The sequence below is a fragment of the Podarcis filfolensis genome (assembly GCF_964270895.1).
Source record: "Podarcis filfolensis genome assembly, chromosome: 13".
Classification (NCBI taxonomy): domain Eukaryota; kingdom Metazoa; phylum Chordata; class Lepidosauria; order Squamata; family Lacertidae; genus Podarcis; species Podarcis filfolensis.
The window spans coordinates 33882087-34024871 of NC_139615.1; the positions used below are offsets into that span (position 1 = coordinate 33882087).

Consider the following 142785-nt stretch of genomic DNA (forward strand, 5'->3'; position numbering starts at 1 on the left):
AAGGTTATATTATTATTATTATTATTAATTATTATTATTATTATTATTACCCCTCACAGAGCCACGATTTCCAGCATGGTTTAACAATCAATCACTGTTCTTTCCAGGGAACTCTGGGAATTGCAGCTCTGTGTGTGGAATAAAGGTAAAAGTAAAGGGACCCCTGACCATTAGGTCCAGTTGTGACCGACTCTGGGGTTGCGGTGCTCATCTCGCTTTATTGGCCGAGGGAGCCGACATACAGCTTCCAGATCATGTGGCCAGCATGACTAAGCCGCTTCTGGCGAACCAGAGCAGCGCACGGAAACACCATTTACCTTCCCGCCGGAGCGGTACTGAAGTATACTCAGGGTCGCAAAGTGATTTCATGCTCTTTATTCAGCTCATAGTGGTGAGGAGGAATGAATGAATGAATGTCCCCTCAAGGTATCTGCTTTATATACATTATTTACACAATGGGCTGCACATGATTGGCTAATTCCGGAATTCTACTGTAAGCCAATCAGGTTGTGGATTCACTTCTATCTGGAGCATGATTGGGTGGTTCCTGCTAACCAATCATACTGCTGCATTGTTCTAGGACCAATCAGACTGCTGCATTCTGAATCCTATTGTTCTAGGACCAATCAGACTGCTGCCTTTTGGATCCTATTGTTCTAGGACCAATCAGACTGCTGCAGTTTGGATCCTATTCAACTCAGTACATAACAGGTACCTATTTATCTACTTGCACTTTGATGTGCTTTCAAACTGCTAGGTTGGCAGGAGCAGGGACCGAGCAACGGGAGCTCACCCCATCGCGGGGATTCGAACTGCCAATCTTCTGATCGGCAAGTCCTAGGCTCTGTGGTTTAACCCACAGCGCCACCCGTGTCCCAGGTGTGTGGAATAGAAATCCCCTAAAAATGCTCAGTACCCTTAATCAACTACATTTCCCAGGATTATTGGGGGGGGGGAGCCATGACTCTTTAAAGTGGTGTGATACTGCTTTAATTTTATAGTACATATGGGGGGCAAATTTAAGTCTGCCTGTCACGATAACATTTAAAACGATTGTCATCAAAGTACATATAATTACTCCGAATAAAGTATTTTAGAAGTTCTCTTTCAGAACAGCAGTTTGCACTTTCAGAATTCCAATTCCAGACTGATTGATTTGTTCAGGCAAATTTGTGCAGCATTTCATTTCAGTTTAGTTGTGCTGGAAACTTGGCAGTTTGACTGAGCTGTGCTTGAGGTCAGTGCTAATAGAAATTTCCTAAACTTTGAGAGCTGTGGATCGTCACTTTGAGGAAGGGAGAGCCTGGAAATTCTAATAAGAGGGCTTTTGGGAGATGTGACAAGTGGTCCTGCAAGATGTGTGTGTGTGGGGGGGGGGTAATTTTTGCCTTTCCGTTGCTGAGAGCAACGGTCTGTTTAATCCCAAAGGTGATGAATTTGATGTACTGTTTCATCTTCCAATAAGAAAATGTGTATATTGTTATAGATTTGGGAGGGGGACCCCCCCAAACCCTAGAAATTAATAAATGGTAGGATTTTGATTATTTGGATATGAAGGGAGAAATACCAGCTGCAGAGGAATTCCTGGGCTAGCCTATGCATACGACCTGGCCAAACTAGAGCCATTAAGAAACAATAAACAGGCATTGGCAATGCAAGAGAACTGTACTTCCTCCTTGTGCAAACAGAGACTGGAGGTTTGGAAGGCTGCCAGAGAAACTGGATGTGAGGTGACAGGAAAAGAGAGGTTTTTAGCAAGGTGTTCTGGGAGGAAGAAGGAAGAAGAAATACTGGGATCCATCTTGGGCAGGCTGGCTGAAGGTTGGCTGGAAGAGATACCTTGAACTTTAGGGCTGCACAGCTCCTCCTATTGAAATGGTCCTGCTGTAAGATACACACTCCCCCCAGGCAGACTGAACATGTAAACAGGTGAATAAAGTATATTTCTTAAAGCTACAACAATCTCCACTGTGTCTCAGTTCTCCAAAGGACCACAGACCCTAGGTGAGTGCCTGGAACCCCCTGGGATCTTGCTATCGCTTGGCAGAGAGACGGGGAGGCACCCAACTTTTGTTAACAATATTTTTAAAAGCTACTGAGCCAAGACTCAATCCCAGCCCCTGTTCTGAATGCAATGGCTCAGCCCTGGATTAACAACAAGGAGTCAGCACGGACAAAGGGCTCGTTTCTCACCAGGGATAAGAACAGCCAGACTCCACGCCCATCTCTCTGACTTAGCCATCAAGACAACTCCAAAACCGCTCTCTGATCTGCTGGGATCTGGCCTTCTCGGCTGAATCTACTTCACAGGGTTGTTCTTAGGCTGGAACAGACTTTCAGAAAGGCTGAGCAGGCGGTCCCACTTAACAAATCAATGTCTCTCGGGGGCTGCGGACTAAAAGGCTCTCGAGCTGAAAGCAAGCACCTTCCAAACAAGCCTCTCACTCTTAATTAAGGAGTAGGACGACTGGAATTGCCCAGTGGGAACAGGGCACCGGTTGAAACAGCCTGCGTCAATAGCCTCTCTCTCTCTTCCATGCCTGGCTTGTTGAAAGCACACATCTACAGATTGGGTCCCTCGCTTCAATGCCTGCTCTAACAGGAAACCATTCCAAAATTTTGCAGAGCTCATTAAAGGAAGGAAGATGAAGACACCATCTTTCCTTGACTGTGAAAAAGATCTTCCCTTTGCCCCAAGTTGGCTGACCTTTAAGAAAACAGGAACAGGTTGACTACAGCAACTCCTTAACTTTTCCTTTTCCTTGTCCTTAAAAATACAACAACAACAACAACAACAACAACAACAACCCCCACCCTTTGGAGCAAGGGGAGCAAAAAGTGTTCCTGGAGCAGCAACTGAGGACATCAGAAGAGATTAACATAGAAGTCAGCCGAAGACTGGCGCAAAATCAGAAAAGACGAGCGGAGGGGGAAGAGCAAGTTTGCAGCAGCCACTGAGGATGGGAGATCAAGGTCCCATCTGGAAGGGCGAGAGGCCAAAGGCACAGAGCAGATGGAAGCTGGTGGCGACAGCTGGTGGAGACACGCTTTCATGTGTAAAGTTTGCTCCACAGAGACTCTGGCACTCTGGTTTTGAAGGCATCCTTCTGCTAACAGTCCCTCCCTGTTACTGTGCGCTCAGGAAACGGCCTGGCCTGGTGCAGCTCTCAGGGCTGGTGCTTAATGACAATGGAGGGCCCTTTTAAAAACATTGCAATGCACGTGTCCATTGGCTAGGGCTCAGCGGTGTTTGGGAGAAGAGATCTTCAGCAGCAGAGATAAACCTTCTGGGAGTTGTGACGCTGTGTGCAGAAACAGTCGATCCTAAGTCACCTTCCTTCCCATTTGCTTTCTCTTACGAACACAGTTGTTGTGTTATTTTTATGCAGAACAGGCTCAAGCACTGGATGAGCATTGCGCGAGGCAGAAATGGCTGCCAGCCCTGGCAGGCTGTAGCTGCGTGCAGCCAAGTCCCTGTATGATCTTGCAGCCAGGGAGAGATACAAAGAAAATGAAGCTGCAGCTTCGAAAAGGTCCAAACTGGCGCGAGTTAAGCGCTCATAATCACTAAGGATCAAAGTGAAAGGCCTTCTTTCGACTTACTTCATTATTTGAGAGTCTATGACTCATCTTGGCGCTGTTCTCTCCAGTTTCCCCTCTGCACACATGAGGCCTGGAAATATGGCCATTCTGCGATTAGACTGCAAAAAATCACAACCCCGTACAACTTCAACTTCCCCAAAAGCAGCTGCTCTCTCTCTCTCTCTCTCTCTCTCTCTCTCTCTCTCTCTGTGTGTGTGTGTGTGTGTGTGTGTGTGTGTGTGATGACAGACCAGAACCAGAATTCAGTAAATGATGCCGAGTTTTGGTGGTCACATCTTTCATTCAGAGAACCCATCACATATTTTGCTGGAAAGTAGTTATGAATGAAAAAACATACAGGTGCAGAAAGAAACATCTCTTTGGCTCCTGCTCTCTATAAAGTCCTCCTCTGCTGGCATTCCAGCCTTCTCTGTCTACTTCCCTTTCTCCAGCCTTCTTCTGCTAAGCACCAAGGTCCCAGCTTCTATAAAATATAAATATGACAGTTTCTCGCAGAGGTGAAAGACTTTGGGCCTTATAGCTTCTGAGTGTAGACACATTTAACCAGTTCTCTCTACACAGAAATCTACATAGATGGGAGTGAGAAGGGTTCCTGTGTTAACCTTGTCCCCTATATGGATTTATTATATAATTTTGCATAGAAGGAAAATTCAGGTCATACATACCTGCATTCTGAAGTAGTACCTCCAGGACACAGGTTTACAACGTTAGCAACAAGCTTGAGAAAGCAGATTAAATTCAGCCTATCTACAAAAATTGGGAAGGGGGAGGAAGAGACAAGATGACAAATGATGCTTTATTTGCATACCTTAATACCTAGTTAGGATTTCTTGATCAGAGACTGCTAACTCCCATTTTTAGAGATTAGGAAGGCAGCAACTTGCTCAGAGTTTAGTGAGTGCATAGCAAAGGTTGGCTTGCAGCCCCAGCCCCAGCATTCAAATCCGTCTTCAAGCTATGGTTGCAGCCCCATGCATGTTTAGCTAGGGAGTAAGCCCCAGTAAGTGGGACGCGGGTGGCACTGTGAGTTAAACCACAGAGCCGAGGGCTTGCCGATCAGAAGGTCGGCGGTTCAAATCCCCGCGACGGGGTGAGCTCCTGTTGCTTGGTCCCTGCTCCTGCCAACCTAGCAGTTCGAAAACATGTCAAAGTGCAAGTAGATAAATAGGTACCGCTCCGGCGGGAAGGTAAACGGCATTTCCGTGCGCTGCTCTGGTTTGCCAGAAGCAGCTTAGTCATGCTGGCCACATGACCCGGAAGCTGTACACCGGCTCCCTTGGCCAGTAAAGCGAGATGAGCGCCACAACCCCAGTCGGCCACGACTGGACCTAATGGTCAGGGGTCCCTTTACCTTTAAGCCCCAGTAAACACATTGGGACTTATTTCTGAGTCAACATATATAAGACGGCTCTGTCAATTGGCTTTTCAGTGAATTTACTTTCAGTGAAGTAATGTTAACCCACTTTCAGTGAAGTAATGTTAACCCACAAACACTTACGCTACAATGTGTACACACTGTGTTTTCAGTTAGCTGCTACAGAACCTGTAAGGAACCATTGGCCCTCCGGCTGTTGCTAGACTACAACTCCCAACATCCCTGGCTACTGGCCATGTTTTCTAGGGCTGATGGGAGTTGTAGTTCAATGACACAGAGCGTGCTGGTCAGTAATCACACAGTTCAAAATTGGAGTTAACGCTTTATTAGAAAAAAACAAACCACAATCACTACAGACCCAGCTGTGTGTGAAGCCTACTGAGCAGAGCAATTCATTCCTGGTGGTCTTCCTCCATGGAAATCAGTTGCTGAGACAGAAAGTCTCCACCTGCTCACAGCCATCTAAGTCCCCTCTTCTCCAGGGCTTTGTCCAAGCAACTGGAGACTGCGCCTGCATGAAGCCAACCTCTTCTCTGCCCTTTTCATGCCTCTTCTGGTTCTGGGAAACCATGGGGGAAGGGGAGATTGTTGCAGCAGGAGAGAGAGACACCTGTGACTCTTCACCGGCCTGATTCATCTCTCCCTCGTGGCCTCCCTCCTCGGCTGCTTCAGCTCTGATTCCTGACTTCGCTCCGCCACAGATGCTCCCTGCTCACCAAACCCTGTTACCTCTTCAAGCTTCCGACAGCTCCTCTCCCCAGTCTTTTCCCTCACTGTCATCCCACCACCGCTCCCCAGGCTATGAGCCTTCTTCCCTTGGAGGTTTCCGAAGCTAGTTCCTCCCACCATTCCTCTGCATCCAACCAGCCCATGACATTCAGCAAGCAACATCTAGAGGGCCAAAGGTTCCCCACATATGAACTGGAGGAAGTCCATGTGACTCCCACCCAAAGCCTCCAAGAGTGAAGGACCACAAGGCGGCAAAAAAAGCGAGAACACAAATCTCTCTCAATCTCTCCTCCTTTTATTTATTATGAAGGGCTCCTCTCCTTTCGTCAATTGCTTCTCTTTTTTGCCGCCTGCCAACCTCATCTTCGATTCCTGGCACAGAGGGGAGGAGGCAGTACACGTGGAAACCTTCACGTTGTTGATTTCAATTAAAACAAAACCTTTGATTTCTCTTTTAAAAAAATATTCCAAGTTTCTTGGAGCTGCACCAAACTAATGCCCTGCCCACACTCCCAATAAAACCCCCTCTCCCCCAAAGCACAAGTCCATATCCGATAATAGGTGCCGGGGAGTAAGACAATAAGTTAACAGTTTGTTCAGGTTGAGGTTTCCAAGAGAAGGACCCACTGCTGTCTTAATGTGAGGTTTTCTTGGACACTTTCCCGTATCTGGCATCCAGTCCAAGTCCTGCAGAGAAACAAGAGGGGAACGAGGCTTTAAGAGGCTATCCTCACAGCAGATAGGTCGTTCCTGTGGGTGTGCGTGATTTTATTTACAATGAATGGGAGAGAGAAGTCCTTCTGCCTTCGCCCCCACCGGCCAATTACTCCCCAAGAGCCATGCTGGCTTTCAGAAGGCAAAACTAGCACCTTCGACGCTTCCCCTTCTCAGGCCAGGAGGCTGCCTCAAACAGGAAAGCTCCCTGCTTTTGTAGGGATGGTGAAAACATGACTCGTGTTGTGTGCAGGCTGCTTGAGCTGACCGACCCCGTAACCGATAAGCTCCTTCCTCCTCTCATTTTCCCCTGCACAAGTTCACACATGCAGTCATTTCATTTCCATTTGGTTTTTTTTTTTTGTCGTCTCCTCTGCAGTTTTTAAGAAATTGAATGCAAGTCCGTATATCTCTGGGTCCCCACCCCTGTCCAAGCATGCATACACCTTCCCCTTCTTTATGGGTGGGGCCATTTGCAATCCATAGTATAAATTTAAATATACTATGGCACCAGGAGAAAATGCTCCTCTTCAACCAGGCCTTTGGCTGATTAGTATTCTACAGTCTTTTGAATGTGTCTGTGCAAAGGGCTGGGGGGTAATGTTTTGCTGTTTTGTTTTATTCATTTTCGTGCTTTTATCCTGTATTTTATTCTGTGAACTGCCCTGAGATCTTATGATGAAGGGTGGTATATCAATCAATTAATCAAATAAATAAATAAATAAATAAATAAATAAATAAATAAATAAATAAATAGCATGCAGCCTCCAACTATTTTATGGAATGACACACTCTCTCTTTCTCCAAGCACAAAAATGCACATTTATGCTTATACGTTATGAATATATACACACGTGGTTCACACGACTAGCACAACCAGGATCTGAAACCTTCTCTCTGACCACAGTAGTCTATAGGACAGAAGGTCCTACAGTGGTAACTCGGGTTACATACGCTTCAGGTTACAGACTCCGTTAACCCAGAAATAGTACCTCGGGTTAAGAACTTTGCTTCAGCATGAGAACAGAAATCATGCTCCGGCGGCACGGCAGCAGTGGGAGGCCCCATTAGCTAAAGTGGTGCTTCAGGTTAAGAACAGTTTCAGGTTAAGAACGGACCTCCAGAATGAATTAAGTACTTAACTGGAGGTACCACTGTATTTTCATTATTCATTCTATGATAGCCTCCTTTTCTATACCAATATGTATTCACATGGCTTGTTATTAGGAACCAAAATCTGGGAAAGGGAACAATCTAGTGCTCCCTTGGGGAGCGGCCGAGGGCCTGAGGGATACTGCGAACCTCATTCCCTGTGGTTGGAGTGTGACGTGCGTGGAAAGCAGCCTCTGCAGAGGGGCTATGAAGCATCTCTGTTGCTGTTGCAGACCTGTCCTGCAGACCTGTCCTCTATGTAGAAAGGGTAACAGGGTGCTCTGGGGGCATCATGGTTGCGTTTGGATCCAACGCCCTCTGGCCTCTGGCCACTTTCCCTCCCATTGCTAGTAAGCGAGGGGAGGTGGGGAACGCACAAACTTGCTCCCTCCCGACTTTTTGACCTGGCTGGTGAGAGTGCAGCAGGGCTTACATTGTGGCGGTTCCTCCGCCCGGCAGCAGACTCTCCCCAGCAATCCTTGATTTTACAGAGCATTGTGGCAATTAAATAAAACAGCTGAGGGACAAGACCCAGTTAGATGGTCCTGTCTTAAAAATGCTTTCTGAACAAAGTAAATAAGCAAATAAATAATCCCCTCTCCCCCCCCGAAAAACTCACCTAAAAGCTTTTCTGCTTTCCAGGCGACATAACCAAAAACTAAAACCCGAAAACCTTTTCCCCTGGGGAATCGGCCTGGATCATTTGCTCGTTGGACGCCCTCCCCTACCTCTGGTGCCCATGGAAGGTGCAGGTTGGGTGCTGGTTGTGGCGCTTTGTAGTCAGAAGAATGCAATTCCTGGAGAAGCTTGACATTACACAGCGCCAGGCAAATATTCCCACCCGCCTCTTAATTTGCCCAGGCCTTCTAGCGTATTTTATAATGGGTTTTACTATTGTCTTTACAGCTCTGCATGGATTTTATTGATTTTATGGCTACTGCTCCCGTGTATTTAATGCTTTATATGGAAATTTTTTATTGCCTTTTGTTATTCTAAATTGGATGCCACCCTGGGAATCTGTAAATAGATTTTTAAAAAATTAATAATAAAACCATTCCCTGCCCCCCCCACCTCCCCAATGGATGGGCAGGAGAGAAGGATAGCACTGTCCCGCCTACAGACCCTCACGGGGAGGGACTAGCCAGGCTGCCCCTCCCAACAGGAAATGCCACTTAAAGCACCAGACTTTGCAGGACCGCTTTGGCAGTTTTGCTAGGAATTGTAGAGTTGGAAAGGAGCGCAAGGGTCATCCCTTCCAACCTCCTGCAATACAGGAATCGCTTCTCCATGGTAGGACTTGAACCCACGACCCTGAGATTAAAAGTCCTGTGCTCTCCCGACGGAGCCGCTGGAAACGGAGTCAAAACTCGCCCAGAAACAAACGGAGCCGAAACTTACCAAGGAATACTAGGATGGTGCCCACCCACTGCAGGCCGGTAATCGGATTGGCAAACAGAATGACCGATGCCAAGATGGTGAAGAATTTGCGGGTGGTGGTGACGATGGAGCAGGTCAGGGGCCCAAAGTATACCACAGTCATGAAGATGAAACTCTGCAATGAGACAGGGGCACATGCGCAGTCAGGCTGGATACGATACGATATCTTTATTGTCATTGTCCCATACAGAACAATGAAATTGAAAAATCCACATAAGACATTCAAAAACCCCCCTAAAAACTCTGAAACCCCATTTTGAAATACAATATGCTATACAGACTCCTTATGCTGTGTTTAGAACCAGAATTGCATTTGCGTAGAAACTGTTTCTCAGGCGGCTAGTCCTGGTTTTTATAACCCTGTACCTTCTTCCAAAAGGCAGAAGCTGAAAGAGATCATTTCTGGGGTGCGTACTATCCTGCGCTATCTCTGCAGCTTTCTTATGGCACCTGACGGCATAGATTTGATCTAAGGTGGGAAGAGTGCACCCAATTATTCTCTCTGCAGTCTTTACAACCCTGGACAGAATTGTTTTTTCCCTGGCCGTGCAGCTCCAAAACCACACACACAGACCGTAAGTTAATACACTCTCCACAGTACAATCGTAAAATGCCATCAACGAGGGAACAAACAACAGCAACACAGATTTTGCATTCTCCCAGGTGGTTTTGCTGCAGGACGTGCCCCTGCGCTGTCGAGTTTGCACGTGACCGGACGCAACAGTGGGTTACATGGCCCTTTCCCCTTGGAGTACTGGGAAGAGGTAGTGCTGCTTTTCACCCACCTAGGCCAAAAAAGATTTGGGCAGAGTTTCCTTTTTCAGAGGCTGTGTCCTCCGCTCCCTCTTAGGGAATGTGGCAGCAGCCTTGCTGCTGAAGCAGAGAGGTCGAAGCAAAGAGGAAAAGCAGGGACGCGATTCCCACACGTTGCAAGGAGCCAAATGGGTGGCTTCTGAACCCAGCATGGGGGCAGAAAGGCAAAAGGCACTCTCTTGTTGATTTGCACGTCAGAGCAAAAGGGATCTAGGTGAAAGGGGCGAAGATGACAGAAAGCCCAGCTGCAGAACATGCATGAGAATGGCCCCTCCGAGCACACGCAGAACGTCTTTCCCTTGCCAGCAAAGCGTCAAAGTCAGACTGCAGGGACAGGATGAAGAGGCAGAGCCTTAAGAACACCCCACAAAATGGCCTGAGCTGCAGTCTCTGGGAATCATCTGCAGGAGTTAAAAAGTATCTGTAGTGCACAGGACCAATGGGAGAAGATACACAGATCGTCCCCTCCTGATGAACATGATGAAGGCAAAGACCCTTGCCTACCCATGTACAGGAAGATCTTTTTCATGAGCAGTGGGAAATCCTATCAGAGTTTGCTCTATGGTGGTGAAGCACATCCTGGGAAGGGCTTCTCACTCTGGAAATAGTCCCATGAACAACCTATCCGGAAATCCATGTACTTCAAGCCGCAGACTTTATCCTACCTTTCGCCAAATGCCTTGAGAACAGAGCAAGGGTTAAGACACACATCCTGGGCTGGTTAAAATGAAGAAATGCACAGAATAGCAAATGCACGCCACTCACCTGGCCCAGGGCGCTTGTCAGGCCAAAGAGGAGGATGTTGTAGATGATGCTGGGGTAACGTTCGGTGAAACTCAAGAATTCCCAAAGCTCTCCTGTAAACAAGATACCTGCAAAGGGAGGGGGCATGTTTAGAAAAATAGAATCTCCTCTGTCTGCTTTAATCAGCAGGCGTTCAAAGTTATCTGGCTCCAACTGCTGTGATGGATCAGGCCGGCAATCTACTGGGCTCAGCAGTCTCACTTGACTGGGACTGGCCAGTTGACAATATTCAACCACCGAATTTGGGTGGTTCAAAACCATAAAATACTGGCTGGGGAGAAATCTGGACCTGGAAGAAACTGCTGCCTTTGTGTGTTTTAGGTGTGCATTAGGAATATGCCAGAAAGGTAACTGCAGCTGTGTTCACACGCATCTGTACGTATTGTTTTTCTAAATATTTCCTCCCATCTTTCTTCCGTAATTAAACTTGAGGCAGTGTATGCAGGGTTCACAGATAAGTCTTCCATCCTGGCACAGACCAGAAACAGACAAGCGATATAGAGAAAAATCTAAGTCGCCAATAGCAGCAGTTTATCAGAATGAATCTAAATAATTTGTGTGTGTTTGGTGATCATAAAAGATGAAATAGAAACCATATAAAAGCATTCTGATTCTATTGGTGGTTTGGGTGTTCTCTCACATGTTTGTTTAGAATTCAGCTCTCTCATTTTTCCCCCAACTTCAGCCACTAAGTGCCTTTAAACTTTCCGAAGGAAAACACTTATTTATGCTTACAGCTCAATCTTCCCTTCACTCAGGCAGGGGGTAAAAACAGGCAGGTGGGTCCTGAAAGAGCTTGCAGGATAAGGCTACGTCTAACCAGAACAGCTACTTACACTTCATAAAGCCTAACACCCTACAGCTCCTCAATGAAAATGAGAGAAGTGTGCTGTGGAAGTGTTCCCAAGCTTTTTGGTGATATGGGCATTAGCAGAGGACAAGCCCCATTCTCCATTTCCGAAAACAAAGGAAGATGACTCAGTATCACCAGTTACCTAACAATGATCCTGTGTGCAGCAGAGGTGCTGCTCCTGTTCGTAACACCTGGAAGCACATTATGGTGGAATCTCCTCCTAACTCGCCCTGAGAAAAATGCCCTCCTCTTTTTTATTTGGTATGGTGACCAGACTACAAAATAAAGGAGCTTTTTGTCATTTAGGAAGGGAGCCTGCTGGCTTCCTTGAAAACACGGAAACTGGAGCCCCGATTTCCCCCCCCAGTGGCTGCTGTCACGTCTTCCAAAAGGAACATCCTCCAAAATACACAGGGTTTGTGTGTGTGTGCGCGCGCACTGCTTAAGAGGTTACACATACAGATAAACAGCATGTAAGTTATGTAAAATATATAAATAAGCTGCAAGGATTGGGATGAAATCAAAGCACTGAATCCTCTCCCACCCCCTGAAAGACACACTGCAAAGTGATTCCTTTCCACTTCAGTCCCACCCGGTCCTTCTTCCTGTGCCAAAATGGCTGGAGACTCCCTCACAACTACTTTTAACTATGGCAGCCTTGTCTGCAGGCAATTCAGGCTCCACCCACTTTCGACCAGCATTCTGCATCCTTGACCATCTCCTGTTCCACAAGGAAACGGGTCCTGCCTAGCCCACAGGTAAGTCTGCAACGCTGCAAGCTGCATCTGGAAGAGGAGAAAGCCAGTCCCTCCTGCTCCTTGCTCAATGAGCTGTTTTTGAATTCGACGTGCCTGCCTAGCTGCTCCACGTTTTCTCATCTGCCATCACATGCAAAAGCCTCCAGCCACCTTCAGCAGAGAGAAAATGAATGGAGCAGAAACCCCCATTATTCCAGGTAGGGCAAAGGCAGCATGTAAAGCATTCAAATTAGGCCCACTGGGCCTCCCCACTTGGTTCGCAAGGTCCTTTTGGCCAATGTCACAGGCGCTTCCCAGCCAAAGGAAAGCTGGACAGCACAGTTGGTTAGAGCATGGTGCCAATAATGCCAAGGTTGCTGGTTCAATCCTCATAAGGGACAGCTGCATTGCAAGGGGTTGGACTAGATGATCCACGGGGTCCCTTCCAACTCTACAATTCAATGGTTTTACATAGCAGATAGTTAAGTCTTTATTGTCAAAGGTAACACCGCCACTCTGGATACCTACGCACACCAATCTAGCGTCTAGGCAGCTATTCCCAGGTCCATGCTCTATGGAGCAGTTGCAGCAACACGGGACCAATTCCCCTCCGCCGGTTTATGTACCTTCTCCCGACGGACTGCGTGCACACAGCCAGAGACCATGCCTGCGTGGAAACGTCCTCTGCTCCTCCCTTTTCAACCCCCTCTTGGTTCTGGGAGACAGTGTTGCAGAAGAGGGTAGGGAAGCCCTTGCCCCTTCACTTTCCCAACCTGCCTCCTCTTCTGACTTATCCTGTGGCTCCACCCTCCAGCTCTGAAGCTTCCCCTGCCTCTTGCCTCCTGGCTGGTACAGATTCCTACAAGCCACTGCCCCCTCTCCCAAGTCAGACTGCAGCCCCGCTTCCCCCGTGGCACACTCACCAGAACCTGCCAGTCCCTGACAGCCAGGCACACCTACACCAGTAGTCATATGCGTGACATCAAGCGTGGGGCAGGTAAAGGTGTAGGAGAGTCAAAAGGCAGTTTTTGCAAACACTGCCCATCAGCTGGAGCCTCCCCCTCCTAAAATCTCAGAGTCAGGAAGGGTCCCAATTGCAGGGTAGCGTCACCATCCTCCCGGGACCAGCTTCTAGGCCAGGAGTGGGAAACTTTGGACCCTCCCTATTATATTGGACTACAACTCCCATCAGCCTCAGCCAGCATGGCCAATGGTCAGGGATGATGGGGGCTGTAGTCCAGGAGCACCAGGAGGGTGACTGCTTCCCCACTTCTGCTCTAGGCCACCAAGAAATGACACAGTTAAGGATGTGCCGCTAAGAGGAATGGTCTGGTGTGCTGTCAAAGACTGGCATTTGAGAAAAAAGAAATAAAGCAAAAATAAATTGCTGGCTGAACCTCACATTCAGGCTGATCACCCTTCCTCTTCCAGTCAGGAAGACCCTTCCCCACAGGTTAGATTGGCTAACAAACCCTGCAAGACTGGTGTTTTCTGTATTTTGGGGTTTTTTGCCTGTCACTGTGGGCCACGGCTTGACTCACCTGGAGAAGGAAACTGTGCAGTTTAATACTTAATAATTCGTTTGAAGACGACAGGCCAATCGGCTTCCTTTGCAGCTTCTACGGAATTCATTTTAACACACTGCCTTGTTTTAAAATAATATACAGGGGAACAATCATTCTCCAAATTACTTTGGCTGCAAGGGACTGCTCCTTTTCATTAATTATCAGCTGTTTCTCCTAAGGCAGCCTCAGCAGAGTGGTCTAACAATTGCATGGGGGGGGGGGAGCCAAACTGCAAAGGTTTAACTCTTGGAAGCCTAGCAGAATGTGGAAACCACCCAGGTTGCTGGAACGAGGGAGACGCCAAACGGCGGAAACAGGCTGTTGCTGCCAAGCTGGAGTGGGACCCCAGGCAAAAGTGAGTTGCGCACAGGAATGGTCTTTTAGGAAGGGGAGTCCTACAGGTGACATCAGCACCACTCCATGGCCATGTGGAGAACTGCACAGCAGTCACAAGCCATGGAAGGCAGCCGTCAACATATTCAGAATTGGAAAGGACCACGAGGGTCATATTGTCCAACGCCCTGCAATGCAGGAATCTTTCGCTCAACGCAGGACTCGAACCCACAACCCTGAGATTAACAGCCTCATGCTCTACTGAATGAGCTATCCAGTTTATTTAAACTGGCTTGCTGGGCAGTCTAGCTGCCAACCAAGGAAAGGTTCGCCCTAATTCAACAAATAGCAATTTAGGCGTGGAAACAGGATCCTGCAGGTGAATTTACTGGACCCAGGCACACTGTGTATGAGCAGGAAGTGGGACAGACCATATCCATCAATGGGTTAAGAAAATGCACACCCCCGTGCCTTACATGCCACAAGGATTCTGATGTATCCAAGGCTCGTGTACTAACCGGGCTTAGACCTTCACCCCCTTTTGCAGGTACAGCCACATGCACTTAGCCTTCGGCTGCTCCCATGACGGTGCAGATCAGGGCCACTGAGGTCAAACCGCCAGGCCGTCCTGCTTCTCCCCCCACCCTCTGTGCCACAAGAAAGTGCTTACCGGCTCCGAGGAACAAAGTAGACCACAGATTGACGTTCAGCATCATGTGATTGGAACCAGTCTGGTAGTGAGCTCTCATGTGGTCCTGAGACACTCCAGTCAGTCCATCCAAGGTCAAGGATAGCAACTAGGGTGGGTGAGAGAGGGAGAAATCACACACACATGTACGCCTGCTGATTTCGGCACGCTGGGCTGAACAAAACCTGCTTAGCAAGGGGATTAGCAACACACACATTCCCCCACAAACACAACACTCAAACACGGATATGCCAAATCTGGTTCTGCAGCGCAGAAATGGGTGGTGTTTTCCAAGAACAGTGAACTGCAGCTTTAAGGAGAGGCCAATATCCAGCCTTTAGAGCGGGAAAGCTAACACATCTAGGCAGTTACTAATGAAGATTTAAGAATCTCCAAGTCACACGCACAGCTTCCCAGACACTTATTCCTGCCTCCTTGCCTTCCATACCTGCCTTATCCGCATCTCCCTCTGACCTCCCTAAAAGCCTCAAACAAAAAGTAGATATGTGTTCACTGATGACAACAGCTACTCTACAAAGTGGTCAGGTGGTCTCCACTTCCACATAAGTGTATGGATTAGGGCACAGGGAGGGAAGCCCACCACCAAGTCAGGTTATGAATTTAAATCTCCCCCCATCCCAATTTTCACTCTATGGGGCTACCAACTGCCAAGCAGTCAATGAACAAAAGATGGAGGAGCCATCTTTCTGCACCCGTTATTTATTGACTATACACATGTGTGCATGAGTGTGGCCTTTATGGTTGGCCACACCCGCCCTGTGCCATGCAGCTCCTGGAGGGGTGGCAAGGAGCAGCCTGGTCCTCCAGCTGAGAAAGGTTAGCCACCCTGCTTTAAAATCTGAATGCACTTTAAGAATGCGCCCCTTCTCCAAGGTAAACCCCTTGCACCACAGCAGCTTACTTCGGTTGCTGCAGCTTCATCACAATGCTATGCATCGGGATAGTGGGAATGTGCCTTGTTTGCCTCGACCCCGCCAACCCCAGCCCCTGCCACCACCCACGTTGCTGTAGACCCAAAGGGGGGGGCTCTTCTGTACCGTCCAGGCATGCTCCCCATGCGATTTCCCAATGACTGTAGACAGCGACAGGCGCAGACTGGAAAGGCTGTGACAGAAGAGGAGGGCCCAAAGAGCACTGGCCACTCCATCCAGGAGTAGCAGCGGAAGTGAGCAGAAAAAGGAACCAAGAACAGACAAAAGAAGAACAAAGGAAAAACCCCTTCCAAGATGGCGTTCCCACCTTTTCTATTTTGCCGTGCCTAGAGCAGCTGGCTAGAATAACCTGCAGGAAGCTGAACTGGAGAGAGGGGTTGTCCCAGCCCCAGTAATCTCTCAAATTTTTTTTACTTCCTGCCAGTGGAGAGGTAGGAGGAGCCAATCCAAACAGGATTTCCCCCTTCCTCCAATAGAGGAGAAAGGGCTGTTTTATAGGTGAAATGTGAGCACGATCAGAACCCACAGAAAATGACTCACACAAGAAGTGATCGACTAGAGCGTCCCATTCAGCGTTGAGGTATCGAAGGCCTTAACACGAAGAAGACTTAACACGAGTCATAGAATGATAGAATTGTCTAGTTGGAAGGATCATCTAGTCCAACCCCCTGCCATGCAGGACTATGCAGCTGTCTAATGCGGGGATCGAACCCGCAACCTTGGCATTATCAGCACCACACTCTATAACCAACGGAGCTATCCAGGCTCCTGGACAGTGAGGTGGAGCTGAACCAAAAGCTTCAGTCCAACATCTGGAGGGCCACAGGTTCCCTGCCCCGTGGCAGAGAAAACTCCCTGTTGCAGTCAGCCCCCCAAGTGTGCTAATAAATTAGCCGTCACCCAGTTCAGCATGGCTGACTACGCCAGCCTTGTATTTAAGCACGTGCCTGGGAGCTCCAGGGCTGAAGAAATGAACCTATGCTGCCAATTCTCATAGAAGACCAGCTCCTGTAGACATCAACAAAGGTAAGTTGGATCAAACGAAGTGTCGGTGATGTTACGCACAAGAGTTAGGCAGGGTGCCGGCGTTTGTCACCTGTTTCGCCCATGAAGAGTCTCGGGCTTCTTCAGTAAATTCTCTCTCATGGTTTTGATATATTTATAAACATTCAAGTCCATATGTTACATTTCTTCTTAGATTAAGCTATAATATTTAATTTCAGGAAATTCTCCCTCAAGATTTTGGTGTATTTACATACATCCAACTTCATATGCTAAGTTCTTTCTTGACTTAAGCATTTATTCATTTACTAAGCCGACACTCCCGTTTGATCCAACTTACCTTTGTTGATATCTACAGGAGCCTAGCTAAAGGAACCTTTAAAGACTGAATCTTCCTTTTGGACACAATTTGAATGAGTTTTCTGCTTGTGGCTTCTGTAGTAGATCTTGTACATAGCTCTCTCAATTTTTGGATTATTAATATAAGATTTAGAACATAGAATGGTTTTTTAGTGTTTTGTGTGCCGCTTATGTGCTGGGAGCTCCAGGGAGCAAGAAACTGCATGCAAGTGAGTGAGTGGACTGGCCACAGAGGGACTGAGAACTCATTACCTCCTCTGTGCCCAGCAGAGATACTGAGTGGGTCGCCAGAGGACAGAAGCCCCCCTTCTTGAACATCTAACACAGAAACACAGCAGGCTGCTGCAAAATGGAGTTCTCCATCTCTCCTTTGCCAGCCCCCCAGTAGGCTAATAAAGGAAGGAAGTGGCAGGCTGGTAACTTGTGTGGACTTAGTCTACAAGGGTGGTTTAATGCTCCCAGGCATTAATGCTCCTGCTGCATCCAGCACCAATTGAGCACCCTGCCACTGCTGCCATAGACTTATTAATGCTCAGGGGCTTACCAGCAGGAGTTCTCCATACCCAAAGAGGTGGTCGTCCCCGACGTCTCCTCCCTTTTTTGGTTTGTACATGAACAGGGCCACGCCTGTGACGATCAGCAACACACACAGGTATTTGGACAAGGGGTACTTCTTCCTTAGCACCGTCACCCCCAGGAGCATGACTAGAAAGAGAGAAAGGAAGGAACCGTGGGCAAGGTGACTCCCAGGGTGGCTCTGTTAGGAAATATAACCAACTGTTGACCTTTGCAGACTCTGCGACATCAGCTTCCGTGCTGCGGCAATGTTGCTTCCCAAAGAGCAGGAGACCCAGGCCAGTCTCAAGAACAGGAACTGTCACACTGAGTCCAAGTGACGCTCCAAACCTGCTAAGTCTCTGCCTGGTCCTGCGAGAATATGGCCTTGGAAAAGGCCCCGGTCAAACGAACAAAAGATGCTTGCAGATCTGCATCTGGAGGGATCCCACGGGGCTACAAAATGTGGGTTGGCATTGCCCAGTTGGCTTTTACAGGCTCTCTTCCCTCCCAGGAATCAATCCGTGGGGAGGACCCTAAATGAATTCTCCAACCCTGTTAGCACAATGGTTCTCAAATTTTCCCCCCTGGGCCACACTTCCAGAATAAATTTTGCTCACGCCACACCAAGCTATTTATTGGTAAGAAATACGTTGGAAAACAAAAAGGAACTCCTAGCAGTGCCTGATTCATAACATAGAACACAACTAGTTTATAATATGATCCTGGGGCATCCAGAAAGGATAAAACAATGCAGCTGCATAAGAACATGAATCAACCCCAAAATATAATTATAAATGCCCCTCTGGCGTGAGCCTGCCTATGCCTGGTAATCTCATTTATATTCGGTCTAATTAAATGTTTCTTTGATTGTCCTGGAATTTTCCAACAATACTTGCCATCCTCTCCTGCTGCACCATTGCGGTGCACCACTCCATGTGAGAATCACAGCATTTCTAAAAGATATGCAGATAAGCCAGTTCCTACTTAAGGGCTCCATGGTGTCTGTAGTAGCAGAACCTCTATTAGTACAGTCAAACCTCGACTCCCGAAAACCCGGATGTAAATGCTCCAGTTTTCAAACGCTTTTCGGAAGCCAAACGTCCGACGCGGTTTCCGCTTGAGTGCAGGAAGCTCCTGCAACCAGACGGAAGCTGCGATTCGGTTGTCGGAACGTTTCAGAAGCCGAACGGGCTTCTGGAACGGATTATGTTCGACAACTGAGGTTTGACTGTATGCAATGTTTTTGTAAAGAAAAAAAGGTGAGAAACGTTGCATGTTCTTTGTAGTTCATGAAAATATTTAATAATTTTATTTTTTTTTAAAGAAAAGAACCTGCACTGTATTAGGTGCTGCGTTTCATTAGTTATCATCTTGAGCCACCTTTCCCTCCAAGCAGCTTAGAACAGCCTGTATTATATGAGGCTTCCAGCCCACTCTTTACTTTCAGAGGTGTATCTGGAGCCTTTAAACCACACTCTAACCCCCTTTGCTGCTCAGGTTTGAGCTTTTGGCGAGTGGCATTAAGGGTCACTTTTAATTTGATTTGTGGTTATTTAACATTTAGCACACTTTCCATTTTCATTCAGCTGCATCGTTTGAAAAGTGTTGCTACCTACCCAATCCTTCTGATGGATGGGACAGAATGCATCAATACCTGAAAGTGAAGCACTGGAGGGGTTGCTTTCGACATGGGAGAAATCTAGGTTCAGATTTCCACTCAGGTTGGACAGTCACTGGCTGCACTTGGGCAAGCCATTATTACCTCTCTGCCTAGCCTACCACTCAGGACTGTTTGAGGATAAACATGCCATTCTGGGCTCATTAAAGAGACGGCAGGCAGCAAAGTCTCAAGAGCCTTCCCTCCCCTCCTTGCCATTCCAGTCCTTAACTCTGCCTTTTGGGGTCTGAATCTGGGAAGCAAACATAGCAAAACCAAGCAGCAGGCATGCAGATTTTGTCGATATGCTCAACTCATCCGTGTAGTTGCTCTGCAAAGCACAAAACATGGTTCTGGTTACCAGCACAGGGGCTACTTACCTGGAATAGGTTTACAGGACTTCCCAAGCACCTACATGGGAGAAAAGGAAGAAATTTATTTAGACCTAACATTCCATAACCTCACCTTTAGCAGCATCAACCAGTGCCTGAGTCAACTCCACCCCAGAGAAAAACTGATGCTTGAGGTGCAGAAGATACTCAATGAACAGAAACGAAGAATCTCTGTTCTTTCCTTTTGCAAACTCATCACATTTGGCACCCTCTTTAAGCTTCTAATCCTTAATTTTAAAAGCTCTCACGCTCTGTGTTCTATCTCTACTTAACACTCTCTCCCTCCTTTCCTTCTTCGCTAACTCATTCTTCCCTCTCTACTATTACAAAATCACACCCCTCCCTCTTTTACATTGCCTGCCAAGTCTTCCTGGTAGTGTTACTGGCCATTCCTGCTTGGCTTCTACATTCCTGAAGCCACGGCTTTCTCGGAATCCCTGCTCCTCCCCCACCTGCAGTGTTTTGTCTCCTGCACACATCTCCAATCTTGCTCATCCCTTTCAGCAATCCCAGAAAGGCCATGGCCCCTGCTTTGGAATCATGGCCGGTGCAAAGGGCTGTCTGGGTTAAGCAAAATGCCTAGATTCGCAAGCCCAGGGAGGGCTTGCTGAAACAACTGGGCCATCACTCTCGCCTTTGTGCCATGTGTCCAGGCACTTCTCACACAGTCTTCTGTCTGTGTCAGCACACTGCAGGAGACTCAGGGAACAGAGGATACTGTCACTTTGCTCTGGGTTGCAGAAAAGCTTTAAGCAGCATAAGCAGCTTATGCGACTTCCAACTTTACTGGAAGAGGAGCAGACAATGAAAGACCCCATAAACCTCTGCAAGAGAAAGTGTGCAGGGGCCTGTGTATGTAGCAGAGAGACGAGGGGGATCTGGGTGAATGTTGAAGTGGGGTGTACAGTGCTACCTCGGGTTAAGTACTTAATTTGTTCTGGAGGTCCGTTCTTAACCTGAAACTGTTCTTAACCTGAAGCACCACTTTAGCTAATGGGGCCTCCTGCTGCCGCCGTGCGATTTCTGTTCTCATCCTGAAGCAAAGTTCTTAACCTGAGGTACTATTTCTGGGTTAGCGGAGTCTGTAACCTGAAGCATCTGTAACCTGAAGCGTATGTAACCCAAGGTACCACTGTATGCTGGTCTGGCTGCTTTCCTTTTAATATGGGTGTCCCCAAATCCTGGAGCAAGCCTTGTTTGGCAGATTCTAAGCACCAAACTCTTCTAAGGTAGTTACCAAAAAGGCAGGCAAAACGGTTTGTTCTACTGTTGATATCCCCCCTTGGAGGGTCACACACTGTTGAGAGCCTCTTATTACTCCTGTCTCATTTAAGGACCATTATTTCAGAACCATCAATGAAGAACATCACGTCTGCCACATTTATGCAGCTAGCATCCTGCTTTCAATATATTCTCTTTGTTATTCCCTGGGCTTAAGGTATCATGCATGCAGCAGTGAAAAGGTTGCCAAGCTGTGCACCAGAAAGCAGGAGACATCCCATTTCCCAGACCCTCTTCATCTCTTGCTAACCCCCTTGCTCCCACTAGCAACCTCCCCTTCTTCACCTGAGTTGGGTAGTTGACAAATTGCAGGGCAGAGTTGCTGGAGACCATGGCACCCAGGTAGGAGAGAGAGCAAGCTGCGTATAGCCAGTTCTGTGTCCGATCCACCTTGACGCTGTCAAAAAACTGGATCACTGATTGGGGGAGAAAAAGGTGAAAGAAACAGGCATGTTGGCAACAAAGCAAGAGCAGGCCAACCAACGGCAGAGCTGCACGGCCCTGGCTTTCATATGCAGAAGGTGAAATGGCTAAGGTGCTCAGGCCTCTTAACTCTAAAACCTGAACATGGAATAGAGGCAAAGCCATGTCTAGGAGGACCACACAGGTATACATTGGTGCAAATCAGCAGCATTCTAACACTTGTTTCAAGGGGGGAGGAAACCAGAACCCTAAAAGTCTTTTGTATTGTTTCTTACAGCCAAACAAGACATTACACATGCAATTTTCTCACAATACACTTAAAAAAGAGAGACCAGCATCAGAACCCTGTAAAACTGATTGCACCAGCAGCTGGGATGGTAGGCAACAGAGGGCACATAATCCTTTCCCCCTCAGCCATTTTTTTCCTGATCAAATCACCCTCCCCTAAGCTGTTTCCCCCATCCAGGAAATCTCTGTGGAGTATCCAGCAGGCCAATATTTTTTAAGGAGGGGAGGAAGGAAGATAAAGGGGGCTAAGTTCAGTTGCTTGATGGTAAGACTAACTCTCCCTTCCACCTGCAATGGTATTGGGGCTGAGGAAATGGATGCACTTGAAAGAGTGTACAACCTTCTGCTACCTTTCTGAAGCCATTTTTGAATGGGGAGAAAAAGAAAAAAAAGGAACAGAGATGTCTTTTTTGCCTCTACCCTATTTTGAGTTTTCAAAACCAAAAGGCAGGTGGCGGGAGAGAAAGGAAAGCACACAAGCAACAGGAATTCTCATTCACCCGCTCCTCCCTTCCTCAGAGAAAGCTGATGAGGGTGATGCAGAGGTATCAAAACGGGAACTGAATTTCCTATCTGGATTTAAAATCTCTGGCTGCAGGTGTTAATAAGAATCAGGCCAAAGCAACTCCTTCCTGCAAAGGGCACAACCCGATGAGTTTTGCAAAAAACTTTCACAAGTAAGGGATAGGCAAAGGGCTCAGAGCAGCCACATCACTAATTTCTTTGGAAATACAGTGGTGGTTAGCATACTGGGTTAGGACCCAAGAAGCTAGGGTTCAAACCCCACTCAGTCATAGAAGCTCAATGGGAGAAATCAGGCCAGTCAGAGTCTTTGAACCTAGCATACCTCAGAGTTCTTGTGAAGATAAAATGGATAGGGGGAGAACCACACATACAATCTTGAGCTCCTTGGAGGAAAGGTGGAATAAAAAGGTTGTAATAAACAAAAATGTACTTACACAGTTTGGCGAAAATAGCATTGATCACACATTGGATGAAGACCAAAGACAGAGCATATCTGAACTTTTCCTGCTTTGCTCCTTCCCCATATTTGCCTCTTGTACTGCAGGAAAACCAAATTGAAAGGGTAGTGTCAGTTGCAAAGGAAAAGATATCAAATGACTCAACTTATTTGCACGTGTCAGTAGCAAAGGGTAGGCATGCGCTAGTTTTACGGTGGATTGAACATCTGAGATAGGCCAAGGTATATTTACTTCTTTTCAGTGAGCCAAATGGCATCAGGATCTTTCCCCCTGTGCAGTCATGGGTAACTGAGGGGAACAAAGCACAGGAATGCAATTGCTGGATTGCACTTGTGTCCCTGTCAGGAGAACACACAAACTGTAGCTCTTTTCAGATTTGTGTGGTTTCTTGCAGGGCCACGAGACAACAGCTGCTTTGGAAACAGACTACAAGGAATAAGGAGGGCAGCCCAACTCTTGAAAGTGCTTTAACTGTGGAGGAGGTAGGGGAGAAACAAGATCAAAGCCAGATAATGAGGCAGGGAGGCATAGGGAAAGGAAACACATACTCTCAAACAGTTCATAACAAGTAAAATTCAGTGGTACCTCGGGTTAAGAACTTAATTCGTTCTGGAGGTCCGTTCTTAACCTGAAACTGTTCTTAATCTGAAGCACCACTTTAGCTAATGGGGCCTCCTGCTGCTGCCGCCACACGACTTCTGTTCTCATCCTGAAGCAAAGTTCTTAACCCGAGGTACTATTTCTGGGTTAGCGGAGTTTGTAACCTGAAGCGTCTGTAACCCGAGGTACCACTCTACAGGGGAATCCCTACACAGAGGGGTTCTGTTCTAAGTGGGGATTCCCCTGTTCTGCCCCCTTGCAGCACTGAAAATGACACGTGTGTCTGCAGGAACGCTTGTGCTGATTGTGCACAAGTGGGGAGGTGCCTGTATAAAAATCCAACCCATGCAAAACCTCCTCCTCAAACAGCGAATGCAAGAAATGGAAGAGACGTAAGAAGTAAATCCACCAAACAGAAGGGAAAGCTGCCTTATACCAAGTCAGACCATTGGCTTAATCTTGCTCAGTAGAGTGACAGTGGCTCTCCAGGGTTTCAGACAGGGAATGTTCCCAGCCCTACCTGAAGATAGGTAAAGGACCCCTGACCATTAGGTCCAGTCGTGGCCGACTCTGGGGTTGCAGCGCTCATCTCACTTTATTGGCCAAGGGAGCCGGCGTATAGCTTCCAGGTCATGTGGCCAGCATGACTAAGTCGCTTCTGGCAAACCAGAGCAGCGCACGGAAACGCCGTTTACCTTCCCGCCGGAGCGGTACCTATTTATCTACTTGCACTTTGACGTGCTTTCGAACTGCTAGGTTGGCAGGAGCAGGGACCGAGCAACGGGAGCTCACCCCGTTGTGGGGATTCGAACCGCCGACCTTCTGATCGGCAAGTCCTAGGCTCTGTGGTTTAGACCACAGCGGCACCCACGTCCCATAGCTTGTTTAGCTTATACGTAAATCCGGCACTGCTCCCCGCCCCCCAAGTCAGTGGAGAGAGACTGGGGGTACGTTGCGAAGGTAGGAAGAAGACGTGTGCATATGGGAGCAGGAGGCGGCGGCTTTGAGGTCGCCACCAAGCGCGGCTTCGGGGCAACTTACATTGTCTCCTGCAGGACGCCGTACCAGAAGTAGCAGACGAAGACGCCCAGGCAGCAGAGCGGCAGACGAAACCGCTCAGGGAACAGGGCGCCGCCGCCGCCGCCTCCGGGCCCGCCGCTCACCCCCATGACAGGCCCTGGAACCGTTCCCGGAGCCGGCAGCCTCAGCGCCGGCAGCTCCACGCAAACATCCCTCAGCGGTGCCGCCGGCGGGGGGAAAGAGGGCCTCATAGAGGCGGCTGCGACGGCGGCCCGGAAGGACCCCCGCCGACTCCCGGTCGGGGTCTGCCCTCCGCGGCGCCTGACGAGGAGGAGGACGACGCCGTTTGAACGGGGGTTGGCCGAGCCGCGCGCGGGTCCGCTTGAGGGAGTCTTCTCCCCCGCTGCTCCGGAGCGCCCGCGTTGTTTCGTTCGCGCTTGTTTCGCGCCTCTTCAGGCGCCGCGGAAGGCAGCACCTCGGCGGGGCCTAGAAGGAAGCGGGCGGCAGGTTTAGACGTCGTCAAATGTGGCTCGTCGGGAGGCGGGGCCCGCGGGGAAGGGCTTTTGCCTCGTGTCGGAGCCTTATTGCTGGTTCCGGGAGAGGCGGAGCCGCGGGGGCAGCGGCTCGGCGGCACGGTAACGTGAGGATTTGGGATACACGTGTCAGGGCTTCCTAAAGGACACGCGTTTGCTGCTGCAGTAAATTACTTACTGCGCTTATTTACCGCCTTCCTTCTCCCACCCACCCAAAATAATTATAATTAAGGAGGAATAAACGAAGCAGCGCCTCCACAGGTATCAAGTGCAGAGTCCTGGCGGGATGCCACTTCCAGTCCCCTCTGGTATGAACGTGCCTTCAATTTTATGCACAAAGGACACACAAGCTGGTTTTTCTTACTTGCTAGCCTTCATCTTAACCTAAAATTACCCCCGTCCTCGTGGCCTTTTGGTTGAGCTGGGAGCTGACATGCGCCTTCCTAACCTCTGCTTTGATTTTCTAATGGTAAATGGCTCAAGAAACCTAGCAAATTAAATCCCTTTTAGGGAAGGTTGCCCCGATTAAATCCTGCCGTTTACAACCCAGAGTGGCCTGTTTGCTTAATTAAGAAAACTGATATGTCCCTTGATCATTAAAAAAGCCAAACAAAAACTTCAGTAGTCATGGTGACTCCCTTTGAAGCTTATATGCTGTCTCAGTTGAACACCTGGTCTTTATAGATGTTACCTGGCTCCCAAATGTCTCTCTTCTGCTTCTCCAAGTTCAGCATGCTATGCAGCCATTGTTGCCATCTACTACTGTTACTCGTCTCTGAACTCATTAGGGTGGCCTTGACGTGACATGGGAAGAATGATGTGGCAGTCACAAACCTCCCATCAGCCAAAGTCCACAGCCTCCTAAAAAAAGGTTTTGGCTCTTCCGCTCCTCTAAGTTTAACATGCATTGTTACCCGTCTCTGAGCTCATTAGGATGGTCTTGACATCAGGAAAGGAGATGTATACTTAAAGCCTGTATTAACTGAAATCCACAGCCTCCTAAAGTATATTATTCCCAGTTTAAGCCAAACTCTTTCACTAGAGATTAGTTAATAGGTTCAACTGATGGGTTAACAAGCAAATACCAACCCAAGAATATGCCACCCATCTGTAGATTTCTTATTCCTTTTACAGAGCTGCAAGTGTGTGTGTCCAACACTTCATCCAATCCCACTGACCAATCTCTACTCAGACAAGGCACAGTACAGATACCTCAGATACCGAACAATTTTATTTTTTTAATTGGTTTAAACACCAAAATCTGCAAAAGCCTCTCCAAGACAAGGCAGTGATCCTCCAAGGCTAACATTCTTCCTTAAGCTTTTGTGATACATACATTAAAATTTACAAAACTTCAAAAGTAGCTGCAAAAATACTGTTTTCAAATAGAAAATATAGTTTCCATCTCAGGTTCAAGAAAACCTTTTCAATGCAATCCAGAGGCTTAGCAAAAAGACGAGTTGCTTTCATTTCTAATACTTTGCAATCAAGGCATCACCAGGTTTAAGGCCTTTCACAGTTGTGCTGTGGGGGGGGGGAAAGAATGCGGGTGGCCTAAAATGTTAAGTTTAAGTGAACCATAGGATCTTTGGAGTGTTCTGTGCATTAAAAAGTAGGGTTAAAGCTGAGCAGATCCCCCTGACTCATCAGCCAGAATTGTAGTAGTGTCAGACCTAACTGGACTGGCCAAATCATTACAATTAAAAAAAAGGAAGGAAGTGGATTTGATATGCTAAGAGCTGCATTCCACCAGGGAACTTTAGACATTGTTCTGGCTTCAGCATCAGTTTCCTTTGCCAGAACTGTTGCAAGAAATCTCCTCAAGAGGTCCACTGGAAAAGATGTCTGGGGAGTGTATGGGGTGGGGAGGGGGAAAAGAGAGAACATTCCCTTATTCTTACTCCATAAGAGAAGGGAGTAAGACCTCAAAAAAGGCACACAAGTTGAATTTCTGTCAATTCAACTTCTAACTGTTACAGCATGATTGGAAGAGAAAATGCTTCTTTCAAGCATTTAGCTGTGTTCCAGTAATGCTAGTCTCATAGAGTGCAGGGCAGGATGCAAAATAATCTCTAGAGGTCTCATTCCCTGGAAACAGATTGCCCAGCACAACTCTTGCCCAGCAGCCATCTGCTAGAGCAGCGTACACCAGTTCCTCTGGATACATGTAAACCCTTTCATCCTCCCTAGTCTGTGGAAAGCCTGAGACACATCCTTAGGATAATTCAAAACAAAACAAAACAAAAAAAACATACATGAGCTCTTGCCTCACCCAGCAAGCAAACAAGAGGAGGAAAAACCCGGTAGCTTATAGTGTGTATATTCCATCAGAGAGGATGAGGGGCTCTTTGGACATCGCAATAGCAGGACAGTGACATGAACTTGTAGGGAATTGAAGTGCTTTTAAGTACCAGGAGTCAAAAGGGAAAAAACTACTGCGGCTGCAGAAAAGTCCAGTGGCAGTCTGCATTTTTTTAAGGCAGTTGCTGGAGGACTTGTGTCCTAGAAGTGCTCTGTTCTCTGCATTCCAAGGCACTCTTCTCCACAGGCCATGGAGGGACTACAAATTCATTTTGGGTCTGCCCCTCTGAGCTTTAGACAACCAGGGAGCTGTGGAAGAGGACGGTGTCTTCAGCCTGGTGCCGCTTCCAAGTCTCCAAGCCCAGCGGAGATTTTGGGTTCTCGCCGAAGTCGTCTCCCCTCGAGTCTTTCCGCAAACTGAGGATTGGGACCGTGTGAGTGGGCTGGCAGGAGGAGAACGTGCCCGGTGGCATGGGGCTGGGAGAGGAAGAGAAGTCTCTGAACAGGAAGTCCACACTGGGAATAAAAGGCTTCACCAGGCTGAATCGGCAAAAGGCAGAGCCAGTTGGGTTGAAGTGAACTTTGTTCTTATCGGGACAGGAGGGCAGGAAAGTCTGATCAGGGCTTGGAGGCCTGGAGAGGAAGAAACCACAAGGAGAAAGAGATGAGGAATGCAAGGATTGATGCCATCAACTGGCTGAGAGTTTCGACTGGTGGTTGTAAAGATCCTTTGCAGTGGGAACAGCAAGGAGGAGTGTGTGAAGGAAGAGAATCTTTGACGTTCCTCGTTTTGCACTTTGGGACATGGGCGGGGAATCTGTGGTCCAACAACATCTGCAGGATCCAACTCCCATCAGCCCCAGCCATCGTGACTGATGGTTAGGAATGCTGAGGGCTGGTTGGTAGGTTGGATCATGATGTTTCCCCAACCCCTGTGGGCCACTCACAAATCAATCACTTGACATCACCATGACATTAGGAAAAGCATCCCTCCCTGCACCATTTGCTGTTTAACCTTTCAGCCAACAGGCTCTTATAGAAAGCCCAACTTTGGGCAGAGTTTGCTGTCACGGCCAGTCAGCTGATTGTTCTTGGCAAGTAGGGCTTGCGGTTAGTGCCATTCAGGGGTACACTTTATTTCATTTGTCCCACACATATGACATCAGGTGCATGGGTGTGTATTTTGGGGGAAGCAGCCTCAGGGGCTAAATTTGGACCCCCTAATTTGGACCACAGGCCAGAAGTTTCCCAGGGCTGATCTTGGAGGAGGTGGACTGCATTGTATAAGGCTGCAGTATCTCGGCCTGCTGTGTCCCTAGAGGCAAGTACCCTTCTCACTTACGCAGCTTCCTCAAAAGCCCGGATTTTCTCACAACCCTCCGGAGGTTCCCGCTTGAACACATAGGTGTGGTTGGGACGAGGAGACAGGGCAAAAGCAAGGACTGGAGAAGTGCTGCCGTTTTCTGGCGGAAGTGGGAAAGAAAAAGAGAAAGGCTTAAATGTGACAGAGACAAATGCAGAACCAGTAATGCTGTAATGCATCTAAATCTGGAAGAATCATTTGCATAATGTCCCATCCAGGTCATTGATTTTAAAGCTATTCTTGTTGCGTCTTCTGTACACTCAGCTTCCTGTTTCCAACTTCTCCCTTCACCACACATTCCTGGTTTTCCTTCTTACACATTCAGGGGGCACTCCCAGAAACGCCTCCAATATTTACAAGTCCTCCCTCCATCCTTTCCCCCTTCACTGGGCTCCACAAAGCATCACATAATACAGTGGGCTTTTCCCTGCCCTTGCTGCCATAAAAACAGAAAAGGTTACAAAACTAGCAGCCAGGTCCATATGTAAAGGAGAGATCATATGGCGGACGTATGGTGGGATTTTCACCATTTATCTTCATATAAGACTTGAGAAATTTGGTTTGATACACGTTACAGTCAGGAGGATTCTAAATGCCCAAATAATTAGAACGGCAATTATTTAGGGATAAAAGATGTGAAATCCTGAATGAGCAGGGTCAGATTTGGAAAGAAGTTCAAACCAGTTAGACTGTGACCTTGTATAGGCACATCACACTGTTTGCGATCCCTAGTATTCGTACTCTTCCCTTCAACTGGTTTGTGGACACTGATGATCCATGGAAAGGGAAGAGCAGGCTGGATCTCTTTATTTTAGGGTTTAATTGCTTTGAGTTAGCGATGTAGGGCAAGTCAGTAAAATGAGGTTCATGCTCCATTGCTTGCTTTTGGTTACCCTCCCCCACAATTCCAAGGCGAGTCTATGGGCATTGATGTGCTATCAGTTTTCTGGCAGGATTCAATCACATACCAGTAAATTTAGGTTGTGCAACTGAAGCCAATCAATAATAATAATAATAATAATAATAATAATTATTATTATTATTTATACCCCACCCATCTGGCTGGGTTTCCCCAGCCACTCTGGGCGGCTCCCAACAGAATATTAAAAACACGATAAAACATCAAACATTAAAAACTTCCCTAAATAGGGCTGCCTTTAGGTGTCTTCTAAAAGTCAGATAGTTTTTTATTTCCTTGACATCTGTCGGGAGGGCGTTCCGCAGGGCAGGTGCCACTACCTCTGCCTGGTTCCCTGTAACCTCACTTCTCGCAGGGAGGGAACTGCCAGAAAACCCTCGGAGCTGGACCTGTGTCTGGGCTGAACGATGGGGGTGGAGACGCTCCTTCAGGACTGGGAGGGTCTTGCGCCAAAAACAGCAACAACAAAAACCCACTTCCCCGAAAGATCGGACTTTTTGCAGTTAAGCGTCTGGAAAATTGTGGGGACACTTGCTTTGATGCAACGTCATCTACACAAACCAATCAGAGCGAAGGCTCATTCAATAACCAACGCCGTCTGACCTCCCTGCAAACAAATCAGGATGACTGTTTGATAAATAGTGATGCCTGGGGAGCACCCTATGCTGTCCCCTCCAGCTTCCAGGCTGTGTTCTCGTACTGTGGAGGGTGGGGGTCAAGAGGGTGGGGGGCAAACAAGGCCTGGAAAAACCTCTTTAAAAAATGTGCAACTTTCTAAGGCTCCCAACATGCCTCTTCCTAGCCCCCTTCTGGCTTACCTTTTCCCTTAGCTTCCACTGGCGGCTTATCCAGCACACTGGGGGAAAGTTCCTCTGTTGCTGCTTGGGCAGGCGTGTGTGGGGACCGCCCAAAGGCAGCTGAAGGGGACGGAGAGAGAGAGAGGCTGCTGCAGCTGCTACTGCTGTGCTCCACCCGCAGCAGTAAGGCTTCTCTGGTGCTTCTCGGCAGCGGGGCTGGGGCTCTGTGGCCATCGGGGACATCCAGGATCTAGAAGACAGACACTTCATAAATTAATACTGGTTCACTTAGGGCCTTTTTACCCCAGCTCTTATTTCAAGGCAGCTACTGCAAGAGCGACACGGGTGGCGCTGTGGGTTAAACCACAGAGCCTAGATGAAATTGAAGGTACATTCTTTCACCTTTGGTGGACATGCCCGAGGATTAAGGCTTTCTGGGAAATGATTTATAATGAAATGAAAAAGGTGCTTAAATGCACTTTCATGAAGAAACCAAAGGCCTTTCTCCTAGGCATAGTTGGCCAATTGGTGCCAAAGAAGGATAGAACTTTCTTTATGTATGCTACAGCAGCAGCAAGAATACTCATTGCGAAGCATTGGAAGACGCAAGATCTACCCACCTTGGAAGAATGGCAGATGCAAGTAATTGACTATATGGAAATGGCTGAGATGACCGGCAGAATCCGAGACCAGGGAGAAGAGTTGGTGGAAGAAGATTGGAGGAAATTTAAAATTTATTTACAGAAGTATTGTAAAATGTATGAATGTGGATGACATTGAAATAAAATGAAGGGGTTCTAGTAACAAGAGATACAAATTTGAAACTATAAATTTGGGAGGTAAAATATTTAAGGACAAAGTAGCAGGATATGAGTTTGCTGAACTAATTGTTAAAGAGGGATACAAAAAAGGGAGATGTGAGGAAGTCAGGAAAATAAGTTAATCAAAGATGAATAACTAAAAAAGAGTGATTTGTGTTTGCCTTATTTGTTGTGTTTGTATTCTATGTATTGTGAAAGATTGTATTGTTGTGTCTTTTTCTTTTTTTTTCATGTTTTATTGTTCTGTTTGGTTGTATCTTTTTATTGTTAAACCTAATAAAATATTATATAAAAAAAAAATAAACCACAGAGCCTAGGACTTGCTGATGAGAAGGTTGGCGGTTGGAATCCCCGCGACGGGGTGAGCTCCTGTTGCTCGGTCCCTGCTCCTGCCAACCTAGCTGTTCGAAAGCACATCAAAGTGCAAGTAGATAAATAGGTACCGCTCCGGCGGGAAAGTAAACGGCGTTTCCGTGCATTGCTCTGGTTCGTCAGAAGTGGCTTAGTCATGCTCGCTGCATGACCCGGAAGCTCCCACAGCCAGTAAAGCGAGATGAGCGCCGCAACCCCAGAGTCGGTCACGGCTGGACCTAATGGTCAGGGGTCCCTTTACTTTACCTTTACTGCAAGATCAACACATTTATTGGGAGGGGAAAAAACCCCAAGACCCTCTCCTGCAGCAGTGCAGGCATTTCGCTATAAACAGCTGTAGTTTGCCCTCCAGAGGAGACGTTGCACATCTGCTGTGACTCAAAGGCCAGCTATGGAGCGAGGGAAGGATGCAATGCAGCCCCAGAGTTCAAGAGAACCAAATCAAACATGTGCTTAAAGTGTGTTATGAACCTTTAGGTGTGGTCTGTTTCTAAGTCACGGGAGATGAGGTTACAACCGTAGGGTTCCTCAAGCATTTGGAGATTTCTTTTAAAAATAAAAATAAAATCACCATAGAAAGTCAGTGGCCCTCATTGAGAACAAGGGGCTGGCTGTGGCTAGCTGCTGATGCTGTAGGTTCACCCTATCTGTACTTTAAAACAGCCATAACTGTTTCTAGATGAGTGTTTGGAAATTTCAGTACAGAGAATTTCAGTGTACAGCTCAGGGTATGTCATGAATGGGAGCTTTGTATTCAACTAGTGGTGCAAAAGATGGCAAAAGGGGCCACAAAGGTGTGTTCTGCCCAGCAGAGTTTTGGGAACCAGCCGTAACTCACCCTGAGGAGCTCCTCATCTCCTTGCTCTTTTACAAACACTTCTTCCAGTTCTTGATTGAGACCGTCAAGGCTGTTGTGCAAACAGGGGCTGATCGGTGCAACAGTCTGGGCTGGAAAGGGTGCAGGCGGGTAAATCTGCAACAAGGACATCCAGCAATGTGGTAAAACAAGCCACCGACACCTTTTTTGCAAGGAAAGTATTCTCTACAGCAATGGTTCTTTAAGGGTGTGGCGAGAATGGGAAGATTCAAGGAAAATCAAAGAAACATTTAAACATTTCAGTATAGTACAGTATAAAAAAATTCTTAATTTGCAGAATATGGATAGGTTTCTTTCCAAAATCAAGCACAGCTAGCTGTTTCTTTTAATTTTCCAATGTATTTCTTATCACTAAAGAAATTGATTGAGGCACGAGCACATTTTTATTCTGAAAGTTTGAGACCCACTGCTCTACAGCCAATCATGTCCTTCCCTAATACTGAGCTTCGAATGCTCTCCTCTTTGTTTGCCCAAGGGATATTGAGAGGTCAGGGGTTGGGGACCACGCTGACGAAGAATTCTACGAAACAGTAGTCAATATCCGGAATCACTGTTCAGTGTTGGACATCATATTTGCTGAATACACAAAGCTTCACAGCTTGTCTTCCATCGTACAAAGTCTGGTACCTCACTTCAGTTAAAGATTTTCAGAGACTTTGAGACTACAGATTTCATTTTGTACTTGTTATGGTTTGAAGGAATTCTATAAAGATTGTCTATTGCGTATGTACATGGTCATCATGTTGCCTAGGCATTGACTGGGCCATGTGGGCAGGGGCAACAACATCTGGAAGGGCACCGGTGCATACTTAATGGGCCAGTTCCACCACTCTGGTCTGGTATGATGCAGACTCAGAGCACTGGTCCATGCAACCAGTTCCTGACCCATCTGGCAATACGCTCTCAAAGGTCTCTCCTAAGTCTTGCTTCCTAATACCCTTCTAATCACATGTCTCTCAAACACTGAACCCTCTCCTTTTTTTGGTCCAAGGGATGCCGAGAGACCTGGATCCTGAGAAATGAACCTTGAATGCCTAGTTCAAAGGGCAGCTCAAGCACGATCACTTGAGCTTGGAGCAAGGCTCTTGACCTCCGCGTACACAACAGCCAGCACAGGCCAGTAGGAAGTGTGTGTGTGCCCCAAATTCCTCGCATTGTTTTGGGTGGGGCTGAAGAGAACGGTTTTGCCCTCCCCCGTCCTGCAAATGCAGCAGCAGAATTGAATACGTTAAACTCATTCCCAAAAATAGCCTCGAGCTCGTCTCTTGCCAACAGTCCATCGACAGCTGGACCCTGTTTTCCTCTGGCCGGATGGGGGCAAACAAAGGAGAGGGATGCGGTGCATACCTTGGCTGGCGAGAAGACACTATGATCCCCCTGGACGGGGGAGATCTGGTCTCTCTCTTTGCTATTCCGGGCACCGAGTTTCGTTCTCTGGAGCTGCTGCTTCAGTTTGGCAATCTGGGGAATGAGAAGGCAACCTGCATTTAGAAGGGGAAAAGGACCTCACAATTTCTTCTGCCCATGCGCAACGCATGACAAGCATAGGGGGCAACTTCTGCAAGGCGCCCTTCCAGTGCCGGCTTACAGCCATGGATTCGTAGAGTTGGAAGGGACCCCGAGGGTCCTTTCGCTCAAACCCCTTCAATGTAGGAAAATAAGCAGTTGTCCCACCATGCAGGAATCGAACCTGTGACCTTGGCATTCTCAGCACCATGCTCTAAGGAACTCAGCCATCTGGGATAACTTGCTGCCCAATTATCAGATCGTTCTGACAGGACCAGTCTTTCCTGGAAGGAGGTGTCACCTTTTTGAGGTGTTGTCTTTTAAGCAACTGGAAGTCACACAGCTAGGCCTGGTTTTTTGCAAACACAAGCCAGGGAAGCAGCAGCAGCAACAGCAGCTGCTCTGCTTCCTGTGGGCAATGGAGGCCTCTTGTTCGCTCTGCAGGGGGCTCCCTCTGAAATCTGTGGGGCTGTTTCTGCTGTGAGTTTATTTAAAACACCCACACAAACACAAAGAGCATCCTTTCGAAAGGAAGAGGCAACACCTAATAACCACTATTCATGGAAAAAACACACATATATATGTATATATATGTACGTATGTATATATGAGAAACTCGATGCATCCAATGTGTTTTACCATATAGCTTTTGCACGGGAAGAAGCAAGCACTTCGAACTGTTTGAGAGAACCTACAGAAGGAGTTGGGAACATAGCTTATTCTCTAGGTGGCCTCTAATTTCCCTCACTGGAGAAGAGACACTGCCAGGTTTATTATATTTTGCCCTCAAAGATACTTATGTGAAATCCATTGGGTGCATGAAACCTTGTTTAAAAAATAAATAATATTCTCCTTTTTTATTTTGAGCTAGTTCCAAGGCTTCTGCTAGGCACTGCAAGCAATGCCGAGTTAATAGACCACTAGCCTGACGTTGTCTGCAGAGTCTTGCCTCTTAAGGCAAATGGGGCGCTGCCCCACCCATCTCAGCCTGTCCTCAGCCAGCCCCTACTCCCTGCCTTCTTACTTACAATCATTACAGAGGGTGTCAGCTTACACCTCCGTATAGAACTCAACAAGGAGGATGGTAGTAAAGGCAGAATCAGCTGGCTCTGGCTCCCCCTACTGTTGGGTCCCCTGCCTTCATGCCCTACCAATGCGCAGCAGCCGCTACTGCTTTTGGTGAGTGTGGTGCCTCCTCCCTGCCATTGCTTATGGGGATCGCAAGCAGCACTCAGCAACAGCAGCAACAACAACTGGTTTATTACTGTAAACCATGGTTTCCCAAACTTGGGCCTCCAGCTGCTTTTGGACTACAATTCCCATCATCCCTGACCGCTGGACCTGCTAGCTAGGAATGATGGGAGTTGTAGTCCAACAGCAGCTGGAGACCAAAGCTTGGGAAAGCCTAGTGGGGAAGGTTCCTTATTTGACAAAACTACCTGCCGATTTGTATTATCTGTGAAGGACTCTAATTCTGGGTTTCTGGGATGCTCAATGCAGGCCAGTGGCTGAGTTTCCTTTGTGCACTGTGCTGTGCGAGAAGCATCTTTTTTGTTTGGCTTGCTAAGCAGCTCTCTCACCTCTCTGCGGTGATCCACGCTACTCCACGAGGCCGAGCGCTTATGGGCAGCGGCTTTCCCCACCTCTGCTTCGTGCCAGGACACAGGAGTCTGCAAAGAAGGGAGCAAAGCGTTCAGCAGAGCACAGCCAGTCCAAGCGAGTTCCAACACGGCAGTCTCCTTTGCAAGAGTCATTCTGAAAACACGCCATTGGAGGAGGAAGCGTCATGCCAAAGGGTTAATTTGTGGGACTTTGGAAAATGGAAAAAAGATCACTTTCCTACAAGAACTAAGAGTACAACCACATTGCCATGCTACCTAGGAAACTCTGGCTGCTGCTCTCAGTGCATTTGGCATCCAGGGCAGAATGCTTGGCCGGCGTTTTCCTACACAACGACGTTGGTATAAAATGTCATGGATTACACAGGCCTGGATGGAAAAAGCCCAACTAAAACTTTCAAGAAAGATTTGCGAACGACTTTCTATGCCTTCACGTCTTCCTTGCAGAGTACGATAGCCAAAATTCACAAAGAGCTTGTGTTCCACACAAGTTGCTTTCAGGAAAATTATCCCAGAAGTGTTCCCAGAGGAGGAAAACCTTAACTCAAGAAGAGTGTTCATCCACATTTCAGCCAGTGAAGTCCAAGTGGAGCTCCGTACCACTTCTTTTTGAGGGAGAATATAAACCACAGAGCCTAGGACTTTCCGATCAGAAGGTCGGCGGTTCGAATCCCCGCGACGGGGTGAGCTCCCGTTGCTCAGTCCCTGCTCCTGCCAACCTAGCAGTTCGAAAGCACGTCAAAGTGCAAGTAGATAAATAAGTACCGCTCTAGCGGGAAGGTAAACGGCGTTTCCGTGCGCTGCTCTGGTTCGCCAGAAGTGGCTTAGTCATGCTGGCCACATGACCCGGAAGCTGTATGCCGGCTCCCTTGGCCAATAAAGCGAGATGAGTGCCACAACCTCAGAGTCGGCCACGACTGGACCTAATGGTCAGGGGTCCCTTTACCTTTAGGGCTGGGCGATATATAATCAAAAACCGGTTTGGAGTCCATATCGTGATTATCAGTTTCACAATTTTCGACCTGGCAATGTATTGCAAATCTTGATGGGTGTGTACTATGCAAAAATCACCAAGTGTGAAAAACTGGAGGCCGCCAAGGCATCTCTCGATTCCTGCAACCTCTGTTAACTCTGGTGGCTCAGCTCTCCCCTGCCTCATACAGGGGGGCAGCGAATCACAAGAGCAGGTGCCGGCAAAAATCACAACGTGAGAAAAACTGGAAAGGCAACCAACACTTCTACATGCCACCATCCTTATTTCAGACATCGTGATATATCCTTGAGACCTCCGGGTATAAGACAGTATATGAATTCAATAAATAATAATAATACCTGTATTTTGTGATGTTTAGCTGGTGATATATCACAATGTTGAAAGCCAGATATCGCCCAGCCCTACTTCCCACATAGCCCTGCAATAACATTTCCAGCAAACCTATAGGCTTCCATGCTTGGGTCTTTATTTAGGAACCGTAGCCCATCACGTCACAAAGTCTCAGGGCAATTTAACACTGCATGTACACAAAACAAACTCTTAAGAAAAATAAGCCAAATGCTACAAGCAAAATCCTAATAGATTCCAAGTAAAGGTGACAATGAAATTAAGTTACTATAGGCAGAACATTATTTAAAGACTAAGGAAAAGCCTTATATTCATTTTATGACACCCAGCAGCTCTCATTCAATCTCCGTGACCTGCCTGGAAATTTATTATTATTTATTAAATTTATATAAATTTATCAAAAGATCCCAGGGCGGTGGTACAACATTAAATCCACATCACAGAACATCGGTAATGAAAACATAATAAAAAGCATACTGATATAAAGCCTAATAATAAAATAGTCATCATCATAAGTCCCACACTTTCACAGGCCATACATAGACTACCGTATTTTTCGCTCCCGACCATAACACGCACATAGTTTTTAGAGGAGGAAAACAAGAAAAAAAATATTCTAAATTAAACAGTGGATGTCTGATTTTTGTGATTCATGCTGTGGCCACAGACATGTGATCTGACGGTGAGTTTGGGGTAGCCCAATGCAAAAATCCTGAGGATCCATGTGGATCCAGGCTTTGTAACCATGTTTTTGCACCACTGTGGCGCCAGGCAACAGTGGGTACGTGATTTTTTTGGTGCAAGCTGTAGCCATGGACATGCTATGTGATCTGATGGTGAGTTTGGGGTGACCCAGTGCAAAAATCCTGAGGATCCATGTGGATCCGTGTTTTGTAACCACGTTTTAAGTGGGGAGGGAAGGAAAAGCACTCAAGGGACAAGGAGCACGCGTGGGGTGTGTGGAGAAGGATGCTGCTAATAATGCAGAAGAGGGGTATAAGAGGAGAAGGCTCCTCTCCTCTCCCACTTTGCTCCTTTAAAGAAAGCAGGCTCTTTTTCTCTCCCTCCTCCCCGGCTCGCTGAAAAACTTTGCTGCTATTTAGCCAGCTGAGTGGGGAGGAGAGAGGGACAGAGAGCCTGCTTGCTTTAAAGGAGCCAACTGGACAGGAGCCGCTTACGCTCCTCTCCTCTCCTGCTTTGCTCCTTTAAAGCAAGCAGGCTTTCTGTCCCTCTCTCCTCCCCACTCAGCGGCTCTTCTCCTGCTTTGCTGTTTCAAAGCGAGCCACGGAGGAGGGAAGGAAGGGGAACCATGGATCCTCTGCTTACAACTGCAGCAGATCCCCCCGCCATCTGTAGGCATTCGCTCCATAACACGCACAGACATTTCCCCTTACTTTCTAGGAGGAAAAAAGTGAGTGTTCTGGAGCAAAAAATACGGTATTTAATAGCCATAGGCCTGGGTAAAGAGGAATGTTTTTGCCTGGCTCCTAAAGACATGTAATGATGGTGCCAGGTGAGCCTCTCTGGGGAGAACATTCCATAGATGGGGAGCCACCACAGAAAAGGCCCGTTCTCTTGTTGCCACCCTCCGAACCTCTCTCGGATGGGGGGGCATAGAGAAGGGCCTCAGGTGACAAGCGAAGGGTCTGGGTCGGTTTGTATGGCGAGAGGCGATCCTTAATGGTGAGCATTGCACTTGTCTGTTTCCTGCTATTCAAGGGGTTTGCCATGCAAGGACTGCTGGCCTATGATATCAACGGCCCTCAAGGTGGGGCTGCACAGAAGCAAAGGAAGTGGCGGTGGCAGAATTGACTAAGTTCGGGCAAGCGCTTGCAGACAAGTGGCTTGCCAGACCCCCAGCATTCAAGGCCCCCCCCCCGATTTACAGGACAAGCCACCCTGTCCTACAACCCAGGTGGCTGGGCTGCTGGGACACGTTACGCTTCCATCTTGTGGGGCATACTCCAAGAACAGCAGCAACTGAGCAATACCAGTGCAGAGAAAGCTATTAAGGACCAATCACCCTAGAGCTCTGCACTCAAGACCATGGTCTGGGGACAGCTCTGTTTCTCCGGTTGGTCCAGCTGCCAAGGCAGCAGAAGGGGCTTTTCTATCAGCAAGACCGGCCTCCCTAGAAAGGCTGTTGTAAAACAGGAAATCTGGCAGCCATTTCTTATGTTTTTTTGTTTAAACAGCCCTGTTGAATAACCCTGCAGCAGCAAAGGATGCCCTAGGCTGGAAAGTTAGTTCGAACCGCTGCAAATCCTGACTGGTACAGGCCTTGCAAGTGGCGGGAGAGGAGTTGCAAGGGGCAGGACCCAGACATTTTGTGGAACTGTAGAATGCCAATGACTCCCCCCTGGCCCCCACTTCATGCCAGGAAAAAAATGTGCCCACAAGTGTTGATGCGGAGCCAAGAGTTGCCGCCCAACCCTTCAGCAAAGCTTTTCGGGAGCAGGAGCAAATAGCAACTGCCACTCGAGGTATTTTTAAAACCTCGAGATAAACCCTTATCTTTCAAGTTATGGAGCGCCGGTCACGAGGGGGAAATTCCACCCATGCCACCGGTGTGGGGGAGGCTAACACACACACACACACACACCCCGTGCGGCAGCGATGTCTCAAAAAACTATTTGCAGGTGAAACTGCTGCACCCCGGTGCAAGCCTCCTGCCCCGGCTGCAAGAACGGCTGAGCTGCCCTGCCTGGAAATCCCACATCATGTTGCAGCGGAGAGCCCAGAAAGCATTGTTTTATTTTGCTTCGTTGCTGAAATGCACATCGGCCGGCAGATTTCATGCTCATTTGCGCTCAAGGAAAGCTGTAGGCTGCCTCCATTCCTAAAGTGTACACAAGAGCTTGGAGGAGTATATGGAACAAAACATTGCTCTAAAAAGAATATGTTGATATGCATGGATTAAGTATGTAAAGCATCAGTGAGAACAATAATTAGAAGTGGCCATAAGAGATGTATTGTCCAAAGAATGCAATGACAGTATTTAAATTTGAGCCAAAGGAAGTCTAGTTGTGGTGGAGGGAAGTCATGGGGGTATGTAGCGTTAATGTTACAGAGAACCAGGCAGAGGGCCTTCTCGGTAGTGGCACCCGCCCTGTGGAACGCCCTCCCACCACATGTCAAAGAGAACAACAACCAGCAGACTTTTAGAAGACATCTGAAGGCAGCCCTGTTTAGGGAAGCTTTTAATGTTTGATGCATGACTGTATTTTAATATTTTGTTGGAAGCCGCCCAGTGGGGTATAAATAATAAAGTATTGTTACTGTATTATTATTATTATTTGCAGCATAGGGGGGTACATGTATTTTCTTTAGTTTAATTTTGTATTAGTACAGTGGTACCTCCGGTTAAGTACTTAATTTGTTCCGGAGGTCGGTTCTTAACCTGAAGCTTTTCTTAAACTGACGCACCACTTTAGCTAATGGGGCCTCCTGCTGCTGCCGCGCCGCCAGAGCACAATTTCTGTTCTCATCCTGAAGCAAAGTTCTTAACCCGAGGTACTATTTCTGGGTTAGCGGAGTCTGTAACCTGAAGCGTATGTAACCTGAAACATATGTAACCCGAGGTGCCACTGTATTAGTTTACTTGATTTTAATTTTCTGTAACATTTATTAAGAAATAAATAATAATCAAATAAAAATAATAAAGTGTGCACTGGCTAGGGGGTGGAGAGGGAATGTGGGGCAGGAGAGAACACCCCACACACACAAGCTGCAAGCTCTTGGTGCTGCTGCCAAGGGGGAGGCCTGGCTTTGAGCACCCTGCCCCTGCAGGCCCAGCCTTCTGCCATGAGGCAGGAAGTTTCCAAACACGTTATTCTAGTGGTGGCCAAACAGCTTCCGCCGAGCAGGAGAGAAGGGGAGGAAAGTGCTTTGAGAAGACAACCACAAGGTCTGAAACCACAAGGTCAGATAATCTGCAGGGAAGGGCGTGCCTCTCGAGCCTCATCCCCAAGGCTATAAATATAAATAAATCCTTTGTCTTCACAGCAGAAAGCCAGCCACAGCACCCACAGAACGGCAGGAGGTTTGGGAGGCTCTGTTGAAACGTTAAACCAGCTCTTGCACACAAGAGAAAAAAAGGATTTCAGGCACTCGCTTCACCTGCGACCTGAGCTTGCGCAGTTTACCCCAAGATCCCCACGCTTTCCCCATGGGGGAGAGGCGGCGAAGTGGGCACAGCACCAGAACGGCAGGCTGCACAAAGAACGTGCCGGCCTTGGGCTAGGGAGACTCGGGTTCAAGCCCTCGGCTGGCCCAGGCTCTCAACCAAGCTTATCTAAAAGGGTTGTTGCAAGGATGAAAATGGGGCAAGCCCCAAGTTCCTTGGTCTGGGGCAGGTTCAGTAAGGAAGCCTTTGTGGTTGTCCAGACTGGCTGCGCGTCTTGGCTAAACCAACATTACAGTCACTGTGCAAGGGCTACCCTAGACCTGCCTTGCACAGGTGGACTTGCATAGCTCTGATCCAACGTCTTCTGTAAGGGTCATAGGTCAGGACTAGAGCAGCTACTTTTCATGCAGAAGGTCCCAGGTTCCATCCTCGTCTTCTCTACCTAAGCTTGGGAAGACCCACATCAGAAAAGCCTTGCAGGCTGCTGCCAATCAGTGTTGGCAATGCTAGATGGACTACAGGTCCGACTCAATCTAAGGAAGCTTCCCATGTACAGTGGTACCTCGGGTTAAGTACTTAATTCGTTCCGGAGGTCCGTTCTTAACCTGAAACTGTTCTTAACCCGAAGCACCACTTTAGCTAATGGGGCCTCCTTCTGCCGCCGCGCCGCTGGGGCCCTATTTCTGTTCTTATCCTGAAGCAAAGTTCTTAACCTGAAGCACTATTTCTGGGTTAGCGGAGTCTGTAACCTGAAGCGTATGTAACCTGAGGTATCACTGTACTTCTCTGGCCACCCGGATCAGCAGATGCCATAGGGCTGTAGGTTCCAACATCACAGGAGACTCAAGGCCTGGTTCTTGAAGAAGCAGTCAAATTGCAGGAAGACTCCACTGCTTCACGTACTCCTGCAGGCACTCCCAACTCCCTGCACTTGGAAGTCTAGCATGTCAGGAAGAAAGGGTCATTCAAGTTCTCCATGCGAAGGAGTTTCATTTTTATAAAAGCCTATTCAGCAACGTGAGACTCCACACATGGTTTGAAGAGGTATGGCACAGGCACACATTTACCGCTGCACCGAAAACCAGCCCTAAGTCTGGCCAGGAGGGACAGCACGCTTGGTGATGGCACCGCCATTTTGGAATTCTATCCCCAGGGAAACCTGCCCAGCCACTGCTTTGCAGCTTCAGGCTCCCGATTAACAGGTTTGTTTTTCCAGGATTTAATACCTTGGAGGCGAGTTATGTTGTATTTTTATAGCTTCGCTGGGCTGCTTTTCCAGCTCCCGCCATGCTGTTAACTTTGCCTAATGGTGGGTTGTTGTTGTTGTTTATGGATCTGCCTCCTTTCCAAGCTGTTGCTACTCCGAGTACCTCTCTTAATGGATGAAACGTTGAACCCTGCAGGGAGCCACTCAAGCTAATGTACCTATTTGGTCACTGCTTGCGAGGCTGGTTTTGTAACACGCTCTCTATCTAGGCACTCCAATTAAAAAGGCTAGATTCATCTCCAGCTGAAAGGGGCCGAGGCTGTCCTTTTGTCTCAGAAGGACCATTTGTTGCTCTGCAGAAATATTTATGGGTTGCCAAGGCTTCCTCGATGGCTGGAGGCTCCCCGCTCCATCCGGGAGCACACACGCCTCGCACTGAGCAAGCCTCTCTTCCATCGCAAGAGCCCTCGATATCAGAAGCAGCGCATGGCACACAGCCCTGAGCAATGTTATATAAGGGTTTTGGCCCAGGGCGGCGAGCCGAGCTGAAAGAGCCTCGGAGCACTGAGCCCCATTCCAGGAGGACAGCTGCCTCTGCAACAAAAGCCAAGGAAAAGTCAAGCTTTGCCTCTAACCAGCAGAAGCACAACAGGGAAGGCCTTCCCTAGAAAGCCAGACACAAAGAGCAGGGCTTGAGACTTAGGAGAGCACTCTCACTCAGCCTGGGCATGCATGCATTTTGCAGGGAAAGGCATTTAGACTTCTAGTTTACCCGGCTCAATGTTTTCCAGCAGAATTTTTTCCCCACAATCTAAGTTGAATTTTAAAAGTCCAGCTTAAACCCTTGCACATCTGGTTTTACAAGAGGGTTGCAAAACAGTGACCGGGATATTCCCCTCCCCGGGTGCATAGCCTTGGTTTAGCTTCAGCCAAAGGGAAAGGAGGCTGGGCAATGCTGTTGCTGAACAAAAGATGGTCCCCTGTGGGGAGGCACTGAGGGTTCTCAGTACAGTGGTACCTCGAGTTACATATGCTTCAGGTTACAGACGCTTCAGGTTACAGACTCCGCTAACCCAGAAATAGTACCTCGGGTTAAGAACTTTGCTTCAGGATGAGAACAGAAATCGTGCTCCAGTGGCGCGGCAGCAGCAGGAGGCCCCATTAGCTAAAGTGGTGCTTCAGGTTAAGAACAGCTTCAGGTTAAAAACGGACTTCCAGAACGAATTAAGTTCTTAACCCGAGGTACCACTGTACAGTCGCAGGCTGTTGGAGACAGCCCTCACTCCAAGCGCAGCAAATCCATTTCTGCTCATGGGTTGTTTTCTCCAGGTTGGGGGTATTGCTGTTTGGCGCAAAAGACACAAACAGCACACACAGTTTTATTTTTAAGTACTTTCGTTTCCGACTTCAGGCCCCACTTTAAAGTTCCTTAATGCTTCCTACTCTTCCTTACCATGTACAGCCACCAAATGTGGAGACAGAATATGGGTTGTAGCGTTGGAAGGGACCCTGAGGATCTAGTCCAGGCTTCCTCCCTCTCGGCCCTCCAGATGCTTTCGGCCTACAACTAGCTAGCAGGACCAGTGCTCAGGGATGATGGGAATTGTAGTTGAGGAAGCCTGATCTAGTCCAACCCCCTGCCAATACAGGAATAGTCAGCTGTCCCATACGGGGATTGAACCTGTAACCTGATAATTAGAACAAAGAGGTTACGTTCAGCTACTGGGTTGAATGCCTGGGAAGGGCACACCTGTCTTTTGCCTGTCTCTCCAACCAAACAGTCCGGTCGCACCCTTTAAGGACTAACAGACATATTAAATGCTTTTGTGGAGTGTAGCAAGGATGGGGAACCTGCGGCACTCCAGATGCAGCTGGACTGCAACGCTTGTTGCCCGTCATCCAGCAACTGATGCCTCCTTAGCAACCGCCTCTCGCTTCCCCATCAAGCACTGTCTGCTTGACAACCGTGTGGGCTGCAAGTAAGATGAAAGCAGAGGTTCTTCAGATCACCTGCATCGCCACAGAAGCCAAACCCCGTGGTTGTGCAACACAACTGCAAAGCAGCCCCTCCAGGCTAGGCCTGGGCGATATATCAATATATCACCCAGGACCGGGATGAGGAGCAGACCGCGATGTCGACTTCACTCAGCAGTATATTGCTGGTGAAACTGACACCGCCTCCGAGTCCCTCTACTAGCGACTTCCTCCAGCAAGCGCTACTAGCAGAGGGACTTGATGGCGGTTTCACCAGCGATATATCATACTGTGCAGAGGGAGGAAAAAAATCTGCATTGGTGAGGCGCCGATACAGCTTGTTCCTCCCTCTGCATCTTTTAAGTGCACAGCTGAGGAGTAGGCTAACCTCAGCCGAACAGTTAAAGGATCCGCCAGCCCAGTGCTGGCTCTCACACAAACGGGGAGAGCACCAGGGATGGCTCAGTGGGGGCTCGGGAGCCCTCCCACGCCCCAGCTGAGCTGCACAAACAAACTGCCTTGTCCCAGTCTGCTAGGGAAGCGGCGAAGCTGCCTCAGTTCCCACGGTGAGAGCTGCGGCAATTTCAACCGTGCCTCGCAAGCGGAGGCCAATGCAGCTTGTTTTTCAACATCGTGGTATATCGCCCGACCGCGATGTTTGGCTGGTGATATACCGCGATGCTGAAAAGCTGTTATCGCCCAGCCCTACTCCAGGCATCTCTTGCCTATAGCCAAGGACCACTCCTGGTCCCCCAAGACTTTGCATGGTGTTTACTGGGGCTGGGCACCAAGATCGCCATACTGCAGACAGAACTGTACGGGACTTGGCAACAAATTGGAAGTTTGCAATAAGGAAGGGGACAGTGGTGGGGTGAGTAGGACCGAGAGATATCTGGTTTTCAACATTGTGATATACCAGCAGCTGAATACCACAATGTCCGACTCTGGAATGTATCTCGGCTGCTCCCTCCTTCCCACCTTAGGCTCCTTTTGCCTGCCTCCCTGCGCCTTTGCTGTCTGCAGGCCATTTGAACTGGCACGTTTTATCGCCAGCTCAAATTGTCTGAAACCAGTATCATGATCTGAACGCCATAATCGTTTTAGATAATTTCTCAGTGCATCACTCAGCTCTGTGCAGGACAAGGTGAACCTCTGGCCTGATCTGGCAAAGCTTTTCTTACGAAGCATTTAAGTTGAGAGCGCTCGTGTAAACACATCGCTGCAGATCCCAGCCTGACCTCAGGAAACACAAGCCCAACCAGGTAACATCTCCTGCCACCTTCATGATCTGTCCCGTCATCCCTCCATGATCCCCCAATGTCCCTGCAAAAAGGTAGCTCTAGTACCTGGGTGGATTTGTCACTCATATGCGCTACGGCAGCTCCTTCCGCATCCCGAGGCCACTGGCCCAAGAGATACAATCCAAGGACGGTGTCTAGGGAGGAGGTGCGCCTCACCCGGGGGGGCCTGTTCCGGCAGGCCTTCTCGACCGGACCGGCCGCAGCACATGGGACACTGGCTGGAGAGGAAGGAAGAGAAACAAGTTAAGAATTTGAAGCATCACTCCTAAATCTCTTCTACCTGCAGCAGGAGCTTATCTGTAGTGTAGGGAAGTGTAGCTCTGTGAGGGGGCAAACTACAGTTCCCAGGAAGCCAAATCCTTTAAATGTATGGTGCGTAGGCCGGCCATATGATTTCCCTAACCTTTCTGATGCGTGTGCTTCTGAATAAGCAACAAGAACTAAATCATAAACCCCCAAAAGGGAAGGAACAATTATTAGCAGATTCCCTCCGCACCCTGCCGAATCTCCCGAAAATTTTGCAAATAGACGGGGCTGCGTCTTGTTTTGGCATATGCCATTCATATAATTTCAACACTTTATCTGTTCATTGCCAGAAGTGCCTTAGGTTCCCCATTTGGAGGGAACTCTGGACGTAAATTCCACACAGAATATATTGTTTTGTTTGATCTCGCTTGTTTGATAAACTCAGAGGCTGTGAAAAGTAACGACGATTACCGTATTTTTCGCCCTATAGGACGCACTTTTTCCCCTCCAAAAATGAAGGGGAAATGTGTGTGCGTCCTATGGGGCGAATGCAGGCTTTCGCTGAAGCCTGGAGAGCGAGAGGGGTCGGTGTGCACTGACCCCTCTCACTCTCCAGGCTTCAGGAGAGCTGCAGCGCCAGCCCCACAAGGTCGGGGGACAGCGGGGAGGCAGAACGGTGCCATCCCGCTGTCTCCCAATGTGGTTTGGAGGCTGACGGCGGGGAGACGCGTGCTTCTCCCCGCCGCCAGCCCCACAAGCTCCAGGGACAGCTGGGAGGCGCAGTGTGTCTTCCCGCTATCCCCGGACCTGGTCTGCAGGCGGGCGGTGGGGAGAAGAGCGTTTCTCCCCGCTGCCTGCCCCGCAAGCGCCGGGGGGGGGGGAATAATTCCCCCCCTTTATTTCCCCCCCTAAAAACTTGGTGCGTCCTATGGGCCGGTGCGTCCTATGGGGCGAAAAATACGGTAACATCGGAATAATTTATGGGAACTATTGTGGAAATTATGAAAGCAGTAGAAGTATGAGATGATCAGAGCCCCCCAACCTCAGAACATGGGAAGATACCTCCAATTTTTTTTTGTAATTTGGCATAATACTTGGACTGATTGATTATTGAATAATATGTATAATTTGGAATATTTAATATAGATTCCCCATTTGGATACTCCAGCTTGTTCAAAATTCAGCACCTAGAGTACCATTATTAATTAATTAATTATTATTATTAGAATTTATATACCACCCTATATCTGGGGGTCTCAGGCTGATTCACATAATAAAATCAAAATATAAAAACACAAAACACCTAATAAAAATAAAAACAACAACCCACCAATTACCCCCCCCCCCATTTTAAAAGGGCATAGGATGTAAATCGAATCAGCCAAATGTCTAGATAAAGAGGAACGTTTTTGCCTGGCACCTAAAGGTGCATAAGGAAGGCTCCAGGCGAACTTCCCTGGGGAGAGCATTCCACAGACGAGGGGTATTTACCAAAGCTTGGATTTTGTTTTTTGGACTACGGAGCTCTGTGATGTTGTGCCGTCTCCGTTGGCTCCCGGTTCCCAAGCACAATCCAAAGTGCTAATTTTGACCTTTAAAGCCCACACTATCCTTAAGGTTGCCTCCTCCCACTTGGATGGCATTTGACGCCCTTCTCTGTGAACCCTTTCCATCCAAGATGTGGCAGGTGGGCACGTGGGATTAAGGCCTTCTCTGCAGCGGTTCCCGGGTTTGGGAACTCTTCCCCAAGGAAAGCTCATTTGGAAGATGGTCAATGCGCCCTACTTTTTATGGAAGACAGGTTTACAGGCTCAAAAGGCTAGCTGGTCCAAGCCCAGTTTCAAGAACCCTAAGAAGGGAGAGCAGGAGGGGTCCTGATGTTGCCAAACAACCGTCGGCACCTCGACAGCAGACCGAATAGGCACCCCAGTCAGCTGGCCAAGCTTCCCCACTATAGTGAGTTGTATTAGAGTGAAATGTACTGTATTTCTATACACAGCGCACACAGACCAGCAAGCACAAATTTCATGCAAATCTGAGTCGCTCTTTTTACTCCTCTGATCCTCTCTTGATTTGCTTATAAGATGCTCAGTCAAAACTCTGCTTTTGCTTGTCAGCAACTCAATTCTTTTTCCTTTTATTGCTATCGACCTCCTGTTACTTGTTGCGCCGTTTCATTGCTTATTTACTGTAACCAATTTAAAATTTGTACGACTGTATTTCATTATTGCTGGCCTTGGAAATTCCAGGACGCAAAGGCTGCCACGCATGGTTAATGGTTTACTGTGAACGCAACTCTCCTTACCATGTACAGCAGTGACAAGCCAGGATATCTGGCTTTAGCTTTACGATGGACCATTTGTTTAGCTCAAACAAGCCGTGAGAATAAACCTTGGCTCTGCGCTGTGGTTTGTTTGGAGCAAAACACCATGATCAGACATAAAGCTAAGCCTAGAGGTGCGGCTTGCAACTCCTGTACGCATGTTAGGGGAGAAACAAAACAGGACCCCTCTCTGTGTTCACAGCATATTCCTAGCTACGGTTTACTGTGACAGGCGAACCGGGACAAAGCCAGGAAGAGCTCACTTGTCTACCTTGAAGGGCCAATGCAACAGATCAGCTTTCTAGATTGCAGGAGCTAGCAACAAGTTTCCAAGCATTTATTTAAGTCCTGCTAAACCCTCTTCCTGTACAAGTCAGTTGGGAAGGGTGCACCTGCAAACAAAGCACTACTACTGCCCTTCCCCTTTAAGACAGACAGTCAGCATCGACTGTTTCCGAGCACAATTCAAAGTGTTGGAGCTGACCTTTAAAGCCTTAAACGGCCTCGGCCCAGTATACCTGAAGGAGCGTTTCCACCCCCATCATTCTGCCTGGACACTGAGGTCCAGTGCCTAGGACCTTCTGGCAGTTCCCTCGCTGCGAGAAGTGAGGTTACAGGGAACCAGGCAGAGGGCCTTCTCAGTAGTGGCACCCGCCCTGTGGAACGCCCTCCCAGCAGATGTCAAAGAGAACAACAACTACCAGACTTTTAGAAGACAGCAGCCCTGTTTAGGGAAGCTTTTAATGTTTAATAGACTATTGTATTTTAATATTCTGTTGGAAGCCGCCCAGAGTGGCTGGGGAAACCCAGCCAGATGGGCAGGGTATAAACAATTTATTTATTATTATTATTATTATTATTATTATTATTATTATTCTTTAATAGCTCACTCGGTAGAACGTGAAACTCTTAGTCTTAGGGTTATGGGTTCGAGTCGCACGTTGGGCAAAAAGATTGGACTAGATGACCCTCGTGGGTCCCTTCCAACTCTGATTCTATGTGTGAAAAGGACTGGCTGCACCTTCCCCAGGTTTTTCCAAAGGGAAAGGGAGACTCACACCTCCTTTGCAACAGAGGCAATCTAAGCGCCTTCTGAACAAACTGCACCTGTATCCAATTTAGCGTGAGAAACACGCCCCCCCCCCCAATCCACTGGCTTGCTCAGTGGCCTTGGGCAATTCTCTCAGCTGAACCTTCCTCACAGGCTTAGAGATGAAATACGAGATGAGATGGTGTAACACCCAGCCCTTGGGACAGACATCTAATTGCATCTTAATACATTCGCTTCCCAATTGCTTCTGTACAGGAATGCATCCCCTCCTCTTATTTTTAGACTGTACGCATGTAGGCTGGGCCTGGTGTAGGCCTCCCCAAATTATTACAAGGATCTGCAACTATTTTCTTAGTAAAATGATGATTACTATTTCCTTGACTGTGCCGGGGCAAGTCTATTTTATGCACTTATTTCTGATGCCAACGGCTGCAGCCATATTTAGGAACAGCTGTGCTCTGTGAACATTCCTGCTTCCCAGCATGCCCAGTCCCTGGTCCCCAGCATTTCTGGAAGTTGATAGGCTAAGCCTCAGTTCGGGGACCCAAGATCTCAGCTTTGCCAAGCCATGGCTTGTTGGCAGGGGAGGAACGAGACCACAGCTCAGTTGTAAAAGCACACACTTTGAAGGCAAAAGGTCTTAATCCCTGGCATCTCCTGGTAGGAACAGGAGAGATACCCTTCTTGGAAACAGCCCTGAGCAATGATCCAACTTTATCTAAAGCCACTAGGTAGGCTTAGGCAGGCCACGGTGCCTGATCTTAAGTGTTAATCATAGCAGGTTTTATTACTGAAACCTCAAGAGCCTCTGCACTTTTGATTTCAGATGTGCGAGAGCCAGCTCACTCATTGGCAAAGGAAGCACACTGTACAGCGCTCACAAGTGCTGTTAACCACATGGGTCCTGAGCAGCATATATGTGACATTCGCCACCTCAAGAACCTTGACGGATGGATATAAAGCAAGCTGTGCCCTGAACAGTGTCGCATGCAGTTTAATCATAATGGAGACTCAAGACCCTTGTTCTTGTAAAGAAGCTGGTAAAATACGGTCTTGACTATGCTACCACTCAGTGGATTTGTAACTGGCTGACTGACCGAACCCAAAGGGTGCTCATCAATGGTTCCTCTTCATCCTGGAGAAGAGTGACCAGGGGGGTGCCACAGGGTTCTGTCTTGGGCCCGGTCTTATTCAACATCTTTATCAACGACTTGGATGATGGACTCAAGGGCATCCTGATCAAATTTGCAGATGACACCAAACTGGGAGGGGTGGCTAACACCCCAGAGGACAGGATCACACTTCAAAACGACCTTGACAGATTAGAGAACTGGGCCAAAACAAACAAGATGAATTTTAACAGGGAGAAATGTAAAGTATTGCACTTGGGCAAAAAAAAATGAGAGGCACAAATACAAGATGGGTGACACCTGGCTTGAGAGCAGTACATGTGAAAAGGATCTAGGAGTCTTGGTTGACCACAAACTTGACATGAGCCAACAGTGTGACGCGGCAGCTAAAAAAGCCAATGCAATTCTGGGCTGCATCAATAGGAGTATAGCATCTAGATCAAGGGAAGTAATAGTGCCACTGTATTCTGCTCTGGTCAGACCTCACCTGGAGTACTGTGTCCAGTTCTGGGCACCACAGTTCAAGAAGGACACTGACAAACTGGAACGTGTCCAGAGGAGGGCAACCAAAATGGTCAAAGGCCTGGAAACGATGCCTTATGAGGAAAGGCTAAGGGAGCTGGGCATGTTTAGCCTGGAGAAGAGGAGGTTAAGGGGTGATATGATAGCCATGTTCAAATATATAAAAGGATGTCACATAGAGGAGGGAGAAAGGTTGTTTTCTGCTGCTCCAGAGAAGCGGACACAGAGCAATGGATCCAAACTACAAGAAAGAAGATTCCACCTAAAACATTAGGAAGAACTTCCTGACAGTAAGAGCTGTTCGACAGTGGAATTTGCTGCCAAGGAGTGTGGTGGAGTCTCCTTCTTTGGAGGTCTTTAAGCAGAGGCTTGACAACCATATGTCAGGAGTGCTCTGATGGTGTTTCCTGCTTGGCAGGGGGTTGGACTCGATGGCCCTTGTGGTCTCTTCCAACTCTATGATTCTATGACCCGTAGGAAGCTTTGCCTTGTGCAGAGTCAGGCCCCTTAAAAACAGAAGAGATCAGGCCATAGGCCAATCTAGTCCAGCATCACAGGGGCCAAGTAGATGCCTATAGAAAACCTGCAAGGAGGACCTGAGTGCAACTGCGCTCTCTCCACCAGTGTTAGAAACTCAGATATATAAGCTAGGGGCCAAATGGCTCCTTAAACCAAGGTTGCAGTCGCCAAAATGGAATGTCTAGTTGCCATTTGGGGGCAAGATGGCTCTAAAGTCTTTATTTTTCAATAATATTCTTATTATTCTAATATTCTTAAGAGGGTCTCTTCTCCAGTCTTAAGAGTAGCTGGAAGTGGAGAGGCAGAAAAGGGCCCTCCTTTCCTTCCATACTCTGCAGTTTTAATCTGAATTCGTAGGCACAGTACTGCGCTCAGAGCTCAGAAACCAAATGCTAACCAAATTCCCTGTCGCAAAATGTGCCTAAACAAGGCATAGTATGCAAACTCTGGCCCTCCAGATGTTTGGAATTACAATTCCCATCATCCCTTACCACTGGTCCTGTTAGCTAGGGATGATGGGAATTGTAGTCCCAAACATCTGGAGGGCCGGAGTTTGCCTATGCCTGGCCTGAACCATGGGTAGGCAAACTAAGGCCCAGGGGCTGAATCCGGCTCAATGGCCTACTAAATCCAGTCCGCGAATCAGCGTGTTTTTACATGAGCAGAATGTAGTCTTTTATTTAAAATGCATCTCTGGGTTATTTGTGGGGCATAGGAATTCATTCTTTTTCTCAAAATATAGTCCAGCCCCCCACAAGGTCTGAGGGACAGTGGACCGGCCCCCTGCTGAAAAAGTTTGCTGACCCCTGGCCTAGAACAATGGGAGTTTCGAACACTGCATCCAGCGTATGTTATTGCCCTGCTCTGTCCAGCTTCCCCATTTCTTGGGGGTTGCTTTTTCATATTTAGCTTTTCGAAGGCTAGACACCCCTGCTTGCCGGCACAGAGTGCATGCTTCCTTCTCTCACCCAATCAGTTTCTTTGGTAAAGCAAAAAGGGGTGCAGCAGCCACCCCCTTGCATCAAAGTTTTCACCCTCCCCACTTTAGCAGCAGCAGCAGCAGCAGCAGCAGCAGCAGCAGCAGCAGCAGTAGTAGTAGCAGAAGAATACTGGGCTATCTGCAAGTAACTGGTACTAGCCTGATTAGGGAGAAGAAATGAAAACACTGTTATCATGACCTGCAAAGGCCCCAAGAACCGCATTGTAATACTTCAGATTTATGGAATATCTAACCACTTCACAGCACGTTCTCGTAGCAAACTCTACAGCTCCTCCCACAGCACACGCCTGCGTTATCGATGTACTTTGGGGGGGAGGAAGCGCTGACACAGACCAAGTGGCACAGAGCCACCCGCAAATTTGTGGTTTGAGCCGGAGAGCTCTGAAGTGACGATTTCCTGGCTCCCAGCTCACTCTCAGCTATCACGCTCCCAGCTACCGCGTTTAAAGCAAAAGAGAAATGCCAACCCAAGCCCCAAGGCTGGAGATTGTTTGCTTTTTCATTTACACGTAAATTAATATGCACTCGTAATAACCAAAGCCGGGACCTCCTGGTACGCTGCCAAGGAGAGATCTCTGGCAGCTCAGATTCAGAGCTCCTGACTCACAGCAGTTTAGCAGCTATTTAAGGCACCCCCTCCACCGGTTGTTGACTGAGCATCAGGCAGGCTCTATTTGAGGCGCATGCAATGCGCACTCCGTTTCAGAGCAGTCGCAAGCCAGCTCGGGAGGCTGGTTCAGTAGCCCAAAAGCTCTGCCCTTTAACCCTAGAGCTGTGGCCGCTCAGTGGTGAAAAGGCAGTCTGCACAAACTCATGAACCCAGGGTTGGGGTGGTCAGCTGGTAAACGCCCCCCCCATATAACTCGCACCTGATAGGCCCTGCCACACTGAAGGCACCTGTGAAATCAGTGGCTGCACAGACAGACAGACAGACAGACAGAGAGCGCAGAGCCAAGAAAGATTGCAGTCCCAACAGCTGGCCTGGGAGCACTTCTCAGCTCCTGTCAAAGCAGCACGGCCTAAAAATACACCAGAGGCAGCAAAACAATGCTCGCTGCAAGACAAAGATGGCATGTGAGAGAAGCAGAGGCAGGGTGGGGTGTCCTGTTTACAGCACAGCTCTATTATCAGCCTAGTCCATTAGGCTGGGTTCAGCCCAGCCACACCTGGCTGCATATTCTAGACTCCCATCGCTAGCTGAGCATCTCTGATCTGGGGAGTGGGGGGGGGACGTCCAGAACAGAACAGCTCGGAGATAAATGGAACCGGCACTATCTCGGGCCACCAGTGTGGCAGCTGCCTCACATCTGGGGCTCCTCCGTCTGGGACAGCTCCTTTTTAATTCCCTAGTCTTGTTTTTACACACTGAGCGAAGGTGGAGGCAGGGAATCAGCATTTTGGAGAGGGGGCAAAAAGGGGGGGTTCTGCTCCTTCCTCGCGACCCCCCCCCAATGCTCGGCTGCATTGGCTCTCAGGAACGCATGCAACAGTCCCTTCCTAGCTCATACGACTGCATCATGCAGAGGGCCAGAAATAAAACATCTGGATAGATCAATGCACACAATGGAATATAATACTGTTGCGTACAATACAACCAGAGCCACAGGAGCTAATGGGAGTCCCACATTCCCCTCTCCGCTCGACTTCTGCACTCTTTTTCACTAGCAGTACAGCAGGTATCTGAACTGCTGCTGCTATTCATCTCAGCTTGACCCCAATGCTGGAAAGAACTCCCCATATTTTCTGGAAGGGCGAGGTAGAAATTTAATAATAGAACTGTGTTTCTCAAGCTTGGGTCTCCAGTTGCTGTTGGACTACAACTCCAATCATCCCTGACCGCTGGGGTCCTGCTAGCTAGGGATGATGGGAGTTGTAGTCCAACCAACAACACTACAATAAAATATTCTCTTTGAATTAATGCATGGGTAGCCGAGTTCTCTATTTGAGTGTGGGTGTGCCTGCAACACTCTTCTCCAGACAGTGGTCTGAGTGCTGGAAGTGTTTCATGCTGCTGCAAAAACCAAATGTCTCATGTGCGGTCTGGTTCCATAAGTTTACCATGTGCTCAGGCATCCTTACATCATACTTATACGTGCAGCTAAGCATACACCGGTATGAATGCACGTTGCATACGAAATGAAACCTTAAACAGAAGCAACATTTTTGTAGCCTGGAAGACCTTTCTCCTTGCAAGACCCATCAGCCTAAAGCAGTTGGAATGGCTAAGAAACTGCTCAACGCTTCTGCCTAGGCAGGCCTTACAACCTTTGGATGATCTGACAAGCGCTGCCACTGTGGTTTCCATTTATTGCAATACGCAACTGCGGGTTGCCCTTTTCTCATAGCGCGATTGTTTAAACCAAAACCATGAGTGCAAAATAAAAGCTGCAAATTACTACAACAACCACAAGTCATAAAATAGGTTGTGAACACTAGCTACACTAAGACAAGAGTACACATACAAGGTACAACCACAATTATTAGTAGCCTTAGGGGAGCTGCCAAATATGGCACAAGTTGCCAAGTATGACCAGGTCATCTTTCTACAGTAGTTCGAAAGCATTGTATGTTTCAACTGTTAGCCACTTTTGAGTTTCTTCTGGCCGAGAGTTATTAGGATAAAAACAGAAGAATTATGCAGCTTTTGTTGATAGCACCCAAGAACTTTGCTATTATTATTATTATTATTATTATTATTATTATTATTATTATTATTATTATTATTTTGCACTGCATTCTGGGGAGGCACAGGCAGCAATAGCCCCAAGTCGCAGTGCAAAACCTTCTGACAAGCAAAACCTTCTGACAAGAGTAGCACAAGGAAAAACAGCAACCTAGCAATGACCCAAAGAAAGTATTAACATTCCACGGAAACTTCCCGTGTAGAGAAGTTCTTCCAGAACCACCACAAAACGAGCACCACAAATCTTTAACACCTGCAGCAAAGGAAACATTTAGACCCCCCCCATCTGCACTATACATTTATATAAGAAGCACCACACCCCTTTAAAAGACATGGCCTCCCCCCAAAGAATCCTGGGAGCCGCAGCCTTCTAAGGATGTTGTTGGGAGTTGTTAGGCGACCCCTGTTCCCCCTTGAAGAACCACAATTCCCAGAGTTCCCTAGGAAGAGGGATTGCTTGTTAACACCCACTCTTGAGAATTGTAGCTCAGAGAATAAAGGGCGGGGGATCCGTCAGCAGCCTTCAACCACCATTCCCACGATTCTTTGGAGCAAACCATGGCTGTTTAAAGCGGCGTGCTACTGCTTTCAATGTATATAGCACAGATGGAGCCTATTATTATTGTGAGCAGCCTGGCTGCAACAAGGAAGCGGTAGTAAACAGCCCCAGACTCTGGACACTGTTGAAAGTCAGGAAAATTGATACTGCCAATTCTATGCCAGTCTTGGTGCCCTCCAGGCATTTTGGGCTCCCAACAGTGTGGGCAACAGTCAAGGCTAATAGGAGACCACCAGGTTTTTTTTGGGGGGTGGGGGTAGGAAGATACTCTAGATCAGTGTTTCCCCAACTTGTCTCTCCAGCTGTTTTTGGACTGCAACTCCCCTACCTGGCAAGACCAGTGGTCAGGGATGATTGTAGTTGGAAAACAGCTGGAGACCCAAGTTTGGGTAAGCCTGCTCTGGGTTCTCCCCTCCACCCAGACACGTATCCTACTGCTTACTGCTCCACTAGGCCCAGTAGCTAAAACATCCAGCTCATAGTAGAGACACTCTTACTTTCCATTCTTTGCTAGGCAGGAGAAGAGCCAGCAGTTGTTCACAATATAAAAGCTCTCTTCCATCAGCTCCATCCACCCACACCGACGACGCAAAGTGGAACTTTTGTCCTTCGGCATCCAAACATTTCCACCCGGCCAAGAATACACCCAGTTTGCTCTATTTGGCAAGCAGCATCCCGACTGACCAACCAACTAACCAGCAACCCCCACCCCTACACACACACACACACACACACACACACACACACACACACACCCTAACTAGCCAACATGCCTGGTGCTTCCAAAAAAAAAAAAAAAAAAAAAAGGCAAAAGTTTCACAGTGGTTTCCCTCTCTGCTCTTGGACTGGTGCACTTCACCTAGGCTGCAAGGAAACTATTTGGCGGAGAGGTTCCAATGAAAACCCCCAGCGTCAGATGGATGAGTCACCTCGGTTTTTTGTAACAGCAAGTTCCTGAAAAGTGAAATATCACCACAATGTGCTGCAAGCCAGAGAGAAATGCTCCCTTTGCCCTGGTTGAGAAGGGGATGACTGCCAACTACCGCTCATGTCTGTTCCGAAGCCTCTGCTTTGCTAGTTTCCATAACCTACTTTCTTATCAGCCGATTAGCAAGCAGGGACCAGTAGATTCAGCTGCTCCGTTTTAACTGCCTAGACAATCTCTGGGCAGAAGCCTCGAGTCTTCTGGCCCAAACTACTTCCACCGATTCCATTTTGCTCCCAGAAATCCAGAGTTCTGGCACGGGACGGGTGGGAAGGAGGCAGAAGCAGCCTTCTCTCCTCCAGATATCGGCACTGAATGGCCCAAACTGCGGCAAGCAAGAATGATCACTGGGCACACAGGGGGAAACCCTAGGTGACCACACCGTCCCCAACAGCTCTCCTGGAGCCAAAAGCAGCATGGAGAAAACAGTGGTGCTTCTTTCACCACCCTCCATTGGTTTGCCTGGGTCCAACAGTCATTTGGATTCTCCCCCTCTCAGAACTGACTCCACCAAACTGCAATTGCACCTGGCTAAATCAGCAAAAGGGATGAGATAGCCAGGACCCACGATGGTCAGATCAATGCGGGGACCAGCTGCCATTCACTCTGGGCTGTTAAGAACACAGGAAGAGCCTGCTGCATCTGGCCAATGAGTCATTTAGTCCGGCGTCCCGTTCTCATAGTGGCCAACCAGCAAGCAGGATTCTAGCAAAAGAGCACTCTCCCTTCCTGAGGTTTCCAGCAACAGGTATTCAGAAGCACAGCTGCCTCCAACTGAAGGCACGGGGGGGGGGGGAATACCCATACCCATCACGGCTAACAGGCACAAGTTTGGAAGCCAGTCTCCAGCAAGAAACATGGTAATGTTATGGAAAAGCTGGTGCCTGGATTTCCTTATGCCCCTCTTGTAACATGCCTCTGAGCTTGCTGTCCCTTATTTCAAAGCCTTGAGTGCTTCAGCAGAGAAAGAGAGAGAGAAGAGTACATTAAAGGAAGCAATTGGTAAAATTCACCAGCCAGGGCTTACACTTAAGAGTGGAGGTCAAGAGGACTAGGGTTGGCAATGCACTTTGGAATGCCTACTTTCTGAACATGTGCAGAGGTCTTCTTGAGGAGCCACAGCCCACCCACACCCCATATATCCAGGCAGCAGGGGCAAGTTACTACTGGACGGAGAAGCTCGAGACATAAGCACCTTTAATGGGGAGAATAAACTATGCCAACAGCATCCCCCTGCGGTGAGGTTCTTGGGGTGGGGCAGAGAAGGATAACTCTCAAGCACACTACCTGCAGGGTGCATCCCCCTCTACCAAGACTAGCAAGATCCTGTCTGCTCAGAAGCACAACCTATGTTAGCAGTTTGTATGTCAGCTTCCACAGAACTGTTTCCATTAAGCGGTGACTAATCTCTACTGTTCCGGCACAAATGCCCCATCAGGATCTCAGCTCTGCATTTAAAGGCTGTCAGAATGCCAGATTTAAGCCATCTGTGCAGCGATGATGCCAGGCAAGACTGCTTGGCTCCCCCCACCCCACCACGATACACGAGAGGGTACTAAAGGCATAGAAACGAGCAACATGGACCTCAAACGCAGGAAAAGTTGACAGATTTTTTTTTTCCAGTTTACAGAACTGAGAGGAATTAGCTGGTGGCTCACACGGCAGTTTTACTCAACTTAGACCGAAGCAAGCATCACATTTTCCAGCTTGGTAAGAGAACGAGACCAGGACTGAAATCATGGCTTTCGTTAGCATCCACTCCACAATTAAGTGCCTTCTCGGAATCAAATGCACCAGCAACAGGCAGCTGCCACTGCCACACCCTGCCCGTCTGTTTCATGTTTAGATATCTAATGGGTAAAGAAAGAGAGTTACTTTGCTCTTGAAGAAGAGGCCAGGAGCAGAACGACATGCTACACCAGGGGTGGGGAGTCCTTCGTCCTCCAGATGCTGCTGGACTCCAACTCCCATCAGCCCCCACCAGCAAGGCCTGGGGTGCTGAGAGATGCAGTTCAGCAACATCTGGATTCCCCCCACTGATGCTAGACACATGTGCATCTTATGACAGCATGCCAGTGGAGATCCCTAGGGGGAAATAACCACCCACTACTACTTCAATTTAAATTACCCTGCCCTGAAACGTAGTTTTTCTTCCATAGTATTAAAAACTCAGATACAATATAAAAGCTAGGGGCCAAATCGCTCCTTAAACAGAGCTTGCAGTTCCCAAAACAGAATGTCTAGTTGCCATTTTGGGGGCACAACTACTCAAGTCTTATTTTTTCAAATGGCGGACTGGCTGTGATTGATTCTCAGTTAAACATCTCACTAGTTCAGATGACAACCTTGAGCTGGGTTAAGAACCTTGAGAACTTTATCTGGGGACAGTCCACATATATATCATCCTATTCCTCCTGGGGTTTTTTCCCCTTAATGGTGACACAGACCATTCATAATGTAAGAATATTCTTCACAACTGAGCAGGGCAGTAGGGTGGGGTAAGTGAAGACAAGCTGCAACAATGAACTGTAAGGTTGTGCACTGCTCCTGCTCAGGCTGCACAGAAAAAGCATTCTGGTTCCTGAAATTCACTCCGATTGTGCAGATAAAATATAACTGATGGAATTCTACAGGATGGGGTATTAGTGTGTGAAAACAGTCCAGATCCAGTTATCTCCAGACATGCACCTCCAGATGGTGGAGATGTCAGGCGTCATCCTGGCGCCCAGGCATCTTCATGAGTGGCTGAGTCAGGTGCAAAATGCCCCTGGCTAATTTCAAACACAGGCGTCCAAAGGAGGAGAGGGGGACTTAGCAGTGCAGTGGTGTATACACAGAAAGGTTAAGGGCATCTGTCCTCCAGTACATCATTCCAACTCTTCCTGCTCACCCTTCTGTGAGATGGAGGGAGCACCTCCGCCTGCCTTTTGTTGTGTTTCCAAGAAACATGCAGTTGGGCCCCCCAATCCCAGTACCAGTGTGTGTTAAGCCTGCTTATGGAGACAATGAAACCTTCCCACTTGGGAGCGCAGACACACTGCATGCAGGGCAGCACTGTGGGTGCAGCTCTGTTGCATGAGTGCTAGCATTCTCGGCCTGCTCACCTACAGCACTTTGTACCACTGCTGCCTACTTTGCACCCAAGGAGGCCCTAGGCAAGCAGCAGTAGGGGATTCTTCTGCCCCCTCCACCCCAGCCCCCAATGCATTTTATAATCAGCCAAAGAAGGCCACGCCCTACGACTGGCCCCTATCCTGCAGCCACGATGCCAGACGCACGGTGGAGGTGCCAGTGGGTCACACTCTGGACCTATGCTTCTTCTCTTGAAGGGACAAGTCCCAGCAACTGTATGGATCGGGAGACTGCAATGGCAGCCACCAGACCTCATATATAACCATCAAAAACTTGTTGTCTGGCCCTCAGCCACCGACTGAGTTTGCTGCAATGCTAAAAAACCATTCATAAACATCCTAATTGTGGAGTAAGAGAAAGAGACCACCATGCAATGCTGAAATCAACACTCCTGCTGAAAGTGAATTGGAAAATCAACTGAAGGGGTTGGGGGGGGAGAGAGAGAAAGTGTCTCTGCATATTAGGGGAGATGGGCATATTAACTGTTTGATGCTGCAGCCAGGCCATAATTGTGCCAAAACCCGGAGTTGCTCCTCTATAATCTGGCCCTAATGTAGCACTCCACTGATTTTATTATGGTTCATGGCTTTTGGCAGCTGAAGACATGCGTTTGTCATCTGGCGATGGGCATCTGGTAACTGCAGAGCATTCTGCTCTCAAGTTCTCTGGAGCAACCTCCCTCAAAGCACAGGGACAGGGGAACCGCCTGGCCCAGAGAGGCTGAAGAGAAGGTACCAAGGAGGGAATCTTTCACATAGGCATCAGGCACCATTTTTATCCTTGGTATTTGCAAGCAGCCTTTTGTACTATTTATAGCAGAAAGCGGTGCATATGTCTTAAATAAAACGAGGTGGCATGAGCCGTTGGTGGAAAGAGGCGCGAACAGCTGAATTTCCTAGGTGGTAAAACACACAAACACACAATATGAAAACTTTGGCTGAAAGCCTTTTTTTTTTCTTCAAAAAAAAGGAGAGAGTAACTTGCCTCCTTCTACTTTTGCTCCAATATATTCCAGTCAGTGTCTTGATGGGTTAGCAGATGGTAACTACCCTCTGTTGCGGTTGTGTTTGCAGGATATTAATGAAGATGGGGTGATCGTTTTATCAAGAGGTAAGTAAGAAAACGAAATGAAAAGGTGACTCAACAGGGCTTACATAACGTTGAGTTGTTTGCCCTGCGATAATAGGACATAACTGACAATGCTTACCTATCGTGTATGGTTTTGATTGCCAGATACAAATGTACATTTGTAATTTCCTTACTTCGCTCTTGCCTCCGTGATAAACCTTTTAGCGCCTGTTCAAACATGTGATATGAAAAAAAACTCGAGCAGGGTGATGCAGTTCTGTGGCAAGAACTGTTATCAAACCATAGTGGATCTTGTCTTCCTTGGGGGCAACTTGTTATTCTACGGATTATTTACGTGCTGCTTTTTTTGTTCAAGGGTTCAACCTACGAATACAGGTTAATCGCAACAATATAAAACAGCAAAACCACAAAGCACCTATCAGCCACGCAGAGCTACAGAGCATTCCACCTCTCACTTAGCAGCCACTCCCAGCTGGTCCAATGTCTCAGTAAGTCCATCTACAACAAATCACATCACAAAGGAGCAACCCAAAGGGACAGTCTCTTACCCTTTGGGGTTGCCCCACTGACAGCAGCCTGCTGTGCTCCCAAATGAGTAGGCTCAAGCTGTGGGAGTGGCCGGCTTCTTGCTCTTGATGGGCAGGGCTGGTGACGTTGTTTTCCAGGTGCAGCAGAGCAAGGCTGGGGAATCTAAGGTTGCTATCCATCTCCAGCCAGCAATAGTCCTCCCACTGCTACCTGCCTTCTCTTGGTAGCCGCTTTTCTGTTCATGTGCATCCAGCATTCGAAATTTACCAGGTGCATTTTGCACCTGCCGATCAGCCACTTGAGGCCAAGTGAAGAAGCCCGGGTGCCAGGATGGTGCCCGACGTCTCCACCATCTGGAGGCGCATGCCAAGGGATCCTTGGATCGTGACCATTTTCACACACTAGCAGCACATCCTGTAGAAGAATTCTGCTATATTTTGTCTGCACAATCAGAATTAATTGCAGGAGCCAAAGAGCCATATTGAAAAATATGACTTTCGAGCCGCCTGACCCCAAAAATTGCAACTAGACATTCCATTCTGGTGACTGTAACCCTGGTTTAAGGAGCCATTCGGCACCTTAAGCAAACACTGGTTGCAACACTGGTGATAATCCTCCCATGATTCCAGTGCCAACTGTCTCCAAATGAAAACAGGACTGAGGTTTCCTCTTCCTCCTTTCCATTCTTGTGCCCCTCAACAACTTTAGGATTGCTAACCACCTAACCGGGGGAATAACCACTACCACCACAACCTTACAAGATTTTAGTGCTTCTGGGCCTGTTGCCAGGGTTGTGCGAGCACCAGGATTGGGGGCTAGCTGCCAGAGTTTGAACAGAAGCCGGAAGCATCGTTTTCACATAGTGTGCAAGGCTCAACTGTGTCACCCAACACGTGTGTAACCAAGGAGGCAGAATGCTGAGCTCAGAGCTAGCTCATCATTTCCGCAGGAGCTGTGGCACAAGGGGCTACAGGGTGAATGTGCTTTCTCTGTAACCACCCACCGCAGGCTCCCTAAGGCTGAGGAAGGCAGGGTGGCGGCAGAGCAGCTTGGTGGCAGATGTCAAGGAGATTTTTCTCACGCCCACTTCCCTTCGCCCCACACAGAAAGAAAAAGCACAGGCTGTGCCCACTGTATTCACCACCACAGGGAAGATTTTTGATATTATTAATTCTGCTCCATCCACCACCTCTGCCCAGGTGCCATGAGCACACACATCCTATGCAAAGCAGGCTGAGAGCTCCTTTTTTTGGGGGGGGGGGGGAGAACCCAACCACCTCTTCATGCGAGCCTATTACCTGCCTTGCCATCTCGTATTCCTTTCATTCTACCCACTCAGCCTGAAATATAAATTCGCATGCCTCTAAGGCACTGCGTGTACTTTCCCTGGCTCGGCAATAACTACTTTCTGCAAATGGGAGTCATTTGTCAAGGCCCTCTGGTAACAGGGGTAGTATTTTTTTAAAAAACAGAACACAAAAAACACACCTCGGTCCTAACTAGTACCAGAGTCGGAACTGGATAATGAAAGAGAAAATGGGATCTAAGGGATCAGGTCTCACTGAAAACAGATGGCATTTCCCAGCCTCCTAATTTTGATAAGGAGCCTTGAGGGGATCTAAATCTTACAACGCTGCTAATGCCTTGTGGGATCTGTGTGGATCTCTGGAGAAATTCTCCGTTTTCCATTTGTTGCGCTGGTAATAGAAAACAGAAGCAGGCGTGTGTTTAAACTTGGATCTGCCACGATCTTGCAGAAACGTGCATGTGCGTGGGAGGGGGGGCAATTTAAAGAGCAAAGCAGGAATGCAATATCTCCACTGCATATCCTTTTTGCTTCTCAAGTAGTAACCTCTCCCCCCCCCCCCCGCTTTTGTGGGTTTCTGCAGATCTGGGTGCAAACGCTCAAATCTCCTGGCATCAAGCATCATCTGACCCTGAGCTCTCGGTTCCTTATTTAAACACACTCAGCTTGTATTATGTACATAAAACACAAGTGAAATCTACACTTCTGTATTCCCCTTTGAGCTGGCAAACACATGCCCTGAACTCCAGCCATTTTGCTGATAGGAATGTTGTTACATGAGGGTCCCCAGGATGCCTTTGTCCACCAGAGGGGGAAATACTTTCTCTCTAGGAAGAGTTTCTCTCTGTGTGTAGTGCAGGGTCTGAAAGGCATTACTAGGGAACAGAGGGTGTTTTTACAGGACACCCCCTTGCTAGGACAGAGAGATCATGGCTGTGATGTGTGTCAGCTGCTCAAAATAAGGCACTAAGGAGTTATTCAGTCTTGTCCCACAGCACACACAGCCTTACTTCTTAACACTGGAATTCAATTCCTTCAGTTCAGATCTCACCATTAGCTCCTTTAGGTGATTCACAAAGTAAAAAAGATACGCTCATTTCAAAAGGGGAAATGGAAGAATGCAATCCTTTTTTTACTAATCAAACATCTTATTAGGATGGGTTTCAATATTTTCAAAGGAAAACATTGGCATCAATACACTAATAAAATAGATATAAAGGTACACCTTTTATGAAGAGCAGCTAGGCCAGAAATTTGGGCAATTTCTTATGGAGTCTGGCCATAACATTGCACTCTACTGATTTCATTGTGGTCCTGTCTTTGGCAACTGAAAATAATGCATTTGTCAACTAATGATGGGACAGCTGCCGACCTCAGAGCATCCTGACTTGCTGTGTGCTGCCTGGGGGAGTTTAGTAAGTTGTCATAAGCTGCACATGGAGCAAGAATAGACAGGCTTCTATAAGCTAGCAGCCCAGTGTTATTAATTCCCCCCAACATCATAAAACAAAATAAAGAGTTTAGCAGTTTCTCCAATAAGATGCACATCCACCAAACTGGTCAAAAGGCAACCTGTTTTAAGGCAACACTGTTGTAATCAGATCCACCTTCACTGACATTTCTTACTGCTAGAGATAACTGCAAAGTTAAAAAAAAAGCATCCAGCTGGATCAATGGTTTGATGTGACAGCTAATACAGCCTTGCAGAGCCTCAGCTACTAGATCAAACCAGAGCTCCCTGAGAGAACTTCACTCCTTTGCCAGCAAGCTGAGCAACAGATTCTAAGACTAAAATGTGCAGAGGTGAAAAGACTTCACTCAAAATGCACTGTTTCCTCAACTTATAAAAAACAACACAGCACTATGAAGTGTTCTGGCGTACTCTTTGGGATAGGCCTGGAAAAACACATATTCCTACAAGAATACAATCTGAACGAACAACTGTTAATGCTTTATTATCACAGTTCAGTCTCCTTTATGGGAGCTTGCATAAGGTGTTAGGTACATATGAACCGCAACAGGTACATATGATCTGGCACTAGGTACTCACCCTAAGATTAAACAGGCATGGCTTTCTATTCTTTAAAACATTAAGTCAAGCAAACCACAACAGCAGTAAAGGAAGATCAGTAAGCCAAGCCAAGCTCTCCACAGAATAAGAGAAGCCCAGCTTCCCAAAGCACAAACACACAGCGTCTATACGCCCTAGAGAAGAATTTAGAGGAGGGGAACAGCAAGAGACTGAGGCTGCCACAGGCACAGGCACATCCTTATCTCTGTTTCCAACTTCTGATCGATCCATCATGCAAATGCGCCGACAGCTTTAGCTCCTGCTTTTTGCTGTTATGTACAGAATCACCTGAATAGGTTAACCATTTTGTCTGCAAAGGAACATTGGCCACGAACTGGCTGGTGCTAAATCAAGATGACCCAGATACAGTTGCCTCTGCCCCCCCCCCAAGAAAACCCTGAAGAGAAAAGAGGTGGTAGAATATCATAGCAATGAAATCAAAGTGCAGGAGAGAGGAGAAAGAGTGCTATAATGGGGCATCACTACTCCCCATCTCTGTCAAAGTTCTGTCCTGCCCCCCCCATTTCCCCAGACTAAATCCTTCTCCTGTCCTACCTACATTAAGCTCCTACCATGTTCTTTAGCCATTTATCATAGCCAAGTACACCGAATACATAGCAGAACACCCTGCTACTGCTGCCCCCATTACTTCCACATCCCTCCCCAGGTGCTTGCTGCTCCCACCATTTCACAACACAGAAGCTCTCAGCTGCTACTGCTCTTCACTGATCTCGGCCTAACTTTTCCACACCCACTGTTTGACCTGCCCTATAGCTTCCTCTGTTCCAGGACCATTTGTAAATGTTTTTACAAATCCCCACCTGTTCAAGCAGCCTCCATTTTCACAGCCCAGGAAAGCCACTAAATATTCCCTCCGAGCCCTGAACCTGCTTGGTTCCACCTGCAGCACCTCCATCAATTATTAGTCCTCTAAAAAAAAGATGCCACAACTCTTGTTTTTGTTGCAGCAGGCTACTATGGCTCCCCCTCTAGAAGCTGACCCTTTTTTTTCTTCTACGCTCCCATCCAAAATTTGACCTATCCCATTTCTTCACTGTATATACATATTTTCATACCTTCTTCCATATAGGTATCCTAACTTGGGCCACAGAGCTCCAGCCTGCAGTGCAAGCAGCTCCAGGGAACACCCCCACCCCCCCAAAACAGCACCGCCCACCTTCTTCCTCCACACCCACTTCGTTTTAAACTGCTCTTTTCTGAGCCTTCTTTCAGCTGTGCAACGTCCCTTTTCCCCCTTCAAAATAATACAACTCTGGCTGCATTCCCAAGCGTGGCCACATCATATGGCAACAATGATACTTGCAGCCTATTAATCTCCAACGTTGTGTTGTTTTAGCTTTCTCCAACACTCAAAGAGTAGGCCTTTTTCAGGGGAGCTTTCCACCAGGCTCCCAAAGACCCCTTTCTGGTGCTAACCCACGCACCAGCAGTATAATATGTAGGCAGGATTTTATGAGGGGTGTATGTGTTGGTTCATCCCAATATGCATTACTTTACAGTTTCTTGATGGGATAATCTCTCCTGGAGTTTTTGCTGCCTGTTCAACCCAGCAACTTGGGTCCCTGCAGACTGCCTGAACTCAATCACGCTTAATAAGCTTATTGTCAGCTGTAAACTGGCGGGAGGGGGGTCCCCTCATTGTTCACACCCTGCGCCCCCTCGACTTAACCTTCGCCCCTTCAACTCCACAGACCAATCGCCCTCAGATGAAGGGCAGCATACAAATTTAATAATTGCCCGACTACCTCAGAAACTACCTCAACCCCTACTCGCCTTCTTTGCACTTTATTTTAATAGCAACTTGCACCCATTGCTTTCTCAGCCCCCGCATCCCCGAACCCATGACTTGCCCTCATGCAGCCCTTACTCCAACATGGCTCCCCCACCTTACTTCCCCCTCTCTACTGCACCCCACCCAGCTGCTCAGCTCCCCAACAGCCCTCAAACACTTTCTACCCCCCCCCCACCTCGAACTTACCGGTTTTATTCCCCTTCCTCACTGTTTGCTTGCTTGCTTGCCCACCTACGGCCCCTAACCTGCTGCCCCCTCAGGCGGCTACCTACCCTGTCCCCCCCCACCATGTAGTTAGGCCTAGCCAGGTCTCGTTTAACGGACGCCCCCGCCCCCCCCCAAGTTACCTGCCCGGCCCCCATCTCCGCCTCGACGGTGCTGCAGCTGGAAGGGGACGGTGGCCCTGAGCGGCTGCAGCCCGCCCCGGCAACACGAGGAGGTGCCTGCCGCCATGGACCAACCCCGCCACCTTCCAAGCTCCGCGGGCGAGGTGGCCGCGCCAGCAGCTTCCCGAGCGGCCGCCTGCAGACCCTCTCTCGCCGCCTCCGCCGCCGCGACTGAGCCGCCCGCGGGACGCCCCTGGCACGGGGTCCCCTTTTCAACGCGCTAGGGGCGGGACGCCGCACGGCGGATGCCGGTCATTGGCCACCGGAGTTGGGTTGGGCGGGGTCCCCGGTAAAAGACCACGCCCACGGGACCGCCCCCTCTGCCCGCTCGCCTTGCACAGAACGGAGGGCCAATGGGGAGGCTTCGGGCTTCTTGCACGCAGCGCGCGACCTCTTCCTCCTCTTCCTGCAGGTTTGCTTAAGACGATCCCCATAGACTTGTGCCGGTAAGGCTCCTATGCAAGGTTGCTCGGCTTGGGGGTTTCTCGAGTTGTGGTGGGGTTTTGTGTGCTTGCCCCAAAGGTAGAGGCGGGAGCGAGAGAAATGCAGGGTTGGTGTTTGGTTTTTTTTAATGCAAGCTGCGATTCGACCGAGCAAAGCAGCACGCTATCTCTCCCCCACCCCCCCAAAAAACCAACCAACCCCCGAAAGGAAACAGCTGGCGTTCCTTCTAAATTCACCTTTTATATCCAGCAGAAAATGGGGTTTTAACACATGGGCGTAGCCGGGGGGGGGACTGCCCCTCTAAATCAAGCAAGTAAATCAAAACACTTAACTAAAAGTACACATTAACAGATTTTTCAGTGCACAAGGGGTCGAAAGACATTTAAAACAACCGTTGTTGAGACATTTCATTCCAAATCTGCTCAGAGCCAGGCAAAGGATGGTGACAGGTGGGGTGTCGTGCCCCCCCAAGCATAAATCCTGGCTACAGCTGTGGTTTGGCAACACGGTGGTTATTAGCAGTGGGGGCATGTCTTAATCAGCAGAAATGTTCTGTGCTCAGAGTGCCGCACCCCCTCCATAAAGCTTGCTCCAGGATTTGGGGAGGAGAGAGCTCTTAAGGAATAAAACTCAATTCAATAGCCAGGGCACCCAAGCAACAGTTGGGATCCAGCTGAATTTGGGAGTACTGTAGTAAAGGCATCTGGTTTTCCATCCCCACTCTCAGGTCTTGAACTTATAAGAACACTGAACTTGAGCGTTGACTGGTAACACAGAACTAGCAGCCCCATGAGAAGCAGCCTTAACATTCATTTCCGTGTACAAAGAAGGAACGTGGATATTTGTCACACGTCGCTAACCCATATGCTATCGCTGGCATGCTCTATCCCCACCAACAGCCTCTAAATGCAGAGGCACTGACAACACAGCCCTACCTGTAACCAATGATCTCTCTCTCTGGGCCTACGAGGCATGTGACAAGATGGCAAACACAGCTTGCGAGGAAACACAGATGTTGCAGGAACACTGATAGAAATTAGGCCAAAAATTAGTGCCAAGTATACGAAGTGAAGGGACGCGGGTGGCGCTGTGGGTTAAACCACAGAGCCTAGGACTTGCCGATCAGAAGGTCGGCGGTTTGAATCCCCGCGACGGGGTGAGCTCCCATTGCTCGGTCCCTGCTCCTGCCAACCTAGCAGTTTGAAAGCACATCAAAGTGCAAGTAGATAAATAGGTACCACTCTGGCGGGAAGGTAAACGGTGTTTCCGTGCGCTGCTCTGGTTCACCAGAAGCGGCTTGGTCATGCTGGCCACATGACCCGGAATCTGTACACCGGCTCCCTCAGCCAATAAAGCGAGATGAGCACCGCAACCCCAGAGTTGGCCACGCCTGGACCTAATGGTCAGGGGTCCCTTTACCTTTACCCATACGAAGTGAACGGTGGAATAGCAAATAGATGGGAGACTAGGAGAAGAACTGGCTTGCACTGGTGCAAGAGATAGTGCACTTGGCAGTCAACTTAGATGAGATGGAGTGCAATATTGGACTGTTAAGGAGCAGAGGTTCAGCGCTTCTGAAGTTTAGCAATTAAATGTCAAGGTGGGGAACGTTTTTTTCCTCCTCAGTTTACTTGGAAGTCTGAACTCTCCCTGCATTTTTAAGCATAATGAGGCAAAGCCTCCTTTCTGACTATTTTGCTATTACAGGTAAACTAGGAGGAGGAAGTCAAAATTCCTAAACAAGGGGAAGTTTTCCAACTACATCCCCAAGCAAACAAAGGAACAAATTAAAGGAGCTGTGCTAAAATTTGGGAGTGCAATAAGTCATGTAAAGAGCCTTCCTTCCTTATATATTTATGCTTTGTTATTTTGAAAGGCATTTTTACCTTTTCTAGTCTTCTCTGGAGTGTCTGCAAAGTAGCTGATGTGGTGTGCCTATCTCTTAAAGAAGCTAGAGCAGACTCCCTGAAGCCTGAAGGAGATAAGAGGCAGGGATAAAGTAGCAGCAGGTGCTCCTGTTTCTGCAAAACAACTTCCTTGCACAGAACCTCAAGATAGATCTCCACATCCTAGGTCCTCTTCCCCCCCCCCCAGTTTGTAAAGAGCCAGACGGTATACAAGAAAGACTTGCCAAGTGATTCACAGGTCAACACTGGATTTAAACCATTCTTACAGGGCCAGAGAAGTCAACACCTAGCAGATTTACTTGCACATAAATTCCTTTGAAATGGATGGGCCATACAAGTGTGCTGAACACTAAAGCCTTGAGACTGCTATGCACATGTACTTAGATGTGACTAACCCGCCGGTTTTTAATTGTTTCAATGTCTTACAGGATTCACATTTATTTTATTTTTATAGTTTTATTCTGTTTCAAGCCTCCACCCTGGACTCTATTAATGCTTGTCAGTAAACAAAATAAAAACCTACTTCAGTCTCTGGTCCTGACCAAATAAAAACAGAGGGGCAGCCATAATAGATCTGTTGCAAGACTAACTTTCATTTTGTAGCACCTTAAAAAAACTAACAAATGTCTTAACATTGAAGGAACACAAAGTCTCTGTTTTTATGTGGAAATAAGTCCCACTTAACTTAGTGCAATTTATTTCCAAGTAAATATTCAAAAGACCAGTGTGCACAATTTATTAATGTCCCAGAAATGCCTTCACCTAAAGTGGGTCCTGCAACAATTGTTTAAAAAAGAAAGAAAAATGGGATAGAGAAGGGACAGTGTATGCCTATACTACAAGTTTACATTAATTCCACAGTTTGAATTACTATGGAGTAAACCGCTCCACCCTCGAATCTTGGGAATTGTACTTTTGTGCAGGGGCAAAAATTCAGTGCTACAGACCTCTTCATCTTACAGCTCAATTCAAGGTTCTAATACTGGAATATGGATCCTTTGACCTTCCAGGTGTTGTTGGACTCCAACTCCCAGGAGACCCAGCCAAGATGGCCAATGTCAGGGATGACTGGAGTTGTAGTCCACCAACATATGGAGGGCACCAGGCTCCCAAGTCCTTGTTCTAGTATGTCTGTAGTGCGCATGTGCTTGAGAGGAGCTACACATCTTAAAATGTAGGTCCTAGATCTGGACATCAGAGCTACCCACTTGCAAATTATTCTTATGTTAGGTTCTTATGCTTTTGGAACAACCCCCATTGTAATTAATATAAAAGTAAGATTGATAGCTTCTGCCTATCAGAACACCGTTGTAGTTTTGTCTAGGTAAGGAGATAGACCAGGGCAGCACTTGGCTTTTGTATTTTCAGAAATGAGGAATTAGCCATTTTATTTTTCTCTCACTTAGTAGGCCTTGGTAGAACCTGAAGCCTCCATATCATAGCATCAATTGAAAGTCTGCTACCACCTCTCACATTCCATCTTAACATTCTTACCACTTGCAACCTTTATCACTAGCTTCCTCCATTTTTGTCGGCCTGATGAAAGGTTCTGGAGAACTCGAAAGCTGACCACACTATCTTGTGACATTTTGGTTGGCCTAAGAAAGGTATTACCCCAGCAGCGTTTTGGATTACGTCTTAGGGACCAAAACCGCTGCTTTGCTTTTTGTGGCACCCTGGAGTATATTATAATGATGAAGATGCATTCCTTATCCTGGTTTTATGGTTAGACTGCTGACCTACTCCCCTCCCACGTCCTTTCTGCACCATATCCTGTCTCCACCCACTCGCACAGTTCAGGTTTATAGTGCAGCTGAGCCATTTAACTTCATTGCATCAATGATGGTCCAAGTGCAAGAACACTGACGTTTGCATCCCACCCCCCAGCTGGCTGACACTTTCATACCAAACAAGCTGAGAGCATTTAGCTCCCTTTTGGGGTTGAACCACCATAAATTTAGCATTTGCATTTTTAACTGCTTATGTCTGCATCTGGCTTTAACAAGTTTCTAGATTTCAAGAGGCATAAATTCAACTTGCTGATAAGTTGTATGCCTAGTTAAGACAATGGGGAGCTCACCCATGTGTATGAGTAAGCTATTTATAAGTAGCACTAAGACAAGATAGGCTACTGATAGCTTGGATTTCAATATCAAAACTCTACTCGTACTTAATTACAACACTATTACTAAATTCCAACCTTATTACCTGTTACTGTAATCTAGCTGTATTCAGAAACGTGGATATGGGATACATGGACTAGACCCACAAAGCATCTCAGACAGACTTACTATGCCACTGTCTGAGGAGTGCCATAAAGACTTTTTTTTATTCTGCTTTGATTTTAATCAGTAAACCTCCTGCTGTGCCAATTCTTTTTAAACTGACCTAGTTGTTTATGCCGCTCCCATGCACTGTTTTTGCTGTTTATATATCGTGTTTTTAAAACTGCAATAAAAATGAGATTTTAAAATCTGGACAACACCTCAGGGACCCATTTGGGGCTAAAAAGATGGGTGTAGAAATGTTGTGTGTTTGGTTGGTTCCCCCCCCCCCCCTTATTTGAAGTTTTGAGCCAAATGCACCAAAAGGGTATCTCATAGGGTAAATGAGTGACATGAATGGTGGGGACTGGGGTGGCCCCAAGCTTGTTTTATACACACAGGAGTTCTTTAATTCTTTCTTTACTGAGAAATTGCAAGAGAGATTCCCAGGGAGTCTCTGCTTGAGCTGAAACAAAGCTGTGGGGCATACATTCTATTGGCAAATAAAGGCACAATATATCAGGAAACAGTAGGGATGGCTCAAGAGCGTATGTTCTGTGGGCATAAGGGTTCTGTGAACATCTGAACCTCTGAAATGAATAAGGCACTAGGAACTGAAAGTAAAGAACCTGGAACAAGCCTCAACTGCAGGGTGGTTGTGAGGACACAGAACAGAAAGATTATAAAGCCGTACAGCATACACACTATATTTGAAGCATCACCTGACCCCCAGCACAAGGAATTCTGGGCACTGTAGTTTAAGATTTGCTGAGAATTCTGACTACTGTGCCTCAAATTCTCTGAGAGAAAGAATGCTTAAAGATAAGTGTGCTTGCAACTGTAGTCTGATCCTAAACAGCTAGTTAAGAGTGTGGTGCTGATAATATTGAGGTTGCAGGTTCGATCCCTGTATGGGACAGCTTCATATTCCTACGTTGCAGGGGTTTGGACTAGAACTAGATGATCCCCAGGGTTCCTTCTAACCCTACAATTTTATGAAGACTCAGAATTAAGCCTTGACCTACGCATAGCTACCTGGTGGTGGGAGAACCCACTTTAATGGGGATACTTCCAACCAAACATGCTTAGGAACAGGCTACAAATCTCAAGTAAGGCTTACAACTCACATTACAGTAAAAGATTTGCATGCAGGCTTCTTAGATGTAAGCCCCACAAAACACAACGGTACTTCCTTCTGCATAAGCTTGCATACAGTTAGGGGACTGCCAAACCTGTTCTTTATAAATGATACAAGGCACCATATTTAATATGATTTGGGTTTTCGTTTATTAACTGGCATATGAATAAAGCAGTTTTGTTTAGTTTAGATTATGCATGCTGCTATACCATTAGAGGACTTCTCTCTTGCTGCAAGGTAAAAAGCAAGGTTTTTCAGAAAACTGCACGACCTGACACTCCCCACCCCCCAATGTACTGTATTAACTTCTTTTTTTAAAAAATGCATTCCCCAATTAGTCAGAAGTTTATTAGTAGAAGTTTTAAACTGATTAATCGACCTAATTAGTCAACGAGATGGAGCCTTAGATTCAGTAATACAGCCCTTTGTAACTTCTCCAACATCCCAAGGGTTACTGAAAGAGATAATCGTGCACCTTTTCCTTACACATAGGGGAAGCACCGCCTCCGTTGCCCAAAGTAAAGATGGTTCTTCCACCACGAAGAACGCAGGCGGGGCCCCTAACCAAAGATGGCGGATCCAGCATCGGGGCGAGTGCGAACCGCACTGCACTTGAGGTCGCTCGACCTCGGAGTGCAGGAAACCACCAACGGTGCCCACCTCAAAAATGGCCGCCCCCGTTAAAGCGAGTGGAAGAGCTGCCCACAACCAAGATGGCCGCGGCACTTCACCGGCGACTGGTTCTCAGAGGCGCCAATCCCGACTCCAAGATGGCGGAGCGCCGTCGGCGTGAGGTGAGGTTTGTCTGCGTCACGTGACAGGCAGGACGGGGGTGTGTGTATCCCCGTCGTGTGTCCCGGCGGAAGAGTGAAGGGAGTCGGCTGAAAGGTCGCAGCTGGAGGGAAAGGGAAAACAAAGCGGCGCGGCCTAGCGCTGGAGAACCGGAGACACGCCAGTCACCACGGATACAGCCGAAGCCAACGCGGCGGCCGGGGCGCAGCCACCCTCGCTGCCTCCGCCGCCTCCTCCGCCGAGGATGTCGCGTAGGAAGGTGAGAGAGCGCAAACCGAGCCAAACCCCCTTCCCGTCTCCTCTCCTTTAGCTGCATAGACCGTCAGGCTCGAAAACCAGTTAAAAACGTAGGCCTTCAAGCCCCTGCTTCATCTCGCGTCTTGATTGGTCGCCGCTGCCTCCCGCCGCAACTTCTATGGCCATCTTCGCCATCAGTCAAGCGCAGCCCCCACCCTGAACGGTTATTTGTTTCCCTCCACCCTTTCGGTGATTGTTGTGTCCCGCCTCCTCTCGTTGCTCATTGGCTTCGGCGCTGAAATGCCATTGGCTGCTTTCCCTATCACTTCCTACTGGCGCGGTTTTCTTTTCCCCTCCTCCCCCGTCGCTCCTGTTCCCAACGACTTCATACTTGGCTAGGTGCCTTGGGAGCGGGTGTTGAAGTAGCTGCTGATTGGCCGGGCATTCTGGCCTGAATTGGCGTCCACGGGGTCCCGCCCCTCTCTTCTTTCTCCGTTTCCCATTGGGAGACATGGTCGCGTAAAGGTCCTCCTCCTCGCTGTTATGATTGGAGGAGAGGGAAAATGGCACAGAGGGTTCAAAACACAGCAAGCAAGATGGACTGGACCATGGGGATGGGTAGCAGCCATGGCTATAGTTTTGTGCCTACTTGGGTGTAAATCCCATGGAATTCAATAGGGGTTTCTTATAAGTAAATCTTCTTACAATCGGTCTGCATGTATAAAAGGATTGATCATTCTGGCTGCAAACCCAAGGCGTTTTTTTGCAACTATCTAGTTTTAAGTACAGATAGAATTAGTTTTATTTCAGGAGAGTAGGAATTTTACACATTTTTAGAGGACTTTCCATAGTCTCTTGCAACAAAGGAAGGGAGGCTGCAATGTGAATGACAGTTCACCAAGAGGTTTAATAATAGGACATGTTTCGTAGTAGCTGTATCTTGAATTGGGCTGCAGTCTTGGTTTTGAACCATCGAGTCTTTTAAGTTGGGCAAGAACCAAGTTTTGCTACCCTGTACAGATCTAGCTTAAAAGAGGAGATTTCTAGCCCACAGCATGTTAAACATGCAGTTGTTGCTCACAAGGAGCCTGGAAGGCTCAAAGTTCCAATCTTCATATTGCTTTTTAAAATGTATTACTTTTATGAGACACACACATGCATATACACCATGGGGGTTCACCCGATTCCTACCTGCTTAGAATCAGCGTTGCTGTAGCATCTGGTCCTTCCAGGTTGTTCAGTGATCTCATTAGTCTGTATATTAAAAAGTGCCTGTTTCGCTAAAGGTTCACAGCAACAAAATATAACATTTAGCAGACCAGTTTTGTTACTTGTGCAGATTGTCTTAAAGCAACGAGTAATAACCTCATTTCATGCAAGTGGAAAGGAGGAACAAATATTGGGGGAAAGAAAGCCATGGGGGGAGAGAGGGAGAAAGAGAGAAGGGGTAGGATAACCTACTTTAGGCTTTGGTCCTGACCACATTTGTCTCCAGCTACACCCACCATGCAGCTCCACAATATATTACCCCCAGGTAAATGTGGCCCTCAACAGAAAAAAGATTGACTGCCCCAGTCATAATCAGAAATGAATTGGGATGGCACCTGCAGCATTCGAAGACCCAGCTTCATATCTGTTTGGAGTGCTATATAAATGAAATCCTCATTCCCTGCAACTCTAGATTATTTTCTTCCCCTTCCCTGGTATCCCTCTTGTGTCACACACATCGTTACAAGTGGGGAAATACAGTCAGAGGAAAAACAAAAAAAAAAAGTGCGAGGAATTACAATAGAAATCGGAAAGCATGATGGGGGAATTTGCTCTCATGGTCAAACTTAAGGTCCTGAAAGAATCGTGAGTCATAGGAGGGCTATTCTTTATGCTTGTTCAGTCCTGCAGTGGAAGCCAAATTGAGATGTTTGCCTTTCCCTGCAGTGTGCTGGCTTGTCTCACATGCTTGAGTCTCTTGTAGAGCCATCTGGTCTGCAGCCCCCCTCTATGCAACACACCTGGTGTCTGCTCCTACTCTGACTGCTGAATATATTGCACCAGCTGTATGTGAGGTGGAGTGCTTTATGCTTGTGTACCTGGATTGTGTACAATCTTCCTTCCTTTCCCACCTACCCCCTACAGGCAGCAATAGAACAGATTTCCCTATCACTGCATTTCTGTCACCTGTTATATTTCTGCCTGCCCTACCCGAACCAGGCAGCAACTCTTGAATGTGTGGGAAGTGGCTGATGGGTGAACGGTCTTTCATCTGTTGCAATGTCGTGATCCTACAAAAAGAGAATTGTTTTGTGACAGGTTCAAAATTGATGCCAATAGTAGCAGACTGTGAGTTCAAGAGCCAAACTCGGCTACTCTTTCCTGCAGAGTAGATAATAGGTTTCCATGCTTGTAGTGAAAGATGCATTGTGCTGGCAAAAAAGGAAAAAAGTTATTGGCTTTAGGCTGGCTATTTAAAAGGAGCAGCAGCTGCTTCTACAAATACAATGTTTGTTTCAGACTTGAGGAAAGCTAGTCTGTGTAGTAGGTTTGGGAACCTGTGGCCCTCCAGATGTTGTTGGAGTATAAATTCCATCCTGCCTAACTGTTGGCTGTGCTGGCCAGGGCTGATGGGCATTGGAGTCCATCTGAAGAGCAACAGGTTTCCCATCCTTGCTGCATAACTTTAAGTGGATTGCTGTGTGTCCCTGGATGAATTGTTCAGCTATAGCTTTTGTTCCCTGGGTTTTGAGATCTCACCCGTTTGGTGGCAATTGCAAAAACAGTCTTTTGCTCAGAGTGTGTTGATTCCTGTGATGTGAAGATTGTGGTATACACAAACTGGGTGGAGTTGCCACTTTTTGTCTGGTCCTGTGTCTTTTTAACAACAGAAATCAAGGAGGTGAACCTTTACCGCCACTTGTCTTTATGCTAGGAAGAAGAACTGCCTGCACACTTGAGGCTTGCTAATGCAGTGTACCATATCCTCCCCTATTGTGTTGACTGAATGAGTGTGAGACTTGGGTTACAGGCACAATATTCTCCTCAGGCTGAAGACAGTTTTGAAGTTGTGGCCAGCATACAACCGAGCTCATTTCTTCTGATGGGATTCTTCCTGTTGCCTTCTAGACAAAGTTCTGGAGAGTTTGGTTTGACCTATGCAATCCCTCTTGACTGAAATCAGAGATCAGTACCGTCACCGTGTCCCATTGCAATCCCATATACTAAATGAGCACTCACATATAGCTGTATGCACGGTCCGGACAGCAAGAGCACAGAGAGAAATATTCTTGTGGGTGTGTGGAGATTCACCAGTGCTTTAGCCTAAGCGTTTTGTTCCAATCGGTTGTAAGAGGTTTCTGTTTTGGCTTGGTATTTCTGCAAGCACAGTGCGCAATACTTTCAAGTTTACGATATCCATTTTTCTGAAACATTTTAGTTAGTGCTGCTCCTCAAGGAGCAGACCCCAGATAAATGATGCATGTTGCTTATGTGGCTGAGTCTTTGGCCTTTCAGAGGAACGCAGGCAGCAGTTCTGACGGAACCGAAGACTCCGATTTCTCCACGGACCCAGAGCATACAGACAGTTCAGAAAGTGACGGGACGCCACGCCAGTCTGCGCGTGTGACTCGCTCTTCTGCCAGGCTCAGCCAGAGCTCCCAAGGTAGAGCGTTTGAATGTTTGGTCTTAAGCCTTATTCTAAATGGCATGAGCTGTATAATAAGCTGGTGTCTCCCCACCCCACTCCATATGCAGGCACAGCCAAAATCTTAATTGAAGACATGCTAACTTTAGTCCTACCCACCCCTGAAGCCCTGTAAGCCATTGCACGTTCTGCATTAACCACCTTGTGGACCTGCAACAGGTCAGTCTGTAAGAGAATGACCTCTAAATAATAACACCTTTAAAACAAGCTTGAGCATCAAGTTGAGGATATTGATGGGTCAATAATTAGGATTCTGTCTCCCTGGAGGATTTCCAGACTTTTGTTTGGTGTATGCAAAGAAGCAGCAAGGAGAGGCATTGCAAATGTTGGGTATTCCAGTATTTTTCCTATATTCCAGAGAGAGGCTGAGAGAGTGGCTCTGAGATCAGATCTGAGTTGGGATTTGAACCCAGGATCTGCTCGCTCACATCCGTAACTTATACTGGCTCTCATATACTCAATATCTGAACTTGGACGTGGAGTAGTATCAGAAAGAAGCTCATTTATTACCTTGCTGTTCTTTGCTCCTTAACTTGTGCTTTTGAAAATCCTGGCTATATTAAAATTCTTAAATCTTCAGAACGTATATTGATGTTGGGAAGGCAGTCTGCACTGTGTCCTTCCATGCAGGGGGCAGATATTTTTGCAGTGTGAGTGTTTCAGATGGTTTCTCCCAGTGAAACACTTGTGTGTGTGTTTCCCCGCTTCCTTACCTCCCCATCCTCTTAAAACTAGATTCCAGCCCGGTTCGCAACCCACCATCGTTTGGAGCAGAGGAGCCTGTTTATTCCACCCGGAGGGTAACCCGTAGCCAGCAGCAGCCCACACCCGTGACTCCCAAGAAATATCCCCTTCGACAGACCCGCTCATCAGGATCTGAAACGGAGCAAGTGGTTGACTTTTCAGATAGAGGTTTGTAAATGGCTGGGCAGGATGTACCGTGGCTAAAACTGGCACAGATCATGCTGAATTTCTTTATACCATGTTCTTCATCGGATTTCTTTAGAACTTTGATGACTTCTAGGTTAGGTTGAGGGGCAGTAGCTTAGCCAAGGCTGCTTTCGAAATACTAGTTGCTGTGTTGATCCCAAAGAGACTGAAAGCACAGCTGAGATGATGCCCAGTTGAAATCGCCTTTTATCTGCGTCTCTGATTTCTTTCTCCATTTCGAGATCACCCTGACAGTTTTGGTCAGGAAAACAACAATACATTTCCTGGTACAGTACAGTCATACCTCGGGTTACAGCTGCTTCTGGATGCGTTTTTTCGGGTTACGCACCCGCCGAAACCCGGAAGTACCGGAACGGGTTACTTCCGGGGTTTTGGCAGTCGCGCATGCGCAGAAGTGCTGCTGCGGATTGCGAACATGCATCCTGCACGGACCACATTCGCAACCCGAGCGTCCACTGAACAGTGGTACCTCGGGTTAAGTACTTAATTCGTTCCGGAGGTCCGTTCTTAACCTGAAACTGTTCTTAACCTGAGGTGCCATTTTAGCTAATGGGGCCTCTTGCTGCCGCCACACCACTGGAGCACGATTTCTGTTCTCATCCTGAAGCAAAGTTCTTAACCTGAGGTAATATTTCTGGGTTAGCGGAGTCTGTAACCTGAAGCGTATGTAACCCGAGGTACCACTGTATTGCTTTTTTAGGCCTGGCATTTTGACCTATAAGGGATTCTGGGGAGGACCCCCCCCCCCCGTTTATTGGGCTCTGCTCACTTTTGTAACGTTGTGACTCTACGCAGACACTAAAAACGCCGCTGACCACGATGAGTCGCCACCCCGCACGCCGACTGGGAACGCCCCGTCTTCCGAGTCCGACATCGATATCTCCAGCCCCAACATGTCTCACGATGAGAGTATCGCCAAGGATATGTCCATGAAGGATTCGGGGAGTGACCTGTCCCATCGTCCCAAACGCCGCCGATTCCACGAGAGCTACAACTTCAACATGAAATGCCCGACACCCGGCTGCAATTCATTAGGTACGGTGGAACCTTCCATGATCTGAGATTTCCTTAGCGGACTCTCCTCTTGCCCAAATCCCCCACGTGCCCTTTCTTGTTACCAGCCCTAAGGCGTGTTCCTTTGGCTCTCCACAGGACACCTGACGGGAAAACACGAGCGGCATTTTTCCATATCTGGATGCCCACTGTATCATAACCTTTCAGCGGACGAATGCAAGGTAATTTATTCTCTTGGAAAATGAGTTTGTGGCAGTGGAAAGAGATCAGTCAGGAGGAATGGCATGGGGAGAGGGGAGAATTACAGCACAGTTCATCCCACCCACCGTCTCTCCTCTTTTCAGTGCTGCTTTGCAGGAGAGACAGTGTTTGGACACACAGCATGGCCATGTAATGTGCAGCACAGCCTTTGCCAACTTGCTGACCTTCAGATGTTTTGGATTACCATTTCTATCAGCGGTGCTGGCTGGATCTGATGAGAGCTGTAGTCAAAACCATCTGGAGAGCACCAGGTTGTCAAAGACTGGTGCAGTTCCTCTCCTCTGAGTGTTGTGATTTGTGACACAGAAACAAACACGGGGACAAAATTCTCACGGGAAGCACGCTATTTGAAGCATACGTAGGAATTTCTGTTCTCAGGCTTGTCCAAAAATCCAGCAAGCCTATGATTTGAGTTTTAAAATGGTTATTTGAAACTTGAATCGAACCCTTCGTTTGTAGGCTTTGGGTGAGTCTGTATGTTGGTATTCAAAATTTCAGTTTACAAATTTCCTTTTTGTTTTGCTTTTCCAAGAAAGTTAACATTTAAAAAAAAATTAGTATGCTGTTGAACACCAGCTGTTTGCAGCAAATGTCTCTGTGTGTGATATTCAAAGTCTTTTTTGCACATGACTAAGATTATTTACTAGGGACTCTGGTAGTGACTGCTGAAATGAACTTGAGGTGGTAAAATGGGGCAGGGAGAGGTGATCAGATTTTCTCATATTGAATGCGAGTGTAGGAATTAGTTAAGTTATTCTTTGTTTTGTAAAATTATATCCTACATCTTCAGCCACCATGGTTTCTGGGGCAGAAGACAATGCAAAAATACAACAATGAAATCTAAAAATCCACCTGTAATTTGGGGCAGAAATTCCTGATGGAGCTGCATAGCTTGAAGTGGGGCTTGAGCCCTGCCTCTTCTCTTTTGAAACATCAAACCTTGTTTGGTCAATTATGAATTGAGGGCTTATGGTTCCTTGGATGTTCCTTTCCTGCATGCAAACCTCAGAGATGCCTGGGCTCAGGGCCAACGGTACCTTAACTCCCTCATATTGTGGTTTTGGTTGGGCTGTTTTTACATTATCTGAGCAAGAATTCGCATGGCGTGAGAAGGGAAGGATTGATATGATCTCTCTCTGGATTTCAAGGTGAGAGCGCAGAGCCGCGATAAACAAGTTGAGGACAGAATGCTGTCTCACCGACAAGATGATAACAACAGGCATGCTACCAGACATCAGGTACTTCCATCTTACATTTTTTACTTTTGCACCTTTATCAGGTATGCACTGGCTTTGACACCCCAACAGGACCATCTTTTTTCTAGTGATCATTGACACCTCAGTTTCAGAGGACAGTTAAAAAACAAAAAAACAACCAAGAATCAAAAGCAATTTTGTGTGGAAATTCTGTCTGAACCTGTGTCTACTTATCTTGCTGACCACATTTTCTGAGTAATCTAAAACTTGTGTGGAGGAACGTTCCATTCTTCAGTTTTACCAAGAAAAGAATAAATGTGTTAGTTTCTAAAACAGTTAAATATAACTTGCCCTGTGATAACTTGAGAAGAATTCATGATTTGTGCCTTGTTCGCAGGATGTGGTTCTTTAGATTGAGTTTACTCTGTGTATGTTCATCCTTCAGCAGTAGCAATAGATATGTGTGAAACCCCACCAAGATCTATGGGTATAGGGCAGTATACAAATTTAATAAATAATAATACAGTGGTACCTCAGGTTACAAACACCTCGGGTTACAAACACTTCGGGTTACAGACTCTGCTAACCCGGAAGTAGTACCTGGGGTTAAGAACTTTACCTCAGGATGAGAACAGAAATCGTGCGCTGGTGGCACTAAGTGGTGCTTCAGGTTAAGAATGGTTTCAGGTTAAGAATGGACCTCCAGAACAAATTAAGTTCGTAAGCCGAGATACCACTGTAATATGTTTTGTATCCTTTCAAATGCCATACACTTCACTGAAGGCAGTTCTCACAGTCATCTTGTATGTTGCCAAGTGAGGGACATGTAAATAATCCCTGATATTTTTCAAGCACAGTCCCAAGTATACAAGGCTCCTGGTTTGATACCATCTTGCTATACCAGGATAAAACACATATAATACAATGCAGTGTGGCAAGAGTCCTGTTCTGCCATCCAGCAATAGTGCCCAATGATCAGGCTCATGTTGGTTTGCAAGGGATGGTCTGGACTGTTCGACATGGATGTGCAATAGACGAGCGTCTAACTCCCGCAAAAGCATACAGTGGTACCTCGGGTTTAAGAACTTAATTTGTTCTGGAGGTCCGTTCTTAACCTGAAACTGTTCTTAACCTGAGGTGCCACTTTAGCTAGCGGGAGCAAAGTATACGCTTGTGCCATATTGCATATGCGACATTCCGTGTCAGAAAGGTGTGGCCTATAGCCCAGAGTTGGGGAACCTGTGGCCCTCCAGGTTGTTGCTGGACTCCAGCTCCCGTCAGCCCCAACAAGCACAGCTTGATGGTCAGGAATGATGGGAGTTGTAGTCCAGCAACAGCTGGAGGGGCCACCCAGGCTTCCCATCTCTGTTACTGCAGATTAAGCAATAGTTGGCCTGCTTTGGGGTCAGAGGGCTCAGGATCCCGGGCAGGTTGTCTCTTCCTATGCATGTCCTGTGTTTGTCATCCCCTGTGTAGGCACCAACTGAAAGACAGCTAAGGTACAAAGAGAAAGTAGCGGAGATGAGGAAGAAGAGGAATGCTGGGCTGACTAAGGAGCAGAAGGAAAAGTACATGGTACAGAAGCTTTCTCTCTCTCTCTCTCTCTCTCTGAGGAGTGTGTGTTTGGCAGAATCAGGCCACCCTTAATGTCATGGCGTATTTCACACCCTGCATAGAGGGAATAGTTAATTTCTAACTGCATCTGATCCCAAGATTCTAGGTCATAGTGCTATAGAACCAAAACAAGAATAGACAGCCATCAGCTAAACACTCCTCCAGTTATTTTGATTTGGTTTGTGAATTCCAGCCTTGCTGCTTCCCATCCCTTCTTGCATGCAGGCCTTCGTGTCCTTTGGCCCTGCGTGAGGCCATAGTTGGAAGGGGGGGGCTTATAGGCCACCCAGCCCAGCCCCCTGTGCAATGTAGAAAATTAAGTGCTGGAGCAACCCCATCCGATTCCTGCCCAGCTTCTGCATTGACAGCCTCCAATAAGGGAGAGCCCACTGCCTCTTTAGGTAATTGGTTACCTTCCTAAACTCCTCTTACCATTAGGATATTTCTCTTAATGTTCAATCAACATTTATCCTCTAAATCCACTGGACTTAGTCCTGCCCTTTTGGACAGCAGAGAACAAGCCTCCACCCTCTTCTGTTGAACAGCCTTTCAAGCAATTGAAGAGAGCTTCCGTAGATTTTCCCTCTATTCTTCCCTGCCCCCCAGGTTAAACATAGTTCCTTCAACCTCCCCTCGTAGGAGTTGTGTTTTGTACTATATCTGTTGCCTCCCGGTCCAGCCGCTCCACTGAGCGGGGAACCTGTAGCCCTCCAGACATTGCGGAACTACAACTCCCACCAGCCTCTTCCAGCAGAGCCAGTGGTCGGGAATGATGGAAGCTGTAGTCCCAACAACACAGAGGAGGGCTGCCCCTTATCCACAGGCTTCTTAAAATGTGGTACCTAGAACTGGATACAGTACAGTGGTACCTTGGTTCTCAAATGGCTTGGCTCTGAAAGAAATTGGCTCCCAAACGCTGCAAACCTGGAAGAAAGTGTTCCTGTTTGCAAACGTCCGACGCAGCTTCCGCTTGAGTGCAGGAAGCTCCTGCAGCCAATCAGAAGCCGCGCCTTAGTTTTCAAACTGTTTTGGGAGTCGAACAGACTCCCGGAATGGATTGAGTTTGACAACCAAGGTACTACTGTATATGCTTCATCTCTATATTGACTCCTTGCTTCTGCACTCACAACAGCCCACAATTCTTCTTGTCTTTATAAGCAATCCTGCATGAAGCTTTCCAGGCTCCCTCAGCCTTCTACTTCCCTCAGAGCAGGAGCCAGTATAATTTCACTATCCAGCAAGAAAGGGCAGAGAGGGGAGGATGAGGGGATCCACTTTCCCCAGGACAGGCAAACTATTTCTAAGAGATTATTTCTGCTGTTTATTGTAGGAGCACCGGCAAACCTACGGCAACACCAGAGAGCCCCTTCTAGAGAATCTGACCAGTGAGTACGACCTCGAGTTATTCCGACGAGCGCAAGCAAGAGCCTCTGAGGATCTGGTAAGAGGACTGGGCTGGGTAAGATACACATCCTTCCACCTTCTAGGCTTGAAGTAAAACCATTTGTACTCTTATTTTTGTACTAAGCTGAGTGTGAATCGCTTGTGACTCCGTTTAGACAGAATCAAACATCTGAGCAAGGGGTGGGGAGAAGTGAGCAAAAAGAAGAAGTATCTTGGCGTATCTTCAGAGTCTAGAGATGGGCGTCAGCAGTTGTGTATGAATAAATGGTCTCCTTCCTCAGAAGGGCTCAGAAATTCAACAATATGCATTTCATGGAGGGAGAAAACAGGGTACGGAGAATCTGAGGCAACTGTTACTGGAGGCATTTGGCAGTAGGCCCTCACCAATCACGGCAGCTGCGAGGGGAGGACAGTTGGGCAGGGGGTAGAAGCTGAATCAGCAGAATGGACAGAGAGAGCTGTGTGGTGTAGAGAATCTTGGTGGTCTCTCTTGGTTCCTGAGCCTGCGGAGGATTGGAAAAGCAATGATGGATCTTTAACTAGGTCTAGGTTGTGGGTTTCTGACTCCTCAGTTCTGAGAACAAGGTATTTGAGGAGCTGTATGTGGATTTTTTGTCTTCTGAGTTACTGTTACTACACATGTGCTCAGTATTCCGAGCTTGGCTCAGCCCACTGGTCCCAATCTTTCAGTTGCTGTTTTTCCTGGGAATCAGAGCTCTTGACCCCACTTTTGTTTGTGGGGATGGGGACCGCAAGCAAGTGCCTCTCCCATTGTTACCAGACTTAACCTTGAAGAAATGAGGAGAGGGTCTGTGTTTCCAAGTGCGGGACATGCCCCGCCTCTCCGTTCATTGACGCTTTTAGATTAATGTGAACTGAAGGCTAAGTGTATTGATGGCAGAACAGCAGAAGGAGATAAAGGAGCACCGTGGAACCATTCACATAGCAGAATGAAAGAAGATTGCCAGCTTCTCATCTGCTGTGCATCTGCTTATATTTTTAGAGTGTATCTATTGCCCTTCAGGAAACACTTCAAGACAGCTTACAAATAAAACCGTTTTTAAACGTATAGAGGTACAGCAGGCCATTTCTTGGAAGCTGGACCGCTTCTGTCTGCTGTGGCCTTGATCAAGGTAAACTACGGTCACTCCCCTATTCTTATCTTAGTGTCTTCTCTCCACCCCAAAATTTGGCCCTTTCTTGGATGTTTCCACTGCAAACCATTCACTAGATCAGTTAAGGTTTGCTTTTCTTTTTTATCGTATCTTTCTTTACAGTGGTACATTGGTTTAAGAACAGCTTAGTTTATGAACAACTTGGATTAAGAACGCTGCAAACCCGGAAGTAGGTGTTTTGGTTTGTAAACTTTGCCTTGGAAGCAGGACATGTTCTGCTTCCTGTTGAGCGTAAATTGAGTGTCCCGCTGCTATGGGAAAGCACGCCTTGGTTTAAGAACGTTTTGGTTTAAGAATGGATTTCCGGAATAGATTAAGTTCATAAACCAAGGTACCACTGTATTTGCAATTTAGATCACTCATAAACAGTGATTCGTACACAGCTGATTTTGTTTTTTGTTTTTACACTCTCCCCACCAGCATCAAATATCTATTTAGTTTTCCCTCCTTGTTGGAGGGGGGCAGGTGAATTCTATGTCTTTGACCAGAGTTTCGAGCTTTTTTTGGACTACGGCTCCCATCATCCCTGACCACTGGACCTGTTAGCTAGGGATGATGGGAGTTGTAGTCTCAAAACAGCTGGACACCCAAGTTTGGGAAACCCTGTCTTGGATGAAGGGCAGTTATTAAAGACATTGCAGTTGCAGTTGGAGGGAGCCTAATGCAGTGTAAGAGCTCTGACAAATGTCACATAATGTTTTGCATTGGCCCCTTTTTAGATTTGTGATGAAACAATCAAAGCATATTTCCCAATGAGACCAACCTCTCAAACCGTTTTCTTTTTTTCTAAAAAAATAATAATTAAGAAAATGCTAACAAAGGGCACATTTAAAAAAATGACAACGAAGAGGCGTGCGGAAAGTGGACCGATCAATTGTGTGGGAAAGCTCCAGCAGCAGAACAAGTTTTTTTAACCTGCCGATGGCAGCAGAACGTGGATTCGGTCGGACCGGGGCTATGTCAGCTGAATGGCAGTTTCGCTGTAGATGCACTGGTCCTGCCAAAGGACCTCCAGAGAGAAAATGCCTAGAGAGAAAAGACGATGCTTTTGAAACCTCACTGCCTATCTGGAGATGCAGGTTTTAGGTTGCTTGAGGCTTAAGCTACGTCTTAAGCGGAGTTGCATCATTCTGCTTCTTTCTCAAACTCAAAGCAGGCTGGGGTGGGAGACTGTGGCTGAGAAGACATTCAGGTGGGAATACGCATCCTTTCCCTCCTGGTCCTTTCCCAGCTCAAAACCTCCCTCCCCAAGCTTATTTTCCACTTGAAGAGGATGGGGTGGCTCCTTCCCACCTCCCCAGAGTGAAAAAGCAGCTTGAGTACAGCAATTTTGAGCTGCAAGATGACGAGAGCGCCATGGGTTAAGCAGGCTCTCTTGGCCTGCCCGTTTTCTGCTCAAAGCAGACCAAGCTGCTTAAGGTTTAAATAGAAAAGAAAAAAAGCCTGGAGGAAAGAATTGCAGAACTGCATGTGCCATAATCTTTGGAAGCCAAGATATGCAGACGTATATGCCCAGCCTCACTGTTTCTGAGCCAGCATTTCTTGGCCCTGCTGTTGGGATGTGGATGGCTGTGTTGATGTGCCCCCAAGGACCGGCGCTGAAAAGTGTGAGAAGATGAAACAGCTTCGTAAGTGTTCTCATTTAGAAGAAGTGACACTTTCTTTCTGCGGTGACAGTTACACTGAGCGCGGGCCTCCACCTCGCTGTCTTTCGCTGCGTAAGGAGGTGCCAGACTTCCGAAAGCAGTTGCCGGAGGTGCAGTCTGCATCTCTTTGGTTTCCCAGCTTAGAGAGTGCCAGAAGCCCTGGGGCAAGAGAATGGATCCTTTTTCATGTTTGATTGAAGCTCATTTGATGCTTTCCTTGTGATATGACCCTTCAGGCCCATGCTTCTCCCCCAAAAGATTAGGGAGAGACTTCTGGCAAACGTAGATCAAAGCATACACAGCAAATCAAAAGGGGCAAGTACACCGTGGTTGGCAATCCAGTGTGGCTTATCTTGGGGTTCTGCTGAGAGTGGACCACCACTTCCAGAATAATGCTTTGGTACTTTTGTTAAGTCACGTGGAAGTGCTGAGCCCCCTATTCCACGTGGCCACGGCGGCTTTGAGAACAGCACTTTCTTCAGATTTGTGTTTGGAGTTACAGTGGTACCTCGGGTTACATGCGCTTCAGGTTACACACTCCGCTAACCCAGAAATAGTGCTTCAGGTTAAGAACTTTTCTTCAGGTGGAGAACAGAAATCGTGCTCCGGCAGCAGCAGGAGGCCCCATTAGCTAAAGTGGTGCTTCAGGTTAAGAACAGTTTCAGGTTAAGTACAGACCTCCGGAACGAATTAAGTACTTAACCTGAGGTACCACTGTAATCTGAAAAAGACTGCAAGCTGCAGGGACCTCCAAGCTTTCTGCATTATTCAGGTCTTGGGGAGGGGAGCTTATTAACTGGCCTTCCAGATTTCCCGTCTCCAACGGCTAACTGTGATCAGAGCTGCACAGCGGATCAGGTTAACCACCGTGATGCCAGGGAGCCATGATTTACCACCAACTTCCTCCCCACAACCCCAGTCCTCGAGCTTCAGCGTTAAAAGCTACACATATGCCAGCTCACCTCCGCTGCTGTGCCTCCATCTTGTTCACAACGAGAGAGGAAGAAAATACGCACAGGCTTCGAAAATGAAAGGCAAGCGGGCAGTGTCTCCGGATTTTTCTCAGGACTTCTGAAAACCAGGCCCAGGATGTAAAGCACCAAGTCAATGTGGTCCAGGGCAGAGGGAAATCACAGAGCCCCAATAGCTGCTTGTTAACCACGCCTTCACCCGCTTGTGCCCTCCTGCATCCTCAAGGAATCCTGCCTCCATTGAATGCCATTCAGGGGAATGTGGGTGGTACCTGGGTTTACGAACTTAATCCATTCCGTAAGTCTGTTCTTAAACCAAAGCGTTCTTAACCAAGGCCTGCTTTCTCATAGAAAGTAATGGAAAATGGATCTAGACAATGCAAAACAACCCCTAAAACAGCAATTTAATATGAACTTTACTATCTAACACAGGCATAGGCAAACTCGGCCCTCCAGATGTTTTGAGACTACAATTCCCATCATCCCTGACCACTGGGTCCTGTTAGCTAGGGATGATGGGAGTTGTAGTCCCAAAACATCTGGAGGGTCGCGTTTGCCTATGCCTGATCTAACGAGACCATTGTTCCATAAAATGAAAGCAATAATCAATGTACTGTACTATAAAATAAATAAAACAGTATTGTAGATTAAATAAATTAAAATTACTTTTTTTTCTTATGTGCACTGATGATAGTCATTGTTTGGATGGGGGGCTTTTATCCATTTCTGCAGTCACACAATCAACCAGTAGCTGAACTCACACAGTCATAAAAACAAGTCACAAAAGCGAAGTCACAAGACAGTCCCATAAAATAAAGAACAAGTCGCAGTAAAAAAAATGAAAAAGCCACACAAACAAAAATGCAAAAAAATAGTAATAGCAAAACCAAAAGCTCCAAATATCACCTCTGTGTTGCGTGGGTGCTTGGTACTCAACAGCTGACAGACCCAACAGGAAGCCTTTGATTAACAGCGGGGGACTCAATTCACAAACAGAAGACACTCGACAGGAAGCGGAACATGTTCTGCTTCCAAGGCAAAGTTCACAAACCAAAACATCTACTTCCGGGTTTGCAGCGCTCTTATTCCAAGTTGTTCATAAACTAAGCTGTTCTAAAACCAAGGTACCTCTGTACCTGGGACACAGACCCTGCAAATACAGAGAAGCGTGAAGACATTGAGTGAACACTGAATAGAGCTCTTTGAATTGTTATTTTTTTAACTTGCCAAAAGACTCCTATAAGACCCCCAAACACACTGGGAAATTTTATACCGTGAGAACATTTTAAATCCTTACCACAGGGATGGGCTGGAGTGTGTCCTGGGACTCTGATGATACTTGTTGTTTGCCTGGCTGTAGGATGATGATGATAATGATGATGATTATTTGGTATATAAGCCGCCCACCAGACTGGGTTACCCTGCCACTCTGAGGGGCGTCCAACAAACTAAAACACAACAAATCAAACATTAAAAAGTCTGTATAGAGGGACGGGTGAATGTGAAAAAACCTTCACTACTGCACAAAGGTGAAAATGACATGTTTTGCTCTGTCTGCATTTGCCTCTGGTCTCATCCCCCACGATCATGTGATCCCAGAAGGTTGTTCAGAAGGGAATGACCATCTGCCATGGATGCTTTAGCTGAGATTAACAGGGGGTTGGACTAGATGACCCTTGGGTCCCTTCCAGCATTCTATGAATGTTGCCCTCAGGCTGAAGACAATTCCCTCCACAGCTGTTCTCAAGGCACCATAGTGAGAAAGAGGAGACAGAGGCTGCGGCTGCTGTCCTCTACTAGACACCTTCACATTGAATTTACACACATGGGCTTGATCCAGCCTAAATTAGCTTGCCGTCCTATGTGCACTAAACTGGGGTTAATACCCATTGAAATCATTGGGGCTGAATAGACATGGCCAGGGTGTGAACTTGAATGCCTTTGAAATCATTGGATCCAGCTAGTCTTGACTTTTAAGTTCCATGGATTTGAAAGCGCAGTTAACTTGGGAAGGATCCAGACCGTAGTTGGCCAATTCCGTACAGTATTTCACAAGCTGCAGAGTTCAGTTTCCTAACAGTTTCAGTTTTCTGTTTGCAGCAAGTTTGTAGACCTTAAGGCTAAATAAAGAGAGACTTGAATGTGGGTGGGGCAATTTGCATTTCCAAAGATCGGAGTGGGGCTTTGATGCTTTTTATAGCTCTGCCGCTCCCTGCGATTAGTGAAACAAACTGCAAAATAAGCAACTCCGCATAAATTTCCTTAATCTGTGCTATCACTTATACAAAACTCAGTTCTTCCCGATACTGGAGTTTGTTTTGATTGCAGAGGAGTTTTTGGGGTGGGTGGGAATGTTTTCTCTTCTCACATGGGCCTAGCATAGATCGTACGAATAAATAGCATGGTGAACTGTTTCTTTTTTTAAATAATTTTGATTCCCCTTCTCTCTCAATAGGAAAAGCTGCGACTTCAGGGCCAGATCACAGAAGGGAGCAACATGATCAAGACGATTGCTTTTGGCCGCTATGAGCTGGACACATGGTACCATTCTCCCTACCCAGAGGAGTATGCGCGACTGGGGCGCCTCTACATGTGCGAGTTCTGCCTCAAATACATGAAGAGCCAGACGATACTACGCAGGCACATGGTAAGCTTTGGGCACACCGCCTTTTTATTGGCTGAGCAGAAAATGTGTAGCTGCTTCTGCTGCTATGTTATTGTGCCCCCTAGTAAGTAGCTCGTTCTTCCCCTTGCGATTCTCTCTTCCGCCTCTTTGTGCTTCTGATGCCGCTGGCCACACTAGGCAACCGTGCTAATGCTTGTGCAATGCTCTCCGTAGGCGAAATGTGTCTGGAAGCATCCTCCGGGTGACGAAATTTACCGTAAAGGCTCCATTTCGGTGTTTGAAGTCGATGGGAAAAAGAACAAGGTAACATACTTAACTGGAGTTGGTTTCAGAGGAGGAGGAGGAGAGAATTTGTGCAACACATTGTCTTTTGTGGGCCACAGGCAGGCTGCCCGGCTGGCTCTCCTTGAAGTCTGTTGCCCCAACCTGTCCCAGCTCTCTTTGAAAAATGCTAAGGCTCTCATTAGGACCAGTGCTAAGGGTTGGCATTACTGGTCATCTGGCAAGAGGTCATACACTAGCAGGGGCCCATTGACAAGAGCCCTGGAACCTGCTGCAGGAGGGGGTCCTACAGAGGATGTCTTGCCCTAAGACCTTCCAAAACCTGGATATGGTACCGGTCATTATATTTGTGTAACTCCATTGCCTTTGAGGGTATTAGACAGGTAGTCTTGCCTGGCTTACTATTGTCCACAGAACTCCAGCATTATTATTATTATTATTATTATTATTATTATTATTATTATTATTATTTACTAAATGTATATGCTTGTGCATGCTTGAAGCAGACGTTCTCTCAGACTACCACAGTTTCTTTAAATAATTATATGCCACTCATTGACTAGGTTGCCCCAGCCACTCTGGGTGACTCCCAACAGAATATTAAAAACACAAACATCAAACATTACAAACATCCCTTTACAGGGCAGCCTTCAGTTATCTTCTAAACTCTGGCTGGTTCACTGCAACCTCACTTCTCGCAATGAGGGAACCGCCAGAAGGCCCTCAGAGCTGCACCTCAGTGTCTGGGCTGAATGATGGGGGTGGAGATGCTTCTTCAGGTCTGCAGGTCAGAGGCTGCTTAGGGCTTCAAAGGTCAGCACCAACACTTTGAATTGTGCTTGGAAGCATACTGGGACCAGTGCCAGAAAACCAGAGAGGGGCCACTCACAGCTTCAAAGAAGTAGATTTGGCCAAAGAGATTTTTCAGGATTTGGGGGCAGTGAGAGTGGTGCCTAGAATTGGCCACCTCTTCCCAACACATCCTTGACATGTCTTCTGATTCTTCCAGATCTACTGTCAGAACCTCTGCCTTCTGGCAAAGCTCTTTTTGGACCACAAGACCCTGTATTACGATGTGGAGCCCTTCCTCTTCTACGTCATGACGGAAGCCGACAACACCGGCTGTCACCTGATAGGCTATTTCTCCAAGGTCGGTGGCAGCTTCTCGAGCTCTGTTCCACAACCAGGGCACTGGCCACGACTTAGGCATTAAATCAGAATGACGGGCCTGCTCTGGAGAGGGGGTTCAAAGGCTGGGCACTGAATCTGTAAGAGTTGGTTCGTGAGATATAGTTAACAGCAGAAAGCAAGCTTATAGTCCAAAGACAAATCAAAGCCAGGCTGCTTACTGGAATCTTATTCAGGCTTTGTTACAAGTGCGAACTTCTGGTGCCAAACAAAGCCAGTTATTCTTGGTATTCATGAGGCTCCTCCACCCCACTTATAGTTGCATGTGCAAACACCTGCTTCCAGTAACATTCATAAGAGTTGGGTTTCGGTGGTATATTACTCAGAAATCAGGGCTTTGAATGTGCTCTTGCATTGTGTGGCAGGGAGCACCACACACACACCCCGTCTTAGATCCACAGTGGGATCAGTTCTGACTATAAATCTGCTGAGATTTCTTGAAAAGACTGTTGGGTGGGTGGTGGTTCTGCTCATTGGTTTGCTGGCTTAGAATTGGATCAACATCAGGTTTGTGGACTGAATCTTCATCTTTTAAACCAGTGGTGGCCAAACTTGGCCCTCCAGCTTTTGGGGGACTACAGTTCCCATCATGCCTGACCACTGGTCCTGTTAGCTAGGGATGATGGGAGTTGTAGTCCAAAAACAGCTGGAGGGCCAAGTTTGGCCACCACTGTTTTAAACAGAGAAGGTGGCTTCTAGCCTGCTCCTCAGTAAGGGCTTGTTAGCCCAGGCAGCCAAACTCCATCTCAATCTTAGTCTCTGTTTTGTTGACAGGAATATTGCAAGTCTAGGTGTGATGTGAGGATAAATGAAGGCCTGGTGTGGGCTCTGTTGGTTACTTTACATTTGACCTGAATTCCCAGATACAGTGCTTTGTCATGCTGATCAAAATAGAGCACAGGAACAATTTGAATTTCACTTTCTCTGGCAGTGTGAGAGGCCATTTTCCAAAACGGCGGTTAGAACTATTGATTCTGTTAATACTTTGGTCTCTGACAAGTGCAGCATGGCCACTAGGAGTGCTAAATCAAAAAACTTTAATGGTTTGCCATTAGAAGTGCAGCACTTTCAAGTTTTTGCCTCGTGCATTTTTACATGATAGGTTGGTAAAATCACCGTTTTGGTACCGTTTTAGTAAAGGATTAAACAAACAAAATCTGTAAGAGAAATGGACTGTTTTGCCCAACTCTCAGTTTGTGCGGGTTTTGAACACAGAACCCTGAGCAATAGAGACGATGCCTGTCTAAAATTCAAGGGGAGGGAGTTCGAAAGAGTAGAGGCCACCACACTAAAGTCCCAATTTGTATATCCTATGGAACAGACCTCCTAATAAGATGGTATCTGCAGGATGCCCTCTCATAAAGCGTGCAGTGATAGATTGGGCATAAGAAGGGGTAAGACAGTCTTTTAGGTACAGTGGTACCTCGGGTTACATACGCTTCGGGTTACATACGCTTCAGGTTACACACTCCGCTAACCCAGAAATAGTTCTTCAGGTTAAGAACTTTGCTTCAGGATGAGAACAGAAATTGTGCTCCCGCAGTGTGGCAGCAGCAGGAGGCCCCATTAGCTAAAGTGGTGCTTCAGGTTAAGAACAGTTTCAAGTTAAGTATGGACCTCTGGAACGAATTAAGTTCTTAACCCGAGGTACCACTGTATCCTGGTCCCAAGCTGTACAGGGCTTTGTAGAAGCACCTCGAACCTAGCTCTTCTGTGCATCCTGTTACAGGTATTAAGGATGAAGTTGAATGTTACGATCACTCACTTCCTTTTCCAGTTTGGCATTTCCCCTCACAAATAGTTTGGAATCTACTCATCGCCCAGGCAGACATTTGGGAGAAACTGCCGCCACAGCCAAACAAGGCCAATTCAAGTTGTCTCTGAATGAGCTTATATCAAAAGAGCTTTCGCTGGCATTTCCAAGACCTGAGGGGAGCTGATGTTTGAGAAATGCAGGCCCAAAACCGGGGTAGAGAATCTGTTTCAGCCCGTGGGTCACATTCCCTAGCAGGTAGGACAAGAGGGTGGAGCCAAAGATGTTGCTTTTGTATACAGAAGACCGCTTTCTTCACCCACACCTGTCCATCTAGGTCGGGCATCCCCAAACTCAGCGCTCCAGCTGTTTTCGGACTACAACTCCCATCATCCCTAGCTAACAGGACCAGTGGTCAGGAATGATGGGAATTGTAGTCCCCAAATAGCTGGAGGGCCGAGTTTGGGGATGTCTGATCTAGGCAAGCAAGAGACATAGTCACCATTCAAGGACGCATTCCAGTCAAACAAAACCGTTCAGAGAGGGTGCAGAGCAGGACCAGTGAGGAGTGTGGCCTGGGAAGAGTCTTGAAGACCCCATAGAGAGGCCTTGAAGGTCACATTGAACTCCTGGTCCCGAGGTTCCCCATCCCTGGTCTCAAGGCTCCTTGGGCGTCCAGGACTAGCTTTGTGATTCTTTGCATTGCAGCCATTCTGTTTTGATCAGCTTGCAAAAGCCATGCATTTGAACTTTTGCCACGATGTGATCAGTTCTTGTCAAACATGACCCTTCGCGGCTATACTGTTTACTTCCAGGAGAAGAACTCATTCCTCAACTACAACGTTTCCTGTATCCTGACGATGCCTCAGTACATGAGGCAGGGTTACGGCAAAATGCTCATCGACTTCAGTAAGTGTGGACGGACACATGATTTTGTTCTTAATCCAATGCTTACATACTGCCACAAATCAGACGGTTTCATAGCCTCAAATGTGACACAGAGCAGTTGAGGGGTTTTTTAACGCAACATGGTTGTTAGGGTTATAACTTTTTGACTTTTTTTCTTCAAAACAATGATTTCCTGTATCATATAGGGATGAACTTTTGCTTGAAAACACTAAGCACTTAGGGACTAATTCTTCTCAGTTGTGAAAAAAAGGTCACCCCGAAATGAAAGTTGGAATCGCTGTATATGTAATGTTACTACTCATAAGTATTAGCACTTTTAAAAACTTTATGGAACTGTTTAGGACTTTTACAGCTGTCTGGAACTTCCTGAAACTGTATTGGAGAATCACTGGAAGCAGGAGTCATCTGTACTCCAGATACCAAGAAGTAATCAATGCGCAATCAAAGCGATGCGGAAACTTTACGGTGCTTGCGGCAGAAACAAAACAAACTGCAACCTTGGTTTATTCTAAGCAATAAGAAGTAATGCATAATGTACATTATGTGGCGCAGCAGCAGCAGGAGGCCCCATTAGCTAAAGTGGTGCTTCAGGTTAAGAACAGTTTCAGGTTAAGAACAGACCTCCAGAACGAATTAAGTTCTTAACCTGAGGTACCACTGTATTGTAATATATGCTATGCATATTACATAATGCATTATAAAGTTGCATATACAAAAATCAATTAATTGATTTTGGGGGGACCTTTTTTCAAGAGTTTTGGAAATGAAAGTTCATTCCTTTGTTTTTAGGTAAAAGTTCATCTAACTAATCTTAATGGAACATGAGGTTGTAAAAAAGTTATTACGCTAGTGGCCGTATGACCAGGTTCTCAGGGCTGTTAAGAGGTAAATAAACATGGTAGCTGCTTTCTTAGCAATCACTATCTTTCCATAACAAACCCTTTTGGTCGAGGGCCTGTTAGCTTGGAAGTAAAATTTGGCCACCTCCAAAATAAGGTTGCTTCTGCATTTTTCAGAGGTGCTTCATCTTTGCAGTAGCACAAGCTTTTGTGATGTTAAAAGAAAATAACTTTTTTAAAAAGACTTTAAAACGAAACTGCCTGACAGGGAGCCAAGAGCTTTTGACAGCAGCTAGGGGATGGTTGACCACTTGATTCAGGTTCCAGACAGTCTGCTTTGTTCTCTTTCAACAGGCTATTTACTCTCCAAAGTGGAAGAAAAGGTTGGCTCCCCAGAAAGGCCCCTCTCAGACCTGGGCCTTATTAGCTACCGTAGTTACTGGAAGGAAGTTCTTCTCCGCTATCTGCATAACTTTCAAGGCAAAGAGATCTCCATTAAAGGTGGGTTCTAGATGTTCCTCCCCAGTGCATCAGTAGCAAACAGCACCTTTTTAAAACAACAACAGCAACCCTTCTAGTCCAGGGGTCGGCAGTTTTACTGGCCCACAAGCCACTCCTGAACCAAGCCGCCTGCTCAGCAAGTTCCCCACGCGCAGTGTGGTGCAGGGACTTGCTGAGCGGCGCAGGAAATTGCATCTGCGCACACACACATATAATAATAATAATAATAATAATAATAATAATAATAATAATGATGATGATGATGATAATAATTTATTTGTACCCCGCCCATCTGGCTGGGTTTCCCCAGCCACTCTGGGCGTCTTCCACAGAGACCAAAAATACACTAAAATGCCACACATTAAAAACTTCCCTGAACAGGGCTGCCTTCAGATGTCTTCTGAATGTCAGGTAGTTGTTTATCGCTTTGATATCTGATGGGAGGGTGTCCCACAGGGCGGGCGCCACTACTGAGAAGGCCCTCTGCCTGGTTCCCTGTAGCTTTGCTTCTCGCAATGAGGGAACCGCCAGAAGGCCCTCGGCGCTGGACCTCAGCGTCTGGGCAGAACGATGGGGGTGGAGACGCTCCTTCATACCGGAAGTTGCTTCTGCGCATGCCCAGACGCCGAAAATCGCTTCTGCGCAGAAGCGATTTTCGGCGTCTGGGCATGCGCAGAAAAGATTTCTGGCACCACAGACATGTGCAGACGCAATTTCCAGCACCGCACTGTGCCGGTCCAGCCCACAGGCGATCTCTGCAGGGGTGATCTGGCCCATGGCCGGTAAGCCTTGCCGACCCCTGTTCTAGTCTTTCTTCCCCCAAACTGAAATGTAATTTCTCCCACCTTTGCTCCTCGAATGCCAAAGGAGCAATGTGGGGTGCTGAGCCCCTGTTTACATTCCCCTGTATACTGAGATTCTGCTAGCCTTGCTCATCTGCCTCCTACCTACCTTTCTCAGCCAACACTCTCGGGGATCTTGTCTGGAGTCGTGGAAGACGTTCAGTCCTGATGCTTCCGTGCATTTAAAGCTGGAGTTGGCAGGAGACAGCGAGAGCTCTCTTGGTGGTTTGTCCCATATATCCCCCTCGCCCCCAAGCCCCTCAGTAAAACACACTTTCTTCTCTGTTTCAGAAATCAGCCAGGAGACAGCCGTCAACCCTGTTGACATTGTTAGCACTCTGCAAGCGCTTCAGATGCTCAAGTATTGGAAGGGCAAACACCTAGTCTTAAAGAGGCAGGTAAGTTGAGGGGCTAATACCTGCGAGAGAGGTATCTACCTCTCTTGGGTTGCTGTGTTTCTCTCAAGAGATTTCTAAGAAAAGCATCACTCTTCCGCCCGAGATTTGCTGTGAACGAAAAGCAGAGAGTCCAGCTTAGCGCAGAAACCTATGGCAGGATTGTTTTGTGCATGTAACCAGTCTGTGGTGAGAAATTGCTATGTTTACAGTGGTGTCCAAACTTTTTTCCAAGAGGGCCAGATTTGATGAAGTGAAGGGCCGTGAGGGCCGACCAAAGGGCCAACTAAAGTTGTTGACTTTTTTAGGGTTTAAGTTGTTGAGGTTTTTGTAGGATTTTACCCCAGGAAATAAACTGCCACAGGGGCCGGATTAAACCGACCAGCGGGCCAGATTAGGCCCCTGAAACAGACTTTGGACATGCCTGGTTTAAGGCTAGGGATGGCTACCAGGAAAAGTGGATGTGTGTAGCTTCCCTGTTCCTTGACTCCCCACCCACAGAGTCTCTCTTTCCTTTCCTGCCTCTGTATTTCTGCTCATGATGGTTGCTACTGCTCCAGTTCCAGCTGCCGTGGTTCTTGACAACGTCAGACATGCGCCCAGTTGGTCACAACAAAGCTGCTTTTATGGAGTAGAAAAGCCACGGCAGTTTAAAAGAACAAAGTACAGACAGACCGCAGGAATGAGGTTCCAGTGAGCCAGTGTTTCTCCAGCTTGGGTCCCCAGCTGTTGCCGGACTGCAACTCCCATCATCCCCCAGCTAGCAGGACAAGTGGTCAGGGATGATGGGAGTTGTAGTCCAACAACAGCTGGGGACCCAAATTTGAGAAACACTGTATTAAGGGAACCCTCTTGTGGCTCCCGTTGCATGCTCCCTCTGCACTGCGTCTCTCATTTACCTTTCAGGAGACGTTCAGGTTGTTTCACCCATCAGTCTCTTGTCTACAGTGTCACTTGAAGTGCCTTGACTAGAGTCAACTCACCTGGTAGCCACAGGTGATAAGGAATTGCATGTCAATGAGTGATGAGCCTGCAGAATGGGAGGTGCAACACTACATCCTTTTTCTGCACCAAGCAGGATACTAGAGAAGACACGGGGCCCTTTCACTCCTTTGTCACCCTCCAGGAGGCTACTAATATTTTTTGGGCAAGCTGGCGAGTTTTGTGGGCTTAGGCTGCAAACCTAACCCTGTCTACTTAGGAGTAAGGCTCCCTGAATTCCAGTGGGACCTACTGCTGAGTAGACGTAGTTAGTATTGTGCTCACACGTAAGCCTCACTTGTTCAGTGCAAGGCTTACTCCCCAGTAACTGTGGTTAGGGTTGCAGCCTCAAATGTTTAATTGCTCCTTAGCTAGCACACAGAAATCCTGTCTGCTAAGCAAAATCACCTCCTTGCTACATTCGTGATGGGGCTCGGCAAACATCGGGTTAAGACGATAACCAGAATGTGGAGAGATCAACGAAATCAGCCTTCTTCCTTCGTTAAGTCTTCTCTATCTTCTTCTCCTTCCATCTCTAGTCTCTCTAGCATAGCATTAAAACACCCAGATATTTCAGGTTCCTGCAACCCCCTCTAAAACATTAAGCCTGAAACCCCCCAGTGACGAGATTTGACCTGCAGAAAACGCAATACACAAGCAGGAAAGGTCCAGCAGATTCTCAAAAATGGAGTTCCACGTTTGCAGGATGGAAACTGAAGTTACTACTCGGCAGTTACATAGAAAGAGAGTTCCCCTAGTATGGAAGCCCCAGCTGATTAAGCTGGGTCATTTTGCAGCACAAAACCACTACTGTGTTTGTTTCCTTGAGTTTAGGGGCATCCTTATCAATGCTTGACGTAGCTCTACCTTGTTAGCAGCTTCCCCCAGACTTTTAACCTGCGCCTTCCCTTTTTCTCCCCCTCTCCCTTCAGGATCTTATCGACGAATGGATAGCCAAAGAGGCCAAGCGGTCTAACAGCAATAAAAGCATGGATCCCAGCTGTTTGAAATGGACCCCTCCTAAGGGCACTTAATTTGACCAACCTCTCTGAGAAGTGTGGACACCTCCTCGCCGCTGACCACCACCACCACCACCACCATAGCCCCCTTTCCTTTTCCAGCATTAGGAACTGCCTTTGGGATCGCAGATTTGTGACTTGCTGTTGGTACCAACCCTCCCCGCCCCTCTTTCACATGCCTTCAGGATGTTTCTCTTCTCCCCGGGACCGTTTTGACTCAGGTCCTTCCTCCGCACGGCAAGGTCGGGAAGATCAGAACGGATACAGTGTTAATGTGGCCCCGGGAAGGGGCAGTAAGATCTTCCAGCGCACCGTTGCAACTTGCCGCTCCGTGAACCACAAGGCCCTAGTCCATAAGATGGTGTCGTAACTTGTAATTTCTTAGTTGTTTCAGCCTCCTGCTTCCATGCAGCCTTGAAGGGCCTGGTCGGCACCTGCTGTGAGGTGGTAAAGGTACTGCACGATACGGAGGGCTGTACTGTTTCAGATTGCAAGTGTGGGGTACCGCGATTCCCCATTGAAAGAATTCCCTTTCAGTAGAAAACCAGCAGTGACAGGGATAAAGATTCTAGCAGGCTCTCTATCTCCTGTCCTAGTTTTCTAACCACAGGGGGGTTTTTTATACAAAGGAGAGCGTTCGAAATCAATTATCTCCCATCAGTCATATGAAATTTTGGCCCAGTCCATTCTACCCCACGTTCCCACCCCCCTCTTATTCTCCTGCACCTTTGGATCCGGCCTAAAGGTGGGTTTGCGGGACCACCCCCCTCCCCATCACGCTGCAAGTGGAAATGATCAGACACCCCCTTGGGCTCCTTCGAGACCATTTCTCATACCCGTTTGCAGGTCTGAGCGCTAACTGGATATTGCCCACCAAGCGTGTGCAAACAGCAGTTGTTTCTTCCTTCCCAGCAGGCCAGGAAATCTCCGGGAGGCTCTGACTGAATGTGGGGACGCCCTTTGGCTGCTTCCCCTTCCCTTCCCTCCAAAAGTTTGAACGTTAAGGCCCTGCTGCTATCTCTGTGGGCCACACAGCTGAGTCCCCGGTGGGGGAAAGCGGCCTAACGGAAAAAAAGCACCACTTCCCTCATTCCTGCAGTAGTTGTGCCCTTGCCCAGTGTCGCCTAACATGGAACTCCTTGCTCCTCCTCGCAGCTGCTTTTGAGTGCTCTGACCACAAACCCTTCTGAAGAGCCAGCTATAACTGTTCCTTTGCAGGAGGAGAAATGGCAGGACCAGCAGCCCTTACCATCCCCCTTGTCCTGGTGCCTCCTCACCGCTTCTGGCCTTTTTTGTCCTTTGAGCTTCCGCCCGCTCCGAAAGAAACCCGCACCTAACAGGCCAAGGAGCGTGCATTCAGCCACACCGCTGCGGCTGCTCAGAGAGCACTGCCAGCTGGGCGCCGCTCCTTTTGCCAGCCTGTTCCTGCACAGTAGCTTTTGCCGCCCAGCTTTGGCGCTACTTTGAATTGCGGCGGTGGCCTGATAGTGCCAGATCTAGGCAGGAGTTAGCTGCAGTCGCCTGGCTTGCCTTCATGCGGTAGTAGTTTAGTTCCCCCCGATACGTTTTGGCTCCTTTTGCAGTCCACGCTCCTGCATCTCTTTAACCCTCTGTGCTCATCCGGGGACCACCCTGGACCTTTTCCCACCTCCATTCTGGCCGAGGCAAACAGCCATTGTTTTTAAAGGATTGCCAGGGGGAAAATCAGCTTCCATTTTCCAGAACGTGTGCTTATTTCACCCATAGATTACGAGAGCCCCTAAGGGCCACCACGGCCAGGCAGCTTACCCCAGTCATTTCTGACCTCTACTGGTTTTGTTTGATGGTCTCGCAGAAGCGTGAGGTCCCCAAGAAAGGCTGGGTTTCTCCCACACTTCTGGGATGCCATACCTGGCTGCATGCGGGTCCTCGCCCCAAGACAAATTCGCCCTTAGAAAAATTGTGAAAATAGTTCCAAGAGCCTGGAAAGTGTGTGTGCAAGCACACATAGCCCCAGTTTGTCACAAACAATGGGTGTGCCCCTTTTCAAGGGGAGCCCTCCCATCTTTTAAGTGATCATCACTCCCCGGCTTGGGACGGAAACCCTTGCCTGAGCTGTGTGGCACTTGTTCCCAAGGACTGGGAGGGGAAAGGCAGGAAGCTTGTGCGGTAGGTGGACCTGATGGGCTATCTGTTAAGGGGGAGAGTGCTTGGCTGTTTTAAAATGTCTTGTGAAGTCAGAGATGGGGACTGCAGCTCCCATCAACCCCAGTTTAGGGGATGATGGGATGAGCCACAGGTTCCCCATCCCTGCTCTAGGTATTAAGCTCACAAATTCGCCTTAAGTGTTCAGAGACCAAAGGGAAGCCTCCGCCGAGCACACTTTGCCTAACCTTGCTATTCACAGAGAGGACAACCCATTGAAAAGCTGCAGCCAGAGAGGTCCCTTTCCTTACAGAGTCAGAAACCTCTTGACAGGTTCGCTCTTTGAAGGTCTGTGCCCCTCACACGCCATTCGCGTGCTTTCAGAATTGCGAATCGTCTGGTGGCATTTGCCCTGCGGTTCTTCCGGCAACCTTTTGTGCAGGGCAGAGTCACCTGGTGACACCCCAGCATTTGGGGGGGGCAAAAGCCCACTCCCTTGAACGCCGAGGTGCTTTTGCACAAAGCCCAGGGTCCGAGGGCACATGTCACGAGCCACAGACCAAGCTGGGCTGTGTGTGTGTCACATGCAGCGCAACCAAAGAGGCCACAAAGGAGGTGTGTGTGTGTGTGTGCGTGCAAGTCACATGTTTGCCCCCCTGCACCACCTCACTCCGGGTTGCATCTTAGTACTGTTTGTCATCCCTAGAACATAATTTTCTTTCCTTCCTAGAAATTACCTTGGCACAAGCCTTTGGACCTTGGGGATGCCTGGCCAGAGAGCGCAGTGTGTTTTCACCTGTCTTTCAGACTGCCGTCAGTCGGATGGATGTGTTACGATCCATTTCCAGAAAGTCTGGTTTTCGATTGTAAGGTTTGGCAAACAAAACAAAACCCTTCCAACTTGAAGCAAAACACCCTGAGGGCATAAATAGCCATCCTTTCGCCATGTCTTTGGCCTCTAGTCTGCGTGTGTGGAACACAACCTCTTTGTTTCTAGCTGAACTTCTGTCTCCCCCCCCAAAAAGAAACTCCTCTCCTTGTCTCCCATCTTGGGACAAAATGGATTCCAGTTGAAAGCCGATCCCTCTAGCACAGATCTTTCCGCAAGCACTCCTGTGGTTGGCTCTCGTGTTTGGTTTTGTCTTTTCATTGCCATCCTAAATCTGCCAAAGTTTAGATTTCTGTGCACATTACTGGCAAGTGTCATCCAGCACCCTCAGCTTCTAGTTTTTAGCAAATGGTGAGGTGGCACCCTCTCAGGTGGGGAGGGGAGGTTGGCCATTCTTGTACAGAAGTGAATCTCTGTTTCCTGGATATGTTAGAATATGCTACCAGTGTATCTACTTCTCAATAAAGCATGTTCTCTGCTCTAGTATTGCAAGCACGATCATTCCTGGGGGGAAATGTCTGTGCAATGTGTCGATCTGAGCTTTGGACTTTTGGAGACTTCCCTGCCATCGCCCTTTTTACAACAAACAAAACTGATCCCCTATAAACTATGCAGGTGAAGCCATTTGCTTGTATCGGTTTCTGGCATGTGTTTCTTTCCTGTTTTCGCTCACATTCTTCCAAGTTCCGGGAATATAGTGGTACCTCAGGTTAAGTACTTAATTCATTCCGGAGGTCCATTCTTAACTTGAAACTGTTCTTAACCTGAAGCACCATTTTAGCTAATGGGGCCTCCTGCTGCTGCCGCGCCGCTGGAGCACAATTTCTGTTCTCATCCTGAAGCAAAGTTTTTAACCCAAGGTACTATTTCTGGGTTGGCGGAGTGTGTAACCTGAAGCGTATGTAACCTGAAGCATATGTAACCCGAGGTACCACTGTATCTGACTAATAGAAGACATCTGAAGGCAGCCCTGTTTAAGGAAGTTTTTAATGTTTGATGTTTTATCGTGTTTTTAATATCCTGTTGGAAGCCACCAAGAGTGGCTGTGGAAGCCTGGCCAGAAGGGCAGGGTAATAATAATAATAATAATAATAATAATAATAATAATAATAATAATAATAATTAATTACTACTACTCTCAACCCCAGTGGTGGCTGGTCTAATGGAAACAATGGAGCACCTACCAGTAGCTCAATCTGTCCCCACCTATCTGCCACCTGACAACTAGTTCTGCGGGACAAAGGCTATTATCTGCCAACTTCTGAATTTTGAGTCAAGTCCTTGCAAAACTCAGCAAGGAACAGGCGGCAGACAAGACTTGGAATTAGTTGACTGTACCTGTCACTGGCTCTGGCTTGACCCGCTCGTCACCTGACCAGTCCCAATGAACACCAGTCGCCACTGCCAACCCCATTTAAAGCCACAAACTCTACGATGGACTTTTTTTAAAAAAAAAACAACACACCTGCCATCTCTCCATCTTGGCTTTATTTCACAAGAACGTGGTGCAGAGAAAGCGAAGACAGCCCACAGATTCGCAAACACATTTATGCTACCAGGCTGGTGCTTAACAACGGAAGGAGATATAATGGGAACTGTAAAACACGCAAAATGTTTGCCATTCTTGGCTACTTGAGAAACAGGCGACGTAATATCCACAGGGGCTGTAGAGCAGCGGAGGAAATGGTACCAAGTAGTAGATCTCGCTTAAGATGCCCAAGGTGGAAGTAGCTCTCTGCTTGCCCGTTCCTGTGTTGGCTCTGGGAGAAGAGAAGAAATTGGGGATCAGCAAAAAAATAAAAACACAAAATACGTAATTTTTTGTCTTGCCTGAGGCGAAGATGTTGCTCTCAATAAAATTCCATAACAACAACAATGCTTGACCTATTTAGACAAATTCAATCTAATCACTAGGAGCATAATAACCAGTGGCAGACTTTGTGCTTTCAAATTTTAGCGGGGTCCCGTGCAACACCAAATTTTGGCACCTCCCGTCCCCTGCCTCTCTCCTGACGTTGTAAAGTCATTGTTACGGTGCCCAGTGCAGGAGAATCAGTCACGCTCCCCTAAATCAGCCTCTGATAATAACACCGGTAAAGGTAAAGGGACCCCTGACCATTAGGTCCAGTCGTGGACGACTCTGGGCTTGCGGCGCTCATCTTGCTTTACTGGCTGAGGGAGCCAGCGTACAGCTTCCGGGTCATGTGGCCAGCATGACTAAGCTACTTCTGGCGAACCGGAGCAGCGCACGGAAACGCCGTTCTACCTTCCCGCCAGAGCGGTACCTATTTATCTACTTGCACTTTGACGTGCTTTCAAACTGCTAGGTGGGCAGGAGCAGGGACCGAGCAACGGGAGCTCATCCCGTCGCGGGGATTTGAACTGCCGGCCTTCTGATCAGCAAGCCCTAGGCTCTGTGGTTTAACCCACAGTGCAACCCACATCCCAATAACATCACTACTAACCCAAATACAAGCAAACAAATTAAGTTATTTGTTTGAGCAGATCAACACTTGGGATTATTGAATTTCTTTGTCACATAGCAGAAATTTCTGTTACTATTGTCTTTTTATTGCTTATTGCAAACTCCCTGGAAATTATCAATGGAAAGGGCAGAATATATATATATATATATATATATATATATATATATATATATGCATGTGCATTAAGGGGTTGGGTGGGGTGGAAACGATAAGAAATGTAGGGAATGAGACCCTCAGTCTCAACCCACCTCAAGAGGAGCATCATCATCCCATCAGCCCTCTAAACATCTCTCCTTGTTGCCCTAGGGTGGCAAAGAGAGGGGCACAGGTTGGCAAAGAGATTAGGCACTTTCTGAGGGCTCTCAGATGCATTTCGGGAGGAAGACGGTTAGCAATGTATTTGGGACACCCCTTTGGGTGTGCTTCTGCTGGATATACTATACCTTGACTGTTCCCTGTGAAAGCTGGACATCTCTCCTCAAAATTATGGATATCAGAAAAAGTGGAGAGGGCCACTTTACATGTCACAAACCTAAAATACATATAAAGCAGAGTGGAAGAGCGCCTTGGCATGCAGAATGGGTCCTAGACAAGTGGCTGAGCATCTGACTTTGCATGCAGAAGTTCTCAGATTTGATCATCTCCCGTTAGGGCTGCATGTCATGGACTGGTTGGCTGCAGAGGAGTGGCTGGAGGAACCATCTAGGGACCCCCAAGAGAAGAAGGCTTAGAGGCTGGGGAGTGGTGGTGGGATGATGGTGAGTGGTGGGAGGCAGCTGCAGAGGAAGCCTCTCAGGCACCTGGTGTGGCGCACCCAGGGGCGACGTGGCACCCATAGGGAGGAGCGCACGGTGCCCATAGAGACGGAGTGCGCCGAAGGGCCTCAGCTGCCCTACGGCTGGGGGGAGGCAGTGGGTGGACAGCATGGAGCCTGCGGGTGCCGGAGATGCGTGGCTCAGCCGCGCTGCAGGCCCTGCAGTGAGTGCCACCCGCCATCTTGTCACACTCCCCCTCAGGGTGACACCTGGGGCAGACCTCCCCACACCCACCCTTCCTACGCCCCTGGTGTAGAAGACTGGGAAGAGGAGGTGTCAGAAGCAGGAGAGGTGACAGGGCTTAGTGAATGGAGAAGAAGAGTTTGGATTTGATATCCCGCTTTATCACTACCCGAAGGAGTCTCAAAGCGGCTAACATTCTCCTTTCCCTTCCTCCCCCACAACAAACACTCTGTGAGGTGAGTGGGGCTGAGAGACTTCAGAGAAGTGTGACTAGCCCAAGGTCACCCAGCAGCTGCATGTGGAGGAGTGGGGACGCGAACCCGGTTCACCAGATTACGAGTATACCGCTCTTAACCACTACACCACACTGAGTCTGAGGCAGGGCTTTCCAGGATCCAATCAGAAACTGGGACAGCTTCTGTAAATTGGGACTGTCCGTGGAAAATAGGGACCTATGTTCCTTCCTCTGCAACACTTTTCCAGAGAGGGGAAAATGCACTCTGCCTCTAGCGAGATCATGGAGCTCATCTTAGATGAAGAATCCCCTGGGGAAAAGGTTGCCTTGCCACCTTCCCACCCCTTTCTGAAGGAAAAGACAGGGATTCATTTGGCACAGCTGTTCCCAGCATGGAGGTGCCGAGAAAAGCAAGGTTATAACCGTTGGCTGTTAAAGGTACAGGTGTAGGCTTGAAACGGGAGCCGGGGTGTGTGTCTTTTGCAGCCCAAAGTCCGCATCACCTTCCGAGGGCCACAGGCCAGCAGTGGTTAGAGCCCAGAGGCAAAAGTGTGCAGGGCAATGAATGGAAATATTATATTTTTAGGCTAGTTTCCACACACGAACAAACCCCTCCATCTTGGCGAGCTTGAGGTATTGGGTTGTTTTTTTCAAATATTGTATTTTTCTGTTGCGAACCACCCTCAGATCTATGGATAAAGGGTGGTATACAAATCAATAAATAATTAATAGAAACACTCAATATGGATTATGTGGGAAAATATTATAACAAGAAAATAATCATAACAAGTTGAAAAAATACTCGGCAGTGGATGTTACAACGTGAGATTATGCAAGGTAATGAAAATAATTTGGCAGAGTAAAAAAAAACAGTTAAAAGGATAGCAGATAGGAAACCATGGAAAGAGTGAAAGGGAAGTTTAACTCAAGATACAGAGGATTTAAATAATCTTGGAAGAATGTAAATATGTTATTATTACTATCATATGTTTATGTTTTATATCCACGCTATCTTTTTCTTATTATTTTAAGTATTACTATAAAGTAGTATGTGTCGACGGCAAGATATAACAGAAAAGCAAGCAAGTAAAGAAACAAACAAGCAAACAAATAATAATGATAATAATAATAATAATAATAATAATAATAATAATAATAATACAGTCGTACCTTGGATCCAGAACACCTTGTGAGACTAACATTTTGGCTCCCGAACGCTGCAAACCCAGAAGTGAGTGTTCCGGTTTGTGAACATTCTTTGGAACCCGAACATCCGACATGGCTTCTGCGGCTTCCGATTGGCTGCAGGAGCTTCCTGCAGCCAATCGGAAGCAACACCTTGATTTCTGAACGTTTTGGAAGTCGGACGCACTTCTGGAACGGATTCTGTTCAACTTCTGAAGTACCACCGTAAACAACGCTCCATACCCTCCAACATTTCTCTGATGAAAACAGGGACTTCCATCTTTTGGGATCAAATCAGAAACCGCGACGGCTTCTGCAAATCTGGGACTGTCCCTGAAAAACAGGGACACTTGGAGAGTCTTCGCTCAAGGAGGGTGCAGGGCAGGTCTCGTGAGGGGTATGGCCTGGGTAGAAGGGGTGGGGTGGGACACATAGCAAGACCTGGAGGGTCAAGGTTGCCCTCTGGGCTTGAGGCATCCCCACCCATTGTTTAAAATGAAAAAGTAGACACTAACAGAGCACTCCCTGCCACAGACAATGCCCAAAAGCAAGGGGCTTCTGCTATAAGGCCGACTTGCAAGGACTCCTTACTCACCTCTGGCCCGTTTCCCCATCAAGCCGTAGAACTGCTGGAGTTTTCCCCTCTTCACCAAGTCAGCAAAGTCCTGGAAGGCTCTCCTCTGCAGACGGTCATCCTGGAAAAGGCCAGAGGGTTTTTTGACTGAGGAGTGGCTTGAAAGGCAAGCAGGAACTCATTCTCGAGAAGCACCCCAAGGAATGAGGCCAGGATCACACCTCCTGATTATTTCTTGGAATCCGCACAGCAGACGCAGGTTCTCCATGTTTTCAAGAAGCAAGTTGCTAGACCTCATGGCACGAACGTGCCATCATACCTGATCCAGGGAAGCTGATCTCTGTAGATGGAGCTGCTGCTCAAGGCACAGCAAAGCTGAAAGCACAGGCATCTAGCCATTCTGGTAACACAGTCAAGATATCCAGGGTTGCCACTGCCAAGTGGAAGCCAGAACAATTGTGTGCTCACAGTCTCTTCTAGCTATCTAAGCTAGGCCAAGTACATATCTGAGAAACAAGACCCCATGGGACATGGATGCTAAATTTGTGCCTCCCGTGAGATACAGCTGGACGTCAGCTCCTATTATATCTGACCATTGGCTGTGCTGGCTGGAGCTGGTAAGAGCTGGGAGTCCAGCTGCATTTGGACGCACACACACACTGCACTCTTGGACCACTTTAGAAGCATAGGTGTTAAGCGTCCCTTATTTGGCGGGACAGTCCCTTATCCCAGTGCCATGTCCTGCTGCTGTCCCTTATTGATGATGTCCCTTAAATAAGCTACTGAAGGTAATGGGGCCCTTTCTATGTCCAGCTGTCCTTTGTCAACAACAAATTGTCACTGTTTTTTGTGTTGAATATATGCTATACGGTAATTTATGGACCTAATAGGTATCTAAAGCCATTTGCACGCAACAAAATATGTATTTTATCAAAGTACCGTATTTTTCGCTCCATAAGACGCACCAGACCACAAGACGCACCTAGTTTTTGGAGGAGGAAAACAAGAAAAAAATATTCTGAATCTCAGAAGCCAGAACAGCAAGAGGGATCGCTGCGCAGTGAAAGCAGCAATCCATCTTGCTGTTCTGGCTTCTGGGATAGCTGCGCAGCCTGCATTCGCTCCATAAGACGCACACACATTTCCCCTTACTTTTTAGGAGGGAAAAAGTGAGTCTTATAGAGCAAAAAATACGGTAATTGTTGATCCCTTATTTTGGCTGCTGATCCCTTATTTTCAAGGCTGCTGGTCCCTTATTTTCAAATCTGTAAGTTGACAGCTATGTTTAGAAGGCAAGGCAAATCCTGGGAACTCTTGAGGGGTGCTGGGAGTTGTAGCTCTGTGAGGCCTGTACCCTGAACAAACTGCAGTTCCCGGGATGCTGATCCATGGCTGTTAAAGTGGTGCAGGAGTGTTTCTAATGGGTGGTGCAAATGGCGCATAACAGGTTCTCCAGCCCTGAGGCAGGAGGATTTTGTACAAAAGAGCCTGGGGCATGAAAATGCAATGTTTATCAATGTGGGAATGTACACAGTCCCTCTGTGCCTTGTGTTTTGTGCCAGGCATGGTTAGGTACTGGTTCCGGGTTCAAAGTATGTAACCTTCCGAACAGCACAGCACAGCACACCTGATCCACCTGATCAGGTGTTCTTTGTAACTCAAAAGTGTCCCACCTTCTATATTGATGACAACGGTTTAAGGCAACCTCTTGGTTGACCTTTTTTGTGTTTCACAGCTGCCTAGCATGTAAGATTATTTCCTACGTGACTGTCAACAGGAGAGCTCCTTGCACACCACAGCCAGAGTGAAGCACAGCGACTGATTTATTTCAAACAGTCATACAGTGATACCTCGGGTTAAGAACTTAATTCGTTCCGGAGGTCCATTCTTAACCTGAAACTGTTCTTAACCTGAAGCACCACTTTAGTGAATGGGGCCTCCCGCTGCTGCCGTGCTGCCGGAGCACGATTTCTGTTCTCATCCTGAAGCAAAGTTCTTAACCCGAGGTACTATTTCTGGGTTAGCAGAGTCTGTAACCTGAAGCATCTGTAACCCGAGGTACCACTGTATATCCCAAGTTTCACTCAGAGGACTTTCACTGCAGCTTACAATTAAAAAACAACAGCAACAACAACACGAAACATCACCAGTGGTTTAAAGAACATGCACAAAGCTCTATCTTGTCATAACTGACTGTGCAAAGCATCCTATTTATAATTTACACACTCCCGGATGCCCAAAAATAAGAATTTGAAATTTTGGTAAGTCACCTTGCCAGCTATTATGCTAGACAGTAGAGCATAAATATATAATTATTTGACCTTATATCTCATTTTTTTTTGCATATTAGCAGGTGTAGAATTTATTGCACAGAGTGTTGATTTGTCCAGTAAATCGATTAATGTATTAATCTATTTAAATACTTAAAAATCATCCTGGGGGGTTGGGGGGAGGGGAGAATGTTAGCAGTCCCAATCAGTGGCGTAGCATGGGTTGTCAGCACCCGGGGCAAGGCAAGTAATTTGCGCCCCCTAACCCGTGGATTTGCCCTAACCCCAGATGTTGCGCCCGGTGCGGCCGGCCCCCCCTGCACCCCCCACGCTACGCCACTGGTCCCGATGTTCTGTTTCCCCACATTTGCAGTAAAATACACCCATCAAAAAATTCACCACTACTTTCATTCCTTCAGTCTCTCAGTCTTTAAAACCATGAACCCCGAGGCTGCGATCCGAACCCCACTCGCTTGAGAAAGGGAGCCCCACTGATTTCAATAGGACTTGACCCTGAGCTGGCATTAATGTGTTATCGAAAGAATTTCGATCGTAAAGGAACAAAGCGATACAAGGCAAAAAAGAAAAGAGGGAAAAAAGAGAAAAGTTGACACGGTTAAGCCCGTGCTCTCGCGAAATACCTCCCGTGCCCAAATCCAGGAGTAACCCAAAGTTACCTTGGGGGCTAGGTCTCTCAAAGAGGCCTCCTCTTCTTGCAATGCTGGCACAAACACTGCTTCCCCTTCGAAACGAAACATCTGCAAAGATAGGAAGATCAGAGCCAAGAGTAGTTTGAGAGTGCCCATCTTGCCTGGCTGATGATCCCTCCTTCGACACTGTCTTTTGCCAGTACCGGTAATCAGAAAAGCAAGGGAGTTTTAAAAGAGGGAGAAAGCTGCTGCTTCTCCCTCAGTCTCCTCTCTCTCTCTCTCTCTCTCTCTCTCTCTCTCTCTCTCTCTCTCTCTCATTGCAGAAGCTACAAGTGCATCAATTTATGTCTCCTGCTCTCTTCTTTGCTCCTCCCAGTCTTGTCAGTGTCCCCTGCTCTGAGCCCACCCCCTTTCCCCATCTTCTGGTTAGTTATTTAACCCTGTCCAGAAGACTTCCCCCTTCCCAGACCTCCCGGACCTCCATTAACCCACCCCACATGGACTGAACTCAAGCTCTGGTGTGGATTCCCCAAGCCCTAACCCCCCAAACAAGAGCAAGGCAGAGCCCTGTTGGATCCAGGGGTAGGTTTGCCATATTTCAAGAAGTGAAAATCCAGACACAAACGTTCTTAAGCCTTTGAAGCTTTTGAGCTGTTTTTAAAGAAATTCACCAAAATCTACACTTCTGACATGGGTTGCCGTACGTCAGGACTTTCCAGGACACTTCAGCGATTTCCACCCAGACAGTGATTGTGGCTGCTGTGGTTTAAACCACTGAGCCTCTTGGGCTTGCCGATTGGGAAGGTCAGCGGTTCAAATCCCCACGATGTGGTGAGCTCCTGCCAACCTAGCAGTTTGAAAGCATACCAGCGCAAGTAGATAAATAGGTATTGCTGCAGCGGGAAGGTAAACTGCGTTTCCGTGCGCTCTGGCTTCCGTCAAGGTGTCCCGTTGCGGCAGAAGCGGTTTAGTCATGTTGGCCACATGACCCAGAAAGCTGTCTGTGGACAAATGCCGGCTCCCTCGGCCTGAAAGCGAGATGAGCGCCTCAACCTCATAGTCGCCTTTGACTGGACTTAACTGTCTGGGGGTCCTTTGCCTTTACCTTTTACTCCAGCTGTGTCCGTGAAATAAGTAATTATGTATGGAAGTCAGAAAGAGGGGCAGGGGGAGGTCAATGCTCTGCTAGAGCAATGCTTGAAATTATTGTATTGTGTATTGAAACTGTGATTATGATAAAAATGAAAAAGTAATAAAAATTATTATATATTAAAAAAGGAATACAGTGTCCAATTCTGGGCACCACAATTTAAGAAGGAGGTTGACACGTAAGAGCTCTTCGAAGCCCTTGTAAGGTGATGGACTCTCCTTCCCTGGAGATTTTTAAGCAAAGGTTGGGTCACCGGTTGTCAGGGATTCTTTAGCTGAGATTCCAGCCTGGATGAGATGAGCCTTCCAACTCTACAGTTCTGTGATTCTAGGATCCTGATCCAAGCCGAGCATATGAAGCTGCCTGATAACCGGATCTGAAGTGGTGGCAGGTGGCAGGACTCAGGAAACGGCCAAGTGATTAGCTGCAATTCCTGCCTTGCAGGGGGTTGGTCTAGATGACCCTTGAGACCCCATCGCTGCACTTCTAGGATTTTACAGCAGCTGCCTGCCATTAGACCAAGAGGTGGGCAGCCTGTGGCTCTTGGACTAGTTTCAAGCGGCTGGTGGACTAATTTCTAAAGCACTCTTTATGTTCTCAGTCAGACCTCTGGCAAGTGTGTTCTGTTCCTCTTCCCACGCTTTGCTTGGCATCAAGAAAAGGGAACTGGGCAGGGAAAGAGAGAGAGAGAAGGGGGCCAGAGAGAAAGAGAAGTGGCAGAAAGAGGGTGAGAAATGGCCTTGGTCCCTTTTAGTTCTGGCCTAACCCACTGCTGGGTTCAATCCCATCCACCAGCAGCACATACCCCTAAGAGATTGACAAAAGTTTGCCCAACCCTGTATTAGACAGATGGTTTCCATCAATGACTCCGATGTGACCAGGTTACACAGATCTTGGCCGGAAAGAAGAGTTCTGTGTAAAGCCAAAGCCTGCATGCTGCATTGTGAACATCCTTTTGTTGTTGTTGTTTAGTCGTTTAGTTGTGTCCGACTCTTTGTGACCCCATGGACCAGAGCACGCCAGGCACTCCTGTCTTCCACTGCCTCCTGCAGTTTGGTCAAACTCATGCTGGTAGCTTCGAGAACACTGTCCAGCCATCTCGTCCTCTGTTGTCCCCTTCTCCTTGTGCCCTCCATCTTTCCCAGCATCAGGGTCATTTCCAGGGAGTCTTCTCTTCTCATGAGGTGGCCAAAGTCTTGGAGCCTCAGCTTCAGGATCTGTCCTTCCAGTGAGCACTCAGGGCTGATTTCCTTCAGAATGGATAGGTTTTATCTTCTTGCAGTCTATGGGACTCTCAAGAGTCTCCTCTAGCACCATAATTCAAAAGCATAAATTCTTCGGCGATCAGCCTTCTTTATGGTCCAGCTCTCACTTCCATACATCACTACTGGGAAAACCATAGCTTTAACTATACGGACCTTTGTTGGCAAGGTGATGTCTCTACTTTTCAAGATACTGAACATCCTTAGACTGGTCAATAATTTAACTTGCAGTTGTTGGGATCCATCTGTCTTGAGCATGGGTAGGCAAACTAGGGCCCGGGGGCCGGATCTGGCCCAATCGCCTACTAAATCTGGCCCACGGACGGTCTGGGAATCAGCGTGTTTTTACATGAGTAGAATGTGTGCTTTTATTTTAAATGCATCTCTGGGTTTTTTGTGGGGCATAGAAATTCGTTCACCCTCCCCCCCCCAATATAGTTTGGCCCCCCACAAGGTCTGAGGGACAGTGGACCGGCCCCCTGCTGAAAAAGTTTGCTGACCCCTGGTCTTGAGAGACAATGAGCGGTAAAGTCAAACCACTGTGTTAGCAGCACCAGGGTGACATCCCTGGTGCACAAACCTGGGCAAGTGTGTATGGCAGCCCTGGGCTTCTCAGATGACAAGACCTCCCTCTCGGCCTCACTGATGTGGTCCAAAGGAAAGCAGAGCAAGACGTTTGGGACCAGTTGGGCTGCAGGAGTTGCCAGAAGGAAGCGTACAAGGCGCCATCCAACTGTCTTAGAGACTCCACTCTGGATTTGTGTAGGGTTTACTCCTGAGCCGTTTTTCCTCCCGAAGATATCCCACAAGGCAGAGGAGGTTTTCCTTTCCTAGATGGGCTCCCTTCCCAGGTGGACGAGCCCCACTTGCTCCTCACTTCCTTCTGCAGCATGCGCAGAAACTGCCTTCTTGACCACTGGACCCACTATTGAAGAAGAAGAAGAGGAGGAGTTTGGATTTGATATCCCGCTTTATTGCTACCCGAAGGAGTCTCAAAGCGGCTAACATTCTCCTTTCCCTTCCTCCCCCACAACAAACACTCTGTGGGGTGAGTGGGACTGAGAGACTTCAGAGAAGGGTGACTGGCCCAAGGTCACCCAGCAGCTGCATGTGGAGGAGCAGGGAAGCGAACCCGGTTCACCAGATTACGAGTCTACCGCTCTTAACCACTACACCGCACTGGCTCTATTGGTCTTGTCGGCTCAATCTGCTGGAGCCTGTCCTCGCATGCAGGAGAAATCCCTCTCATTGAGGGTTGGAGACCCATTGGCTACCCTCTCCTGGTTTAGCCAGCCAGCCAAAGGCGTTTCCCACGGTGTGGCTGCTGTCGCATGCTAGGAGCCACAGGTGAGAGCTGAGTCTGGGACGGGGAGCCAAAGGTGGACAAGCTACTCCAGGAGGAGCACAATATTGTTCTTTCTAGCTGAGTAGGGCAGGTGGCATCTCTCCAGGAAGAAGGCAGGCAGGTAAGGCAAGAATGAGGACCGACAGACGTTGGTAGGGCAGGGTCCCGTTTGCCCTAATAAACCTGCCTCTGTGGTCCACACGCTGCCGAAAGAGATCTTGTTTTTACTAAGAACCGCATTGTATTTATGCAGAGCTTTCGGGGTTTAATGGAGCCGGTGGGTTTCAGCATCTCTTTTTAGAAATGAAATCACAGCTTCTGGGTCAAAACGATGCATCACTCCTTTGGAATGTGTCTGCTTGGGATGCTGCTATGGAGAGATCCTTGTATGGTGTGGCTTCAGCCCAGAACAGACTGGTTCTCTGCTTCAGAGGACAGGAAGGAAGCCAGGAAGCGGCTCAAATGTGCAGGTAGCGTGAATGTGAGACAGCCCAGTTCCAGAATGCAAGAAGAGCCAGTTGGATCAAGCCAATGGGCCGCCTAGTCATAGAATCATAGAGTTGGAAGGGACCCTGAGCACCATATGGTCCAACCCTCTGCAATGCAGGAAATCTCAGCACATGGCGCCCCATCCAATTTGAAACCATACCGGACCCTGCTTAGCTTTGCAAATGTGCCAGGAACTTTATTGCTGAACCACTAGGAGGTACATTGATTTCAATGGGTCGACTCGGAGTAAAACTTAACCTGTTCTGTTCTGTTTTGTTTTTTTTCTAGTGAGAAAAGAGAAGGGAGGAAATGAAGACCTGGTATATAAAACATTAATACCCTTTTTTGTTATTAGCAGCATGCCTGGAAATTGCAAAATGTTGGAAACCAGTAGACAAATGGACTTTTGAGTTATGGCTTCACAGACTATTAAATCATTTTGCTCTGGGAGGAAAAACTGACGTTCAGCATAGAAATTGGCCAAAGGCAAAGCAAAATCAATGGACTTTTTTTTTGCCACCTGGAAGCCGTTCATGGACTACAATTGAGATGCAGAAATGGAAGCTGCACGTCTCAGCCGCCTTTTTGAGACTGTGGGACGCTGGTTAAAGCGATGATCATCTGGTTGACTTGTCACTTACCTCCTTGATTTTTCCCCACTTAGATATGTCCTCGAGTGCACTGTGGATGCTCGTTTTCCTGGGGGAAGGCATTTACCCCGTTTAACACTGTTGTTGTTTTGGTCTTCTGAAACTCAGGCTGAATTCTGTTTTGAGGCCAGTCAGGTATCTGAAACACACAGTCCCTTCTTGTGTGGGGCACAGAATAGAGTCACAGGGTACAGAGATGAACGAGTAAGTACCAAGGAAAGAACTCAGAATAATCTGCGACAGCAAAAGCAACAACTGAGGTTTGTTTGTACGTAGTCTAATAATAATAATAATAATAATAATAATAATAATAATAATAATATATTTATTATTTATATGCCGCCCATCTGGCTGGGTTTCCCCAGCCAATCTGGGCAGCTCCCAACAGAATATTAAAAACATCACACTTTAAAAACTTCCCTAATCAGGGCTGCCTTCAGATGTCTTCTAAAAGTCAGATAGTTGTTTATTTTCTTGACATCTGATGAGAGGGCATTCCACAGGGCGAGCGCCACTACCGAGAAGGCCCTCTGCCTGGTTCCCTGTAACCTCACTTCTCGCAGGGAGGGAACCGCCAGAAGGCCCTCGGAGCTGGACTTCAGTGTCTGGGCTGAACGATGGGGGTGGAGATGCTCCTTCAGCCCTTGGTTTGAGGGTTATGTTTACTGAAGGTTATGTTTACTGGGGGGGGGGAGTCTTTGGGGAAATAGAAACAGCTGACCCAAGGGATCATCATGTTTCTTTTGCTACCTTTCGTATATCAGTGCATTTCCAAAAGGCATCGCTTGCTCACAGCCCCAGACATGGCATTGCTCAAACTCAGCAGAGCATCGATCTGTTTGCACTGCGGCAGCTAAATTAGGCACATTCAAAGCAGTTGTTAGGATGCACCTGGTTTTTTTTGTTTGTTAAAAAAAACATTCTGTCTCAAATAGGAAGCGGACGGTTCAACGAAAGCATTTGCCAATGGCGCCATCTAGTGCTTTCCGGTTGTATTGCCTCAAAAACTTTGTTTTGCAGGAGGGGTTCCAATCGCATACCAGATATTTAGGTCTGTGCGATTTCTTTTATTTATTTAGTGAAATGCATATAGCGCTTGATTGCAAGAAAAACCTCGAAAGGCTTTAGAAAATATATATAAAATGTATAAAATAAAACTGTAAGGTAAGAACAGTTAAATAGGAACATCCTAAGGAAAAGCAGGGATGCGGTGGCGCTGTGGTCTAAACCACAGAGCCTAGGGCTTGACAATCAGAAGGTCAGCAGTTCGAATCCCCGCAACAGGGTGAGCTTCCGTTGCTCGGTCCCTGCTCCTGCCAACCTAGCAGTTCGAAAGCACATCAAAGTGCAAGTAGATAAATAGGTACCGCTCCGATGGGAAGGTAAACAGCGTTTCCGTGTGCTGCTCTGGTTCGCCAGAAGCGGCTTAGTCATGCTGGCCACATGACCCGGAAGCTGTACGCCGGCTCCCTTGGCCAGTTAAGCCACATGAGCGCTGCAACCCCAGAGTCAGCCACGACTGGACCTAATGGTCAGGGGTCCCTTTACCTTTACCTTTAAGGAAAAGCAGGATGTTCTGGGCTCAAATCAGAAACCAGGATGGCTTTTGTATATCCAGGACTGTCCCTGGAACAAAGAGGGCACGTGGAGGGTCTGTTCTTTTCTTTGCAGTGACTGTATTGTAAGATAAAAAATACTTTTTTAAAAGGAACAGTTAAAAACAAGTATTTGAAAATATTCAGAAGGTGATTAAAACCAACAGTGGCTAAAAAATAAACATAGCACATGTAACTTCTGCGTATCTGCTTAGGCTTGTCTAAGGAAAAATGTTTTAAGCAGGAGCTGAAAAAGTTACGGTGAAGGCAGCTGCCTGGTGTCAAGTGGCAGGGAGTTCCAAAGTCTAGCTGCTGCCACACTAAAAGATGGATTGCTTACAAGTGTGGAATAAGCATTTTGTGGCACCTGAATCAGTGCCCGTTCCACTGATTGAAGTGGTTGAGTGGGCATATATGGGGGTAAGTGTTTGTTGCTCTGGCACATCAAATCCAGTTACACCCCCCCCCACCAGCCTATTTGTGATTAGGAAAGTGGGGAGATACACTGAAAAGTGTGGGGTAATGACTGAGGGGTGCAAAGACATATTGCCTCTGTTATGTACTGAAGTTCTCACCTTGGGCCAGCAGGGGGATACTGTAGATACAGATAGGTAGCCGTGTTGGTCTGCCATAGTCAAAACAAAAAAAAATAAAAATTTTTTTTTCTTCCGGTAGCACCTTAAAGACCAACTAAGTTAGTTCTTGGTATGAGCTTTCGTGTGCATGTGTATCTGAAGAAGTGTACATGCACACGAAAGCTCATACCAAGAACTAACTTAGTTGGTCTTTAAGGTGCTACCGGAAGAAAAAAAATTTTATACTGTAGATAGTTATGCAAATAAGGGATCGAAAGTGACGTTCAGTGATTGGATAGTTTTAGAAAGTTGTTACAGTAACGTTGTACTGGAGCTCTATATAAGCAGGCTGGCTGAACCCTTCAGTTCAGTTCTGTCCTGGCCTGTGAATAAACAAGAGCTGTTTGAAGAATTGCTGTGTCGTCTGATATGTTCACCCATAACTTAACAGCTTCTGTGCAAACAAATCAGGATGAATGCTCACTATCCTATAGCCTCCCTGCAAACATGTTTTCTCAATAAAGAACAGGCATGATGCAATTTATTTGAGAACTGTGTGCAAGCAAATCAGGATGAACGCTCCATAAACTGGTAATTTGGAGACACCCTTAATCTCCGCAAAACGGTTTCTGCACAGGCACTAATCCCTAAAATCTGAACTGTCAATTCTGCTTCTGATCTTGTCCGGGAATTTAGAAGGCTCTGGAAGACGGGCTACAGCGCCCTGCTTGCTCCTGGAGTGAGGATCTTCTGCCTGTGTTGTACAAATGCCTCCACTTCTCCCTCTGCGGTAAATAAAGCAAATATTTCAAAGGCACCCGCCGTCTCCAGTGCTCTCCCATCCGAAAGGAACTCAGATCAGCATCCTTTGAGCTTCTCACGGCTTGGCAAAGTGTGTGCGTTTGTGCAACGTATTGATTGCTACTTCGTTATAAATGGCTATTTTAGGGGATTTTAAATGGCCTTGAATTCTCGTCTAAGAAATACAAGTGTGTGTGTGTGTGTGTGTGTGTGTGTGTGTGTGTGTGAAAGAGACAGGTGGGCAGCTAGGAAGAGGCAGATCTCATTTTCTCACACACAAGGTGTAACAGCAGGGCTTGGGGCAACTGCGAGGTTTACAGAAGTACAAAATATACCGTATTTATTGCTCTATAAGACTCACTTTTCTCCTCCTAAAAAGTAAGGGGAAATGTGTGTACGTCTTATGGAGCGAATGCAGGCTGCACAGCTATCCCAGAAGCCAGAATTGGCTTGCTGCTTTCACTGCGCAGCGATCCCTCTTGCTGTTCTGGCTTCTGAGATTCAGAATATTTTTTGCCTTGTTTTCCTCCTCTAAAAACTAGGTGCGTCTTGTGGTCTGGTGCGTCGAATAGAGCAAAAAATATGGTATTTTATAAAAAAAAACAATCCTAACTCTGTGAGGACAGAGTATGCTCCGCAGGCATGACTGAGGCCCCATCTGCACTGTACATTTAGAGCAGAATCATACCACTTTAAACAGCCAAAGCTTCCTCCCAAAGAATCCCGTAGTTTGCTAAGGGGGTTGAGAGTTGCCAGGAGGCCCTCACAGAGCTATAATTCCCAGAGTCCCCCGGGAGCCGTAGCTCTGCGAATGATATAGCGGTCTCCTCTTAACTCTCAGCACCACCACCACCAGCAGCAACAACAACATTAATTTTATTATTTGTACCCTCCCCATCTGATTGGGTTGCCCTAGATTTTTGGGGGAAGCCACAACTGTTTACAGTGGTATGGTATTATTGCTTTAAATGCAGATGAAGCCTGACTGTTGTGGTGCTGGAGGAGCAGAGGAGTGCCGGTGATGGGAATGAACAGTCTGGAAACCTGAACAGGAGCATTCCTCGTTTTGTTGGAAGCCCCGCTTGCGTGTTTCTGTTTGCAGATAGGAGGACACAACACCTTTGTCCCCTTTGTGCTCTGCCCCCTAGTGGCACCGGCATGTCAATACCCACCTGTCAGAAACGCTTTATGGTTTTCTTTCATTTCTCCTGAACATTAAAGATCCTTTTTTAATGTGTGTATTGTTGTGATGGATGAAGTGAAATAGCCTTGGACAGCGCAAGCTAGGGACTCCTGAATCCCAGTTCCACTCCTGTCAAGTACTATGAATCTGTCTGTCTGTCTATCATCTATCTATCTATCTATCTATCTATCTATCTATCTATCATCTATCTATCTATCATCTATCATCTATCTATCTGGATTCAAGTGTGTTATACACATTTTGGAAATTCTTGCCATTCTTTGTTCCCAGACTAACTCCCCCCCCCCCCCCGGAAGGGAACCCAAGGGTAGGGAACATAAAAACAAGGACAAATTGCCAGGTCTGGATAGCACCCACCAGAGAGTTCTTAAATAACTCAAATGTGAAATTGCTGGTCTTCTTGGAAAAAATACAGCGGTACCTCGGGTTAAGTACTTAATTCGTTCTGGAGGTCCATTCTTAACCTGAAACTGTTCTTAACCTGAAGCACCACTTTAGCTAATGGGGCCTCCCGCTGCCGCTACGCTGCCGGAGCACGATTTCTGTTCTCATCCTGAAGCAAAGTTCAGTTCTTAACCCGAGGTAATATTTCTGGGTTAGCGGAGTCTGTAACCTGAAGTGTCTGTAACCTGAAGCGTATGTAACCCGAGGTACCACTGTATGTAACTTGTCCCACAGAATCAGCCTTCAGACATGAAGGCTGGAAAGTGGACCAGGTAACACCCGTTCCTAAATAAGGGGTCCAGAAGGGGAACTACAGGTACATTAGCTTAACACCTGTTCTGGGAACACTGCTGTTCTGGGAAAGCATTATTAAAGATCATAGAATCGGTAGAGTCGGAAGGAACCCTGAGGGCATCTAGGCCAACTCCTTGCAACACAGGAATCTTGTCCACGGCTGTCACTGGTTGGGCTCAAACCACCAATTCAGTTAAGTATGAGACTCTTTGTTGGTCAAAAGATTCCTGCATTGCATGGGGTTGGGCTAGATGACCCTCAAGGTCCCTTCCAGCTCTACAATTCTATGGTTCTATAGATAGATCTGGGGAGTTTGCACAATTGCCCAATTTTTTTTCTCCCCCCCACATCCTGTTATTTTTAGCACCCTGTCCGATGGGGAGTTCTGGAGAACTTGAAAAGCTCACTCACTTATTTGGCGAAGCCGTTGAGCTGATCTTAACAGAGGTTTTTGTTTTACTGTGGATTTGGCAGGCAATGAATCAATATGACCACTTTTTGTATGTAAAGAAGGAAGAAGATAAAGAAGAAGATTGGCACAATAAATTATTGAATTATCCAGGAAAAATTATTACAAAAAAGGGGAAATGTTTAATGCATATTTTTAAAAAGCTTTGGGTATAGATTTTTTTACATTAGTATAACTTTTAAAAGTCACTTGTAATAAAATGGAGAAGGTTTTAAAATTGGATCATTAAGGATATAAGGTTTTATGGACGTGCATGAACAAGCATATTACAATGGAACCAAGAGAGGGGAGTGGAAGGAAATTGACCAAAAAAACTGTGGTTTAAAAATTTGGTTATGATTTATTTATTTTTTTGTTATTTTTGGAAAATCAATAAAATGTTATTTTTTAAAAAAAAGTATGGAAAGACCCTCCCTGCAAAAGCTGTGAACTGGTTGTGGCGCTCTCTCTCTCTCTCTCTCTCTCTCTCTCTCTCTCTCTCTCTCTCTGTGTGTGTGTGTGTGTGTTTGTATGTGGAATAGAAAACAACAGGGAAACACTGTTTGCCCTCCATCCAAATGTAAGGGGCTACTTTGACCAACAGCTGTGCAAAAATCTGGGGTGGCGACAGGGTGCATGGAAGAAATTGCACCACCCCAAACCATCCGTCCTTCTGAACTTCTTTTTTCATAAAGTTTTTTATTAACAATTTCAACACAACAATATCTCAAAACATATCATATTCATTATTTCCCCCCCCTTTCCCCCCCACTCCCCATCAAAATGTACAAAACTGGGTCAAACATATGTTGGAAATGTAAAGAAAAGGAAGGGACCTTTTATCATATGTGGTGGGAATGTAGAGAAATTAAAAAAAATTGGGAAATGATATATAATGAATTGAAGAAAATGTTTAAAATGACATTTGTAAAAAAAAAAACCAGAAGCATTTCTGTTAGGGATTGTAGGACAAGACCTGCCAAGGAAAACAAAGAATTTATTTATGTATGCTACAACAGCGGCAAGAGTCTTGATAGCACAAGGATGGAAGAATGAGGAAATCCCAACGAAAGAACAGTGGCAAGAAAAATTGGTGAGCTATGCAGAATTGGCTAAACTGACATACAAACTGCGAGATAAGGACAACTGTGACTTTAAAGAAGAGTGGGAACTTTTTACAAAGTATTTAAAGTATTTAAAAAGACAACAAAATGAACTGGACTCCTTGGCAGGTTTTGAATAAACATCCACAAATTTATTGATTGATAACATGGTAGATAGATAATATAAGGATTTATATAATTTTATAATATGCAGAGAACAACATGTGCTGAGAAATCAGAGAGAGGAGCTGAGGGAAGTCTTGGGGGACGTCATTCTGAACTTCTCATACAATCGTTCTGATTTCCTTTCTCTGCTTTCCCAAACAATCAGACCGACAAAGGCCGATCTTTCTCTTGCGCATCAAGTGAGCATTTCCCCTGGACTCTGCCTCTGCCCAGGGGACATGGCTCTTCATGCCTCCGGGCTGCCGGAAATAGAGATCTTTAATGGATGGAGGGATAGGAAACCAAACTCTCCCCTTGCCTGAAGAACAGCCCTGTGTGTAATTACCTCGATGTTTGTGTCTCTGAGATCCCGTCTCTCCTAATGATCTGTGCGGCCGGAGCCTGGTTTTGTCCATGTCAGGTCTGATCACTTTTCAGGCTTCGCAGCCAAGCATAAAAGCCTGCATTTGATCGCCTTTGATTGCTTGCGTGGCCCTGGTGCTTTTCCATTCTGACTCCGAACCTCTCTATCTGAGGTTTAACATGTCAGAAAAGACGGCACATCTCATGCTTCGAGGTCTTCTTTAGGGTGACCTGGGTACTACTTTCCAGAAGACTGTCCTCTTATCCTCTTATCCAAAAGGCGGATGCAGAAAGCCATCCAATTAGACTTTCATTTGATTTGACCTGTTTTTAGGAGGTAATTTAATTGTTGTTTGATTTTATACTAATGTTATATATCTGGTTTAGCCGCCCTGAGGCCTGACTTCAGCCGGGGAGGGCGAGATATAAATAAAAGTTGTTTTTTTATTATTATTATTATTATTATTATTATTATTATTATTATTATTATTATATTTAGGAGCACAATCCTCTATTCTCATAGAATTGAAAGGGACCCCAGGGGTCATCTAGTCCTATCCCCTGCAATTTCAGGAAGCTCAACACACAGTCCCCCATCCTAGATGCTCTGGTCTAGGAAGGGAATTCTTACTGAAGCTGAAGTGTAGGTGGCAAGACACAGTGATAACAGCAAGACACAGTGATAACAGCAAGAACCTTTATTGAACTACATAACTGGGAAACAGGGGCAAAACAACTGCTTATATACATTTCTGAAAAGCCTGGGCCACTCCCACTCCCAATGTGATTGGCTGTCTAAACTTCCAAGCTGTGAATCATGACTCAAGAGTTCAAAGGCCAATGGCAGAGGTTCAAATCCTGAAACGTTCTGTGATTGGCCATCATGTATCGAATCAGAACACAGGAGCTCAGAATCCTTAGTCCAGACTGAAGCTCAGGCAAACACAGACCCCACTGAATACATAAAAGCAGCCAATTCAGGATTCTGGGATTCTGATGGGACGCTTGGTCCATCTAGCTCAGCATGGTCCACTCTAATTGGCAGCAGCTCTCCAGGGTTTCTGGCAATGAAACATTCTCGTCCCTATCTGGAGGCACCAGGGATCGAACCTGTGACCTTCTGCATGCAGCACAGATGTCCTGCCACTGTCATGGACTGGTTGGATGCAGAGGAACGGTGGGAGGAACCAGCTGGGGAACCCCCAAGGGAAGGAGGTTCAGAACTTGGGGAATGGTGGTGGGATGACAATGAGTGGTCAGAGGGAGAAGACTGGGTGGAGGTGGTGTTGGAAGATGAAGAGGTGACAGGGCTTAGTGAGCTGGGAGAGTCTGGAGCAGAGAGAAGTCCAGAATCAGAGGCAGAAGCTGAAGCCAGTGAGTGGAAAAGGCCAAGAGGCAGAGATGAGTCAGGCTGGTGAAGAGTCACAGCTGTCTCCCCCTCCTGCTGCGACAAGTTCCCTTCTTCCTCATTCCCCCTGCCTTCCAGAACCAGAAGAGGGCTGAAATGGGCAGAGCAGTCTTGGCAAAGGATTTTTATGAGAGAAGACCTACTGGGGATGAGCTGTAGTGCTCATTAGGCCTGACACTCAGCCAAGTCTGTGGAGATCCTGTTTCTGCTAATAAAGAGTTAAGTCCGACTTTGACAGTGTGATTTACTGCCGGCTTGCTCTCTGACAGCTACTGAGCTACGACCCTTTGCTTAATGCAAAGGGAATTCTTAATGCTGGCCCTTCAGGCTGCTGAGATACACTTTTGCTCTGATCTAGGAAGGGGATTATTCTGGGAAAAGGGAAGGGTGGGATCACCAAGGCACCACTGCTGCTGAGAGATCTGTCGTGATCTCTCTTGAACACAAGGGAGGTGGTTTGTGTGACTTTCTCCCTCCCCTTTGCTATTTTCCAGTAACGTGGAACACGAGAAATGGCGAAGTGCTTTGTACCTGAGGAGGGTGAAGCAGCTGAAAAAGCCGCCATCACCGCTTTGTTTTTGGAAAACACCCCCTATATATAATTAAATCCGCTTTTAGCCTGCTTCCCTATCGACGTGTCACAGGGAGAGGGGAAAACAACAAACACGCCTTATCAGAGTCGGAGATGACAGCATCTTCCCAGGGGAAGAGGAAGAGGTGGGAGTGGAGAAGAACGAGAGGACAAAAATAGAGGCAAGAAGTAATTAGTCGCAAATAATTCACAGCAAGTCTCCCCCACCCACCCACCTACTGCCACCAGTCTTCAAAGTCACTGAATAGATTCTGAAGGGGGGGGGGCAGGATCGGAGACAGGGCTGGCCCTACCATTAGGCAGAGTGATGCAGCTGCTTCGGGCGGCAAATGTGGAGGGGGGAGGGCATAGTTTGCAATCTGCCCTAAACTAGAGAGAGCCCTCTGATGCCGTGCGGGATGCTGCCACAACTCCAGGGTTGAAGTAAGAGCCAACTGGCAGGCTTATTGGGAATGGACACAGGCGGGTGCCGTCTTGTCCTCTGCCTCAGGCAGCAAAATGTATTGGGCTCCAGGATGGGAACAGCCTAAACAAAGGACACACAATGGCCATTGAAATGCATTGGTTTCCAGACTAAGAAATAAACAGTGGTACCTCGGGTTACAAGCACCTTGGATTACAAACACTTCTCTGCAGCCACAGCAGGCGCTGCAACCTTCCAACAGCTTGAGCTCATCCCCCAAAGGCTCACTCCTCCATTGCCTCCTAAGACGGATGGATTCCAACAGATCTCTCCCTCCACCAGCACCCCAACTAAGTCCACTTGGTCTGGAAATGGCCCACACAGGCCACACCCCCAGCAAGAGTGTCAACAGAGTACATGGTTCCAATTCATTCGTGGTTCCTTTAATACTTTTTCTTAGCAAGGCAGCAGATCTTGGAAGAGGGAAAAGCTCAGTTGGGCTGCATAACTCCAATGGCTAGTATGGATCTGTCCAAGGTCCTGCTAATTTTTGAGTGACCCAGCCTACCAGATTGACAGTGATCAAGTCAACCGCATGCCTTTAAAGCACTCTGATACTACTGATAACAGTCCGGGCTTACCCCAAAGAATCCTGGGAACTGTAGTTTGCTAACGGAGCTGACCTCACTGACCTACAGCTTCCTGCACCCTTAGCAAACTACAGTTCCCAGCATGCTTCATGACTGTTAAAGTGGTATATAAGTGTATTTGGTGGATGTGACCTGAGAATTAGCCTGACTACCTTGGACTGAGTCAGTCCATCGACACATCATCTCACAGCACCCCATGCCCTTGTTAGTTTCTGCTTTGCTACTGAGCAGCTGCTTGGAGTCACAGGACTCTGTTTACATTCCAGGGCTTCCAGACTGTTGGAAGTCTCACGGGAGAAGAGACGGGATGTGACGTTGGTGGTTTCCTGTTTCCTTTGTTCCTTTGTCCAGTTGCTCTCTGCTTTCATAGAGAGAGGATGTCTTTTCTGACTGCGTAGCTTAGAAATAAACTCTTTACAATGTAGCCCAAACCTCTCATCTCTTTCCTGTGCTGGAAACTCTGCTGAATGGAACATGCCTTGGAGCCTTATCAAAGGCTCAGGTCGTTATACGTCGGGAGGCGATTCCGAAGACTCGGGGGAAGAAAATGAGCTTTATCAGCTTGGCCGAGCGGAGATCCCGACAGCCCTGTCGGCTTCTGCTAGTGGTCAGGACAAATTAGCACCCATGCTCTGTCACTATTCCTTCCAGACTACTGTGTTGTGTTGCATGCGGGGCTGCCCTTGAAGACAACTTGGAAATTATAGAACTGTAGCTTTGGAAGGGACCACGAGGGTCATTTAGGCCAATCCCCTGCAACGTAGGAATCTTTGTTGCCCAGTGTGGGGCTCGAACCCATGACCATGAAATTAAGAAACTCATGTTCTACCAAGGGAGTAGTAAAAAAAACAAACAAACCCCACAGCAGCTGGATTACTAACCAGGACTATTAGCATCTAATGCTGGTCACACTGTTTGGGCACCTGAAGCAGGAAATCCTACTTCCTGTTGGCACAAATAATAAAACATGAAATGACATAACAACACAACACCCCAAACCAGCTGCCTGAGGTAGCCACTTCCCTCTGCCCAATGGTAGGGCCGGTTCGTAGGCCAGAATGCTGTGAGATGTGATCCATGAGAGGCAGTCAAGTACAACATTCCTTGTAACACTAGAAAAGACATGTGAGGGAATGTTTGGTCCAGCCAGTCGAAACTTCTGGTTCCTCCTGGCTGGAGCATCCTTCCTTTGTGGTAGAAAGTGGGCATGGCCTTACCTGTCCAGGTAACAAAAGGATGAGTCATGCAGCCCCCTTCCCTCTTTTTCGCTTCCTTTTTTGTTGGACCAGCTTTTAGCTAGGACTGCTTTGCTAGCTCTCAGCCAGCAGAAGCACTGAGATTATTCCGCCATATGGGTTAGATCCACATGTACATATTTGTAACTAAGTCTGCCTCTTCAGGAATCCAACTGTGAACTGATGTGAGTAAACTTCTTTTATTGACTTTGAATAAGATTGTGGGGTCTTTATTCTTTTAAGAGGGATTCAAGGGAGCTTACCAGGAACGTACAATTCAATCTGAGACAGATTGAATTGTATAATACAGTGGTCCCTCGGGTTACATACGCTTCAGGTTACATACGCTTCAGGTTACAGACTCCGCTAACTCAGAAATAGTGCTTCAGGTTAAGAACTTTGCTTCAGGATGAGAACAGAAATCGTGCTCCGGCGGCGCAGCAGCAGCAGGAGGCCCCATTAGCTAAAGTGGTACCTCAGGTTAAGAACAGTTTCAGGTTAAGAATGGACCTCCGGAATGAATTAAGTACTTAACCCGAGGTACTACTGTAGTGAGAGGCTCACACAAGCCTGCAGCCAGCTATCCGCTGTGCATAACAAGGGGAATGTAACTCTGCTACATAAAGGAACTTGCTAGCTCAAGTTATAGTAATAAGCAATATATCCTCTCCTGCCACCCTGAACATTCCCACAAATGCTTCAGGCCAACACTCAAGAGCAAGTAGTTTGGGGAAGGGCTGCAGCCGAGTGGAAGGGCACCTCCTTTGCATGCAGAAGGTCGCACGTTTAATCCCCTGCATCTCCAGGCAGGGCTCTGTCTGGAGAGCTGCTGCCTGTCAGTGTAGACAGTACTGATGTATATGGACTGTGGATCTGACACATAAGGCAGCTTCCTCTATATCAGCCTTGCTTTCCGGCAGCAGTTTGACTGCTCTATCTTCCTTTCACAGACCTCGGAGTGAGCAGGCCCAGGAGACCAACGTTTTCTTGTTTGCGCTGTGCCAGCCTTGTGTTTTCTGACCCTGGATTTCCAGGCAGCTGGGAACAAATAGCTCCTAGTTACGCGCTGGAGCGTCTCGGATTGTTTCGGCTGTTCCCATTACACAGAAGGCTGCACACACATTGCGGCAGTCACGGTAGGCAGCGCCTAATGCACAAACTTCGGAGAGCCCAGGGTCCCCGGGGAGAGTGCTGTGTGTGCTCCAAGGTTGCTAGTTGTGATTTAGTCTGCTTCCATTCCTCCTTCAGGTGACCCACACGTAAGAAGGGAACTGGCTGGTGCACATATAGCATTCTTTGGGGTCTGTCCATCTCCAGCACTCTCAGCTCCAAAGCAATCTGTCCCTGTTAAATGCAGGGATGGAGAGCTGTTTTGTTCTTGGACTCTGAACGCCCACCAGCCCTGGCAAGGATGGCCCATGGTCAGGAATGATGGGAGTTGTAGTCCAACCACATCTGGAGAGTCGCAGGTTCCTCGCCCCTTCTGTCAAGGCTGCAAAGTGAAGCGGAATGAGAAATACAGGGCAGCTCGGATAGCTCAGTCAGTAGAGCCTTAGCTTCTCAATCTCAGGGTTGTGGGTTCAAACCCTACATTGGGGCAAAAGATTCCTGCATTGCAAGGGGGGTTGGACTAGATGACCCTTGGAGACCCCATATATATATATATATATATATATATATATATATATATTCTAATTTACATTTTAAAATATTCCTTTAAACAACCTTAAATCCATGACTTCCCTTCTTCTCTTTCCGTGGTTCATTTTGCATACCACACATTCCTGCACATTTGACATGAACTAAAGCATTCAGTAATCCATGGTTACATCCATCAAAACTTATTTACACTGTTGAATTTATCTTAATGCTACCAGCGTTTTTAAATAAACACAATTTTCACCCATATATTCAAGCAAACATTTTTCAGTCTTCTTTAAACATGCATTCTTCTTGTTCTCTTATTCTTGATGTTAAATCTGCAACCTGCGCGTATTCCATCAGTTTAAGTTGCCATTCTTCTTTGGTTGGGACCTCGCTCGTTTTCCGTGGGGTCCATCTCGACAATTCTGTGATTCTATGATCTTAATCTTTATTACATCTTCACTTACAAGGCAGTGTGGCCTGAGTTTGCTGGGTGAGTCCAAGCCTCTGTGCTGATTCTGCCCTGGGATGAGAGCCAGCTTCCCTTCTCATCCGTAAGCGAAAGAGATTATTTTTTATGAGATTTGTGGTTGGACTAAATTGGGGTTAGCCAAGTTGAATTTCATAGCCTGACCTTTGATATGGTTTCTTAGAGGTTGTGCCCAGCAGGTGGCAATAGACTTCCATCACTGAATCCCCATTTGTTGAAACAAAGCCCCAACACCTTTAACCATTTACTGTCAAAAAAACCAAAGAACCTGCCACCCTGGCAACTGAATCGCCAACCATTTGTACAGATTCACTCTGCGACATTGCTCTTCTTCCCTAAAATAAATGCTTGTATTGAAGAACAGTGATGTTATTTTCAAAAGAGAGACCGGATTCTTGTATTAAGGCAGCGACTTTGAAGGCTACAGCTAGAAAGAAGAAGAAATAAAACAACCTTAGTCATGCCTGGAACTGCCGCCCCCCATTTTTTATTTTATTTTATTTCTTTCAGGCCTAGCATTCCAAGCAGCACCACAAAACTGCGCCTGGCGGCCATTTTAATTTCCCACAATGCCCCAGAAGTATTTCTGCTTTGTGGGGCATTGTGGGAACTTAAAATGGCAGCGATATGGGTCCTGCCCTCTGTTAATTGTTGGAACGTCTAAGGGATTATGTACGCTATTGCAAATGTAGCAGGGAAAAAGAAACCCGACACCAGCTCACATTAACAATCAGAATAATCCATCAACAATCCTAAATTAAGCATATATATTAATATGAACAGTCCACATATCCAAACAGATATGCAAATGAAACTGACAATTATATGATCGGTTCAAATAGAGGCACCTCCACCAAAACCAGTGGGGTCTTGGGAGGAGGGCAAAATTTGGGGGGGGGAGAGAGATTAGGTCCCCAGAATGTGATTTACACATAAAGTGACTGAAAGAACCCAGAATGAAGTGAAGAATAAATGTGATCAGGAAGGAGAGATGAATTAGTTCAGACTTACTTAATTCACACTTCCTGAACCACAACAGGTCCTGCACCTCATTGATTTTTCAAAACTGACACACCTCTGAATGTTACAATTCAGTCCTGCACCCCAAACTGCAGATACTTGTAAAAATAAAATATAAAAACATACAAAAGCTTATATTAGGAAGAATCATTTCCCAAACTGTGTATGTTAGGCAAAGATGCATACAAAACGTGCATATTAGAGCTGCACATGAACATGTGTACAGATTTCCTAAACAAACCATGCAAGTTGGTGCTAAAGCAGGACAAACTGAATTTTACGGTTTGAAAAATGAAAAACTGACCGAAGCCAAAGGGAATGGATTTTATTTTGCAAATGATCTCTAAGCAGGATTTTATTTTGCAAATTAAAAAGCGCTGGGGCTCTAGGTTGACTTAGAGACGACTATCTTAAAACCCAAGTGTGTATGTTGTGTTTGTGTGTTGGGAGGGGAGATCTGGCTTTTCCAATGACAAGGGCGCACCAACTCTGCACGCAGCCAAAGGCTTGTGTGTTCCTTATCATTTCACAAATCTCAGGGCTGTCCGTCCAAAATGGGTGCTGGGGGCCGAACTTCGGTAAGCCCAGGCTCGATTTGAAACCCTGCTGTTGGAGGGTCTCACCGCAACAGGCGCCCGTCTTGCAGGAACCGTCCCGGGAGGAAGTGTGGTTTTTGCCACTGCCGTGTGTGTCCGTGGGAGCTATTTGGAGATGCGGCCCCACCCTCAAAGGCCATGATGGATGACCAGGCTGGAGGATAAAAGGCTTTCCTCCGAAATCGGCTCTGCTAAAAATAAACCACGGCTGGCTTTCATGTGTCTCGAGACCTAACTGAAACCAGCTGCCGGGGGGCAAATGCGGCCTTTTCTGCTGCTGCTGCTGCTGCTGCTGCAAATTCAAAAACGCTGCAAACGTCGCGTAGGGACATGGAAGTTGCAGAAATCGGATGGGTGAATGTCAGATGAGTCTAAGGCTGGATTCGAACACTTGGCAGAAGACTTGTGAGTGAGTCAGGCCCCCTCTCTCAGGCAAGGAAGCCATGACCCAAGAATGGTGAAGCTGTGGCTCTATAGATCAGGGGCTGGCAAAGTTTACCATATTTTTCGCTCTATAAGATGCACCAGACCATAAAATGCACCTAGTTTTTGGAGGAGGAAAACAAGAAAAAATAAATATTCTGAATCCCAGAAGCCAGAAAAGCGAGAAGGATCACTGTTCTGGCTTCTGGGATAGCTGCACAGCCTGCATTCACTCCATAAGATGCACAAACATTTCCCCTTACTTTTTAAGAGGGAAAAAGTGTGTCCTATAGAGTGAAAAATACAGTACTAGGCTGGTTCACTCCAGCGGAGATCCTTCCGTGGCCTGGATCGCATGTGTGTGTGAGCGTGCGCGCCCACGATTTCTGGCGTCTGCGCAGATGCGATTTCCTGTGTCTGTGCAGACGTGATTTTTGGCGTCTGCACAGACGTGAGTCCCCACACTGCGCTGCACCGCTTTAGCGCAGCGCGCGGGGGCTTGCCGCCGAGTGGGTGGCTCAGTTCAGGGGTGGCTCGTGGGCCGGTTAAACGACCCCCGTGGGCTGCTTGTGGCCCATGGGCCTTAGGTTGCCGACCCCTGCTATAGATGTTGCTGGACGCCCCCCCCATCATACCCTTGTTTGTCAGCTGTGCTGGCTGAGGTTGGAATCCAACAGTTCTTAATCTCAAGGTTGTGGGTTTGAGTCCCATGTTGGGCAAAAGAATCTTGCATTACAAGGGTTGGACTAGATGGGCCTGAGGGTCCCTTCCAGCTGATTCTATGAGTGAAACACCCACACCCACCCACCTTATACGCACACATATCTTATATATACATAGGCACACAAACTACTGAACGATAAAAAAGTACAAAATTACAAGTGCGCAGAGTATGATAAGATACAAAGAAGAAGAAATAGTACCAATGTAGAAAACAAAACAGTACAATAACAACAACAACAAAAATATTGTATACATTACAAAAAGAGAGACTAGGAACTTGTCATTGTAGATAACCAAACCTTAATCTAATATGGTATTTATAAAAATTCCAAATACAGTCGTACCTCGGAAGTCGAACGCCTTGCGACTCAAACGTCGCGAATCCGCAAGAGAGTGTTCTGGATTGCGAATGTTCTTTGGAACCTGAACATCCAGCGCAGCTTCCACAGGTTCTGATTGGCTGCAGGAACTTCCTGCAGCCAATCGCAAGCTGTGCCTTGGTTCCCAAACATTTTGTAAGTTGAACGGACTTCCGGAACGGATTCCGTTCGACTTCCGAGGTATGACTGTATTGTTGAAAATTGTCTATGGCAAGTCTGCATTTGTACACAACTTCTTCGTGTGTAGTGAAACATCTGGGAAGGTGCAGATTTCCCCAGCTGTGCTATAACCACTCATTCTTCTCCCCTGCCCGCCAGTGCAGAGAAAAGTTAATAGGAACATAGGGAGTTGTCTGATACAGAGTCAAACCATTGCTCCAGGTAGCTCAGTGTTATCTACACTGTGGGTGGGAAAACCTCGAGTTTGCAGGCCTAGTTTTGGCTACCAAGCCACCCCTATTTGGTCTGCGAGGCTGTTTCCCCCAGGCCAAGTCAACTCTCATCAGCCCCAGTAAGTGCAGCCGATAGCCAGGCATGATGGGAGTTGTAGTTCAGCCATACCTAAAGGGCCACAGGTTCCCCACACCTGTTTTTAAAATATGTACACCCCACCTTTTCTTGCATAGTTCAAGGCGGGTTCCCAAAAGAGCAAAACACAACAAGCAGCAGTAAAAGCCAGCAGTAAAATGGCTTAAAAGCCACTGCGCTAAGGAGCATAATAAAACAGAGCACAATGCCAGAGCCAAAACCCAGAAGGATTGTGTATAATTATGGGTAGGCAAGCAATAAAAAACCCAGCAGCCAATGCCCTTTCTAAATAGGGAGGCCTTAATACTGTGGGGTAAAGTGAGCAGGCAAAGCAACTTTCCCTAGGAATTGAGATTGAAAGAGTGGCTGCCGGAAGAGCAGAGGCCTTCCTCTCATTTGCGGCACCTTGTTTGTTAATTTTTGTGGAAATTTATTCACGGCTGCGTAATAAATGTACAGAAACAAGGGGAAACTACAGTGGTACCTCGGGTTAAGTACTTAATTCGTTCCAGACATCTGTTCTTAACCTGAAACTGTTCTTAACCTGAAGCACCACTTTAGCTAATGGGGCCTCCTGCTGCTGCTGCGCCGCCGGAGCACGATTTCTGTTCTCATCCTGAAGCAAAGTTCTTAACCCGAGGTAATATTTCTGGGTTAGGGGAGTCTGTAACCTGAAGCGTATGTAACCTGAAGCCTATGTAACCTGAGGTACCACTGCACATTTAAAACGGTTTCAGGATTCTGCATTTATAGACAGCGAAAGGGAAGCAGAGCAACGAATGCGCATGTTATCTTTGGACAGTCGGCTGGTTTTCCTGCAAAACCCCCACTCTGTCCTGCATCCAGGCTGGCATAATCAGAATTCAAGGACTATTAGAAGTCCTAAACATCTTCCAAGGCAATAATGCCCACTCACAGCACAAAGAACTCATAACCCATCTACTCTCAGCAGCCAGAAACATCATAACCGGACACTGGAGAGACCCGTCAAGAGTAAGCATGGACCAGTGGTACCCAATAGTATGGGAAACAGCCTTACTAGAAAAACTAACCAATAAACTGAAACGGACACAGGGACAAATTGAAGAAGACGCCTGGTATGGCTCCCCTTTATCACATACACAGCCCAACAAGACAACAACAAGAATCCGCCAGCAGCATACAAATCAATATGGCTAACCTGATTCGAAAACACCACCCACCCCACTCACACATGAAAACAAAGTTCACCACAGCCAATCACAACCAACCAACCAACCAACCCCAGCCTAGGCCAACCCTAACCTCTCTCACCACCAAAGGAGCACAAGCGATTAGCATAGCTGTCAACGCTTCCCTTTTTTTAAGGGAAATTCCCTTATTCCGAATAGGATTCCTCGCAAGTAAAGGGAAAGGTTGACAGCTATGGAACCCACGCAAGCGACGCTGACATAAAACTCCACACATACATTAAGTAAAATAGAAACATCGCCAACCAACCGCACCCCCCATCAGGGCCGCCTTACCCATAGGCGCTGGGGGTGCGGGGCACCTGGGTGCCTTGCTCTCAGGGGAGCCAGGCCGAGAGTCTGGGGCTGAGATTCGGAGTCTGGGGGTTGGGAAGAGCCGACGGCCGCTGCCGAGTGGAGCAGAGCCTGTCGGAGCACCACAGCTCTTCGGCTGTGGCCGAGTGAGACACTGAGGCAGCCAGCTGCCTCCACCCTCCTGCGTGCCTGGGATTGGCGGGCCATCGAGATGCATGCCCAACGCACACTGCTCACACAAGGCACCCGGCTTCGCTCAGTCGCCCCCCACCTCCACCTTGGGCTTGACTGTTGTTGCACTGGGCTCTGCTTGCACACCCGCCCCCGGGCACCCAGCTCTGGCCTTGCTCTGCTGTCGCCGCCACCTCGGGCTCCTCTTTTGCTGCTGAGGCGACAAGCCAGGCCAGCTCTGCTGTGCGCGCCTCGCCAGCCCATAGCTGTCAATGTTTCCCTTTTCTTGCGAGGAATCCTATTCTGAATAAGGGAATTTCCCTTAAAAAAAGGGAAACGTTGACAGCTATGCGCCGGCCCAGCTCACCATGGCCCCCTCCACCTCTTCCCCCCTTTTCTTTCTAATGTAACACTAATGTCTCAGCAAATCAAACTGACCTGTATAAAATCTAACTTGAAAAAAGAAGCACTGCACATACTTTTGTAAACCAATAAATCTTTAATAAAAATACATATTTTAAAAAATAAGAACTCAAGAACACATTCCAGCAGGGCAAAAAGACTCAGGGGTGGGGTACTGGAAGCAAGGGCAGTGATGGGCATGGCCTGCTTAGAGGTGGTGTGGCCTGGGAAGAGGGCCAGGGGCCAGAGAGAAGTATCTGAAGGGCCACATTCAGCTCCCAGGCCAGAGGTTACCCACCTTTGTGGGCTTCCCATAGGCAACTGGTTGGCCACTGTAAGAACAGGCTGCTGGAGTTGGGAAACAATTTATAATGAATTGAAAAAAATGTTTAAAATTACTTTTGCAAAAAAAAAAACAACCCAGAGTCCTTTCTGTTGGTGATAATCTAGACTGAAATTCCCAGGTGTCAGAAAAGGTTATTTATGTATGCAACAACTGCAGCCCGTGTTCTGTTAGGCCCAAACTGGAAAATGAGTGAAGTCCCAATCAAAGAAAATTGGTAACTTAAGTTGACAGAATATGCACAACTTGCAGATTTAACATATGGAATAAGAGAACAAGAAGAGGATACGTTTAAAGAGGATTGGAAAATATTTATTTAATATATGGGAAATAATTGTGTTCAGCTGAAAACGCCGGCAGCATGAAGATAAATTCAACAGTGTAAATAAGTTTTGATGGATGTAATAATGGAAAACTGATTGGTATAATTTTTGTAAAATATCAAGGGATGTAAGATATGTAAAATGAACCATGGAAAGAGAAGAAGGGAAGTCATTGATATCTTCTGTATCTAAAATGTTTATTGGAAATTGTAAAAGAGAAATGTAAATAAATATCATATTTATTAAACAAAGAGAACAGGTTGCTGGAATGGATGGGCCTTTGCATACCACATTGTGTATAATAGGAAAAATTCACATTATTACTATTTTTATTCATACCCCACCTTTTTCCGTGACAGAGACTCAAGGTGGTTGACAGATAATGCTGATTAATTTTCATGAGGACTAAAATAAATGAATGAATGGATGAATTACATATGGATATGGAAATATGAGAACCAACTTAAGACTGGAAGAAGGAGAAACAGAGCTTTCTCACATCCCCGGTGACCTGGCCACAGCCTTTCCCCACCAAGAGATGAGATGTACTTCTGTTTAAATTGCAGTAAAGGTAAAGGGACCCCTGACCATTAGGTCCAATCGTGGCAGACTCTGGGGTTGTGGCGCTCATCTCGCTTTACTGGCCGAGGGAGCCGGCGTACAGCTTCCGGGTCATGTGGCCAGCATGACTAAGCCGCTTCTGGCGAACCAGAGCAGCGCACGGAAATGCCGTTTACCTTCCCGCCGGAGTGGTACCTATTTATCTACTTGCACTTTGATGTGCTTTCGAACTGCTAGGTTGGCAGGAGCTGGGACTGAGCAACTGGAGCTCACCCCATTGCGGGGATTCGAACCGCTAACCTTCCGATCGGCAAGCCCTAGGCTCTGTGGTTTAACCCACAGCGCCACCCGCATCCCTTAAATTGCAGTAGCCCTCTCTAAATTTGCATCACCATCCATGAATGAGCACCTGCGCACTAGGCGCAAACGAGGCAACGGGATAATAGCTTGGTCAATAGAGCACGAGACTCTTTATCCCAGGGCTGTGAGTTTGAGCCCCACGCTGGGTGAAAGATTCCTGCACTGCAGGGGGCTGGATCCTTGCGGCCACTTCCATCTCTACAATTCTATGGTTCTATGGAATCTGTGTCCCCCACGACATTCACTTCAGCTCAGCCTATGAGCAGCTGGACTAGGAAGAGGGCAGACATATTGGTCGGTCCTCGCTTGCGTAGGCCGTTCGCATCTGGCTCCGACAGTCGGATCCACAACAGGGGAAGGGGAGGAGGAGGACCTGCTTGGAGCCTCCGTCCCCGCATCTCTGCACGCTTTGAACTCCAGTCACCCTCTTCCTCTGTAATTAAAGCTTTATTTTTAGGCACCCCTTCCTTATTCTATTTTAAGCCCAGCAGCCTCCTCGGCACAAGGCAGGGAAGGGAGCAGCGCTGAGCTGAGTCCGCGGTGGGCAGGGAAGGCAGAGCAAACGAATCTCCGAAACGGGGAGTGGGCGGTACCAGCAACCGCTGGCAGGGAGCCCCAGGCCACAGTTCGGCCGACAGGACTTTGCTGGGGAGCCACCGCCAAAATGGAGGGGGTGGGAGGAAGTTGCCTAGGGCTCTTTTCATCCAGAGAGTGGGCACTGATGGAGACATATCTTCTGTTATCTTACAACACGACGGAGAGAGAATTATAGGGTTGGCACCTTCTTCCGGGTTTCTTTTTTGCTTACTTGGGCCTTGCTTATTGGCTTTTAAGAGCAGCCTGACCAATACCAGGCTGGCAGGGATGCTTTCCCTGGCAGGGCGATAAGCTGCGGTCGAAGTTTCGCTTGCAATATTCTGGGGCGCCCGGTTGCTGCTGAAAGCACAGCAAGAAGGCCTGTTAAAAGAAATTAATAGGTGGCAACCCTAGGAAATTGACTGGCACCAAGGGATGCTGTGCTGGCAGGGTGCCTAAGGCCTATTGTTGTACAGTGGTACCTCGGGTTAAGTACTTAATTTGTTCCGGAGGTCTGTTCTTAACCTGAAACTGTTCTTAACCTGAAGCACCACTTTAGCTAATGGGGCCTCCCGCTGCCGCCGCCACCAGAGTACGATTTCTGTTCTCATCCTGAAGCAAAGTTCTTAACCTGAAACACTATTTCTGGGTTAGCGGAGTCTGTAACCTGAAGCGTATGTAACCTGAAGTGTATGTAACCCGAGGTACCACTGTACCTAGTCTACCTGAGATGCTCAACGTGTGAAGAGGTTTGAGCTGGTTGCTCCTGCTCAGCTGCATGACTCTCACTAACCCCTCTTGGGTTCCTATACCAATAAGCTCAGAAAGTTCACTGCTAAGCTAAGTCTTCTACTGCCTCTGGTTGATGTATGGAAAAACACATGAATCTGACCTTTGGAGTGTTTGTAAGTAAACCACAATTTTAACTGGCCAAATGTGTGGTCTTTCTCTACGCAAGGAGAAGTGGGGAACCTTGGAAGGGACTTGGACATATTTTAAAGCTTTCACGGCCTATATTTGCATGTTTTACTTTGCCACATGTTTTTTTGACTTTAAATCTCTGCTGAGGTTCTCTCACTCAGGGATACTTGCCCCAAACTTGGATCTTGGCATCCAGGAATTCTCCTATCTAGACATTATTATTCTGCACCAACGTTCTCAACCTTGGGGTATTTTCTTTGGTGGCTGGATAGGGAGGGGGATACAACAAGCCTAACGGTCCAAAGATGGTAGAGGACACAGTGAGATCTTACAACTGGTGACCAGCTGGCTAGGTACCTTGCTGTGCTGGGCCCGGGGGTAACCCAGGAGCCGCGGTCCAGGTCTGGTCCAGAATCCATAGGTTCTGCTAGGAGTCAGTTTGACAGGGTCTAGGCAGGAAACCAGGCAAGGACAGGTACAGGATCTAGCAAACAGCAATGTTGCTCTCGCAACCTGGGGCGGGGTCCGACAGTCTTTTATCTTTGTTGGGGTAACGGCCGGTCCTGATCCCCCGGCGACTCACCTCCCTGTTTTGCCCGAAGGTGAGCACTCCTCCTGCGAGTACTCAGGTATCTCCTTCTCTCAGACCTCAGTCTCTGCAGCTCGGGAGACGTCGGTGGGTTACTAGACGCAGGGGCCGCCTCAGCCTCCCCTGACCAAACCAGTAGTGGAGCAGCTATAAGTGATGACCCAGCTGAAGGCAACAAGGTAATCCCCGCATCTGGAGCCAGGGCAGGCTCTGGCCCCTGACTCGGCCCAGCTGGTGTTTGTTGCAGGGGAACCTGTGCAGACTGGGACTCTTCAGGATCAGGCCCCAGACTTGGTTCAGATGATGCCTGAGGCAAAGGATCTGGTATAGACTGAGACTCCTCTGGTTCTGGTCTGAGCCTGAGTCCCAGGCCATCACACTTGCTCAGACCTCCACCACCGCTCTCTTGGTAAGGTAATGGCCAACCATAGCAGACCAGGCCAAGCCTAGAACGCTGAATGTGATTTGAGGCCCATGTTGACTTCCATGATGTGCGAGGAAGGCCATGACATATGTTGAAGAAGGCAAAGGAAACATTGCTCAGGTAGCTTCACAATCACATTTCCTCAGACGCCTCACCTCACACTTTCCTGTTGCCAGGTGCTGAAGACGCCACAACATGTCTGGGCCTGAGAACCCTGAAACGAGGTGAAGGGGAGACTGCGGTGAGCCGGCTGTGTTGCGTTCTGCCCACCAGCTGGCTCCACACAGACACCACTTGGGCCTTTTCTTTGGGGTTTGCTAAATCCCCCTCTCCTCCAAACCACCTCGCAGTGGGAGATAACAGAGGGTTATGTGCTTAGAAGAGGCTGAGGTGGACATTTGAGGATACATGTGTGTGTGTGTCTCGCAGGGGAAATGTTCTCTAGTAATGCACCCTACATCATTTCTTCCCTCAACAAAAGACAGGCTCGAACCTGCAATTTGTGGGGACGTAGACTCAGAGACTGAGGGTTGAGGGAAGGGGGGAGAGATACTTCCACCCCCTTCCTCCAGTGTCTGTCGCCAGAGCCTCAGGGCTACTTCCCTGGGAGGTCTTCAGATGTGGATGATGTCGGAAGATGAATGGGGGAAAGGGAGTCGAGGAACAAACACATTTTCTCCAGGCCAGCTTCACACACTCCCATGGACAGATTTTTAGACATAGACGATGGTCGCCCATTCACACCACACATTTAAAGCACGCTTATACCACTTCAGCAGTCATGGAGAATCTTGGGAATTGTAGTTTGTTAAGGGTGCTGGGAACTGTAGCTCTGTGAGGGACAAGTTGCCAGGATTCTTTGGGGGGTAGGGTATGTCATGTGTTTTAAAGTGCTTTAAATATATGGTGCAGGTGTGAACTTTTTCTCTGTCTCTTACTACCATGTTTCCTTCACAGATGCCACTCTTGCCCCGAGGGAGAGGGTGGGAAAACAAACCTTCTACCAAAGTGGGGCCTCCCTTCCAAAGGTGATCCTCCCCAGCTGTTTCCTCAGTAACTGTGGGACATTTACCTGTCGTTTCCCCAAGAAAGAGGGACCTGTCAACTCTACTGGGGTCATGAGGCAGCCTTCCATAGAATTGTAGAGTCGGAAGGGACCCTCGAGGGTCATCTAGCCCAACCCCCCCTGCAATGCAGGAATCTCAGCTAACGCATCCATGACAGATGGCTACCCAACCTCTGTTTAAAAACCTCCAAGGAAGGAGAGTCTGCCATCTCCTGAAGGAGGCCATTCCACTGCCAGACAGCTTTTACCAGGAGTCAGCAAACTTTTTCAGCAGGGGGCCGGTCCACTGTCCCTCAGACCTTGTGGGGGGCCAGACTATATTTTGAAAAAAAGTAATAATGAACGAATTCCTGTACCCCACAAATAACCCAGAGATGCATTTTAAATGAAAGGGCACATTCTACTCATGTAAAAACACGCTGATTCCCAGACCATCCGCGGGCCGGATTTAGAAGGCGATTGGGCTGGATCCGGCCCCTGGGCCGTAGTCTGCCTACCCATGGCTTTTACCGTCAGAAAGCTCTTCCTGATGGTAGTACTGGCCACTTAACCCTCTCCTACCCAATGCCCAAACTTACAACAGTCTTATACAGGGTCAATTTATAAGCCAGTTAGTGCTTAGTATTTTTACTAGACAAAGCATATGCATACCTGTTTATAAGGTACACTGTCCTGCCCTGTTTGCAAATGGGAATCTGCTTTTGCCGCAACTTCTGAAGATGACTGGCAGCAGGCTAAGTATTTGGATCTGGTAAGCTGAGGCTGTGCGCAACACAGGCTATGCTGGCCAGCAGGTGGAGAATTTGTGGATTGCATATGCGTGCGCACTGAGATTCCCTCACAACTCCCCAAAGTGCTGCAACCTTGCCTTGAGCTGTCCTTAACAACAGGGTCTTCTGACCATCTCTCCACCTAAGGATCCATTGTGTACCATCCATTCATTCTATTTTTCACTTGTTCATTGCAAGAATGGGGAGCCTGGACTACAATTCCCATCATCCCTGACCTTTGGCCCTCCTGGCAGGAAGTGATGGGAGTTGGAGTCCTCTAGCCCCCTGCAAGGGGAACAGGTCCCCCATCGATTCATGCTTTTAAACCTCTCTGTCTTTCTGCATATCTGTTTCTTCTTTCTCCCTTTATGCCTATTTATTCGCTTTCTTTTCCTGTCTATCAACTCATTATTCCTCCTTCGCTTGAGTCCAGCCTTGGGATGTCATCAAACCCGAACGCACCACTGAGCAAAGTGACTTGAAAGGCAGCTGTTCCTCGCACTGGGTTCTTCCCATTGGTGATACCTTTGGGTTTCGCTGAGTCATGTTTGTGGTTGAAATTTGCACCCCCCAACTTTAGCAACCAGCCTGACTCACCCGTTCGGAAGGCAGCCACGAAGCAAGGCGAGAGGGATATGCATCTCTGGGAGATGACTGATATGCGTCACTCAAAGCAATCTGAGCTGGCTTGGTTTGTCAGCCCGAAACACAATATCTAGATGTGACTTAGGGTGAGTATGTTTTCTCTGCTTTGCGTGGGACACACCTCTGTTTAAAGGCCTCCCCAATCAAAGCCTGGTTTCAAGATCAAGAACCCCTCAGCCTTCCCCACGATCGTGAAATGGATTGCACTGCCATTTAAACTCTAGGAATTCTTTCAAGATTCGCACCTGTGCACAAGCAGTGCTAATTTTGTGCAAAGTGGAGTCCTCATTCCACACACACACATTTTCTGGCAACGTATAAGTGGCCATCCTAATGTGACTCCTGCCCTTTGGCCTGATGTCAGCAGCGAGCCAGCAGTAAATCACACTGTGCAATTTTGGAGTTAACTCTTTATTAGCAAAAACGCAATCTGCACAGGAGCGCCGGGCCTAATGAAAACAGCAACTCATCTCCAGCAGGTCTTGCCCTCATGAAGCAGTTGCTGAGATGGAAAGACCCTGTTTCCCCAGTGCTGCCAAAGTCTCCTCCTCACCAAGGTTTTTCTCAAGCAATCTGAGACTAGGCCTGCATGAAGCTACATAAGTTACCCTCCGCCTTTTTCATGCCTCTTCTGGTTCTAGGAAACAAGGGGGGAACAGAGCTTGTTGTAGCAGGAGGAGGAGACACCTTTGCCTCTTCAACAGCCTGGCTCATCTCTGCCTCTTGGCCTCTCTCACCCCACTCTCCTTCTCATTCTGGACTTCTCTCTATCACAGACTCTCCCTGCTCACTAAGCCCTGTTACCTCCTCAGCTTCTGACACCTCCTGTTCCCAGTTTGACTGCTCATCATTGTCCCACCACCGCTCCCTGGACCCTGAGCCTTCTTCCCTTGGTGGTTCCCCAGCTGGTTCCTCCCACCATTTCTCTGCACCCAACCAGTCCATGACACCTGCCATAGCTGATGCCAGGACCTTATTTGGGTGGCTGTGGGTGGGGTAGAGAATGGAAGCAGGGCACAGTTGGTGAAGGGCATCAGTACAGACCAAGGGAGGGGAACCTGCGGCTTCTCTCAGATGTTGTTGGGCTCCAACTCCCATCAGCCCCATCCAGCACGGCCAAAGGCTGGGGATGACAGAAGTTGTCGTCCAATGGAGAGCCGCAGGATAATGCCTGGCACAATGCAGGTGATGGGTGTTGATGCCAGTATTGCAAGAGGCCTGTTGTTTGGCCTTCCGGCTTGGCACTTCCTCAGATCCTGAGATGGAAATCAGGAGAGTTTGCAACCTTGGAAATCCCCCGCCCTTCTGAGTTTTCCAACAGGACCAGATGAGGTGGCTATCCAAAGGAGGAGGTGAGGCATCAGTGTGCCCAGAGCCAAGCTTGGAAAGACCTAGATGGAAAGGGATGGAGCTCTTCCCGAGACTCTGATTCCAGGAGGAGCTGTGGCTGGAAGTGGATGCCAGACGCCTCCTTGTGGGCAGCTTGCTGGGATGGCTGCCATATTTCTTGATCCAGCACGCCTGCGGTTTCAAGTTGTTTAGACTCTGCTGGGAACGCTAAGAGGAAGTAGCAGGATTAAAGCTGCAGGACACCCCAGAAGGTTTCTATCTTTCCCTTGTGAGGAAGGGGCCAACCCTCTTCCATAAAGCAGGGCTGAGGATCTGATGGCCCTCCAGAAGTTGTTGGACTACAACTCCCATCATCTGTGACCATGACTTTCCATACTCTACTGCGGGAGCGGCCAATGTGATGGTCTCCAGCTGCTGCTGGGCTCCAGCTCCCATTCGCTCTATGCGGGGCTGCCCTTGAAGCTGTCCCAGAAACTCCAGCGGGTGCAGAATGCTGCAGTGAGGCTCCTCACAGGGTCTCTGCCATGGGAGCATATTCACCCACTGCTTTTCCAGCTGCATTGGCTCCTGGTGGAGTACAGGGTCAGATTTAAGGTGCTGGTTTTG

At 47.5% G+C, this 142785-nt stretch overlaps 3 protein-coding genes across 7 annotated transcripts; 1 reads left to right on the top strand and 2 right to left on the bottom strand.

Annotated features, from left to right (window-relative positions):
- Positions 1-5984: 5984 nt before the first annotated feature.
- Positions 5985-25556, bottom strand: SLC35B1 (solute carrier family 35 member B1). The gene is made up of 10 exons (XM_083583421.1): positions 25248-25556; positions 24342-24806; positions 22677-22780; positions 21292-21422; positions 19714-19744; positions 17663-17823; positions 14786-14912; positions 10589-10695; positions 8972-9125; positions 5985-6394 (listed from the first exon to the last, which is right to left on the bottom strand). Exons 2-10 carry the CDS (start codon positions 24569-24571, stop codon positions 6342-6344), a joined length of 1098 nt encoding a protein of 365 aa, XP_083439547.1. The 5' UTR covers positions 24572-24806; positions 25248-25556; the 3' UTR covers positions 5985-6341.
- A 510-nt stretch (positions 25557-26066) lies between these two features.
- Positions 26067-66937, bottom strand: FAM117A (family with sequence similarity 117 member A). 2 transcript variants are annotated; one of them, XM_083583289.1, is made up of 8 exons: positions 66683-66937; positions 45424-45596; positions 35390-35479; positions 33651-33764; positions 32265-32399; positions 30255-30483; positions 28497-28617; positions 26067-27787 (listed from the first exon to the last, which is right to left on the bottom strand). In XM_083583289.1, the coding sequence occupies exons 1-8, from the start codon at positions 66786-66788 to the stop codon at positions 27448-27450; spliced, it is 1308 nt and encodes a 435-aa protein (XP_083439415.1). In that variant the 5' UTR covers positions 66789-66937; the 3' UTR covers positions 26067-27447. The 2 variants fall into 2 exon arrangements, with proteins under 2 accessions (XP_083439415.1, XP_083439416.1); XM_083583290.1 differs by lacking the exon at positions 66683-66937 and adding an exon at positions 60736-60819.
- A 106-nt stretch (positions 66938-67043) lies between these two features.
- On the top strand, positions 67044-102263 carry KAT7 (lysine acetyltransferase 7). 4 transcript variants are annotated; one of them, XM_083582994.1, is made up of 16 exons: positions 67044-67167; positions 72967-73525; positions 77008-77155; positions 77933-78109; positions 78944-79183; positions 79301-79383; positions 80572-80661; positions 82096-82194; positions 83564-83674; positions 89885-90076; positions 90269-90358; positions 91347-91487; positions 94094-94187; positions 95381-95527; positions 96661-96767; positions 98678-102263. In XM_083582994.1, exons 2-16 carry the CDS (start codon positions 73511-73513, stop codon positions 98777-98779), a joined length of 1836 nt encoding a protein of 611 aa, XP_083439120.1. In that variant the 5' UTR covers positions 67044-67167; positions 72967-73510; the 3' UTR covers positions 98780-102263. The 4 variants fall into 4 exon arrangements, with proteins under 4 accessions (XP_083439120.1, XP_083439121.1, XP_083439118.1 ...); XM_083582992.1 differs by lacking the exon at positions 67044-67167 and having other exon boundaries at positions 72598-73525; positions 83564-83692; XM_083582993.1 differs by lacking the exon at positions 67044-67167 and having other exon boundaries at positions 72605-73525.
- The last annotated feature ends 40522 nt before the right edge of the window (positions 102264-142785 follow it).

Coding starts and splice junctions, on each gene's coding strand:
- SLC35B1 (XM_083583421.1), bottom strand. CDS start 24,571: ATGAGGCCCTCTTTCCCCCCGCCGGCGGCACCGCTGAGGGATGTTTGC. Junction 21,423..22,676: donor TGCTATTTTCGCCAAACTGT/GTAAGTACATTT, acceptor TCCCCCAATCAG/TGATCCAGTTTTTTGACAGC. Junction 9,126..10,588: donor TGACAAGCGCCCTGGGCCAG/GTGAGTGGCGTG, acceptor GTCTCATTGCAG/AGTTTCATCTTCATGACTGT.
- FAM117A (XM_083583289.1), bottom strand. CDS start 66,788: ATGGCGGCAGGCACCTCCTCGTGTTGCCGGGGCGGGCTGCAGCCGCTC. Junction 35,480..45,423: donor TGAGTGACAAATCCACCCAG/GTACTAGAGCTA, acceptor CCTTCTTTGCAG/ACTCCTGTGTCCTGGCACGA. Junction 30,484..32,264: donor GAGATGAGGAGCTCCTCAGG/GTGAGTTACGGC, acceptor TCTGTCTTCTAG/ATCCTGGATGTCCCCGATGG.
- KAT7 (XM_083582992.1), top strand. Junction 90,359..91,346: donor TCGATGGGAAAAAGAACAAG/GTAACATACTTA, acceptor TGATTCTTCCAG/ATCTACTGTCAGAACCTCTG. Junction 91,488..94,093: donor TGATAGGCTATTTCTCCAAG/GTCGGTGGCAGC, acceptor GTTTACTTCCAG/GAGAAGAACTCATTCCTCAA.